At 44.0% G+C, this 144,179-nt stretch overlaps 4 protein-coding genes and 1 long non-coding RNA gene across 12 annotated transcripts in view; 1 reads left to right on the forward strand and 4 right to left on the reverse strand.

Moving 5' to 3' along the window:
• Positions 1 to 1,408: 1,408 nt before the first annotated feature.
• On the reverse strand, positions 1,409 to 17,071 carry LOC121578711 (plakophilin-1). Its single transcript, XM_041893097.2, has 13 exons — positions 16,810 to 17,071; positions 10,728 to 10,843; positions 7,547 to 8,013; positions 7,314 to 7,455; positions 7,001 to 7,208; positions 6,134 to 6,293; positions 5,577 to 5,694; positions 5,123 to 5,302; positions 4,737 to 4,907; positions 4,376 to 4,529; positions 3,751 to 3,937; positions 2,859 to 2,943; positions 1,409 to 2,034 (listed from the first exon to the last, which is right to left on the reverse strand). Exons 1-13 carry the CDS (start codon positions 16,988 to 16,990, stop codon positions 1,960 to 1,962), a joined length of 2,244 nt encoding a protein of 747 aa, XP_041749031.1. The 5' UTR covers positions 16,991 to 17,071; the 3' UTR covers positions 1,409 to 1,959.
• A 2,824-nt stretch (positions 17,072 to 19,895) lies between these two features.
• On the reverse strand, positions 19,896 to 27,214 carry smpd2b (sphingomyelin phosphodiesterase 2b). Its single transcript, XM_041892693.2, has 10 exons — positions 27,028 to 27,214; positions 26,819 to 26,915; positions 24,948 to 25,024; positions 24,040 to 24,133; positions 23,839 to 23,928; positions 23,204 to 23,286; positions 22,996 to 23,128; positions 22,735 to 22,839; positions 22,369 to 22,543; positions 19,896 to 22,138 (listed from the first exon to the last, which is right to left on the reverse strand). The coding sequence occupies exons 1-10, from the start codon at positions 27,075 to 27,077 to the stop codon at positions 21,714 to 21,716; spliced, it is 1,329 nt and encodes a 442-aa protein (XP_041748627.2). The 5' UTR covers positions 27,078 to 27,214; the 3' UTR covers positions 19,896 to 21,713.
• A 2,511-nt stretch (positions 27,215 to 29,725) lies between these two features.
• LOC121578360 (transcriptional enhancer factor TEF-5-like) lies at positions 29,726 to 79,456 on the reverse strand. 8 transcript variants are annotated; one of them, XM_041892694.2, is made up of 16 exons: positions 79,295 to 79,456; positions 78,846 to 78,990; positions 61,769 to 62,018; positions 53,591 to 53,655; positions 53,257 to 53,319; positions 53,064 to 53,126; positions 49,587 to 49,598; positions 37,550 to 37,678; positions 37,333 to 37,376; positions 37,128 to 37,184; positions 36,239 to 36,303; positions 35,860 to 35,996; positions 35,504 to 35,677; positions 34,305 to 34,448; positions 32,295 to 32,447; positions 29,726 to 31,932 (listed from the first exon to the last, which is right to left on the reverse strand). In XM_041892694.2, exons 3-16 carry the CDS (start codon positions 61,890 to 61,892, stop codon positions 31,819 to 31,821), a joined length of 1,344 nt encoding a protein of 447 aa, XP_041748628.1. In that variant the 5' UTR covers positions 61,893 to 62,018; positions 78,846 to 78,990; positions 79,295 to 79,456; the 3' UTR covers positions 29,726 to 31,818. The 8 variants fall into 8 exon arrangements, with proteins under 8 accessions (XP_041748628.1, XP_041748632.1, XP_041748633.1 ...); XM_041892698.2 differs by lacking the exon at positions 53,257 to 53,319; XM_041892699.2 differs by lacking the exon at positions 53,064 to 53,126.
• Positions 79,457 to 100,193: 20,737 nt separating this feature from the next.
• Positions 100,194 to 111,541, reverse strand: LOC121578490 (tubby-related protein 1-like). The gene is made up of 15 exons (XM_041892854.1): positions 111,280 to 111,541; positions 110,334 to 110,387; positions 109,075 to 109,111; positions 105,920 to 106,043; positions 105,565 to 105,678; positions 105,350 to 105,457; positions 104,938 to 105,051; positions 104,353 to 104,514; positions 104,165 to 104,250; positions 102,947 to 103,114; positions 102,433 to 102,545; positions 102,201 to 102,309; positions 101,823 to 101,921; positions 101,031 to 101,202; positions 100,194 to 100,631 (listed from the first exon to the last, which is right to left on the reverse strand). Exons 2-15 carry the CDS (start codon positions 110,378 to 110,380, stop codon positions 100,498 to 100,500), a joined length of 1,587 nt encoding a protein of 528 aa, XP_041748788.1. The 5' UTR covers positions 110,381 to 110,387; positions 111,280 to 111,541; the 3' UTR covers positions 100,194 to 100,497.
• Positions 111,542 to 136,519: 24,978 nt separating this feature from the next.
• LOC121578362 overlaps positions 136,520 to 144,179 on the forward strand; it is a 24,853-nt gene continuing 17,193 nt past the window's right edge. The window contains exons 1-2 of the long non-coding RNA XR_006002763.2: positions 136,520 to 136,649; positions 137,008 to 137,260. This is a non-coding gene — a long non-coding RNA (uncharacterized LOC121578362). The remainder of the gene's footprint in view (positions 136,650 to 137,007; positions 137,261 to 144,179) is intronic.

The following is a 144,179-nucleotide window of genomic DNA, read 5'->3' on the forward strand; positions in this document are numbered from 1 at the left end:
GAATAATAGTGAAGACATCAAAACTATGAAATAACACATATGGAATCATGTGGTAACCAAAAAAGTGTTAAACAAATCAAAATAAATGTTATATTTGAGATTCTTCAAAGTAGACACCCTTTGCCTTGATGACAGCTTTGCACGCTATTGGCATTCTCTCAACCAGCTTCACCTGGAATGCTTTTCCAACAGTCTTGAAGGAGTTCCCACATATGCTGAGCACTTGTTGGCTGCTTTTACTTCACTCTGCGGTCCAACTCATCCCAAACCATCTCAATTGGGTTGAGGTCGGGGGATGTGGAGGCCAGGTCATCTGATGCAGCACTTCATCACTCTCCTTTTTTGTAAAAACCCTTACACAGCCAGGAGGTGTGTTGGGTCATTGTCCTGTTGAAAAACAAATGGCATATCGCTGCAGAATGCTGTATTAGCCAAGCTGGTTAAGTGTGCGGTTAAGACTGTCTTAACCAAGCTGGTTAAGACAGTGTCACCAGCAAAGCACCCCCACACCATCACACTTCCTCCTCAATGCTTCACGGTGGGAACTACACATTCAGAGATCATCCATTCACCTACTCTGCGTCTCACAAAGACACGGCATTTGGAACCAAAAATCGCCAATTTGGACTCATCAGATCAAAGGACAGATTTCCACCGGTCTTATGTCCATTTCTCGTTGATGTTGAGATGTGTCTGTTACTTGAACTCTGTGAAGCATTTATTTGGGCAGCAATCTGAGGTGCAGTTAACTCTAATGAACTTATCCTCTGCAGCAGAGGTAACTCTGGGTCTTCCTTTCCTGTGGCGGTCCTCATGAGAGCCAGTTTCATCATAGCGCTTGATGGTTTTTGCGACTGCACAAATTTTCCGGATTTACTGACCTTCATGTCTTAAAGTAATGATGGACTGTCATTTCTCTTTGCTTTTTTGAGCTGTTCTTGCCATAATATGGACTTGGTCTTTTACCATATAGGGCTATCTTCTGTATACCCCACCTACATTGTCACAACACAACTGATTGGCTCAAACGCATTAAGAAGGAAAGAAATTCCATAAATTAACTTTTACGAAGGCACACCTGTTAATTGAAATGCATTCCAGGTGACTACCTCATGAAGCTGGTCGAGAGAATGCCAAGAGTGTGCAAAGCTGTCAAGGCAAAAGGTGGCTACTTTGAAGAATCTCAAATATATTTGGATTTGTTTAACACTTTTTTGGTTACTTCATGATTCCATATGTGTTATTTCATAGTTTTGATGTCTTCACTATTATTCTACAATGTAGAAAATAGTACAAATAAAGATAAACCCTGGAATGATTAGATGTGTCCAAACTTTTGACTGGTACTGTATATATATATATATATATATATATATATATATATATATATATATATATATATATATATATATATATATATATACACAGGCAAATTAGCTGTCTAACTCCTTGATCCTGCTTTGTAGTATACCCCTCAGGACTACTTGAGAAACAGTGGCAATTGTTACTGAGTGGACTATCCTGGCTAGATAAATACAATTAAATGAAATGAGTTACAACATCTGATCATTTCAGTAGCCTATGTTAGCTTTTACGTAACCAACCATATTTGCCATGCTAGAAAAGGGGCCCTATTCAAGCAATCCCAGTAACTAGGCATTATCAATAGAAAATCATAATGTTTACAGTGGAAAACAAAAACAAATGATTACTAGTAAACACAAAAGAGCCCAGAAAATAACAGAAATATAGGTACATGATTAAACCTTTATACTGATGTAAGATAAATGACAAAACTAAACATAATGGATAGGCAATCTGACTAGCTATGCATTGTTTTAAAATCTAAAGTAAAAATGTTGCAATCAGATTAACTGGACCCAATCTGATATGTACCGTAGTAGGTGTATAGGTCCACTAGTTCATTAGTACATCCGGAGGTCCATGCCAGCGGTCCTGTTACTCAACGACCTGCACAGACCTGTGAGCCGCGCTGGTGATGTCGTTCACAAAGGAACCCTTATTCATCCCTTGCTGTAGGACAAATTATTAAATAGACATTAGATTTCCCCATTGATGCTGACTTTTTTTCCTTGACAAAAAATAAGTTATGGCATAGTTACAGGTACTAGCTCACAGCAGGTTTCTCACCAAGTGTTGGCCAAGTGAAGCTGAAATGTCAAGTAACTGACGGAAGAGATCTAGGCACTATAGTCAGTATTAGTTAAAGATGAAAAGGTCTGCAGAGCCTAGCACTGTCGAACCTGTTTCCCTAGATTCCTTGGCTGTACCATTTCAGCACCTCTACGGTTCCTGTGTATATCATCTTTTTCAGGTGTACAGAATACTGTATTCTCCCACCAAACAGAATGTAATCCCTCCATCCGATCTCCACTGTTTTGGAAAATTACCTGACTGGGGAGTACATTAGGTTCACAGAACTGAGGAAATAAATTACCTCAACACACCCTCGACACACCCCACCCAGTCGAGTACAGACAGATACTGTGGATCTCTACTCTGCATTTTCACGACAACAAAACATAACCAGTAATATCAACCACCTTCGGGGAAGGGGTGATGAGTCATCACACAGATTACCGTCTTTGAGCTGACTAAGCCTGCCTATTCAAAAAAAAAAAAAAGTAAACTAAGCCTGCCTATTCAGATTGTCCTTTCTATTGCCTCCATTTTAAAACCCACCCAATCACATGTTGTCTTCGCTATCGTTTGGTATTGAGGAGTAAACTGGTAGGTAAAAGCAGAGTCGACAAAATAGGTAAATATCTGCAACAGGGATATCACATTGCATCTTACAATAACAGAATTTTTTTGAAATATCGGCCCAAAATTCTTACCTTTTTTAGGAAACTCTGTACATCCTTCTCTGACCAGAGGCTGTAGAGGAGCACACCTGCAGCTTTGCTGGCCTTTGGGAAATCCCTATCAAGAGAAAGAACAATCCCTGTAAGACTGGGGTATGCTTTCTGTTACGCTCAAACTCAAAGCTCTGTTATCTGGGTTCTTTAGAAAGTCCCCAAAGGGGCAGCCCACCACTGTTAGATTGTTTTCCTTTTTTCTTGACATAGTATTGTATATTACAAACTGCTCTAATTTCTTGTCTACTAGTTACAGGGAACAACGGAAATGTGTCTTCTGCTCCGTTCTCAACCCCCGCCCCAGACAGCACACATCACACATACAGTTGAGACGAGCACAGGGTCAAGCTGCAGTGCAGTGCCCCTGGATGGAGAGCATGTTGTAGGGTTAAGGGCCTTGCTCAAGGGCCTAACGGTAGGGGAATGGGAGGGGATCTTTTTTTTTTTTTAACAATACAACCACACATGTGGATTCAGTACAATGACATTAAAATCATTGAGGATGACACAAAAAGTTTAAACATGTATTTCCATTGTGGTCCTCTTGAAAATACATGAAGAAATATATATACACAAGATAACACGAAAACAAAATACATCTCAAATACATCTCATCAATATGGAGGAAACAGTAAAAGGAATAAAATAGATGACCAACGTTAATTGATACAGTTATACTTTCTTTTAGCATGTGCAGTTTTAAAGCATTTTGCCCATAAACCATTTCTAAAAGGTTTATCTTAAAACTCCATAGCGTAGGGATGGATTCGAACCGGACACTTTTCAGCCACAGGTCAAACCCCTTAGCCGCAGGACTAACTACTTCCCACATTAAATTTTTTTGTAATACAAAATAACGAGCAGGCCTTACCTCTTCTTGCTCAGGTCGTTAAGTGAGTTGACCAGGTTGTTGGTCAGCAGGGGTTTCCCCAGCTCAGGCTCCTTCACCAGCAGACTGTGGCTGGTTTGGCATGCCATGGCCAGGGTGTCATCACACTGCGTCTCTTCCTTGGTCCATGAGCTGAGGATGCCAACTAGCTCTGGCAAGGTCTGTCGGGCTTCAGACAAGACACATCCCATTAGGTCATTCACCTCCAGCAAACGCACTCTATGAAGTGTTGCTAATTCAACAACAAAATGTTAAAAGCTAAAACAACTAAAGGTCAGGTGTAAATTAAATGTAAATGTTTTCTTGTTTAATCCTCTCTGAAGGGAAGGGGAAAGTAAATGGAAAGGGGAATACCTAGTCAGTTGCACAACTTAATGTATCCAACCTAAATGTGTCTTCCGCATTTAACCCAAGTACCCAACCCCTTAGAATCAGAGAGGTGGGGGGGCTGCCTTAAAATACCAGGAGAAAATGTTCTTAGCTAAACTGACCCTGCGGGATGTTGCTCTCAATGCAAACTACACAATCATTGAAACAAGGTTGCCTCCAACCAATAGGATCTATCTATTCTACAAAGAACAGGGCTATGATTGGTGTCCATGCTCACCCATGGTGCTCTGAAGGCGTTGGTTCTTGGCCAGGTTTCCTACCAGAGACACAGCAGTTTTCTGGAGGCTGGGGTTGGAGGATTGCAGCAGGGGAGAGATGTGAGGCAGGCCGTTCAGCTTCTGCACGATGCTCTGGCTCATCACACTAGATACCTGTGGACACAGAGATGAAGGCATTATAAAGGGTCTATGAAGGGTTTATAAAGCATATTAGGTTTTTGTTTGAAGTGGGACCATGATTTGAATGTTGTTTTTCTACACACATTTGGTGCATGTTTTTCTCTATACATTTGGTGCATTTAAAATACTTTTTGTGTGAATAAATAATGAAATAATCCAAATGACGATTGTTGTTCATACAATGCCGTGGTAAGCAGTGAGGTTCTGTAGGGCTCCAGAGCAGGCCTCCAGGGTGTCTTCTCTCTGGCTGGACCCCAGCAGAGACAGGTAACTCTGCATGGTCTTGGAGTGGAAGAGCCAGCCTGCTCCTGTAGGGTGCTGCTCCTCCATCACAGGGTAGTCAAAGTGACTCTACAGGAGTAAAAAGAGGAGGACCAAGTTATTATCAATCATCAGATTATGTAGGTGGGGACTTTTTCGAAAATATATGATGGAAGTTGATGTACATGTAATTGCTGTGTGTAATGATAAAAAGTGCATAGTTCATTCAATACTATATGTTGTTATTGTGTATCCGTCTTTCTCCGTTCTCCCTGGATTTTATTTGACCTATATGCCGGTCTCACCTCCTGCTCCTGGACCTTGCTGCTCTGTGGGCTGAAGCACCCAATGGGGCCGGTCTCACTGGGGGCGTTGGCCCTGCTGGGGGTCCTGGCCAAGGCAGTGATCCTGCTGAACAGGGCCGGGGCCTCACTCTCCAGCTGGAAGCTCAGGTTGTGCAGGACACACACACAATTTTCCACAGACTGACACAGACAGAGGCAGAGTATTAAAGGCTTGGTTAGTTTAGCATGTACTGTATCTGTATTGTAGCACACACATGTTCATAGTATGATCCATCCAACTCCAAGTTAAAAAGTAGGTACCAAAAAATATTTAACCAATGGAGAAAATGTATTCCATGAAATGTTCACATGCAGTTAGAACTATACTTTCTATTTTTGCTGAATAATTACATTCCATGAATTCAACATTACTTATTTCAACTTTAGTTGAAGTAATTAAATGTTGCATGCTCACCTTGTCATCTGGCCTCTCTGCAGCCACACAACCCTGGACGTAACTGACCAGTGAGTCGACGAGGCCTCGACAGTTACGCATGGCCTGCCTGTTGACTTGCTTTGCACAGCTCAGGTTTCTGTTGGGACAGTCGGGGAAAATGAAGTTAAACTGTTCTTGTCATACATCAGGTAAAGGCAGGTCAGGCCAGAATTGTGTAGTCTCACAGTGGAGAACAATACAGAATTGAGAAAAACAGTACTTTCATCCATTAGTGACAGTAAGAATTTGTATTCTGCTATTCACCCAATCCTCTGAGACGGCACAGACACAACTTAAGAGGCTAGGAGTAGTATAGAGAGTAAGCTACAGGTTCAGTCAGTGCAGTGCCTCTGGAGCAAATTTAGTTAAGTGCTTCGCTCAATGCCAAAACAAGCGTAGATGGTACCTGGCATCTGTCATCATTAGCCCTGCACATTCTCAGTTAATTGTCTGTCTCTCTAACCTCCTGGCTAACTGCCAGTATACATCTGTGCAATGTGCACTCCTTGTCTACAGTATTGATTGTTGTGTCTCACCGTAGACATGCTGTAGCATGGTAGAAGACCTCTGGGTCCTGGTTGTTGTTTGTCTCATCTCCTGTGTATGGTACTACCACAGTCTCAGTCAGGACAGGCAGAGCACTACGCACCAGCTCTGGCTTCAGACTGTCTGCAGACGACAGGTTCCAAAGGAGACCTGAAGCGAAAGGACAAAGTTGCAGTAGTTCAGTGGTAGTAGAAGCAGCAGTTGTTCAAATAGATGGTACCTGCTACTCATGTGACATTATTACCATCGATCTTAGCAAGCTCAACACAAACAAACAATAATTCAACACAAGCAATACTAGATAGCCAACACAGTGCACATTGATCAAACTCTCATGACATGGGCACGGCGTGTACTTCCCGAAGCATAACTAAGAAACAGAACAAAAGCCTGCGCACCCTTTGAGTCTCCACAACAACGGTTGGCACAAAATTTGTGTTTAATTTCCACTTAACTCCAGTACCGCTCTGTCATTGTCACTATATAGCAAAGATCCTGTAGCTATGTACTGTTGCTAGTCAACAATAGTGAGAGCCTCTAGAACACAGCCTATTGTGAAACGTCTCACCTATCAATGTCCCCTGGCACAATGCAGCACAAGAGAACATCTGTGTGACTGACAGCAGGATCTGATCAGGATTAAGGTGAGCGTGTTTAGTGAGTGTTTTCCTGTGCTCTACGGCATGAATACATTTAATGTAAATATGCATGTTTTGGCAACAGAAAGCAACACAAGCGTGTTTCCCTTTCATACCCGCTTGCATTCACACTGGGGCACATGTCTGCAACGCGTCAGCAGTCTGTGATGTCACTAGACGGAGAAGTGTTGTGTACAGAAATAGAATAGTGTTCTCTACCTGTGAGTTGTTTCTGTGTCTCGGTAGAGTCTGTGTCTCGGAGCAGGGCCAGGGCCTCAGTGATGCCCCCACAGCGCTGGACCTCCTCCTTGTTGTCTGCATCTTTAAAGGCCAGGTTCCGCAGGGCGGCCGAGGCAGTCTGTTGGACCTGGGGACTGGGACTCCTAAGCAGGTTCACCAAAGGGGGGATCCCTTTGAGCCGCAACACCTGAGAGACACGTAAAGCTGTTAGATATCCTAATTCAGGACAGTGTCCTTCAGGACAGGACAGTTGTTTAATCCTGGTTCCAGAGACCCAGATGCGTGTCCTCACCTCCTGCTTGGCCTTGTCCTCTGAGTAGGTAGCGTGTTGGATGAAGGAGGCTCCACAGAGCTGGTAGTTCTCATCACCACTGGACAGGCACTCCACCGCCTCCTTCATGGTTATATCAGCTATCTGACCATTACCATTCATCCTGTTGGGAAAAACCACATACACATATCAACAGCTGTTCACAAACATTTGAAATGCAACTCATCAAACCCCAAAGCAGCATTTACACTCACCCCGCTTCACTCTTGCTCTTGATCCCCAATATCTTGGACTCGGCCACAGAGAGGTTTGAGGGCACCCTCTCAATACGAGCTTGGCTGCTGGTAATTTGGCCGCTACTTTTCGTCTGACGCGTGCCAATCAACTGGCTGTTCCTTTTCTGCACCCCATTGCCTTTGACAGCGACCTGAGAGGAGCCGTTGGAGGTTAACTGACTGCTCCTCCTCTCGGTCGGGAAGAAGCTGGACCTGTTGGGCTGGAGCTGCTGGGCGAGGGCCGAGGACTGCAGTTGCTGCTGCTGCAGGGTGGTGGTGGTGGGGAAGGGGGCCAGGTCAGGCACACTGCGGCTGCTGTTGCGCTTGCCTATGGTGGGGCTGAGAGGGAATTGTCTCTCCCACTGGCTGGAGCTACTCATGTTCCTCTGGACCGTAGATTCCTTGGAGGTCAGGACCCTTCGCTTAGTGCCTTTCTCGTAGCTGAGCTGCAGGACGAAGGAATTGAGTAAATGCTAGCAGACACAAAGCATGAATATTGCAACACTTTCAATCAGCTGGCACTAACTTCATTCCAAAATCATAATATACAGTGGGGGAAAAAAGTATTTAGTCAGCCACCAATTGTGCAAGTTCTCCCACTTAAAAAGATGAGAGAGGCCTGTAATTTTCATCATAGGTACATGTCAACTATGACAGACAAAATGAGAAAAAAAATCCAGAAAATCACATTGTAGGAATTTTTTATGAATTTATTTGCAAATTATGGTGGAAAATAAGTATTTGGTCAATAACAAAAGTTTCTCAATACTTTGTTATATACCCCTTGTTGGCAATGACACAGGTCAAACGTTTTCTGTAAGTCTTCACAAGGTTTTCACACACTGTTGCTGGTATTTTGGCCCATTCCTCCATGCAGATCTCCTCTAGAGCAGTGATGTTTTGGGGCTGTCGCTGGGCAACACGGACTTTCAACTCCCTCCAAAGATTTCTATGGGGTTGAGATCTGGAGACTGGCTAGGCCACTCCAGGACCTTGAAATGCTTCTTACGAAGCCACTCCTTCGTTGCCCGGGAGGTGTGTTTGGGATCATTGTCATGCTAAAAAGACCCAGCCACGTTTCATCTTCAATGCCCTTGCTGATGGAAGGAGGTTTTCACTCAAAATCTCACGATACATGGCCCCATTCATTCTTTCCTTTACACGGATCAGTCGTCCTGGTCCCTTTGCAGAAAAACAGCCCCAAAGCATGAAGTTTCCACCCCCATGCTTCACAGTAGGTATGGTGTTCTTTGGATGCAACTCAGCATTCTTTGTCCTCCAAACACGATGAGTTAAGTTTTTACCAAAAAGTTCTATTTTGGTTTCATCTGACCATATGACATTCTCCCAAACTTCAGACGGGCCTGGACATGTACTGGCTTAAGCAGGGGGACACGTCTGGCAATGCAGGATTTGAGTCCCTGGCGGAGTAGTGTGTTACTGATGGTAGGCTTTGTTACTTTGGTCCCAGCTCTCTGCAGGTCATTCACTAGGTCCCCCCGTGTGGTTCTGGGATTTTTGTTCACCGTTCTTGTGATCATTTTGACCCCACGGGGTGAGATTTTGCGTGGAGCCCCAGATCGAGGGAGATTATCAGTGGTCTTGTATGTCTTCCATTTCCTAATAATTGCTCCCACAGTTGATTTCTTCAAACCAAGCTGCTTACCTATTGCAGATTCAGTCTTCCCAGCCTGGTGCAGGTCTACAATTTTGTTTCTGGTGTCCTTTGACAGCTCTTTGGTCTTGACCATAGTGGAGTTTGGAGTGTGACTGTTTGAGGTTGTGGACAGGTGTCTTTTATACTGATAACAAGTTCAAACAGGTGCCATTAATACAGATAACGAGTGGAGGACAGAGGAGCCTCTTAAAGAAGAAGTTACAGGTCTGTGAGAGCCAGAAATCTTGCTTGTTTGTAGGTGACCAAATACTTATTTTCCACCATAATTTGCAAATAAATTCATTAAAAATCCTACAATGTGATTTTCTGGAGAAAAAAAAATCTCAATTTGTCTGTCATAGTTGACGTGTACCTATGATGAAAATGACAGGCCTCTCTCATCTTTTTAAGTGGGAGAACTTGCACAATTGGTGGCTGACTAAATACTTTTTTCCCCACTGTACACAAAGGTATAGACCCACTTTGGGTGAAGATAAATACTGTGTACTGCATTTAATCACTCTATTGTTATTGATAACTATTCTAGACTTGTCTGATTGGCAGATGGCAGTGGGAAAAGATAACTATTAATATATGATTTGTAGTGTGCACCTCTCCAGAATAAGATTTATATTACATAAACAGTTGCGACAGGCCGGGACACACTGCATCCAAACAGAACATTTTGTGAATGCTTGTTTTTCTCATCGACTGTGAGTGACTGAGTTGTATGAGATATCCTTTGTAAATAATGTGTCAGAAATGTTTTACAGACTAGTAATTAGTAATAGTATTAAGTAATAGTAAGGGTCATGGGTGACAATAATTTACAGTATAATCTACATAATATGTTCAGTGTCAATCTGGATTTCTTTCTCTCTTTGTTCATAAACAAGAATAAGGAGCTCGGTTGAGGTGGAAACTTGCCATAGTTTGGAGTACTCATCATGCCTCACAAGTGTGAGGTGGATAAGTGAAAGCACATGATTGAGACAAAGATGTCTGTTTCAACAATGAGTCAGGTGCCATTATGGGAATATGCCTCATTTTCTCACTTGTGCTGGAGAGAAAGCTGCTTGAACAGAACAACACTCCCCAGACTTCTGGGCAGTATCTCACATTCACACCCATTCCTGAGGTTAGTCAGTCATCTCCAGCACCTGGTTACACCTGACTCAGACTCTCATGACAGACTGTTCACATACATTGAGTAGCTGGCCATGTGAGATATGGTTCTGGGTTCCGAGATTAGTCTCAGACATACTACCCCATGATGACCATGGCACTGCTTTCAAATTAATATCCACCACTCCTAAACCTGTAAATGGGATTTTAGGGAATGTTTTCTTTTTATCACCACTGAACCATAATTTGTCCTTAAATTATATACTGATAAATACAACTGATAAACCAAGCATAGTTATCAAAAACATGGGGAAATGTTTTCTATCTTTGTATGTAAAAGAAAAGGCTATGTGATGTGAAATATGAAAAGCTTCATACCGTTTTTGAGAGGCCATTTGTTTTTGAGAGTCCATTGGTACCATTAAAGAAGGCACTTCCATTGAGAGTGGTAGGTGACTTAAAGGAGTCAGTGAATATGTTGAAGTACACAGGACCTACGGAGAAAAACAAGAGATTTTAAATGGCTCTTAAAATATGTTAATATTAGTTATCACTGTAAAATATTGAGTGTGAGAAAAGGTACACTATTCATTGCTTTGATGTGATTGACTAATACATTTGAAATCTTTAATCAGAATACAAGATGCAGTGTGATGAGAGATGCAGTAATTATGTTTTGCCAACTGTCAAACATCAAATGTGTTTTGCTTTGGTGGGACAAAATGCATTTTCGAACATGTTCCATATGAGCCTGCCAACCAAGTACTATACCTATTTGCTGTTTTGACAAAACCAAATGATTGGTATTGTACTGTTAACATCATTGGCATGCCATCCACAGTGTCTTATGCTTTCAGATAATAAAAAGGGAACGTATGCATTCTAGTGAAATATGTATTGTAAGTCGCTCTAGATCAGGGTTAGGCTCAATTCAGAACTTTGGAATTGACTCCCATTCAACTCATGAGTTGAAATTCAAATTTAAATTGGCCGCACCCCAAAGGAGGTAGAACTTGAATTTGAGTGACAGGAAGTATAATTTAATTCAGTGCAATTCAAATAAATTCCACTTAGTCATAGAACATGTGTCACGATCGTTGCACGATGAAGCGGACCAAGGCGCAGCGTGATATGCATACATTCTTTTATTGCAGTACACAACACGAACCAAAACAACAAAACAAACGATACGTGAAGTCCTGGGTTGAACACAAACCTTCCGGAACAAGATCCCACAAAATAACAGTGCCAAACAGGCTGCCTAAGTATGGTCCCCAATCAGAGACAACAAGCTACAGCTGCCTCTGATTGGGAACCACCCTGGCCAACATAGATATACACAAACTAGAACACAAACCTAGAAAACTAAACAATGAAACCTACACACCCTGGCTCAACATATAATAGTCCCCAGAGCCAGGGCGTGACAACATGAGAGTTTGATTGAATCTGACAAGTCACACTTGCAGATACCAAATAATATATCACTTTCTTCATAAACTATTTTAAGCTTAAATACCCAATTATGTTTCCACCAACCATTTCGTTTGTTAGGCTTCTTTTGAAGGCCTCATTGTCAATTTGAGGGTTAAACAATGCAATCTGGGAAAGGTCGTATTTTCCCCATATTGAAAAAATATTTATCAAATATAATTACACAGAATATTCACATACAGGTTTTGTTTTCCTTGATCATTCATTTTAAGAGTTTCTGAAAATCAATTGTTTTAACAATATTTTATATGCATATAACGACATGTTTTATGTTTTATGTACAATATTTGTTTATACAATGGGTCGGTCTAATCCTGAATGCTGATTGGTTAAAACCGCATTCCAGCCGGTGTCTATTCCACAAGTTACCACCGGCTAAATCTATGACGTTAAAATGCCTATTTACTCTGTTCCATCTGACCGCGCAATCCACTGTCTCATCAGCCCAGTCAGGCACTTAAACTTGATCTCCATTATAAAAAGCATCTAGACATTAGCTCACATTTCTTTTAGACTAACATTTAGTTTTCAACAGCTGAGATTTATATAAACCTTGCTGTCTGTCTCTCCGACATTTGCAACATTGGTTCAATATTCAAATTTGATCTCCAGCTGTCCCATAGTAATGAACATGTTGGGTTTCAGGATGAGACAGACAGGCAGGCAGCTTTTCTCAGCCAGTCAAAATCATGGATATATACAAAGAATTGGCAATTGAAAAAAGGTCAAACGAAACAAAGTGCAGCTAGTTTGCAGTCTTTCCAGCTTCAGTTTGAAGTGATTGTGTTAGCTGTGTTGTTGGCTAGCTCCTCCGAACAACAGTGTCCTGACGAGTGAGCACATTTTCTATGACAGGCAAAATCGCGCCTCATTAGCTCATTGTTATGGATGTATCCAAATAAATGTCACTAGAAAACCTTGCTGTCTGTCTCTCCGACATTTGGAACATTATTTCAATATTCAACATAGCAGGTGTTCTTAATGTTTTGTACACTCAGTGTATATGATATTGAGAAGTGCCTAGTTTCTTAATGGTGCAGACAGTGATAATGACATTTTTGCTTGCACAATTGTGTGTATCCAAAACCAGAAGCTCTGGATATTTATCTAAGAATGGATTCCCCTTGCTTGAGATGGTGTTGCACAAGCTGGCTACTTGTATTTTGTGTGATGAACTTTGCTTGTGTTGAAGATTGTGTTAAAGGGGAATCTACATTCAAAATCTGGGATTCAAAACCAACCAGTAGTCTGGCCTGCTCAGGTCCTGCTACTATCCATCTCCAGAAGGCAGTGGGGTTCTCTGTTAGTCCAATGACTTCCCCTGTTCCTTTTACCAGCTAGGTTTTTCTCATGGGCTTGGTCAAGTTGCATGAATTATAACTTATTTTGTGTTTTTGGCAGGACCCAGAAGTCTGAAATTCTTCTCTGATGTTAGCCGGTAGAGCTTTCATGTCTTGAATGTGGATAGGAATCTACCTTGCGTAGTTTGTTCTGTCCAGTGCAAAGAACCATGGTGCCAAGGCATCTAATGCTTCAACAGAAAGACCAAAATCTCTAGTTCTGTGCGCACAGTCAAAAATCATCACAAGTCTTTAAAATTCAAGAACAATGTTCCAGAACTGGAAGGTTTGATAATTGCATTCAATGTATCAAAAGAAGTGCATGTGGACTCCAACAGCCAAGCATCTTTCAGGAGTTTTGACAATGAAAGCAAAGTAACGTGGTCCTCTGTAGCTCAGCTGGTAGAGCACGGCGCTTGTAACGCCAAGGTAGTGGGTTCGATCCCCGGGACCACCCATGCACAAAAATGTATGCACGCATGACTGTAAGTCGCTTTGGATAAAAGCGTTTGCTAAATGGCATATCATATTATTATTAACTTGATGACTGTGCCTGTTTTGGTAAAGTGTGCTGCCTATACAGTAAGTATGAGCCTGCTGTCCCTGAAGTTGCCTCCCCAGCATATGCATACCCAGCACCTCACAACATTCCCTGTTGGTCCACTACCAATTTCCCTAAGGACATCCTTTTGTTAGCTGGGTAGCTAGCTAGAATTTATATTATACACTGAACAAAAATATAAACGCAACATGCAACAATTTCAAAGATTTTACTGAGTTACAGTTCATATAAGGAAATCAGTCAATTGAAATGAATTCAATAGGGCCTAATCTATGGATTTCACATGACTGGGAATACAGATATGCATCTGTTGGTTACAGATACTTTTTTTTTTTTAAGTAGGGGCGTAGACCAGAAAACCAGTCAGTATCTAGTGTTACCATCATGCAGCGTGACACATCTCCTTCGCTTCAGGCTGTTGATTGTGGCCTGTGGAATGTTATCCCACTCCTTTTCAATGGCTCTGCAAAGTTGCTGGATATTGGTGGGAACTGGAACACGCTGTCTTACACGTCGATCCAGAGCATCCCAAACATGCTCAATTGGTGACATGTGTGGTGAGTATGCAGGCCATGGAAGAACTGGGACATTTTCAGCTTCCAGGAATTGTGTACAGATCCTTGCGACATGGTGGCGTGCATTATCATGCTGAAACATGAGGTAATGGCACGGCAATGGGCCTCAGGATCTCATCACTGTATCTCTGTGCATTCAAATTGCCATCGATAAAATGCAATTGTGTTCGTTGTCCGTAGCTTATGCCTGCCCATAACATAACCTCACCGCCATCATGGGGCACTCTGTTCACAATGTTGACATCAGCAAACCGCTCGCCCATACGACCCCATACAGTTGAAACCGGGATTCATCCATGAAGATCACACTTCTCCAGCGTCACAGTTGTCATCAAAGGTGAGCATTTGCCCACTGAAGTCAGTTACGACGCCGAACTGCAGTCAGGTCAAGACCCTGTTGAGGATGAAGAGCACACAGATGAGCTTCCCTGAGACGGTTTCTGACAGTTTGTGCAGAAATTCTTCTGTTGTGCAAACCCACAGTTTCATCAGCTGTCCGGGTGGCTGGTCTCAGATGATCCCACAGGTGAAGAAGCTGGATGTGGAGGTGTTGGGCTGGCGTGGTTACACGTGGTCTGCAGTTGAGGTCAGTTGGACGTACAGCCAAATTCTCTAAAACGACGTTGGAGGCGGCTTATGGTAGAGAAATTAACATTCAATTCTCTGGCAACAGCTCTGATGGACATTCGTGCAGTCAGCATGACTCAAAACATGAGACATTACATTTTAGTCTTTTAGCAGACACTCTTATCCAGAGCGACTTACAGTTAGTGAGTGCATACATTTTCATACTGGCATTGTGTTGTGTGACAAAACTGCACAATTTAGAGTGGCCTTTTATTGTCCCCAGCACAAGTTGCACCTGTGTAATGATAATGCTGTTTAATCAGCTTCTAGATATCCCACACCAGTCAGGTGAATGGATTATCTTGGCAAAGGAGAAATGCTCACTAACAGGAAAGTAAACACATTGGTGCACAAACTTTGAGACAAAATAAGCTTAAATGTGCATATGGAAAATTTCTGGGATCTTTTATTTTAGCTCATGAAACATGGGACCAACACTTTACATGTTGCATTTATATTTTTAGTCAGTATATGTTGACTGTTGTATTCCTTTAGCTAGGTAACCAACAAGACTAACATTTTAAGTGAACAAAAACTGTGGTTAGCTTTTCTTGACATGGCAAGGTTATGTAAAAGCCTATGTTAGAACGACCATCTCTGGTTTAAAGTCATATTGAAATTACCCATGTTCTCAATCAATTAGCTACATAATGCAACTCCTGGGGTGTGTTGTGAATTTTTTTTTTGCTGGATAACATTATGTTTTTAACCCTTTAAAGACATTTGTTAAGGTGATCCATGTAGTAGTTCAACAAAAGTGGTTTACAGATAGATTTCTGGCACTTTGGTCACGTTGCTTATTAAATATAATGCAATTTTGTTGAAGACTGGTCCACTACTCACAAATACACAATATGTTTTATTATAAATGGCAACAAATATTTAACAGTAATATCACCGTTCCAAAATCTGATTGTATTGGCGGCCATAATGGATTATTATGTTAAAAAGAATCGGGGTGCCATGCCGCAATTTTTGGGGACCCATTCTAACATCAATTAATACATCCCAAAGAGTATCTCTTACAAATTGAAGGCTTAAATCCACTGGGTAACAGTTTCATATTAAGGTGATATTACATCAATTGTAGCGTAATGTAAAAGCCTATGTTAGTACGACCATCTCCAGTTTAAGGTCACATTCAGAGGAAACAACCCATGTTCTCAATAAATGTACTACATATGGTAACTCCTTGGGTGTGTGGTCAATTTTTTAACTTGATAACATAACAGGTTTTTAACCTTTAAGACATTTGTTGAGGTGGTTCAGGTAGTAGTTCAACAACATTTGAGTGGTTTACAGGTTGATTTCAGGTGTTTCCTGGCCATTTCTGCCACTTCAGGCAGGTTGGCTATGAAATATAAGACTGCTCCACTGCTACTTACAAATACACAAGATTTGTATTATATATGGCTACAAAAAGTCAACACTACTATCACATTTCCAAAATCTGATTCAGTATTGGTGGCCATATATTGGGTTGTGTGCTTCTAATATCAATTAATGCATCCCAAAGAGCCACTCTCTACCAAATGTGATGCTTTAATCGCTCCATAAAGTCAACATCAATAAGTTGCTATTTGTTTGGTTCAATAGTAAATAATTCTAAATGTACATCAGTTGGCCTAAACACTTTGTTTACTTAACAGACTTTACAACAGTGAAGTTGCTGATATCTTATGTATGCTGCTTTCATATTTGACAATGAATAAGCTAAATCATTCACAACAATGCAAATCGAATGTGTTAGTGTCAAAAAATATGAAACGATAACCAGATTGGACTTTAGGTCAATTCAAATACCATACAAATAACTTATTAGGCTATCTATGTTTTATTATAATAATTAGGCCTCTGCTTACTCGTTGGCGACGACAGAGATCCATTTTTACTGTACTTCGACTTGCCCCTCTTGATGGTTTGCACCTGATCCAAGACTCGTTGCTGTTTGGACCGAAGTTTGTTATCGGACGGCAAAGCAAGAGATGTCTCATCCACATTCCCGATGGACATCGCCGATTTCAACGGGTCCATTGTCATCATGAAGGTCTGTTTCCAGCTGTAATTCGAAAATGCGACGTCCGTACCTAGGTCTGTACAGGTGGCGTTTGTACAATCAACCTATGCAATGCACCTTGCCCTGAACAATGAACCACGCCCATTATAAAGCAATGACACGGTTGTGGATGTGGGTGTGAATGTAAGAAAGGGTTCATTGTCCTAGTACATATTAGTCTTCCTGTGCGGCTGCTGACTGAAGATTCTGTAGAACAGGGTTCTTCAACCTTTTCTTGCCCAGGGTCCCCCTCCCAGGCAAACCAGCGACCCAGGCAATAATAACATGTTAATAATAACAATATGCTCAATAATAACATTTGATAAATAAAATAACTGAATTCACCTGTGATCACTACATTCATCATAATACTGTTTAAGGTAGCCAACATCCATGAAAAACTGTGATCTCCAGACCAGACCCAGAGCAAGGTAGACAGTTCAGTAATCATATAGTTTGGTAACTGGTTGAATTAATAATTATGCTCTTCACACTTTTCTGCACTGTGACGACCCTTCACCCTTTTGACCCTCAAGATGTTCATTAAGAGATAATTCTGTACTGTATTATTCAATATATCTCAAGCCTGTGACACTTGTATAACAAAGCGAGATAGACAAGGCTAGGTGAGATAGACAATCAGATTTGATATGAGGCATGCGTGAGAGCAAAGGTCAGACTCTGGAGCGATCACGTTTAAATGAATCACATTAGATATAAGCCTTCACTGAGTCTTTTGAAAAAACCTATTTGTCTAATGATTCTTATCTCTTTATGAAAGTTGATTAAACAGACCCTATTTTGAAGAACAAAGACCGTGAGAATACCCTGGGAAAATACCCAATTCAATTGTTAGATTGCATGCTGTTAGGCCAGGCAACTCATCTTCATTGGCAAAATGGTCTGGGGTAGACAAAACAAAGCAGCACCACACCCATGGGCACAGCTTGGTGCCCTAGGGATGTTATTACTGTGGGTGGTGGCTAAACTACACCTGGCAATCTGCACCAAGCATTCATTTCCCACTTTTCAGGAAACCCTAGGATGGAATTAGGTGTTGATGTTCAGACATGTTTAATGACTCATTAGAGCAGAGTTTAAATGTTGTGTTGCAGTCACAGCAGTTCTATCCTTCGACCATACTATCCATTTTTTTATTTTACTTTTATTTCACCTTTATTTAACCAGGTAAGCCAGTTGAGAACAAGTTCTCATTTACAACTGCGACCTGGCCAAGATAAAGCAAAGCAGTGCGATAAAAACAACAACAACACAGAGTTACACATGGGATAAACAAAACATACAGTCAATAACACAATAGAAAATCTATATACAGTGTGTGCAAATGTAGTAAGTTAAGGAGGTAAGGCAATAAATAGGCCATAGTGCAAAATAATTACAATTTAGTATTAACACTGGAGTGATAGATGTGCAGAAGAAGATGTGCAAATAGAGATACTGGGGTGCAAATGAGCAAAATAAATAACAATATGGGGATGAGGTAGTTGGGTGGGCTAATTTCAGAATGGCTGTGTACAGGTGCAGTGATCGGTAAGCTGCTCTGACAACTGATGCTTAAAGTTAGTGAGGGAGATACGAGTCTCCAGCTTCAGAGATTTTTTCAGTTCGTTCCAGTCATTAGCAACAGAGAACTGGAAGGAATGGCGGCCAAAGGAGGTGTTGGCTTTGGGGATGACCAGTGAGATATACCTGCTGGAGCGCATTCTACGGGTGGGTGTTGCTATGGTGACCAATGAGCTAAGATAAGGCGGGGATTTGCCTAGCAGTAATTTATAGATGACCTGGAGCCAGTGGGTTTGGCGACGAATATGTAGTGAGGGCCTGCCAACGAGAGCGTACAGGTCACAGTGGTAGGTAGTATATGGGGCTTTGGTGACAAAACGGATGGCACTGTGATAGACTACATCCAATTTGCTGAATAGTGTTGGAGGCTATTTTGTAAATGACATCGCCGAAGTCAAGGATCAGTAAGATAGTCAGTTTTACGAGGGCATGTTTGGCAGCATGAGTGAAGGAGGCTTTGTTGCGAAATAGGAAACCGATTCTAGATCTATACAGACTTACAGTTTGTAGTTTCCAAATGTCAGTCGTAGGCTATATTATTATTACTTTGTAATAAACCCAAATGTCAGTGTAAACAAAGGCAAACAATCCATATATATTTTTAAAATGTTAAGTGAATGTACAAACGTCAATATTTTATAATACGTCTATTTCTCTTAAAGTTGGAAGATCTTTGTGTGTAAGTGTATGCATTTCCAGCAAAGACTATACCACAGATGGGAGACATCACATGGTTAATATTTGAAAGGTATATCACATGGGTCACCTTATCTTGCTTTCCTATTTGTTTTGGTTGCCAATAGAATTGTATTGCTATCCTCAGGTGGTCAGTCTCTGCTACATGTGCAACATTGCTCTCTAGTGGTAAGAAAAGTAAATTTGAACCACAAAGAAATGGAGAGATATTTATACCGCATGACTCTAAAGTGAATGGTGCACTGTGACTGGAATCGAACCCACAACCCTTGGTGTTGCAAGCGCCATGCTTTACCGACTAAGTTACTAAGCAGATGATATGAACAGAATGTCTGAAAGACTGTAGGCTCTTCCAAAGCTGCAGTGTCAATGATGTGTGATTGAGTGTTGATTCCCATGTGGCTCAGTTGGCAGAGCATGGCGCTTGCAACACCAGGGTTGTGGGTTTGATTCCCATGGGGGGGCCAGTAAGAAAAAGTATGCACCCACTACTGTAAGTCATTCTGGATAAGAGCGTTTGCAAAATGATAAAATGTAAAAAGTGGATTGTCATTCATTTGCAGATCCTAAGAAGTAATCATACTATAAGAACATAGTTCACATAAATCCAAATATTAGTATACATTATTTATTATTGCCTTTACAATCATGTCCTTCAATTGTCAATAATAATAATCCATATAATCAAGTGGATTGAATACTGCCTGAAATGTTATAGTGGATTATCATGGATTGTTAGTAACTATACAGTATTAGCTAGAGTTCCGTTTTAACCAAGATGATTCAAAGAGTGCCAGAATACATTTAACTAGCCTACATTTGTGAAGATAACTGAATGTATCTATGTGTAATATTTAAAAAAAACTCATTATTCAGTCTTTTCCCTACATTAATTGCACTAAACTGAATCCCTGAAAAAAGCAGGTCAGGGTTACAGTTATGTTCTTTACTTTTAAATTGACAATCTCTGCATATGCAGCAATGGTTGCACTGGCCTTCGTTTTACAGTACATTCAATTACAAGGTAACAAGTACATTAAAAGCTTTATCTTGCTAATCAAGTGCAAGTACCCTAACAACTTGATCTTATCAACTTTATGTGAATCTTTATAAGTGTGCATTGATTGGTTACCATATCATTTGTTAATTTCATAAATAAATAAGAGCAAGTGACTTGATTAATCAACATTTTCTAAACACACTACTAAGACAAGCAAATGCGTTCAAATCTCTCCCTTTGGGACAGTGCACCCACCGTTCAAGAGATCTGATCATCTCCTCCAACACGTCTACGAAATAAAAGCCTACTGTACAGTTCAAGAGAGGAACTGTGCTTTGTCCCCACAGTTCATTTCAAACCATGTCACAGGAGCTCTTGTCCTGCAGGGCACTTGGATGCTGAATTCCAAATGGACCCTTAAGACTCTACTCCTTAGACACTCATGTTGATCTGAGAGGATTGGATAGGTGGAAGCAATATGGTAATAGTTCCACCCATCCAATCAGAAGACAGAGCTACTACTGCAATGCATCTACCTATCCAAGCCTTTCAGATCTACAGGAGTGCCTAAGGTGTAAGGGCTAGGGGGATACATTTGGAATTTAGTGTAACGTTCAAACCAACCGAACAAAACATGGCTCCACTAAAAGTAGAGGTCATACATCGTCCCTGAGTTGGGGTAAAGAGGCTCTAAGCTGCTATACACTGTAAAGGAATTCATGAAACAGAGGAAAGAATTGGTCCCACCAACACCCTGAGTGGTGGAATGCAAGCCAGACCTGAGGAACCTCCTAGTGCCAACGCAATCCTCAGGTCTGGACTATAGGAAAGATGTACGTTAAGAATGTGTTTATCACCAGATTGTCTCATGGCCAATTGCCACGAGAAGCGGTCATTGTTCGAGAGGGAAGATGAGTAAGTGCTGTGCAATCCAAAGATTGTCGAGTGGAATTTACAGATGCACAAAGTTAAAAAAACGAAACAAACATAGCAGCTAAGCACATGAGCAAAGCCACTAAGAAAAGTAATTTTCTTTTGGTTCAAGTCATTACGTCAAAGCTTATGCTGAATGCTTCTACTGCAGTGAAACCTCAATAGCATAAAGCACATTCAGTCGATGCAGACAGACAACTCCAAGGACCTCTTTAAAAGCTGGAATCCTTAATGGTGAAACTGCCACGTCCGTTTGCAATATTACAATAGCAAATAAGTAACTGTAAACAACAAACACTGTTTTTCCCCCTATCGGACATCATTGCATACGCAATAGAACAGCAGCATATGTACTGTAATTTGTTTGATCTTAATACACGACGCTCCCCACCTCTGCTTCATCAACAATAAGAACAGCCCTGGGGCGTTGTTTCCCCTACTTCAGATTCCATCTTTAAGATCAGTTCCTCAAAGTTCATTTTATACCCCCCATGCCTCTATTCCTCTGGCTCCAGAGGGCAGGGATCCTGTCCGTCCGGTGGCCTACGGAGGGGGTTCAGAGGCTGGGCCAGGGGGAATCCCCTCAGCCTCTCCTGGAGGCTCCCTACAGCCAGCCTCATCTGGTCCTCTGCCCCCTGTAGAGCCATCACCTCCATGGTGTAGAAGATGTAGAGCAGGAAGGTGGTGATCAGGATGGCAAAGCACAGCACGCCCAATAGGTAGAAGGAGGCCTGGGGGAAGGGCTGGTCAGCTCCCAGGGCTAGCCAGGGAACAGCAGCGATGGCCAGCTCCAACAGCAGCAGGGCCAGGCCCATCACCCCGGTACGAGCTGCCGTGTAGCGCATCCTCTCAGCACAGTACAGGCCCACCTTCACCTCAGTACGGGCCTCCGTCACTATGTCCACCAGCTCAGCCAGCTTACCTGAGGGAAGGAGGGAAATAGCAAGTCAAACCCTAGGCCATCACATTGTAACTGGAATGGTGTGTTGTCCGTAGAGAATGGTATGAAATAGTGGTGAATATAGACTCAATAATTTGGGAGATCACTGACAAAATGCAGACATCAGCTTTAAGAGTCATAATAACAATATTAAAAACCCATAAGTTACATTTCAAATCATTATGGACCACATCTGGGCTTAGAATGAGTACCTGCAGCACAGTCCTGCACACCTCTGGTCTCGTCTCCTCCTGCCTGCTGTGTCAGGGTCTGCAGCTGCAGCTCTGCGCTCAGGGCCTCGTGGTCAGAGTAAGGGAAGGGATGGTCAGGGACAGAACCCTTGGTGGTTGACAGAGACTCACACTGGATAGACACTCTTCCTGACCCCTGGGAATGATACAACACACATTTTAATGTACAAGATGTACCATCAATACAATGATCAATGTCTATTTTATTTTGGTAATAAGTAGGCACATGTATTGTCCAGTACATATTGGCAGACTGTTTGTCAAATATGAAAGTTAGTTAGAAATTAAAACAAATGCCGGATATCGAACGATCCTTCCCACTGTCACCTTGTAGAGGATGTAGTCTATTCGGATGCCCTTCTCGAAGGGGCAGAGCTCTTTGGGATTGATGAAAGGGTTATCTGCTATAAGAGTGATGCCGTCCTCACAGCCCTACAGAGAAAATATGATTAATAGCTTTTCAGTGTATTTTAATAAGCATTAGAGGCATGTGCATAACTAATCAAACATAAATCAACCTCTCCTCTGCAAGATATTTCAGTTAGATTTCAAATGAAAAAATTAATGGCACTGGACTGATCATCATACATCAAACTTAGCAGTCTCTGTGTAACTGTCCCGGAGGCCAGTGTATGTCCGTAGCAACCGGTTGCCAAGGTCCTGGGGATGCAGGTTCAGATCTCCGGCCAAAATCACCAGGTCTGCTCCACTGGAGGTATGACTAACAGAATAAATCAAAATAACACCCATTAAAATGGCATTGAAATTAAAATGCATTGAGTTTTAGCCTCCTTACCGTATAAACTGCTGCAGCTCCCAGGCCTGTACCACTCTATGAGGTAAGTAGGAGTCCTTCTCCCTGCAGTACTCTGCATGCAGCTGGACAACACACACACAGGAAGAGGACACCACATCAGTCATAGATACATCTCATATGCATGTGTCTGCTACAGGTAGAGGTTACCCCTAGGCACAGATCTAGGATCAGCAAACTCCCCAAAATCCTAACCTTAAAGGGGCAATCTGCAGTTCAAACAACAACAAAGCGGACTCCCCACCACTGCTGAGGGATGGGTTTCGAGAAATGTAAGCACTCTTAAATTCAGAGACAGAGCTCTAGTGCAAGAACAGGCCATATATGAGATGAAAATTTTAGTTTTAAACATGTTTTGAGACTATACAGTGTTTGTTTACATCTACATTGTTTACAAAAATTGGAGTAAAACAAGCTTATATTTTGGGTTCTGGTGGGGTACGACAGTTGAACTAAGCTCATGAGGCACGGATAAGTCATTTTCTTCAATAAATGAACGTAGCAACCGCAGATTGCCCCTTTAACCATTATGGAGAAATTAACTAAACTGCCCTTGGATCAGGGCACCATCATCTTATTCACAGGTGTGGATGAGAAGTTTGGATAGAAACACTTACATGTGTGACGTAGACATGTGCTGTCAGTCTGCCTATGTTCAATATGACCATCCCCACAGCCTTGCCTCCAAACCAGTCTCCATGTTGGGCCTGGATCAGAGGACAGGATACACAGTGAGGACTGAAGAGAATGTCTGACTACCTACCAAAGCCAAACTCATCATACTGTACACACAAATGTGTAAGGACTAGATGACTTACCATGTATGGATAGCCGTTTAATGAATAGCGGTAGAGAAATGCGTCATGGATTCTATGTCTGGAGAACGTGGCCAGTCCACTGCCTATGACGCCACTGGAGGAGAGGCGGGGGAGAGAAACACAACGTACAGCATTAAGATACACGTGTAGGCTACCACATGTTACTATAGAGTGTTTGGTCACACTTTACTTTAATGGTAGGCTACCTACAGAAGGACTTTATTACACATTCATAACCCATGCATACCTATGTACTGCTTATGAATGTGGTATGCATGGGTTATGAAGTCCTAATGTAGGTACTGTTCAAGTAAAGTGCTAAATCCCATTTCTCTTATGTCTAAAAGCTGTAGACTGTTAGACATGATGACTAAACTACACCAGTCCAGATAAAGTCAATATGCTGAAAAGTGTATGTGACTTCTGACTAAACTGTAAGAACCAACTCACTAAAATCTGCTGATCTCCTCCACTCTTTTAGTGAATTTCTGAGAGGATTAGAAATGCAAGGCCTTTGAACTAATCTTAGTCCTGTGCCTTGGTATGGAGGTCAAGCAAGTATTAAGATTAACTTGAAGAAATTCCATTGTGCTATAGCTAGCTAATCTTCCTGCATTGAGGTCATTATCTTCCAAATGAATAGTTTATTGTGGTTGACATTAAAATGCAGTGTACAATGCAGAGCACAGGGATCACTATGTGTTTTGTCTTCCTATTAAAATAAGTCCTTAATGAACTATGTTTGACTAAGCAATTGAATGAAAACTTAAGTGATTTAAAATATTTTCCATGTGTTTTGAGAGTTGATGAAGGGGTTACTAGGAAAACGAACTACATGGAGGTCCTATAGGGCCAGGAACACCAACAGATTGAACAAGACATCTTGGTTCGAACATTTCTAATTGTACCTTTTGAAGTAATGGGAGTGCGGATGGGTAGAGGAAAGTTTCCTTTTCAAGCAGAGGAAGTCTTTTTCACTCCAGACCTGAAAAATAAAACCAGGGGAACATTGAGAACATACAGTGCCTTCAGAAAGTATTCATACCCCTTGACTTATTCCACATTTTGTTGTGTTACAGCCAGAACAAAACACAATCTCACACAATACCCCATAATGACAAAGTGAAAACATGTTTTTAGAAATGCTTGCAATGGATTGAAAATGAAATACAGAAATATCTCATTTACATAAGTATTCACACCCCTGAGTCAATACATGTTAGAAACACCTTTGGCAGTGATTACAGCTATTCTTTTCATAGTTCTTCAAGCTCTGTCAAATTGGTTGTTGATCATTGCTAGACACCCATTTTCAAGTTTTTCCATAGATTTTCAAGCAGATTTAAGTCAAAACTGTAACTCAGCCACTCAGGAACATTCACGGTCTTCTTGGTAAGCAACTCCAGTGTAGATTTGGCCTTGTGTTTTAGGTTATTGTGCTGCTGAAAGGTGAATTCATCTGGCAGTGTCTGGTGGAAAGCAGACTGAACCATGTGTTCATCTAGGATTTTGCCTGTGCATAGCTCCATTCCGGTTATTTTCTTATCCTGAATAACTCCCCAGTCCTTAATGATGACAAGCATACCCATAATATGATGCAGCCACCACTATGCTTGAAAATATGGAGAGTGGTACTCAACAATGTGTTGTATTGGATTTGCCCCAAATGTAACTATGTATTCAGGACAAATTGATTTGCCACATTTTTTTGCAGTATTACTTTAGTGCCTTGTTGCAAACAGGATGCAAGTTTTGGAATATTTGTACTTATTCTATACAGGCTTCCTTCTTTTCACTGTCAATTAGGTTAGTATTGTGGAGTAACTACAATGTTGTTGATCCATCCTCAGTTTTCTCCTATCACAGCCATTAAACTCTGTAACCGTTGGCCTTGTGGTGAAATCCCTGAGCGGTTTCCTTCCTCTCCGGCAACTGCGTTAGGTAGGACACTTGTATCTTTGTAGTGACTGGTGTATTGATACACCATCCAAAGTGTTATTAATAACTTCACCATGCTGAACAGGATATTCAATGTCTGCTTTTTATTTTATTTTTACCTATCTACCAATAGGTGCCCTTCTTTGGAAAACCTCCCTGGTCTTTGTGGTTGAATCTGTGTTTGAAATTCACTGCTTGACTCCAGGACCTTACAGATAATTGTATGTGTGGGGTAGAGAGATGTTAAACACTAGTATTGCACACAGTGAGTCCATGCAACTTATTATGTGACTTGTTAAGCAAATGTTTACTCCTGAACTTATTTAGGCTTGCCGTAACAAAGGGGTTGAAAACGTATTGACTCAAGAAATGTCAGCTTTTCATTTCTTATGAATTTTAAAAAATATCGAAGAACATAATTCCACTTTGACATTAATGGGTATTGTGTGTAGGCTAGTGACAAAAAATCTAAATGTAATCGATTTCAAATTCAGGCTGAAATACTACAAAACATGGAAAAATGTCAAGGGGTGTGAATACTTTCTGAAGGCACTGTACTTGAAGATATTCAATGATAAGCGTTCAGTAAGCGAAGGCTTCACCATGTTAATTAATAGCCTCAAGACAAGTGTTGAAAAGCTTGCTCAATAGAGAGGGATAACTTTGGGGAGGGTTTGTGGTATGTATGTATATATGGTATGAACATAAGGGTGGAAAAATTCCACAGCTTTGGCAAAATGCCCAGACAGTCGAGACAGCTGTGAGAGTAGTGGAATGGCGTGTAACACAGTGGACCTCCCTCACCAAAATATGAGCAGAACAGACCAGTGTGTGAACAAACCTCTTGCAGCAGGACAATATCATGCTCCTCTCTGCTCAACAGCTCTCCTATCATGGCGTAGCGCTGCGGACAGTGCTTGCTGAGGTAACGGACACCCCTGAGAACAGGAAGGACAGACAGACAACATTACCACATTATAGGCCTAGTATGTGTGCGATGCAAAACATGTATGCTTACTCTGCACACACTAAAAACAAAACAGCACTCACCAGCAGTTGAGGGAGAAGACTCGGAGCCTGATGGTGTTGCTGTCAGCCATGGTAATAGGAATGAATGAACAGTGATGGCAGACTTCAACAGTGGTCAATGCCTGCCTGTGTGGTTAGGCTAGTCCCTGCTGTGTGGATGGAGCCACGCCCCTAGTTAGGATCAGCAGTGAGGACTATGACTGGAACTCCAACAAGACAAAACATTGACAGAGCAGAGTAAGTCAACTTTGAGGCTGAATGCTCTCTAAGTGTCTATAGCCAGCCTAAGCAACTTTTATTGTATGTTCACAGTTCTATGTGAGAGAGGAGAACATTACTTGGAAGTTCAATTAAACAGCTGCGTAAAGATAGCTGGCACCTGGCAGCACTAAATCATTAATCCACACAGTCTAACAATGCAGGGGGACACCACACTCACTGTCTGTCTCCTCTCTTGCAGGGGGCCATAGCAGACTGACCTGACCTAAGCCAACACACTGCTGACATAGGAGACACACTTGACACAGGACAGAGGAATGAGGGCCGGTGAAAAGACCTGGAGGGTTATGTGAGAATTAGAGGCCTTCCACTGAATACAAAGGGTAGGCCTAAGCTTAACAGTGTCAAAACTCATTGCCATAGTCAACAAAAGTAAACCACATTCCTAAAGGAGGTCTTTGCTTTAGTTTATAGGTAGGCCATACAAACATCAGGTGAAGCAAAAACTGATTGTATATACCCATAATTTATGTATGGTTTAATATGGGATGATTGGCCTAAGTGAATTGAAACTAATAATGTCAACAAATGTTCCTTTCTGAGTGTGTGTAGTAACTGGTTTGTCAATTTGCGCATGCACGAATGTAACTAGCTAGCTATCTATTCAAAACAGAGGACCTTGCAGGCAACATAAGCTTAGGATCCTAAAGTTAGACACAGCCAACTGCCTTCCCTAGGCGCCAGGTTGAAATATATGACTAAAAGAGAAGACGTTTTACAATATGAGTTAAACACTAGTTCAATTCTTAGCTAGAGTCTGACTGCCTCGAGACCAGCTTGCAGGCTAACTGACCGGCACTACTACAGCTTGTTTGCAATGAGAACCAGAGACAATTTATCGAAGTTAGTGCACCATCAACATGGCTAGCTACAACCAAAAAGGGCTTTAGCTAGCTAGCAGGCTTTGACTTTCACGACACAGAAACAGACCCGTAGCAATGTTTATAGACTCTAGCTAGCTAGCATTAGTTACATAAATGGAGAAGCTGGGTGACAATTTGGTGCGAATAAACTTTAACAATAAACTAGCAAATTATTTTAGCTAGATAGCCAATGATTTCAATGAACTTACCAACCTTGCAAGCAGGCTAGCTAGCTAGCTGGCAAGTTCCGTGCGGCTGCAGTTGGTCACATGCAATGAATATAAACCATTGGTCACATGTCGCGTGCTGACAAGTCAAGAAAACAGGGTGATACTTTTACAACCCTGTTCGTCATAATACCTTACTGTGGGTTTCGTTTTATTTACTGAAAAAAAGCTTGTTTCCAGCCAAGGCAGTTTCCCCATCACTGCTTTGCTTGACCGAAGATTATGGATATACTGACAAGTTACATGTCTCTCCGCCCTAACAATGGGAGTCGTTGTCTTCAAAGTGGCACGGCGAGCTGTCTAGCTCCCGCCTATCCTTTCTTTGGATTGGTGGATACATCTCATTATTGTAATTTAGTTTTTAATATTCGATTAGGGCTGTTAACGTCAACAGCCTGTTTTCAATGGGTGGGGGGATAGAGATGCTACCCTACTAGCATAATTTCATGAATATGCATAGCCATCTCAAAACAACTCCTGTATAAAGTGTTCCATTACATTACACATAAGAGTCATTGGATGGAGGCGTCTTCTGTAGGGGGAGTTTTGTCAAGTTTTGGAAGCATAAGGACCTTATATTTCATATTGGCAAAAAAACAAAAGGCTAAATTGATACACACCTTTATAGAGTTAGGGTTCCCACACAGCCATATTCCCCTTGGGGCAAAATGAGTTGTCCTAGACATATTTACATGGTTATCAAAACATCACACTGGGGTAAACCTACACGAAACACAGTCCTTTTTTGAAGTTTTTCTGAAATCCCATATGGGAAAAACGAATGGTGGAAAAACAATTGGACCCATTTCCCTGTTTGATTGCTAGGTTTTACGGGTTTTATGACTCATAAGATAGAAGATAGCCCTATTTGGTTAAAGACCAAGTCCATATTATGGCAAGAACAGCTCAAATAAGCAAAGTGAAACGACAGTCCATCAGAAACCAGACAGATGAATAATGCCTACTCCACAGGAGGTTGGTGGCACTTTAATTGGGGCGGATGGGCTCGTGGTAATGGCTGGAGCAGAATTGGTGGAATGGTATCATATACAACAAACATATGGTTTCCATGTGTTTGATGCCATTCCATTAGCTCCGTTCCAGACATTATTGTGAGCTGTCCTCCCCTCAGCAGCCTCCACTGGCCTACTCTCATGTTTGTCCTTGTCCTCAAGTAGGCTACTGAATTGTGAAATTACATCATAGTTAGAAATGTGACAGAGGACTAACGGAAGTATACTGTACAATATATTGCACATGCAATTACTATTTCAACAGTATAACAACGGTGCCATCTACAATAGTTTAGAGACAATGTATCTAATCTGTAAAGAAAACTGCATTGACCAATCAAATTACAAACATGTTTTAATGGGTTTTCTGGGGGAAAATGGCCCCAAAGGCACAATGCGTCTTTTATTGTTAGATTATACATATATTTTGATTTGATTATATAATACAATCCCCCTTACTTCGAAGATAACATACAAAAATGCAATGCACAATTGGTAACCAAGGCCACAATAAACCACCTATTAACCAAAAACACTTGCCCACACCATTCAGATTATGATACATAAGATCTCATCATCAATGTCAACAAAAACACACGTTTTCAACGGATGCATATGGCTTCCAATGAAAGTAAAAAAAATGAAGAAAACAACAAACAAAAATATTAATTATGATAATAAAAAAAACAAGGGCCTGTAAAAAAAATGGTACAATTGAGAAATCCGCTAGTAAAGATTAAGCAGTTGTTTTAAGTCTAGCTTTTGAAGTATGACATTCAAATCCTGGTGTACTAAATCCACCATACAAAGTCTGATGTATGAATTCTTCTGACAGAAGCCCAGTGAACCGTCCAAGGCAGAGACAATCCCCTATCTAGATCCATGGGATGACAGTTATCTTGTCTTTAGTATAAAGTTTAGCTCAGCAATACTTGTAACACCTCCATTGCAATGGCAAAGGATAAACACATGGCCCATAGCCCAGCCCACCCACCATTCGTTTCAATATAAATAACAATCAATGGTCACACCACAGCACAAAGAGGATAGCTCTCTTTCAAAACATAAAATATGTTTTTCATTGGCCGATGGCATTGACAAATTAAGAGTAGAATTTCTTGAGATGAGCTCATAAGTTAAGAGATCGCTTTTGTTTTTATTGGTTACATTTACAAAAGAGAAACTTCTCTTACATCATGTAGGCCTACAATCAGACTAAATGTGAAATCCATCAATTGGGATCTCTCAAATTGGATAAGAATACCTGGAGTTCTTACATTGGTTGAAACTCACCCTTAAATTTGGTCAGTTACAATTTGGCAAGTTCTAATCGGGCGAATTCTCAAGCTATGTTTTTAAGAAAACAGTGTTGAATCCCCTCCACTCAAAGAGAACAGCTATGGTCTCTGTGCTGAATTAAAGTTAATCACAAATATAAACAAATCCCCAAAATACTCCTATGTAACACATATTCCTGTAGCATCCACTGACTCACAGTACAGAAACAGTTCATTTCAATATCATAACTAAAGGCAGAAAAGAAACATATTTGTTGCTTCACCCTTTCTTGATATTTTAAGTGCACCACAGCACATAGATGTGTTGTTGTCTAGACCCAATAAGCCAAGGGTTTCGAAACTGAATGATCTGAACATGCTATCCCCTTACTGTACAAGTGGACTGCAGCCAAACTTGGAACCATTCATGATAACACATCAATTGAAAATGAATAATAGTTTCACCCATCTCTGTCCATAACACAATGTGCTTGGATAAGAAGTGTGCTTCAAAGACCTAGATAAGAAAGGGTGAACTGCATAGTAATGTTCAGTTTCCAATGAATTGATGCATTTACATCTGTCTGGTTTCTTTCTGTTTATTTAAAGACAAGAGGTAGTACATAAGGCATTCCAGAGTGGCTGGCAATCAATCAATACTTGTCTTTGGAGAAAGGCACTTGGCTGCCATCCTATCTAATTTATCAACACCACTTGGTAGAAAAGTTATACTTTTGGATTATTTTGTGGTTGTTCTTCTTCCATGGTCCTTGTAGCTGTACCGTTCCAATCTATACACTTTTTTCCATATTGCTTAGAGTGTGTTCCCTTGGAGACAACTCTCTTAACCTTGTACACTTTCTCATTCCCTCAGTAAAAACATCTCAAGCTACTGTACATTTATTGTCATTACCAATATGACCCACTTTGTCTTAGCACATTTAAATATATGGTTAATAAGTTGCCTTTCTTGTCTCATCCTTTTTCCTATTTTATCAAAACGTGTGGAAGTATAAAATCTGTTAGTGTCAGTTCATTCTAACGTCGTTTGAATGTTTCTTGGCAGTTGAGCAGTCTGTGTGTACTGTACAGATTGTGTCACGCAGTGCTTCGGCAGCCGATTCCCAAACCTCCCTGCAGAACGGTGGGTGGGTCAGTCTTTCACGAGCCTGTAGACGTGGTACTGTGCCCCGTGTTCACTCGTCGAGACCTCGAACACAAACGCTATACACAGCAAGGTCTCCTGAGTATCACGGTTTGTCACCACCTGAGGGGCAGAAGGAGGTAGCACGGCAAAATGAGATAAGAAACATGATTCAGTTACGGTCTTGCAACAGGTGAAAGACAGTAAATATCGTCAATCAATCAATCAATTAACAAAGCACAACAACACGAGGTCAAAAACATATCACCCAGCTATTGTCCTATGACCACGGTTGAAATATCAGTTCATTGCCAAATTGTAAGTTAGTTACTATTACATTTTACATTTTACGTCATTTAGCAGACGCTCTTATCCAGAGCGACTTACAGTTAGTGCATACATTATTATTTTCATACTGGCCCCCCGTGGGAATCGAACCCACAACCCTGGCGTTGTCTTAGTATCTTTACAATGCAGTATGTTACCTGAAGGATAGTAAAGTTTTCCAGAACACTATTCATCATGTATTTTTCTGGCAGGTGTTTGAGCTTGTGAATGAAGTTGATCATGTACTCGCACATGGGAGAGCGGTGGATCCTGTAGACACATTTCCCTCCTTCCATTCGGGCGTACTCCGTCTGAAATTCACACGAGGAGAGATTTTAAAACTCTTACCCAAAACAGCAAACAATATCTTAGTTGAGGTAAATATAATATATATAGTGTCTGACAGTATATTGACTAATTAATTCCCATTTTGTTTAACCTTAATCTAACCAGTTAAGTCATTTACAGTTGAAGTCGGAAGTTTACATACACCTTAGCCAAATACATTTAAACTCAGTTTTTCACAATTCCTGACATTTAATCCTAGTAAAAATTCTGTCCTGTCTTAGGTCAATTAGGATCACCACTTTATTTTAAGAATGTGAAATGTCAGAATATTAGTAGAGAGAATTATTTCTTTCATCTTTTATTTCTTTCATCACATTCCCAGTGGGTCAGAAGTTTACATACACTCAATTAGTATTTGGTAGCATTGCCTTTAAATTGTTTAACTTGGGTCCAACGTTTTGGGTAGCCTTCCACAAGCTTCCCACAATAAGTTGGGTGAATTTGGGCCCATTCCTCCTGACAGAGCTGGTGTAACTGAGTCAGGTTTGTAGGCCTCCTTGCTCGCACACGCTTTTTCAGTTCTGCCAACAATTTTTCTATAAGATTGAGGTCAAGGCTTTGTGATGGCCACTCCAATATCTTGACTTTGTTGTCCTTAAGCCATTTTGCCACAACTTTGGAAGTTTGCTTGGGGTCATTGTCCATTTGGAAGACCCATTTGCGACCAAACTTTAACTTCCTGACTGATGTCTTGAGATGTTGCTTCAATATATCCACATCAATTTCCTTCCTCATGATGCCATCTATTTTGTGAAGTGCACCAGTCCCTCCTGCAGCAAAGCACCCCCACAGCATGATGCTGCCACCCCCGTGCTTCACGGTTGGGATGGTGTTCTTCGGCTTGCAAGGTACCACCTTTTTCCTCCAAACATAAAGATGGTCATTATGGCCAAACAGTTCTATTTTTGTTTAATCAGACCAGAGGACATTTCTCCAAAAAGTACGATCTTTGTCCCATGTGCAGTTGCAAACCGTAGTCTGGCTTTTTTATGGCGGTTTTGGAGCAGTGGCTTCTTCCTTGCTGAGCGGCCTTTCAGCTTATGTCGATATAGGACTAGTTTTTACTGTGGATATAGTTACTTTTGTACCTGTTTCCTACAGCATCTTCACAAGGTCCTTTGCTGTTGTTCTGGGATTGATTTGCACTTTTCACACCAAAGTACGTTCATCTCTAGGAGACAGAACACGTCTCCTTCCTGAGCAGTATGACGGCTGCGTGGTCCCATGGTGTTTATACTTGCGTACTATTGTTTGTACAGATGAACGTGGTACCTTCAGGCGTTTGGAAATTGCTCCCAAGGATGAACCAGACTTGTGGAGGTCTACAATTTTTTTTTCTGAGGTCTTGGCTGATTTCTTTTGATTTTCCCATGATGTCAAGCAAAGAGGCACTGAGTTTGAAGGTAGGCCTTGAAATACATCCACAGGTACACCTCCAATTGACTCAAATGATGTCAATTAGCCTATCAGAAGCTTCTAAAGCCATGACATCATTTTCTGAAATTTTCCAAGCTGTTTAAAGGCACAGTCAACTTAGTGTATGTAAACTTCTGACCCACTGGAATTATGATACAGTGAATTATAAGTGAAATAATCTGTAAACAATTGTTGGAATAATTACTTGTGTCATGCACAAAGTAGATGTCCTAACCGACTTGCCAAAACTATAAATTGTTAACAAGAAATTTGTGGAGTGGTTGAAAAACTAGTTTTTTATGTATACTTCCGACTTCAACTGTAAGTGCACCTCCTAATTTACCATGACGGCTTGACAGCTGTTTTTGTGACTATAAAGCAGACCCAGTTGAAAATGGCCTCACCTCTACTTTCTCTACCACCTGTTTGCCAAATGAGCAGACTTTGGTGGAGACGGTGATTGTCATGTTCTCAGAGCTGCTGTACTGGCTGCTGACTCCATAGAAGGAGCCTGGGCCGTCCTGCATACCACTGCTGTTCAGATCCGCCTGCAGTGAGAGGACACACACAGGACAAGTCAGAGGACACACAGGACAAATCAGATTAACGCTCAGCTAACAGGCATAAACCCCCAAATACTGTATTTTTTCTTATTCCACTCTAAATGAGAGAATACTCAAACTACCAAAAGGGACTGTGTGAGAGTGTGACAGTGTAGGTTTAAACTATGTTTTAAATCAAAACACTCCCCTGTAAAGCAGGAATCATCAACTAGATTCAGCTGCAGGCCGACTTCTTTCTTGAGCTGATTGTCGGGGGGCCAGAACATAATTACAACTAATTTGTAGACTAAAACATCATCCTTTCAAACCGTGGTTACATTTGTATACGATCACACCTCACTATTATACTGTACGTGGGAATACTTGGGAACAGATTTACAAAATTCCAATCACTTGGAGCTGATTTCCTGGTGTTTTTACAGTATTTTATGTCCAACAATGAAAATTCTAAAAATATACACTGAGTGTACAAAACATTCGGAACACCTTACTAATATTCAGTTGCACCACCTTTTGCCCTCAGAACAGCCTACATTCATTCATTCAATTTGGCTGGATGTCTTTTGGGTGGTGGACCATTCTTGATACACACGGGAAATTGTTGAGCGTGAAAAACCCAGCAGCGTTGCAGTTCTTGACACACACAAATCGGTGCGCCTGGCACCTACTACCCTACCACGTTCAAAGGCACTTGAAATATTTTGTCTTGCCCATTCACCCTTTGAATGGCACACATACACAATCCATGTCTCTATTGTCTCAAGGCTTAAAAATCCTCATTTGACCTGTCTCTTCCCCTTCATCTACACTGATTGAAGTGGATTTAACAAGTGACATCAATAAGGGATCATAGCTTTCACCTGGATTCAACTTGGGGGGCCAAATAAAACTACCCGCGGGACAAATTCGGCCTGCGGGCCGCCAGTTTGGGAACCCTGCTGTAAAGCATTCAAGGTGAGGATCAAACAATAATAAAAGTGATTTGTCAAACCATCAGTAATAAATACATTATTGAGCAAGATGATTTCATAATTACCCACCCAAAATTTGACTAGGAAAAAGGCGTTTTGGGGGCCTTTCTCATAAAGCTCTTTGAGTCCGCCCTTCTTCTCTGGGAACTTGTCATAGATCTGCCTGATGTCCACTGCCTCCAGCAGAGGGTCGCTGTAGGAGGGGTTGGTCTGACCAATGTGGACAAACAGATGTTTGCTGTACTGCAGGGGGGAGAGAGAGAAAGATGTTCAGACCAGTTGCCATGACAGAAGTCTAGCTTGGCCATACTGAGTTAGTGCTAGACATGACTATGTGGACTGTAAAACAAAGGCTTTTATCTGCAACTTTTATTAGGACAGGTTGGTTAATGTGGTTGGGTGCTGTTGTTGGTTTGGTGACTCACATTGTCAGGGTCCCTCTGCACCTCCATGAAGGCAGAGTACTCTAGCATCCGCAGCTTGGAGGAGGCGATGGTCCGGTCCTGCCACACGGGCACCGCCGTAGCAGCCGGGGGGAGGGGGGGTGCCAAGGGTTCATAGGCTTAGAGAGAGAGAGAGAGAGAGAGAGAGAGAGAGAGAGAGAGACAGTCAGGCTGAGGTCTCAGAAGATAATGTTTAATTTCTGCATTAATGTTAAGCACCAGATATATTGCTGATGTGTATGTTATATCGAGTGTTTTATTACTGCTACCTTGGGACATGTCTCCGTTGTAAAACAGATTTTTTAATGAAGCATGAATGTATGAATGGAGATGAAAATGAAATTGCTTGGACTCTACTCACTTGATATAGGTGGGGGGGCAGGGCCTGGCAGGTTTGGGTATGAGGACTGTGCAAAAGGTTTGATACTGAAAGAGATTGATCATCACATCACAGTCACTGTCAATTGAGGAGTCAAACTTTTCAATATTCACTATCCAACTCTGTGTTTTTTCCACTAATTTCCAAAAGTGAAATTCCATGTGAAACCTGGTTATGCTAGTGGCATGTGGCTTTGGGCTTCATTGGCATGTCAGACAGACGTGGATCCACAGTGTTATGACTAGTGTCTCAACATAGGCATGTGTCTGTGGCTGCATCAGCTAGACGTAAGTCCACCTCTGCTTCACTCTGTCATATTGCACTACGCCATGCACTTAGTTATGCTATTTAAATACTCTGATTGATTGGTTCATTGATTGATTGATTATTTGATAGATGTTTGTTGTCCTTCATGTGGACATACTGTGCTCATTTGTGACACTCATAATTTCAGAGGGATGCTTGAGAGTGACACACCAACGTTCACAATGGGCCAATTCCTTACAAATCCATATGCTTTTTTTGTGTGCAAGTCATGCTTAGAAGTCAATAGAAGATTTTCTTTCAATTTGATATGACAAACACGGATCTCAAGTTAGGTGATGTCACGGACTGATTCTGGCAACAGTTTGTCTTGAAATCGCCTTCTTGTGTGACGTTTTTACAGCACAAATAGCTTTGGGATGTTTTTACATCCCTAATGGTCAGAACGGAACGACATTCCAAACAAATCCAGCATTGTGTTTGGTCTTCTCGCTCTCAGACGTGAAGCTGGCTGTGGCCTGGTTGTAAAATGAGTGCAGGAGCAGGAAGCATACTGAAGCAGAGTTAGTGCTGCCTTGTGATATTGCTAGACCAGGAGGGAACTTACGCATAGCTGGTGCGGCCAAGCCCAGGAGTCCTTCCCGGGTTGAGCTCTAGAACCAGCCTGATGTGCACAAATGCGATCCGTTAAACGTGCCAAAGAGAACCCGCCACTCCACTCACACCAAGTGTCAATCAATCAATCAAACGCACAGTCCAAACATACAATCTTAACCTGTCACTCAACAAATAGTTAACACAGTCATACTCACTCCTGAGAGGGGCCAGGTTGTCCTGGGATAGGGCCTGGCCAAAACTGGAAGGCAAAGATTACAGAGTCAGTTGCTTAGGTAATGTACTTTACTGTACTGTTTTCACATAGCCTACATCAATTACTAGTATAACAATAATGTTTAAATACTTGTAAATAGTGTCAATGCAGAGAAAGAGCAATCATTGCAATCTCAAACCCAGTGTAGAAGGGCTCACCCTGGCTTGCGGGGGATAAGGAGAATGGGGCAGCGGGGGTAGCTGGCTCTTGATCAGGCTCGGCGACACAATCTGAGCAGACGACAGTGCTGCCATGTTCTGGAGTGCCTTGTCTTTAGACGCCTGGTCCTGTGGATGAGGAGGGAGAGGTGAGGGAGATACACCACTAGGGGGCAGTCTAATACCTAGTACATACACTGAGTGTACAAAACATTCAGGACATCTTCCTAATATTGAGTTGATTTAAAAAGTGACATCAATAAGGGATCATAGCTTTCGCCTGGATTCACCTGGTCAGTCTGTCATGGAAAGTGCAGGTGTTCTTAATGTTTTGTACACTGACATCACTACTAGCCTACTCACAGTGCCCCAAGAGGAACACATTTAGTTTAATAGCCATAGAAAATCAACAGTTGCAACTATTACTACTATCACAATGTTTATACAAATATGTTTTATTTATACAGTAATCTAAAATTGTCTGAGCTTTTTATGTACTCTCATTAGGATCTTAAGTAAACATACAGCAGATCTGAGTCTTAAAAAGTGAACACTTTGCTGCAACTACATTTGGAGTACTACTAGGCTACAATCACTGAAAAGAAGACGTGAAGAGAACATATATACCGGTATGATTAATTGTACCATTCAACAATGAGCAGATTAAAACTTTTTAAGCAACATAATCAAACAGAACATTCCAGGAGTCACATGATTCTAATTAGTAGCGACCTTGAAGGAAAACTTCAGAAAGAGAGTTTGTCTCTGAGAAAATCTGGTTGGCACCACAACTCTTATTATGGGAAAAGACAAAATAGAAAATAAGACTGCAGTAGAAAAAGTTCCTCTGTTTCAATACAGAAAAACAGGACTCTGAATAAATACATAAACCTAATGGCTGCATTGACTGCACTGTATATGGTCAGATTGCAATTGGTATGAATGTGTTTTGTCTGCAATGTTCTGCTGATTGTAATTGTCAGAGATATAAAAAAATAAAAAAGCGTAGATGGTTATGGTTAAGCTTGGCATGTTTGTACCAGGACATTCAAGAGCATTCGGCCCTACTTGTATGTGTTAGGCCTACTGCTGATAGGTAGCTCTCTCTGCTCTCTTCCTCCCCTCTGTCTGTCCTTGATTGCAGGAGTGAAGTCTGGTGTGCAGGAGTCAGGGTTCCAGCTGCAGCTCATTCACCATATCACCTCAGCCTTTAAGACCCGGTCAAACTTACCACTCATCGTCAGATCATAGTCAAGACGACCATATATTTGGAACCTGACTCCTGCCTCCGCTTCACTCCTGCCACCACCATCCTGCTCTCCATTACCGGACCTCTCTTTTGGACTCACCACGGACACTAGGACATTACGGTACCACACCTGCCCTGATCTGGATCTGTTACCCTCCCTGTACCTGGACTTGCTCTTCCCATATATTTGGAAACCTGGACTTTGAACATTGTAAATAAACCTGTTAAAACTTCTCTGGCTTGGTGTACTTGTCTGCATTTGGGTTCTTATCCAGTTAAATCATAACAGTATGATCTGACCAACATGAACCCAGCAGACAGTAGCTTGGATACCACCCCAGAGTGCACTCAAATTTGGACTGCCATAGCCAATCAGGGCATTTTACTTGGCCAACATGATACCCTGTTTAAAACGATTGCTGAGGACAGTCAGGTGCTGCTTAATCAGGTTCAATTACTCTCCAATCAAGTATCTGCCCTTACTACCCCTTCAGCCCAGATCAGAGAGCCTTTTGTTCCTGCTCCAGAGCGCTATGACGGGAACATGGGAACCTGTGGCGATTTTTTGACTCAATGCTCGTTAGTGTTTGAACAACAGCCCCTCACCTACGCCTCAGAAAGAGCCCGTATTGCCTACCTTATCAACTCTACTAGCGGTTCCGCTCGTGCCTGGGGATCCGCGGTCTGGGAGAGTCAGTCGGACATTTGCAACGCTTACGTTGCCTTCACCACGGAGATGAGGAAGGTTTTTGACCACCCCGTACGAGGCAAGGAGGCTGCGAAACGGCTGTTTTCTCTTCGGCAGGGGGCTCGTAGTGTGGCGGAGATGGCAGTGGAGTTTCGGACTTTAGCAGCAGTGAGTGGTTGGAATGACGAGGCATTACAAGGAGTGTTCATCAATGCTTTGTCTGAGACCTTAAAAGATGAATTGGTGTCATATGATGAATCGCCTACGCTGGATAATCTTATTTCACTCACTATCAGGTTGGATAATCGGATTCGGGAGCGCCGCCGGAGAGGAGTGTTAGTTCCAAGCAACCTGTCTGTCATCAACAAACTCCTCCCTGCATCGTCCCTACGGAGAGAGCCGTGTCTTCCCGAGTCGATACGAGGAGCACTGAACCCGAAGCCATGGAGGTGGGTCGTGCACGGTTGTCCTCAGAGGAGCGTGCACGTCGTATTCAGGCTCGGGTCTGCCTGTATTGTGGAGAAGCTGGTCATTTCGTTCCTTCCTGCCCAGTTCGTCCGGGAAAAGGGCCGGCTCATCATTAATGGGAGAAGTTTTGGTGAGCCGAGCAGCGGATTCTTCCTCTTCTCCCCGCATTCTGCTCCAGGCATCCCTCCAGTGGCAGTCCCAGAATTTCTCTGTTAGTGCGCTGATTGACTCTGGTGCCGACGTAAAGCTTTTTGGATAGAGAGTGGGCTCAACAAATGGATTTGGAGACTGTTCCTATGGACTGTCCGCTGCAGGCTAAGGGTCTAAATGGACAATTGTTGACCCGCATTACCCATCAGACTGTTCCTGTTTGTCTTAGAGTGTCGGGGAAATCATCAGGAGAACATTCAATTCCATATTATCGACTGCCCACAGACTCCCCTGGTCCTTGGTATCCCCTGGCTCATAAAACACAATCCACACATTGATTGGGTGACAGGTAGCATTGTTTCATGGAGCACATTTTGTCATGTGAATTGTTTGTGTTCTGCTCAGACTCCTGCCAGTACTGTGCCTCAACCTCCACTGGAGTCCATGGATCTTTCTGCTGTTCCTGACGTGTATCATGACCTGGCATCCGTTTTCTGCAAACACAGAGCTACTTCTCTTCCTCCTCACCGGCCTTACGACTGCGCCATTGACCTCCAGCCAGGAGCCCCGCTCCCCAGCAGTCGCCTGTACAATCTCTCCCGGCCGGAGACGGAGGCTATGGAGAACTACATTCGGGACTCCTTGGCGGCAGGTATTATGCGTCCTTCCTCGTCACCTGTAGGAGCGGGATTCTTTTTTGTTGCTAAGAAGGATAAGACCCTCAGACCCTGTATTGATTACCGTGGACTTAACAACATCACCATTAAGAACAAGTATTCTCTGCCTTTGATTAATTCTGCTTTTCCCCTCCTTCATGGTGCTACCATCTTTACGAAACTGGATCTACGAAATGCGTATCACCTGGTGCGCATTCGTAAGGGTGATGAATGGAAGACTGCCTTCAACACACCCTTGGGACATTTTGAGTATCGGGTTATGCCTTTTGGGTTGTCTAATGCCCCTGCTGTTTTTCAGGCACTAGTCAATGATGTCCTTCGGGACATGTTGAATCGGTTTGTTTTTGTCTATCTGGATGATATCTTGATTTTCTCAGAGTCCTCCCAGGAACATGAACTGCATGTGCGCCAGGTGTTGCAAAGGTTGTTGGAGAACAAACTGTTTGTGAAGATGGAGAAATGTGAATTTCATGTGTCTGAGACCTCTTTTTGGGTTACATCATAGCTCAGGAGGAGCTGCGGATGGACCCAGCTAAGATCTCTGCTGTCACGGACTGGCCAGCTCCCTCTACCCGCAAAACAACTTCAACGATTCCTGGGGTTTGCGAACTTCTATAGGAGGTTCATCAAGGACTACAGCCGCATTGCGGCGCCACTCACCGCTCTCACCTCCATCTCACGACCGTTCGCTTGGAATGAAGGGGCCGAATCAGCGTTCGAAGAACTGAAACATCGCTTCGCCTCGGCTCCCATTCTGATGCAGCCGGACCCCGACCGCCAGTTTGTCGTGGAGGTGGATGCATCCGACACTGGGGTAGGTGCAGTGTTGTCACAACGTTCTCCTGAAGATAACAAACTGCATCCCTGTGCTTTTCTCTCAAGGAAACTTTCTCAGGCAGAGAGGAATTATGATGTTGGAAATCGTGAACTGCTCGCCGTTAAGCTGGCTCTCGAGGAGTGGCGACATTGGTTGGAGGGGGCGGAACAACCCTTCATCGTTTGGACGGATCATAAGAATCTGGCTTACCTCCATTCAGCGAAGCAGCTCAACCCCCGTCAAGCCAGGTGGGCACTATTTTTTGGGAGATTCAATTTTTTCTCTGTCTTACCGTCCTGGGTCACGCAACGTCAAGCCTGACGCCCTGTCTCGTGTTCATTCGGCTGTTGATACTGGTAGTAACCCTGAACCCATTTTGCCTCCTACCTGCAGTATTGCAGTCATCACATGTGACATCGAGGGGATTGTTAGACAGGCTCAACATCATCAAGCTGACCCTGGGAGGGGTCCTCCTAACCGGATGTTTGTCCCTGAGTCTGCTCGCTCCCAGGTACTTCAGTGGGCTCACTCGTCTCCCCTTACCTGTCACCCTGGAGTTTCGCGGACCCTTGACTTTGTGCGACGGAAGTTCTGGTGGGCCACGATGGAGGCGGACACTCGAGCCTTCATTGCTGCTTGTACGGTATGTGCACGAAGTAAGAACTCCACCCAGGCCAGCGCTGGTCATCTACGACCTCTACCTATACCCAGCCGGCCCTGGTCGCATATCGCTATGGATTTTGTCACTGGACTTCCCCCCTCATCTGGTAAGACTGTCATTCTTACGGTGATTGATCGTTTTTCTAAGTTCGCTCATTTTTTGGCCCTACCTAAACTGCCCACTGCCAGAGAGACGGCTGATATTTTGGTTGAACATGTGTTCCGCTCTCATGGTCTACCCACGGATATTGTCTCTGACAGGGGTCCCCAGTTTGTCTCCCAGGTGTGGAAAGCTTTCTGTAAAGCTTTGGGCATTACATCCAGCCTGTCCTCTGGATATCACCCCCAGACCAACGGGCAAGCCGAGAGAGCGAACCAGGAGATGGAGACCGCACTTCGGCTGTGTCACTGGGTCTAACCCTGGGTCATGGAGCTCCATGCTCCCCTGGGTGGAATATGCTCATAACACCTTGACTAACGCTTCCTCTGGTTTGTCTCCTTTTCTGTGTGCTCTGGGTTATCAACCTCCCCTGTTCCCTTCCCAAGAGAGGGAACTTGCGGTACCCTCGGTGCAGTCCCACATGCGCCGCTGCTTCAAGGTCTGGAGGAAGGCCAGGGTAGCTCTGTCCCGAGCTTCGGCGTACATGCAGAGGCAAGCCAACCGTCACCGGTCCCAGGCTCCCCGGTTACTCTCCTGGTCAAGAGGTATGGCTGAAGTCACGGGACCTTCCATTGAAGGTGGAGTCTAAGAAGATGGCGCCTCGTTTTATAGGACCGTTCAAGATACTGTCTATTGTTAACCCCTGCGCGGTTAAGCTACAGCTTCCTGCCTCCCTACGGGTTCATTCCACCTTTCATGTTTCCCAGATTAAGCCTGTGTCGGTTAGCCCTTTGTGCCAGCCCTCTCGTCCCCCCTCCTCCGCCCAAGATCGTGGGTGGGGGTCCGGTCTACACTGTCCGGCGACTTCTGGATGTTCGCCGCCGAGGTCGTGGTTTCCAGTACCTGGTGGATTGGGAGGGTTATGGTCCCGAGGAACGTTCCTGGGTGCCCAGGAGCTTCATTGTGGATCCTGATCTGGTCCGAGAGTTTCATAGGTTACATCCCGATAAACCCCGTCGGCCGCCAGGTGGTGTCCGAGAGGGGGGGTACTGTTAGGCCTACTGCTGATAGGTAGCTCTCTCTGCTCTCTTCCTCCCCTCTGTCTGTCCTTGATTGCAGGAGTGAAGTCTGGTGTGCGGGAGTCAGGGTTCCAGCTGCAGCTCATTCACCATATCACCTCAGCCTTTAAGACCCGGTCAAACTTACCACTCATCGTCAGATCATAGTCAAGACGACCATATATTTGGAACCTGACTCCTGCCTCCGCTTCACTCCTGCCACCACCATCCTGCTCTCCATTACCGGACCTCTCTTTTGGACTCACCACGGACACTAGGACATTACGGTACCACACCTGCCCTGATCTGGATCTGTTACCCTCCCTGTACCTGGACTTGCTCTTCCCATATATTTGGAAACCTGGACTTTGAACATTGTAAATAAACCTGTTAAAACTTCTCTGGCTTGGTGTACTTGTCTGCATTTGGGTTCTTATCCAGTTAAATCATAACAGTATGTTTACCCCAACAATAATGCTGAAACGTCACTTTCGGTGTGTCTCACAATTTACACAGACCCAGTATCTGACACTCTACACTACCATTCAAAAGTTTGGGGTAACATAGAAATGTCCTTGTTTTTGAAAGAAAAGCAATGTTTTTGTCCATTAAAATAAAATAAAATTGATCAGAAATACAGTGTAGACATTGTTAATGTTGTAAATGGCTATTGTAGCTGGAAACGGCAAATTTTTTATTGAATATCTACATAGGCGTACAGAGGCCCATTATCAGCAACCATCAGTCCTGTGTTCCAATGGCACGTTGTGTTTGCTAATCCAAGTTCCTAGTTTATTTTTAAAAGGCTAATTGATCATTAGAAAACCCTTTTGCAATTATGTTAGCACAGCTGAAAACTGTTGTGCTGATTAAAGAAGCAATAAAACGGGCCTTCTTGAGACTAGTTGAGTATCTGGAGCATCAGCAATTGTGGGTTCGATTACAGGATCAAAATGGCCAGAAACAAATAACTTTCTTCTGAAACTTGTCAGTCTATTCTTGTTCTGAGAAATGAAGGCTATTCCATGCGAGAAATTGCCAAGAAACTGAAGATCTCGTACAACGCTGTGTACTACTCCCTTCACAGAACAGCGCAAACTGGCTCTAACCAGAATAGAAAGAGGAGTGGGAGGCCCCGGTGCACAACTGAGCAAGAGGACAAATACATTAGAGTGTCTAGTTTGAGAAACAGACGCCTCACAGGTCCTCAACTGGCAGCTTCATTAAATAGTACCCGCAAAACAGCAGTCTCAACGTCGACAGTGAAGAGTCGACTCCGTGATGCTGACCTTCTAGGTAGAGTTGCAAAGAAAAAGCCACATCTCAGACTGGCCAATAAAAATAAAAGATGGGCAAAAGAACACAGACACCGGACAGAGGAAGATTGGAAAAAAGTGTTATGGACAGACTAATTGAAGTTTGAGGTGTTCGGATCACAAAGAAGAACATTTGTGAGACGCAGACCAAATGAAAAGATGCTGGAGGAGTGCTTGATGCCATCTGTCAAGCATGGTGGAGGCAATGTGATGGTCTGGGGGTGCTTTGGTGGTGGTAAATTGGGAGATTTGTACAGGGTATAAGGGATCTTGAAGAAGGAAGGCTATCACTCCATTTTGCAACGCCATGCCACACCCTGTGGACGGCGCTTGATTGGAACCAATTTCCTCCTACAGTCGTGGTCAAAAGTTTTGAGAATGACACAAATACTAATTTTCACAAAGTCTGCTGCCTCAGTTTTGATGATGGCAATTTGCATATACTCCAGAATGTCATGAAGAGTGATCAGATAAATTGCAATTAATTGCAAAGTCCCTCTTTGCCATGAAAATGAACTTAATCCCCAAAAAACATTTCCACTGCATTTCAGCCCTGCCACAAAAGGACCAGCTGACATCATGTCAGTGATTCTCTCGTTAACACAGGTGAGAGTGTTGACGAGGACAAGACTGGAGATCACTCTGTCATGCTGATTGAGTTAGAATAACAGACTGGAAGCTTTAAAAGGAGGGTGGTGCTTGAAATCATTGTTCTTCCTCTGTTAACCATGGCTACCTGCAAGGAAACACGTGCCGTCATCATTGCTTTGCACAAAAAGGGCATCACAGGCAAGGATATTGCTGCTAGTAAGATTGCACCTAAATCAACCATTTATCGGATCGTCAAGAACTTCAAGGAGAGAGGTTCAATTGTTGTGAAGAAGGCGTCAGGGCGCCCATGAAAGTCCAGCAAGCGCCAGGACCGTCTCCTAAAGTTGATTCAGCTGCGGGATCGGGGCACCACCAGTGCAGAGCTTGCTCAGGAATGGCAGCAGGCAGGTGTGAGTGCATCTGCATGCACAGTGAAGCGAAGAGTTTTGGAGGATGGCCTGGTGTCAAGAAGGGCAGCAAAGAAGCCACTTCTCTCCAGGAAAAACATTACATTTACATTTTAGCAGACGCTCTTATCTAGAGTGACTTACAGTTAGTGAGTGCATACATTACTTTTTTATACTGGCCCCCCTTGGGAATCGAATCCACAACCCTGGCGTTGCAAACGCCATGCTCTACCAACTGAGCTACATCCCTGCCGGCCATTCCCTCCCCTACCCTGGGCCAATTGTGCGCCGCCCCATGGGTCTCCCGGTCGTGGCCAACTACGACAGAGCCTGGATTCGAACTAGGATCTCTAGTGGCACAACTTTAGACCACTGCCTTAGACCACTGTGCCACTCGGGAGGTATACATCAGGGACAGACTGATATTCTGCAAAAGGTACAGGGATTGGGCTGCTGAGGACTGGGGTAAAGTCACTCTGATGAATCCCCTTTCCGATTGTTTGGGGCATAAAAATATCTCATAACACTGAAGCAGCAAACTTTGTGAAGACCAATACTTGTGTCATTCTCTTTTGACCACGACTGTACAACAGGACAATGACCCAAAGCACAGCTCCAAACTATGCAATAACTATTTAGGGAAGAAGCAGTCAGCTGGTATTCTGTCTATAATGGAGTGGCCAGCACAGTCACCGGATCTCAACCCTATTGAGCTGTTGTGGGAGCAGCTTGACCATATGGTACTTAAGAAGTGCCCATCAAGCTAATCCAACTAGTGGGAGGTGCTTCAGGAAGCATGGGGTGAAATCTCTTCAGATTACCTCAACAAATTGACAACTAGAATGCCAAAGGTCTGCAAGGCTGTAATTGCCACAAATGGAGGATTCTTTGACGAAAGCAAAGTTTGAAGGACACAATTATTATTTCTATTAAAAATCATTATTTCTAACCTTGTTAATGACTACATTTCCTATGCATTTTGCTATATTTCCTATTCAAACTAATTTCATGTATGTTTTCATGGAAAACAAGGACATTTCTAAGTGACCCCAAACTTCTGAACGGTAGTGTATATAGCAATATCACAAAACTAGTGTCATGGTACAAAGTACAGAGGGGACAGTTAAATTGTATTACACTCCCCAGTCCCCACAATTATTTGGTGTGGAAGCTGTGAATTAAAGTGATATCAGGACATCCGTCAGAAACAAGGAGAGAGAGGGGAAAAAGTCAAGTGCATCTAAAAGGCCAACACCTTTCGGTGTATTCTCATCACTGTGCAACTACAGTGGGGAGAACAAGTATTTGATACACTGCCGATTTTGCAGGTTTATCTACTTACAAAGCATGTAGAGGTCTGTAATTTTTATCATAGGTACACTTCAACTGTGAGAGACGGAATCTAAAACAAAAATCCAGAAAATCACATTGTATGACTTTTAAGTAATTAATTTGCATTTTATTGCATGACATAAGTATTTGATACATCAGAAAAGCAGAACTTAATATTTGGTACAGAAACCTTTGTTTGCAATTACAGAGATCATACGTTTCCTGTAGGTCTTGACCAGGTTTGCACACACTGCAGCAGGGATTTTGGCCCACTCCTCCATACAGACCTTCTCTAGATCCTTCAGGTTTCGGGGCTGTCACTGGGCAATACGGACTTTCAGCTCCCTCCAAAGATTTTCTATTGGGTTCAGGTCTGGAGACTGGCTAGGCCACTCCAGCACCTTTAGATGCTTCTTACGGAGCCACTCCTTAGTTGCCCTGGCTGTGTGTTTCGGGTCATTGTCATGCTGGAAGACCCAGCCACGACCCATCTTCAATGTTCTTACTGAGGGAAGGAGGTTGTTGGCCAAGATCTCGCGATACATGGCCCCATCCATCCTCCCCTCAATACGGTGCAGTCGTCCTGTCCCCTTTGCAGAAAAGCATCCCCAAAGAATTATGTTTCCACCTCCATGCTTCACTTTTGGGATGGTGTTCTTTGGGTTGTACTCATCCTTCTTCTTCCTCCAAACACGGCGAGTGGAGTTTAGACCAAAAAGCTCTATTTTTATCTCATCAGACCACATGACCTTCTCCCATTCCTCCTCTGGATCATCCAGATGGTCATTTGCAAACTTCAGACGGGCCTGGACATGCGCTGGCTTGAGCGGTGGAACCTTGCGTTCGCTGCAGGATTTTAATCCATGACGGCGTAGTGTGTTACTAATGGTTTTCTTTGAGACTGTGGTCCCAGCTCTCTTCAGGTCATTGACCAGGTCCTGCCATGTAGTTCTGGGCTGATCCCTCACCTTCCTCATGATCATTGATGCCCCACGAGGTGAGATCTTGCATGGAGCCCCAGACCGAGGGTGATTGACCGTCATCTTGAACTTCTTCCATTTTCTAATAATTGCGCCAACAGTTGTTGCCTTCTCACCAAGCTGCTTGCCTATTGTCCTGTAGCCCATCCCAGCCTTGTGCATGTCTACAATTTTATCCCTGATGTCCTTACACAGCTCTCTGGTCTTGGCCATTGTGGAGAGGTTGGAGTCTGTTTGATTGAGTGTGTGGACAGGTGTCTTTTATACAGGTAATGAGTTCAAACAGGTGCAGTTAATACAGGTAATGAGTGGAGAACAGGAGGGCTTCTTAAAGAAAAACATACAGGTCTGTGAGAGCTGGAATTCTTACTGGTTGGTAGGTGATCAAATACTTATGTCATGCAAATTAATTACTTAAAAATCATACAATGTGATTTTCTGGATTTTTGTTTTAGATTCCGTCTCTCACAGTTGAAGTGTACCTATGATAAAAATTACAGACCTCTACATGCTTTGTAAGTAGGAAAACCTGCAAAATCGGCAGTGTATCAAATACTTGTTCTCCCCACTGTATGTCACATTTCCTAGGGTGAGAAACAGCATATCCTACATTAGCCTTGTTGGGTAGTATTACTACATGTCAGGAAATAGGAATGAAATGCGTCTGTAAAAGCAGAAGAAAGCTGACCTAAAGAGTTTTCAAATGCAAAATCCTTAGTGTAAACAAAGTGAAATTAAAGCTACAAAACACAAGTTGTGTGTGGAACTGGTAGTGGTGATTTGCATTCATTAATTCATTCGGTAGTGGTGATTTGCAGAGCCATATAACTGACTATAGACTCTGGCCAAATAGAGGAACACGGGCAACGTTTCTGTTTTCTCAATGTACTGTCATAATGCACTAAATGGTGTAAGTGCATCCCTAGGTTAAGTAGTACATTACACATTGGTAGTGGATGGGGTCTTATAACTGTGTACAATATAAAGCTCACTGAACCTATGCGCTGCATAAATGCTTTGCCTCATAATTGGACAAAAAAATCCCAGTGAAATGAATTACAATATTATCTAAGTGATGCTCAATGGAATTGAATCGTGATGTTGATCAGAAAATGTTTCTGTTTTTGCATGCAGATTTGACCATGCCTTAACATTCTCTTGGATCACAATAGCCTATGGACATGGAACTGACATGAAATGTTTGCTAATGCTGCTTCAAACTTTCCTTGTGTTTGTGTATGTAGCACACACTGAACAAGCATTACAAAGAAGGCTTGTGAGAGGAAAGTATATCTCAGAAGACGCAGCCCTCAGAGAAGCAGAATCACCCTGCACAAGCAAGCTGCTCAATGTTTAGCATAATCAGGTACAATGCACAGCAATGTGGTTTCAAGCACACACATTCCCTATTCCTAAGCATTGCTTTATTATGGGATAGCAGTGGGGTTGGGTTGCCATGCCAGCAGAGGGCATTAGCAGAGTGGACAATGCACTGGCACCGCCAAGCAGGGGGGAAGCAAATCGCAAAAGTCAAATCCACTTACCAAATTCATGGCCTGAATCAAAGGAAAGAGAAACGATTAGTATACACATCTAACTGCATATACTTAAAGGGATATGCTGATAAACTATGGGCTTGCTTATAGGCTGTGTCAGTACATACTAAATACAGCAATAATAAAGTTCTGAAGATGTACTGTAGGCCACTAGGCTGTTGAAATAAAAATGTTCTTATCCCTGAAGAAAAGGTAGGTGACACTTTAACTAAAAGACAGCAGGTATAATGCATTACGATGCACTCATAAATGCATTGCAAGACTTCATAATGACTTAGTATCATCTCCTTTTGAGCCTGTTGAATGTTTTTTTTCCATACAAAGGCAGAACATAATACAAGTTAATAATAAAACATTATAAGCACTTATAACAAGTAATAATGCATTATATCTGTTGGCTCTTAGTCAGGGGTGTTAAACATCTGGCACGCGAGCTGCAGATATCTCACATCAGTAAACTCAATACAAAGACTAGAGCAGAACACTATGGCATTACTTATGTAGTTACAGTGCATTCGGAAAGTATTCAGACCCCTTGACATTTTCCACATTTTGTTACGTTACAGTCTTATTCTAAAATTGATTAAATAGTGTTTCCCCTCATCAATCTACACACAATATCCCATAATGACAAAGTCAGAACAGGTTGTAATTTTTTTGTTGCAGATGACCATTTACTCAGTACTTTGTTGAAGCACCTTTGGCAGCGATTACAGCCTTGAGTCTTCTTGGGTATGACGCTACAAGCTTGGCACACCTGTATTTGGGGAGTTTCTCCCATTCTTCTCTGTAGATCCTCTCAAGCTCTGTCAGGTTGGATGGGGAGCGTCACTGCACAGCAATTTTCAGGTCTCTCCAGAGATGTTAGATCGGGATCAAGTCCGGGCACTGGCTAGGCCACTCAAGGACATTCAGAAACATGTCCTGAAGCCACTCCTGCTTTGTCTTGGCTGTGTGCTTAGGGCCGTTGTCCTGTTGGAAGGTGAACCTTCGCCCTAGTCTGAGGTCCAAAGCGCACTGGAGCAAGTTTTCATCAAGTATCTCTCTGTACTTTGCCCCATTCATCTTTCCCTCGATCCTGACTAGTCTCCCAGTCCCTGCCACTGAAAAACATCCCCACAGCATGATGCTGCCACCACCATGCTTCACCGTAGGGATGGTGCCAGGTTTTCTCCAGATGTGATGCTTGGCATTCAGGCCAAAGAATTCAATATTGGTTTCATCAGACCATAGAATCTTGTTTCTCATGGTCTGAGACTCCTTTAGGTGTCTTTTGGCAAACTCCAAGCGGGCTGTAGTGCCTTTTACTGAGGAGTGGCTTCCGTCTGGCCACTCTACCATAAAGGCCTGATTGGTGGAGTGCTGCAGAGATGGTTGTCCTTCTGGAAGGTTCTACGATCTCCACAGAGGAACTCTGGAGCTCTGTCAGAGTGACCATCGGGTTCTTGGTCACCTCCCTGACCAAGGCCCTTCTCCCCCGATTGCTCGGTTTGGCCGGGCGGCCAGCTTTAGGAAGAGTCTTGGTGGTTCCAAACTTCTTCCATTTAAGAATGATGGAGGCCACTTCTTGGGGACCTTCAATGCTGCAGACATTTTTTGGTACCCTTCCCCAGGTCTGTGCCTCGACACAATCCTGCCTCGGAGCTCTACGGACAATTCCTTCGACCTCATGGCTTGGTTTTTGCTCTGACATGCACTGGCAACTGTGGGACCTTATCTAGACAGGTGTGTGCCTTTCCAAATCATGTCCAATCAATTTAATTTACCCCAGGTGAACTCCAATCAAGTTGTAGAAACATCTCAAGGATGATCAATGGAAACAAGATGCACCTGAGCTCAATTTCGAGTCTCATAGCAAAGGGTCTGAATACTTATGTAAATAAGGTATTTTTTTAATTTATTTTTTATACATTTGCAAAAATGTCAAAAAAACTGTTTTCACTTTGTCATTATCGGGTATTGTGTGTAGATTGATGAGGAAAACAATTCATTTAATCAATTTTAGAATAAGGCTGTAACGTAACAAAATGTGGAAAAAGGAAGGGGTCTGAATACTTTCTGAATGCACTGTATATCTAAATAACCTAGAAGGAGCCATGAATGATACAACGAAAAGCAACATCAAAGGGGAGCTGAATTTAACTATGGGACAGGAACTACGCTAGTAGGGACAATAATGTAGGGAAAGGTATATCTCCCTCATGCAAATAAATGTCCAAACATTGGGATGGTTAAAATAATGGAGCTTCCCTATCTTATCAGATTCTCTCTACTAGATACGGTCTACTAGAATACCTGCTAAGTCTTAATAAATAGAGAAGTCTAAAGGTCCAATAAACTTCAATGAAGGCAAATAGTGAACTACCAATTGCATTTTTGCAAAATGATTAATTACTATGCGAACTGTCAGTAATACACTTTAACACAATACTTTCCTCAGACACACTATTATGTTGATTCACTTTGTGTTATGTTTGCAGTTTGTTTTAGGGTTGAGGGATAGATTAAAGACCTAAAGTTGGATGAGGATTGGTGTAACAAACACCTCTGCCTGCCATCCTCCAATGGACAACAGGCAAGTGGCATATATTCTGCTGAATATAGGCTTATAAACATCAAACTCAAAGGAGAATCAGGTTGAGGAATAGGGTACACTCAATAGGGTATAGAAATAGAAGTAGTAGAGGTAGAATAGTATACAGGCAATACAATTGTTCTAAGCATAATGCTCTAGTAGTGTAAACATGCATGCTGGTTTAAATCTAACATTTAGCTCTAGGTCTTTGCATACGGTTGGAGTAGTTAACTCTCATACAGGAGGACATTCCGATAGATCCAATGGAGATTGGGGTCAGAGCGGAGAGAAGGGTTGAAGGCGGAGGAAGAGCTGTGGAAAGCCTATAGGCAGAAGCATGGCTGGCATTGGTACAGTAGGGACAGACGTGGAGCTGTAGCGACAAGGCCATGTGCCAACACCTTTCACTATAGACAGATCACACTGCTCACAGCATTGCTCTAGGCTACACCACAGGCTGAGTTACTGTATACATGACAAGCAGTAGAATGAAGCCAGCTCATGCTATAATATCATTTCTTTACTGCTTTGTACAGTACTGTACTAAGCGTCGAGATGTTTTTCAATGGTCAAAAGATGACCATGGTTTTAGCCTGTTGCTCTCTGTGCTGTGCATGCTTGGTAGCTACTAGCTTTGTTCTCTATGCTCTCCCAGACAAGTTAGCTAGCCTATATGATGAGTCATGCAGTGACCTCAAGCCCATACACCCCTATGCAGACTGAGAGTCTCATACTGTACTGTTTGCCACTACTGATATTTTCTAGTCATGGAGCACCAATCCATTTACGGCTGTAATAGGAACTAAAGTGCACAAAATCGAGCTAATTGGATAGCGCAAAGCCAAGCCTTGACCAGCCCCGCCCTGCCCAGCCCGCAGAGAAGCGCATACCTTCAGCTTTGACTGGATCTCGCGAGATTTTCTCCGGGCGAGAACTTGCAAATGGCTAGAAACCTGCAGAGGAGAAGAGCCAAGAGGGGAAGAGAAAAGGAGACAGAGAGAAGAGAAGAGAAGAGAAGCCATAACCAAAGAGGAAAGAGATGCCCAGTCACAGTTGGCTGGAGGCCCGTTCGGTAGCACCTACCTTGATACCCGCTTGGTATTCTCGAACTTTCTTCCGTGCTAACACCTGTATGTGACTAGATACCTAAAGGGGTGCGGGACAGTTTTAAGCATCATAGAGCACGCACACACACGGATGCCCACCCGCACACACACACACACACACAATATTATACAGATACTCAAACATCAAATTAAGGCAATTCACAAGCTACTTTTTATTTTTATCTTTGATTTGAGTTGGATGGTGTTAACTGACAATTAAGGCAAAATGAAGTAATTATAAATGTTTGAGTCTGGGTGGTTAATTGTTTTATCATATATTTTGCTCTAAAATAAAAAGCAAGCATTGATACCTGTTTTCTTGTGCGGGTTTTGCCTGTCCTCAGCTTGATGTACCTGGCTATCAACTCATTGCGACCTGGAACAGGGAGGTGAAGAATACCATGACAAATACAGCATGGAAAGAAAGACACATCTGATTCACACATTTAGGCAATCATTTGTGAGACATTGGCTTTTCTATAGCTGGCACTGATCTATGATCAGCTAAGCATTTTCCACCCTAGGTTGTTCAGATTTGGAAAGAAAAGACTGATCCTAGATCTGTGTCTATGGGCAACTTTAATCATGGCTCCGGATAAAAGTTGCCCATGATTCTACACATGATTCTACACAACAAACACAAGGTGGAGCTAAAGATATGCTGTTAAATATCTACAGGGGCTGAACAAAATCGCAGCACACCATCGACTTCCCCAAAAGGTTCTTCTTAGGAACACACTTATTACCCAACCTTTCAGTCAGTGGGTGAACATTCCTATATACCACTGACACTGGGACACGACTAGCAATTTAAAAAAAAAAGGGGGCATATACTACAACTGACTGGTTCAACAACTTTTTTTCATTTCATTAGCGTGTTTGACACCTCCTGACTTTTAGCTCTTGCGGTCACATAATTACAGACACACAAAAAGAGAACAAACACGTGTTTCATTATGTAACATCTACACTCAACATTCTGCACAAACAGGTCGGCAGAGAAGTGCCTTCTATTCTTGGCTTTAATGGCTTTAGTCCAGACAGTTGACAGGGGCTTCAAATGGGTTACTTTTATTTGAATGCAACTTATCTGGATGTTTTTCAAATGAGAGAGCAACAGAACAATGGAATCTGTCAATGCTCTAAGCAATTAGTATTTTCCAGCATTGTCCGGTCATATTTGTTAGATTTGCCTGGTACAATTTGTGTATCTTTGTCCTAGGTAGGGAAGTCTGCATTTCATTTTGACATTTGCTGATTGGTAAGAGAAATTATTTGAAGTTCCCCAAAGAGGGTCGGTGTGTATCAGAGTGTAAGTGTGTGTATGTGAAAGAAGGAGAGAGATAAATCGAGGAAGAAAGAGAGAGAGAAAGAGAGACAACAGCTGTACCATCATGAATAATGACCTAAACTCCCTCACACTCATTGAGAGTAACTGAGAGCCAGCCATGAGCTCATTACTCCTCTCTCTAAAACACACACACATACACACTCAGTCCAGGTTATGAACAAAGGACAGCTAAAGCTTCACATTATCACAAACCCAGGGTGAAAAAAGCCCTGTTACAGGCCAGGCCAACCGACTTCAGACAGCACCGCAGACATAACGACAGGAGAAAAGCTAACATTGTGCCTTTTTCACACACTCCTTGGCCCTTGGCCTCGTTTAGGCTCTGCTCTGCTTGGTGTAATTATTCCCTCTCCCTCCTCTCTCTCTCGCTCTGTCGCTCCCTCCAATGAGCTGAGCTTAGCTGAGCAGGCCTCTCTCTCTCTCTCTCTCATGAGCTGAGCAGGCCTCCCTCCCTCCTCTCGCTCTCTCGCTCTCTCTCTCTCTCTCTCCAATGAGCTGAGCTTAGTTGAGCAGGACTCTCTCTCTCTTCCTCTCTCTCGCCACTGAGCTGCCTGGCCTGCCGATACTGAACTGCAGCAGCCAGTCAGATATCCAGCCGGTCAGCCCTCCGCCTCTCCCCCCGGCTAAGGAGAGACACGCCTGCCCCAGCGCCTCCGCATTCCTAGCATTCCTCCCAGCCTGTCACATCTGTGCTAGCCAGTCTGATTGGCCAGGGCCCTGCGAGCGCAGCCAGTGCCTGTGCGGACTGCGGACACACACATGCGCACAGCGCTAAGCTAATGGGCTTCACGTCCAAGGGTTGGTTGGCAGGGCTGTGGGAGAGGGTGGGGTGAGGGGCTGGGGACGGGGACGGGGGGGGTGTATTGGAACGGGAGGTATGGGGGGGGGCAGCTGAGGCTGTAACTCTTGAAGGAGACACAAAGCCATAACTGTCTTTGCCAAAAACTGCCACCTGGCATCAGGGCTGCCCCCAACCACACACACACACACCCCTCACTTCCCAAAACAACCCATGTGTGTGACCCTTTACCCAACGGACAGTAACACCTGCCACTGACCGTCGCAGTCAGGAGGTGGGAGAGAATAATTATAATCCCCCTACCCCCCTGGCCTGGCCCACTGACCCCTACCCTCCTCAGCCCAACTGCTACTCTCAATCTCCTGGACTGAGGGAGCAGTGGAACTAACTAACAAACTAACATGCTGACCAAACCGGCTCCGTGCGTGCTTCTGCGTGCGCCATACAGGTTAAAGTACCAAAACCAACTGTGAACCAACTATATTATTTGGGGACAGGTCAAAACACACACGACTGTTGCTAGTTAATTTGTCCTGGTAGATAAACATTGGGTTTTTGTTTTACATGAAATGCATGACATTTTTTGGTGGCTGATTTTATATGGCGGTTGGCAACCAACTTTAAGGTGTGGAACTCGTTCATCTTTTAATCACCCATGTGGCTATATGCTCATAAAAACCAATGAGGAAATGGGAGGACTTGCAGCACGTCAAGCGTCTAAAATAGAACCAAGTTCTATTTTAGCACCTGGCTACACAGACAGACGCGCACGAGCAGTTTGGATGAAATTATTGAATAACATGCATGTGTACATTTATTTTGCAACGCTTGCGCAATGCGGCCGGTGTGGTCAGCAATGTATTGGCTTCTAAAATCTGTGCCATCCGTACTGAATACAGATTGTCAGCAAAAACATAACTGGACTTGAGCTTAATTTACAGAGGCAGTTCTAAGAAATGTTGTGTTCTGTGTGTCTTCATTAAATGTTGTAACTAACTTGGGTTGCAAGCCATGGAATAAGCTTGTCTTTTGCCTGGTCTGACATGAATATTGCAAAGTAGAATATTGGGTTTGAGAGGCAGGCTGGCAAGGCCTGTTCAGACTAGACAGAGGGGTCAGCTAGGCGGAAGAGAAGGGGCCTCCTAGGCCCCAAGTCAGGTGGTGAACAGGTTGGCACACACACCGCCGAAAAACACAACTGGTGCACACACACATACACACAAACACACACTGCAGAGGATGGACTTTTTGTACATCTTCCTCTCTGTCCTTCCTATCCCTATCTCCATCTCCCCCCACTCTACCTCACCCTGTTTACCACCACCTCTCTCTCTCTCCGTCGCTGTCTCAGATTGCTCAACACCCACAGTTTGCAGAGCCCCGTAGGCTGACTTTGCCATGCTTAACCTCTTCCCTGCCAGGACACACCTATCCTTTTCTTTTACTGCCTGTCTACTGGAATTTTCCACTTCCACACTGAGATGGGGAGCGGAGGTAACTCACTGCTACACTCTCTCGCCCTCACTCCCTCTGTCTCTATCTATCTCGCTCCCTCTCTCGCTCCATCACTCTCTCCCACCTTTCACATTGAGGTAATGCTAAATTGCTAACATACTGTTCGGCCATGACAGAGAACATGCCTGACATCTCAGCTAGAGGCTAACAGGGAAACACCAGGCCCTCTCAGTCATCACACGCTGCTCTCCTCTCCCATCTATCAAACTGATGCACAGTATAGAATACTCATCCACCCACTGCACCTTATATTACTTTGTCCTTCTACTAACTCTGCGTGTGCAATGAACCCATCGCTCATTCCTGGCAGCTCACAAAGGTCACTAAGAGACATGTGCTTCCCTCCAACGCCCCATTTGCTGTTTTTTCCTTCTTACCCAGAGTGCATTGCAGCTGTGACAGCTGCAGGGCTCGGCGCGGCGTAGGAGCCGGAGGTGTGCTCAGGGCTTGACAACATGCCTTCTTTCAGCAACAACACAGGTGAACAATATGTCAGCAGTGCCCCACCACAAAACAAGACAGGCCACATTTTTTGACACACACTCATCCAGCAAAGATCCCTCGCTTTCACCTGTCCCCTTAAACCTGCTGGGTGCTCAGTTATCCCAATAGACACAGAGGCATGAACCATAGCCTGGCATCTATGTTCCTACCATTTTGGGGGTGTTCTACTTATTGAGTTTTGATTCCACATTCTATTTTCCATCTCAAGGGCATCTGACATTATGACCATCGGGGAAACCTGGTCAATTCTGAGCGCCACATGATACTCGTGGTTAATAGTCATCATGGAATACCAGTGGAAATTTGCAAAGGTTTCCCACAAGAACATTCCTTGTGGAAAAATCCAGATATAATTCCCAACGGTAGGGATAATGATGACTTGCCTGGTTTTGGAGGCCATGGTGTTAGGCTAGCATCACTCCCCCAGTCTGAGACTGTGAAGTAGAAAGCATTACACGCAGTGAAATCGTTAAAATTCCCCCAGCCTCACGTCAGGGCAGCATTTAGATGTCTGAGGTCATTGCCTTGTAAGAAGGCTTCTTCTGGGATGGGGGCATGCCTCGGCGCTGCCAGAAGGGCCTCAGATGACTGGATAGGGTGTTTACTGCGCTGGAAAAAAGCAGGCGCTCTTCTTGACCTCTACTGGGGGTCCTGACAGTGTGGTGCGAAGGGAGGGAACACACTGTGGGGTTGACCTGCCACTTCTGTGTGCTCGTTTTCTGACAAACAATATTGAGCTATAGGCTCTGAACACTCACTGTCCTGCCAAACCAGGAGAGGAGCCGCCATCTTGCTTCCCATTAAAGTCTCTTCTTCAATAGACTCAAGGGGAAGGTCAATAGACAGACAGAGGTCAACCCATGGCAATGTTGTCAGAGCAAACTGTGCAGTTCTGCACTGCTATAAATGCATTGTCGCTAATAGGCAATACATAAACAAATTCACAGACACATTGAAGTGGTGCTAAACTGGTACATTCTCATTCTAAGTACCTCTATCACCAAGTAAGCCAAATACGAAATAGCATTTAGCAGCAGGTCCCTCTGACATATAGCCAGGTCACTGAATACGCTCATAAGCTAGCTAGCCATCCAGTCAAGTCAGATATAGTTAAAATGACTGTAACCGGTGGCAGACTCAACACCACATCCCGCCAGGAGGGGCGAGCTAATCAGAGCTCTGGCCTTGTTTAGACCCCAGCCAGCTCAGCCTATGATACCGGTATGTTCTCTATGTTCTCTGAAACAGCCCAGAAACGCAGCTAGCACAGCGGTAGCTAGCACAGCGGCAGCTAGCAGCTGAGTCATCTGAGGTATGTGCGTGTCTATCCACTACAGACGCATGCTAAACATTCCATTTTACAGCAGCAAGGACAGAAAAACAACACAGACAGTCATGAAAAGAAATCCCCTAAATATATACAGTCTTGAAATACTTTCTGATAGAAGTCGATGGTGGATTTAATAAGGTTTTGACGGTGCAGGCTTCAATTAAACCTTATGAGACATTAACAATAATTAAAGGACTTGAAATTCGTTGCACAACAGGACTTGAGGAGGACACTCAGCCTGTATCATGCTGGTGAACATAACATTGTTCCCCAAACCAAAAGAGGTTTCGTGAGGAGATTGTGAAGTCAAACTTCCTGAATAAGCCCCCATCTCAGCCCGTGCCCCATGCATTTCCTGACGATTCACATTTAAATTGGCTGTCTAATTCAAACCAGCAGCCCAGCCTGTCAAGGCCCTTTTTTCTCACCCATCAGAGGGAGAGAGAGTGGGAGATCAAAATAACTTAAGACAAATGCAGCCAGTTTCTAACACCTGGATGTTTCACGATTCTAACCAGCAACTTGCCAATTCCTCCATCTGGATGCAGAGGAATTCAGCACATAAATTGCTCTCTCCACCTGTGATTTAATGAACATGCTGGTGGAGGAAATAGCTAAGACCCCTAAAGGACCTTGTGAAGTGTTTTTGTTTCCATGGTTTGATTTATGGCGTTGATATAATCATTGCAAAGTTGTCCAACTGGTTCAAGAAGCAACAAAAGCTACTCTCGAGACCAGGTGAGCGACAGTGTATAACTACTCATTGCAAGAAGCATCTTAGTGCGTTAGACTGACATGAGTCTAATGAACGACCCTTGGTTTTGCTCCATAAGCAGAGAGCAGGTTTTGCCACTTTCCTAATTCACAGTAGGCCTAAGTACTGCAGATGAGGAAGAGAAGAGCAATAAATGACAGGTGGCAAATAGTTGGAGACAGCACAGACATGTGATGAAAGAACCAGTTTGGAGCTCTAAGGAAAGCCAGGTGAAAACCAGGCTGAAGGGAGCTGCCTGTGGTGTCTTCTGGGTAGCTCAGCTCCAGCTCTGCTGCTGTGTTCTAGTGAGACTGGAAGAACCAGCCCCTGGGTCAGTGGACGACAGGCTTAAACTTGTTCTGTAGAGCACTCTCAGAAAAAATTGGCTACATAGCCTGTGACAAAATCGAATGGGAGGGTAGGAAACTTTATTTGCTTAATGCATTGAGCAAGGACAGCCAGAGACTTACCATGATAGCCTTCTGTGGTGATCAGAATGATGAGAAAAAATCATAATAATGAACATCAAAGAAACATGTTTCTTTCTATATACTACAAACTACTGAGGTGTTTTCCCTCCCTCACTCCAGAAGGGAATGGGATCCAAACACACTGAGCCACAGGTGTTTTAATGAATGAGCCAGAAAGTGATGCAGGGCAGATTAACACATGGACTGAGTTTGATTTTTGTTTCTCTGTGTGTGTACAGTTGAAGTCAGAAGTTTACATACACCTTAGCCAAATACATTTAAACTACGTTTTTCACAATTCCTGACATTTAATCCTAGTAAAAATTCCCTGTCTTAGGTCAGTTAGGATCACCACTTTATTTTAAGAATGTGAAATAGATAGAATGATTTATTTCAGCTTTTCTTTCTTTCATCACATTCCCAGTAGGTCAGAAGTTTACATACACTCAATTAGTATTTGGTAGCATTGCCTTTAAATTGTTTAACTTGGGTCCAACGTTTTGGGTAGCCTTCCACAAGCTTCCCACAATAAGTTGGGTGAATTTTGGCCCATTCCTCCTGACAGAGCTGGTGTAACTGAGTCAGGTTTGTAGGCCTCCTTGCTCGCACACGCTTTTTCAGTTCTGCCCACAAGATTTCTATAGGATTGAGGTCAGGGCTTTGTGATGGCCCCTCCAATACCTTGACTTTGTTGTCCTTAAGTCATTTTGCTATTTGGAAGACCCATTTGCGACCAAGCTTTAACTTCCTGACTGATGTCTTGAGATGTTGCTTCAATATATGCACATCATTTTCTTTCCTCATGATGCCATCTATTTAGTGCACCAGTCCCTCCTGCAGCAAAGCACCCCCACAGCATGATGCTGCCACCCCCTTGCTTCATGGTTGGGATGGTGTTCTTCGGCTTGCAAGCGTACCCCTTTTTCCTCCAAACATAACGATGGTCATTATGGCCATACAGTTATAGGGGACATTTCTCCAAAAAGTACAATTTTTGTCCCCATGTGCAGTTGCAAACCGTACTCTGACTTTTTTATGGCGGTTTTAGAGCAGTGGCTTCTTCCTTGCTGAGCAGCCTTTCAGGTTATGTCGATATAGGACTTGTTTTACTGTGGATATAGATACTTTTGAACCTGTTTCCTCCAGCATCTTCACAAGGTCCTTTGCTGTTGTTCTGGGATTGATTTGCACTTTTTTGCACCAAAGTATGTGCATCTCTAGGTGACAGAATGCGTCTCCTTACTCAGCGGTATGTGTTTATCCTTGCGTACTATTGTTTGTACAGATTAACGTGGTACCTTCAGGCGTTTGGAAATTGCTCCCAAGGATGAACCAGACTTGTGGAGGTCTACAATTTATATTCTGAGGTCTTGGCTGATTTCTTTTGATTTTCCCATGATGTCAAGCAAAGAGGCACTGAGTTTGAAGGTAGGCCTTGAAATACATCCACAGGCACACATCCAGTTGACTCAAATGATGTAAATTAGCCTATCACCAAGCTGTTTAAAGGCACAGTCAACTTAGTGTATGTAAACTTCTGACCCACTGGAATTGTGATACAGTGAATTATAAGTGAAATAATCTGTCTGTAAACAATTGTTGGAAAAATTACTTGTGTCATGCACAAAGTAGATGTCCTAACTGACTTGCCAACACTATAGTTTGTTAACAAGAAATTTGTGGAGTGGTTGAAAAACGAATGTAAACCTCCGACTTCAACTGTATGTGTGTGTGCGTGTGTGACTACGTGCTCGTGTTTTACTCACCGTACATCTTGCCTTCGTCTGAGAGGATGATTTTCCTCCGTCCACAGGGGGGGTAGATGGCCAGGGCCTCCTGGAAGCTCTGCTCTATGTCTGGGCTCCACACCCCCTCGGCGTCCCCGTCCATGGCCTTGTCCAGCTCATCGCTGCCCTCGTCCAGCCCATCCCCCGGGCTACCGTTGGCACTCCACTCGTTGGAAGCAATGGTGGCGGCTCACCCTGGGCCCGACCCCGAGCCCCACAGTCAGAGGATCTGAGGGGGAGGAGAGAGAGAGAGAGAGAGAGAGAGAGAGGGAGAGAGAGAGAGACCGTCATTAACATTTAACATTTTGGTCATTTAGCACAGTGGTTCCCAAACTGTGGGGCGCTCCCCCTAGGGGGGAAGCGAGGGGTCGGCAGGGGGGGCGCAGGGGTCCCCCCCCAAAAAGGAACTCAGTCCAGCTTTCAACTTATTCTTGAAAGTTGTAATAGTAGAATGCACAAGGTGCAATTTCGAAATTGGGTAGTGCATCATCAGTTTTCCTCATCATGTCAGTCATTGCATACCTTAGAGAGCTTTTTTACACTTTTTACAACAACAAAAAAACAATGTCTTAGAGAGCTAATTATAACTTGTCAGAAATGCCCACGAATACACATTAGACATGGCAAAATGTACAGAATTGCAAGACAATTAGCTTTAAAACTGCAACATTTTCTCTGCACCACATGACAAAAAGTGTAGAAATGCAGGAAATAAGCTTTAAACCTGGAAAATGTTATCTCTGCCAACAACAGGGGCGTGAACAGTTTGTGTCATGAACAGTGCTTGTGCCCATAGAAATAGATGTGGCGCGTGTGCGCGCAGGTTTGGAGGGGCGTGGGATGTTCCCCAATGCTGGAATGGGGGCCTGAGTGTTCAGAGCGAATTACAGTAGTGAGTACTTTCATTATGAAAAAGTATGAAAAAAGTGTGTTGTAATCGTTCTCGACAACTTCATCATCATTGTCATCATTAGCAGGCAAGTACATTTAAGATTCAGTCATATAAAGTAGGCTGTTTGTTTTCATTGAAATCATAAAATCTGTATAAATAAACAATACAGCCCCCAATTATTATAATTTCCTAGCCTTTATGTCTCTAAAACTGCCAAATGAATTCAAGATATTCTATAAAACCTAGTGTAAAGAGCACACTAATCAGCAGTGGCCTCAAAGAATTCTTGTGGTTAGGGGACTGTGTCCCAATGTGGTCGGCTCTTCGGCATTGTATTGTTTCTGAAATGAGAGTCCCCAAAGTATCCATTATTCCAGGATGTGTGTGTTTATAGATTTGACATTCTGCAGATGTTGACAAAAATACAAATATTGGACAAATATGGGGAAGGCCAATTGGGATGGTCCTATGGGTAAACTCAACTCCTCACGTTACAAGAACATTTTGAGGTTCCTCTGTAAAACAAATTCACGAGGGCATCATTGCACATTTTAAAGTTGCACAATGCAACTTCAGAAATATGAATTGGAGGATTAAGACAGATGTGAAAAGAAAAGCTAAAGTATTGTTTACTAAACATCACAACTACCCCATTGTACAAAGTTAACATTTCTCTTCACTAAAAGACAAAAGACGCAGACAACGGGCATTGTTTCTCCATTTATACCTCTATACAGTACAATAATAATATGTACAAGTAACTGCCAAAATAAAGAAAACCCCAACATAAAGTGTCTTAATAGGGCATTGGGCCACCACAAGCTTCCAGAACAGCTTCAATGCGCCTTGGCATAGATTCTACAAATGTATGTAACTCTATTGGAGGGATGCAACACCATTCTTCCATGAGAAATTCCATAATTTAGTGTTTTGTTGATGGTGGTGGAAAACGCCGTCTCAGGCTCTACTCCAGAATCTCCAATAAGTGTTCAATTGGGTTGAGATCTGGTGACTGAGACACACACACATGCACACACACAAACTTTAAACCCCCTACGCTCCTTTGAGACCCCTCTTTCAAAGTCTCTGAGATCTCTTTTTTTTACTAGCCATGGTAGCCAAAATAATGAGCAACTTGGCATTTTTATACATTACCCTAAGCATGATGGGATGTAGAACTGGCAGGAAAACCAGTTCTACCTCCTGAAGGGAAAACCCGCCAATCCAGTCTGACTAGGCCTGAATTTATCGCAGTAGGCCAGTCACAAACAGTAGAGTTAGTTGCTAGCTAACAACCATAACTAAGTGTAATGCCTAGTTTCAAGTTTCATTAGTCATATGTACGGGATACACATGGTATACACTGTCCAATGAAATGCTGACTTGCAGGTTCCTTCTCGACAATGCAACAACAATAAGGGTAAAGGGTTAGGAGTTAGGTTAAGGGTTTGGGTTATGGGTTAAGGTTAGGGGTTAGGGAAAATAGGATTTTGAATGTACATTTATGTTAGGTCCCTAGGAGGATAGAAGAACAAAGTGTGTGTGTGTGTGTGTGTGTGTGTGTGTGTGTGTGTGTGTGTGTGTGTGTGTGTGTGTGTGTGTGTGTGTGTGTGTGTGTGTGTGTGTGTGTGTGTGTGTGCTAACGTGCAGAGTCAGTGCAGGTGGTCAATCCAGTTCAAGTGTTCAGCAGTCTAATAAGTCTGGTTGAGGGAGACAGTGTGAGATTGTGAGGTAAACCTGAGAGCTTTGGGCCCCCCAGGACCAAGGTTGGTGTTAAACCCCCGACTGAATGTGGAGATCACGGCAGAATTTGCGTAGCACTCGTATTCAAGCTAAAAGTCCACAGAGATCAGGCTGCAGCGATACATCTACCCCAACACAACTCAAGATGAGCAGATCCAATGACCAGAAACTGCTACAGAAACTTGCACAATCACTGCAGTCAACGTCCACTGCAGTAGAAAGGTGTGGGTGCATATTGCATAATGTACATGCAAGTGTCTAGTAGAATCCATTACACGTTGGTTCTTTTAAGACCAGCAATGTTGGGTCAAGTATGTCCAAATGTTGTGTAAATGTTTTGGAGTCAGTCCCAGTGTTAATCCTAGCTGTATCCTAGTAGTGAAGACACAGCTGTCTCTTTCCCATTCAAGCTAGGATCATATGAGTCAATCGTTGAATAGTAAGAGTGATTCTGAGTTTCTTAAAAGTTTTGTCATGGGGATTTGACAATACCGATCAGAATCCCTGAGTAATGGGTTAAAATAGTAAATGAGTCTGTTTAGCGGGGTGCTGCTGTGCTGTGTGTGAAAGAGAAGCTCTCATGGAGAGCGAGGCTTAAATTCCAGACATGTCCTTATTAAGAAAGGGCTGTGAGCGCTCACTGTTCCTCCTCCTGCTTCTTTTGTGTCAACCCGACGCCCCCCTCCCCCACTCCACCCAGCGCTCAGAACGTCTCTGCCCAAATAAGGACTGGAGACCAAGGGATACATGTAGGGGGGAGGGGAGGGGAAAGGAGTGGAGGGGGCAGATTGTCCAATTTAGGCGTCCACTTCGGGGTCTGGAGAACAGTAGGATTGTTTCTGCTGGAATGCAACATCAGCATGGACAGAGAGAGAGACAGACACAACCACACTCACAGCCTCTCCATGACGCTGCCTGACGCTAACCAGCCAAGAGAGAGAGGACATTGTCAATGCTATGATCATATGGACTTTCACTATATTACTGTGTAATTCAATATAATGTAGTAAAACAGTGCAGAAAAGTCCAAATTGTCCATGACACAGCAAACGGAAATGAGACCCTTGCATATAACTGTGCAATTGTGTATTTAACTATCAACAATGGTTTTACAAACTTAAAATGTCAGATGCTACATGATGCCTATTTCAATTAGCCTACTATGATAATTGGGAACTCCAAGGACCAAAGCAATCAACCTTTTCTATGTTACAGTTATTAGACAGTGTTAACATTATTAAAACACCAAACCATACAAAGGGATTATAAAGAGTTTAGTAACATACAGATGTAGGATCTTAATTTGCTCACAATTTTCCTGCAGAGCAGGAAATGCAAACTTGTAGTGTACTCAAGTTTTAAAAAGGTTTGTAATTTACACTTTAAAATGTCAGACTTGATTTGCCCTAACGGAAATCTGTCAACCCCTACTAAAAATGTCCCTTAATTATAATCCACATAAATATTTGCATTTCCTGTTGCTGCAGGATTATGTTCCTGCTGCAGCAAACTGGCTCAAATTAAGATCCTACATCTGTAAAGTTACATTAAGGCATCCGCATGCTTCCCATCCGAAAACAGTTCTGAATAGTTTGTGCATACATTATGACGATATTTATTTATTTATTTGGCCTTCGGCAAGTTTTTTTTTTTTGCTGTTCATGCACACAACATTTTTTCTCGAGGCAAGTATGAAAATGTATGCACTCACTAACTGTAAATTGCTCTGGATAAGAGCGTCTGCTAAATGACCAAAAAAATTATAATAATGGCCCCAGCCGAACCGAAGCATGCGGCAGCCTTTAAATTGAAGGAGACAACAACATAGTGTTGACCTGAAATACCAACACAATAGAAGAGAGGAAACTGTAAATCAGTTTAGGAAGAAAATAGAACAATTTGGTACCTCGGCACACAATCTGGGCCATGCTCTGCAGATTTAAAACATTAAAAACCCTCAGAAGATACAGACTATATATCAAATCAGCTGTTCCTCACAAAGAAGAAAGGCCCTTTGATTCCTTATGGGTGAAACACAGCACATCTGCGATGGGAAGCTGACAGCAGAGAGCACAGATTTAGCATCACGCACACACACATGAACACACACACACACACCCTGATACGGACACAAATATAAACACACACAAGCAGACAAAAACATCATACACAATTAGACTTTCCATGAATGGCGTCTTTCGCCTGTTGCCAGATGGGATATAAGGCCTCTTGATTGAATGACACGGTAAACTGAGATTGAATACAAAGTCAGGCGAGACACACACAATTGCCGGTCGTCACTAGTTAACACAGCCACAAAGTCATAATATTGGCTAAACCGAGCCTATTTCTATAATTCCTTTCTTAAAATCAGATTTTAAAAGTAACCCTAACCTTAACCACACTGCTAACCTTAAATTAAGACCAAAAAGCTCATTTTAGTTTTCATGAATTTTGACGATAGGCCATTTTGACTTTGTGGCTGTGGTAACTAGTGACAACCAGACTCCCCTCTCTGGGAGTAGGTCCAGCCACAGACCTGACTGAGACCAACATGCTACAGATTCCAATGTGCAGTAGGAATTAGGTCTGCACGATATGGGCAAAAATCGAATTTCAACATTTAACCAAATATTGTGATTTGACTTGCAATACAGATCAAAACACTTGGGTGAACTGTTGGAATCATTGAAATAGACTGATTAATATTAAGAAGCAAAGTGGAAAGCAGCATTTTTCTTGTTTGGAACAATTTGTTGACTGCATTTAACCTAACAGAACAGCATGCAACCTTATAGTGAATCTAACAGCGGGGAGGAGGAACTGCGTTTTGTGTGTGGGAAGCAGCCCCAATAGGAGAGAGGGAGAGAGATGACAAACAGAGTCAACTTTAAAAACGGACATTACACAAGGCTGAGTGGCGTTTCAAAATATAGTCATATGGCTATCTCTTGCGATATGGAAATTGCACATGTCAATATAGTGATTTTGATGTGAATTCGATTAATTGTGCAGCCCTAGCAGGAATGTAAATACCAGTGGTAAGCTATGCACCTCACACATTCATTCAAACTCCACCATTCACAGCCCAGAAATCCTCTGCATCCGTTTTCCCAAGCCTCATAAAGCTACAGATGAAGGATCTTAATTTGAGCCAGTTTACTACAGCAGGAAAATAATCCTGGAGCAACAGGAAATGTGAATTATTATGTGATTATAATTAATGGACATTTTTGTAGGGGTGGATACATTTTGTCTGAAATTTCAAAGTGGAAATTACAAAATTTAGAAGCATTTTTAAAAGTCAAATACACTACAAGTTTGCTGTGCAGGAAGAAAAAAAAAGAGTGATCAAATTTAGATCCTACATTTTCAGGTCTCTGACATATCTTTGCACCGGCCCCTGTGCAGGTTTGCTGGTCTATACTTTTCCCAGCATTGCTTATAATAATACATCCCATGTAATGCTGAATATGTTTTTGAGTCATTCTATGTCGTGGCCCACTCTTCTTTCTTCTATGGGGAATTGTCGGTGTAAACACAGGAAGGAATTCCATGTGACTCCTGAGAGTATGTGTGTTATATTATGTGTTTAACTGTCCACAGTCAACATGTGAAAACCCCCACAGACAGCCCCAGACAAGAAAACAAGTAGAGGTTGTGTGTATTTTGGCTGTTGGTGGAGGATTGTCTAGGGATAACCAGTGATTTATACACTCAACCAATGTTTATAAAAAGAGGACATCATCCTGATGCATTCAAAAGATGATCCATTTGTCTTTTAATTGGTGGAGTGTGGGAATGACGAGGTGGAAAGTGACAGACCCTACACTATGACACGGGGGACATCCCTGCTCCATTCCAAAAGTGGTGGGAAAGTCATGTTTCATTCATACGTTGCACTTCGAAACAAACAGGATGGATTTCAGAAATAAATAATAGTTTGACAGAGACTAAACATCCCCTGAGAGGGAGAAGTCTGGCCTATTGAGCTGGGACAATGGTGTAACTGATGAGGAAACCAGGTTCAGACTGACACCATCCTCCAAAGTAGGCCTGGACTGGACAGCCAACCAATGCTGTCAATCAAATGAGGTCATCTTTACATTAAGTCATTTCAAGTCAACATGTAAAATGCTCTCGACAAACACACTATGCTCAACTGTGACACTACAAAGCAAACAGCATTGGAGAGCTAAGTAGTCTAACACCCCCTCTGAGCAGATGTCCCATTGAAATTGAATGGGATCATACCGAAGAGATATGCATTTGCTCAAAGTCATGCCCGTACACAATAAAATAATCCTAGCCTTAGAGATGCAAAGGGCAGGAAACGGTATCTTATGTAGTCAACAGTGAAGTTTAGAACAAAAAAAGTAACAAAAGAGTACATGTTGGTGGACTGTAAAAGTAACAGAACTAGTACATGTTGGTGGACTGTAAAAGTAACAGAACTAGTACATGTTGGTGGACTGTAAAAGTAACAGAACTAGTACATGTTGGTGGACTGTAAAAGTAACAGAACTAGTACATGTTGGTGGACTGTAAAAGTAACAGAACTAGTACATGTTGGTGGACTGTAAAAGTAACAGAACTAGTACATGTTGGTGGACTGTAAAAAATAACAGAACTAGTACATGTTGGTGGACTGTAAAAGTAACAGAACTAGTACATGTTGGTGGACTGTAAAAGTAACAGAACTAGTACATTTTGGTGGACTGTAAAAGTAACAGAACTAGTACTTGTTGGTGGACTGTAAAAGTCACAGAACTAGTACATGTTGGTGGACTGTAAAACTAACAGAACTAGTACATGTTGGTGGACTGTGAAAGTAACAGAACTGGTACATGCTGGTGGACTGTAAAAGTAACAAAACTGGTACATGTTGGTGGACTGTAAAAGTAACAGAACTGGTACATGTTGGTGGACTGTAAAAGTAACACAACAGGTACATGTTGGTGGACTGTAAAAGTAACAAAATTGGTACATGTTGGTGGACTGTAAAAGTAACAGAACTGGTACATGTTGGTGGACTGTAAAAGTAACAAAACGGGTACATGTTGGTGGACTGTAAAAGTAACAAAACGGGTACAGGTTGGTGGACTGCATAGTCTCCCTCCCATCTGTTTATAATATCATCATGTCTTTGTCAGATTGTTCCTGTCTGTCAGAATGCAGGCTTTGTTAGGACTGCTGTTGCAGCTGGGACACTTGCTGGTGAGGTACCCCCGAGGGCAGACCCCAAGCCCTGCACACACCCATCTATCACTCATACTAGACACACACACACACACATGGATTCACACACACACACACACACACAAGCACACCATATCTGTAACACTCTGGCTCCAGGGACTCTGATTGTTGAGCCAGGGTTGTTATTTTCATTTAGGGTGTCTTTTGTTTTGGTTTTGTATTTCTAGGTTTGCCTTTCTGTTGGTTGTATTTCTAGGTTTGTCTATGACTCCCAATCGGAGGTAACGAGTGTCGGCTGTCGGCTCGTTATCTCTGATTGGGAGCCATATTTATTCTGGAATGTTTTCCTGTGGGGTTTGTGGGTTTTTGTTTCGCGTTACGGTGAGTGCACCGTGGAACTTCATGATCGTGGTTTATTGTTTTGTCGTGTTGCACTTTAATTAAATAAAGTCATCATGTTTATCGGTACACGCTGCGCGTTGGTCTCATCCTTCAGGCGATCGTGACAGAAAAAACCCACCAAAGAAAGACCAGCAGCGTGTCCAGGAGCAAGGAGACTGGACATGGGAGGAGGCGCCGGGCAAGGAGATGGAGAGGCTGGCGATGGCCCAGGTGGGCACATCGTGGTCCTGGGAGGACATGCTCGGAGGCAAGGGACCTTGGGGAAAGATCAAGGCCCTGGCGAGAGAGGAGCATCGGCGGCAGCAGGTTTTTTCGTCGGAAGGACGAGAGGCAACCCCAAGAAATTTTTTGGGGGGGCACATGGCTTGACGGCTGGGCAGCAGGAGGCTGCCACAGGGAGAAAAGGAGAGAAGGCTAACGGAATACGGGAGCCATTGGCGAGTAGAGGAAGGGAAGTGTTTGTGGCACGGCGTGAAAGACTGACGTGTGTTGCCAGTCCGGTCCGGCCGTTCCTGATCCTCGGTTGAGGCCAGTGGTGTGTGTTCCCGGTACGGACCGGCCTGTTCCTGCTCCCGCACCATGGATACGGTGCGCTACGCCAGCCCGGCCCGGCCTGTTCCGGCCACTCGCACCAGGGATACGGTGCGCGTCGCCAGCCCAGCCCGGCCTGTTCCTGCTCCCCGCACCATGGATACGGTGCGCTTCGCCAGCCCAGCCCGGCCTGTTCCTGCTCCCCGCACCATGGATACGGTGCGCTTCGCCAGCCCGGCCCGGCCTGTTCCGGCCACCCGCACCAGGGATACGGTGCGCGTCGCCAGCCCAGCCCGGCCTGTTCCTGCTCCCCGCACTAGCCCTGTGATGCGTGTCCTCAGTCCGGTACCTCCAGTTCCGGCACCACGCAACAGGCCTACGGTGCGTCCCCAGGGCCAAGCATGCCCTGTTGCTTCTCCCCGCACTAGCCCTGTGATGCGTGTCCTCAGCCCGGTACCTCCAGTTCCGGCACCACGCAACAGGCCTACGGTGCGTCCCCAGGCCAAGCATGCCCTGTTGCTTCTCCCCGCACTAGCCCTGTGATGCGTGTCCTCAGCCCGGTACCTCCAGTTCCGGCACCACGCCACAGGCCTACGATGCGCCTCAGACGGCCAGAGTCTGCCGTCTGCCCAACAGGGCCTGAACTGTCCGTCGGCCCAACGGCGCCTGAACTGCCCGTCTGCCCAACGGGGCGCCTGAACTGCCCGTCTGCCCAACGGGGCCTGAACTGCCCGTCTGCCCAAAGTCTGCAAAGCCGCCCGTCTGCCATGAGCCATCAGAGCCGTCCGCCAGACCGGGAGCCGCTAGAGCCTTCTGCCAGACAGGATCAGCCAGAGCCTTCCGCCAGACAGGATCAGCCAGAGCCTTCTGCCAGAACGGGATCAGCCAGAGCCTTCTGCCAGACAGGATCAGCCAGAGCCTTCTGCCAGACAGGATCAGCCAGAGCCTTCCGCCTGCCAGAGCAGCCAGATCCGTCAGCCAGCCATGAGCGAGCAGGATCCGCCAGAGCCAGCCAGCCAGGATCCGCCATTCAGTCCGGAGCTGCCCCTCAGTCCGGTGCTGCCACTTAGTCAGGTACTGTTCCTTAGCCTGGTGCTGGTCCTTATCCGGTGCTGGCCCTTAGCCGGTGCTGCCCCTTAGCCCGGTGCTGCCCCTAGCCGGTGCTGCCCCTTATCCCGGTGCTGGTCCTAGTCCGGTGCTGCCCCTTAGTCCGGTGCGCCCCTTAACCCAGTGGGGTGTAGTTGGGGGGTAATGTGTAGAGGCATATTAAGTGGGTAATGACTATGGTGGGGTGGGGACCACGACCTGGGCCAGAGCCGCCACCTGGACAGACGCCACCCAGACCCTCCCTAGACGGTATGCTGGTGCGCCCGGAGTGCGCACCTTTAGGGGGGTACTGTAACACTCTGGCTCCAGGGACTCTGATTGTTGAGCCAGGGTTGTTATTTTCATTTAGGGTGTCTTTTGTTTTGGTTTTGTATTTCTAGGTTTGCCTTTCTGTTGGTTGTATTTCTAGGTTTGTCTATGACTCCCAATCGGAGGTAACGAGTGTCAGCTGTCGGCTCGTTATCTCTGATTGGGAGCCATATTTATTCTGAATGTTTTCCTGTGGGGTTTGTGGGTTTTTGTTTCCGTTACGGTGAGTGCACCGTGGAACTTCATGATCGTGGTTTATTGTTTTGTCGTGTTGCACTTTAATTAAATAAAGTCATCATGTTTATCGGTACACGCGCTGCGCGTTGGTCTCATCCTTCAGACGATCGTGACAATATCTGAACATCTTTCTGTCTTTCTGCACACAACCCCCGGAGAAAATCCCATTATCATGGCTGAAGGGCCTACTATAAAACACAATTATCCACAGATGCACACATTCTCTCTCTCTCTCAGACACCCACACACTCAGAGCCTCACAAACACACACTTGACAAGGAGAACAACAGGACTTGGCGATTGAAGGAGCAGCTGCTCTCTAAAGTCAGATTACAAATTTTTGTTTTTTAAATACACTCAGGCCAAGAGAGTGGTTCTCTTACAGGGCTGGAGACATTGCCTTACCCCTGACCAACTGACAGACACACACATGTGCACGCACCCACACACACACTCTTGCTCTTTCTCACTCTACTCAAAAGCAGCTTATTTTACCACTGGGTTACAGTATGCAATCAAGTTTAAATCCATGTTAAAACGTTCCATTTCAATAGTTGAAAAGGAAGGTGAGCTGCCTATTGAGTAGCCTAGTCGAGTTTTGCCTCTGAGAGGAAAGCGAGAGAGAGAGAGAGAGAGAGAGAGAGAGCGGGCCAAGACACTGCCAGCCCTCCCTCCCCTCCTAGACTCCCAAGAGTATGAGAGCCCCCATCTCAGAGCACTAGAGGAGCTCCCCCTCCCCCTCCTCTCCCCTCCCCTGTCTGTGTTTGGCCCTAATAAATTCTCTCCAGCTCCTCCAATAACTTCCTCCTACTTCCTCTCTGGCACGGCGCTCAGGAAACAATCAGAGCTGAGAGTGAGAGGAGGGTTGGACGACCGACAGCTCACACGGCAAAAGGCAGAGGGAGAGAAAGTGAAGGGGAGACAGCTAGAGAAGGAGAGGGAGAAAGAGACGGAAAGTGTAGGACAGAGGTAGAACGAGATGGAAAGAGAGAGGGGGAAAGAGAAGGGCAAAGAGGGAGAAAGAGAGAGGGGCTTACATTCAGTCAGTAAGGCAATCACAATCACAAGCAGAAAAATACCATTTGGATACCCACAAAAAAGGCATGTTTGATTTGGAAAAGTCTGAAATCAACTGAAATATTTCCAAGTCTGACAGAAAGGGAAACAAATGTTATAACTTTCCCAATCTGCCATGAGACATCAAAAAACGTCTTCCTTCTAGTATAAAACATTAACCCAGGGCCTGAATGGCGGGTGATTGACTAATCCATGTCCTCCTACAACACAGACCCTACAGACTAGGGTCTACCTCAGCATCTCACAGCTCCATGGAGTAAAGCTTTAATCCAGCCGACCAACAGAGGAAAGACTGACACAAAGCGGAGAGAGCGCCAGACTGCTTATTTTACAACCTGATTCAGCAGTTTAATCAGAAATTTTCCAGGGAGCGTTGCAGAGCAGTCATCCTCTCCTCCTCGCCTGAGTTGGTCATTCTGTGGTGAGGCCAGCGGTTTGGTGCCTTAATCTGTGAAACCTTTAAGACATGGGTAATTTATGCACAAGTGTGCAAGCTTATACAGTTACTCATCTACCCATATAGCCCAGCGATAAAGGATCATCTATATGTGGTACTTGTTGCATGGCAAGAAAAATAAGGAGGTCAGGAAAGTTTTTTTTTTTTTTATGAAGGAACAAACTTTCAAACCCAAACCCAGAGGTGATCATCCTTTCAAAATGACTTCACAGCCATTGTGTAGCCTACAACTCATTTAACAGACAAAATATAAGAAGCCCTGTTGATCCTTTACACAACCCTTTTAGATGTGTATGATGCTTAGTAAGGTCTAAATTCTTCAGTAAGTGTGTGGTTTGGTTTTGGAGAGGTCGTCCTCCAACTCCCCACTCTAAAGGCAGTGATTAAGAGCAAGGCCCCTTTAAGTCATTGGAGCCCCACTCCAACACAATGCCCACTACATCAGTCATAGGACAGGATCCCAGATAGCCAGGCCCGGTTTGTTGCCCCCATCATTTATAAATGGACACCACCTAGAGATATAAACTAACAAACAGACATCCTGTTTACTGCTGCATAAAGCATGAGCCCACAGAGTTCTGTTGTCATTCTCTCGACACAATAAAGAGTTGGTTTGTGAAGTTCATCACTATCAACAGTTGGTTGCAACAAGAGCAACTGAAAAGTTAGCAATTTGGGAAAAAATGGACACAAAGACTATACTGTTCTAGGCCACTCCCAAGTTCCTCCCTTGAGCAGTCAGGGAGGCCAGAAGTCGTATCTGTTAGTTAGGACCTTGCTGCATTTGGAGAACATGTTAACAAGCCCATGCACTCAATGCATTAACGTTAATCAAATGTTGATTAATGGTATTTTAATTAGGCTACTAAGACATGGTAATTGCTGAGGGGTGCATTGACTCTGATCCTGGAAATAAGGATAGCATCATATATGCTTACGACAAATCTAACAATGCCTTATAACCGCATTAAAGTGCATTGTACCTGGCTATAAATGAAATATTCCCAAGTGAATATTCTTAATGATACAACTAATATGCGTTCTTGAGGTTTCAGTTAAATATTACACTCTTATATGTTGTGAAGGCCAGATATCTCTGAGGCTCTCTCTGTGTGTCTGCAACAGTCACAAGCGGTATTTGTTCAGACCTCTGTTGACAGAAGGGTATGTGGCCACCATTTGGAAGACCACTTCTGGGGATGGTGCTAAAAGGCAACCAACGTCTGCACAAATGGGCAGAGCTCATTAGCCATTCGTCTGAGGGTTTAGCACAAACCAGTGAAGTTGCTCTCATATAGCCAGTAAAGCTAGAGCTAGAAACAACCCAGCATCTCTAGAACCAACAACTACCTACTGTATTTAAAAGAAGGTAAATGTAAATGTAATGTATGTTTGAAAATAGTAAATAGATGTAAACATTTAAAATTATATGCTGTCTGAGATAAATTAACCCAGTCAGATAAATGACACATTTTAACAGTAGGCCTACTTATAGGTCGATTTTTTAAATCCTTAAAAATATTATAGGCTTGTCACTCTGATGTTTATATTGCAGTACAGCAAATAGGCCATTTTATTCACGACCATGAAAACCACAGTGGTGGCAACATAAAAAAGATTTCCCTGATTACATTGTTAAAGAGAGGGACACATTTATTATCCATGCCATGCCAATGCAGAATGCATGAAGATCTGAGTGAATGCCTGGATAGTATCTGTGTTATAATTGAATATAAAATAGCCGCACCATCCCCCTTCAGACAGTTTCTAAAACGTTCCTAATTTGCACTTTCAGCTTCATCATAGGAGGTGTTGTAAGTTCACATCTGCACAACCCTGTCTTAAAACCCTTTCTGTCCTGATATAAAAGCCTCTGCCCAGTGCCCGTGCACTAAGCTAGGCTGGAACAGGTTAATTAAATTATTGTTTGTACCGATGGCCTGGGGAACTACAGCTAGGGAGACCAGAAGAGAAACTACCCACTTTAAGAGGATATTGTTCAAATAATCGAGTTGACCACAAGCATTAGAGCTGGCAGGCAGCTATGGCTTTTGCGTTACAAGTAAAGCTGTGAGATGTAAACAAAATATGCTTAGCCCACAGAGTATGAGTTGCAGTTTGTTTGAGAAAGAGCTGATTGTGTTGGGACTGAGAGCAGAGCAAAGCATAGCGCTAGTCTGCAACATGCATGTTGCATAAACACACTGAGGATGGAGGGAGAATCTGTCAGAGCAGCAGAATATTGATCCTTCCCAGATTTACCCTCTCCTCATTACTCCATCACAATTTAATATTAGACACCTTCATTCACAAAGGATACTTTCACTGCTTTATTTTCTTTTCACATGCACACAATTTCCACATGTTCAGAGAGAAAGTAAATTGGTCCAGCTTTATAGATATTAAAGGGTATTAAAGCTGGAATCCTTAATGGTGAAACTGCCATGAAACTGCCACAACAAAAACGTTACTGCATACAACGAACACTGTTTTTTCCCCTCTGACATATGTACCTTGATGCACGACGCTCCCCACCTCTGCTTCGTCAACAAAACAAAAACAACGGCCGTGGGGCGGACAGTGGCGCTGTTTCCCCTACTGACAATTACATATTTTTAAGCTGGAATCCTTAAAGGTGAAACAGCCATGCCCCCTTGCGATATTAGAACAACAAAAAAGTTACTGCAAACAACAAACACAGTTTTTTCCTCTCTGACATCTCTCGGACATCTCTGCACACAAAAATGACCATGCTGCACGATGCTCCTCAGCTCGGCAACAAAAACAATGACAATGGTGGTGGGGCGGCCAGTGGTGCTGTTTCCCCTTACTGTTTCCCCCTACTGCGGATTCAATATTTAAGTGTGATTCATCTTTAATCTTAACTTTCCTCAGTCACCCAAGTGTTTATGTTGGAATGTACTATACTTCCAACACAGGAAATCAACAATGTGTAACTTCAAAGTATGCTCTGATGGGTTCTGTTTTATAACAGACCACCCAAACAGAATAAAATAGGTAGAGACAGGACTCTATTCCCCTGGTTTAATTCCACAACATAGTTGTAAAACTAAAGGCATGTTTTGGCAGTAACATGGAGAAATGATTAATAACAACTTTTTAATTCATAAACTGTTTAACTTATTGTGCATTTAGCTCCTTAAACTTCAGTCAATCCTGAAAAAATCTCCAATACTTTCTAAGCTACAGTAGGCCTGAGTGCTTATTTGTTTGGTTGCACTAATATGATACAAAGCAGGCTGCACTATGAGGCATCACTTCTTATATTTGGAAGTACTACCTATATTTGGGTATAAACAATTCCAACAATGTCAACTCAACTACATGTTGAGCCTATGTCCCTCAGTCAGCACTGTTTCCCTATACTGAAACTCATATTGCCACAATATAGATATCACATATTACCCTTATTATATTTATAGCGTACTAATTTTAATTGGCAAGACTTGTATCACATTATCAACCAAACACCATATGTTAGCTTCAATCGTTACTGAAGACTGTATAGACAAACATTGGTCTAGCTCTTCCAGAGGCAGAGAATGTGCAGCTGCAACTAGGAGTGCCTCCAGTGCTTCAACAACATAGCAAAACTACTGAGTCCATCTGAAAGATTTACAGTTGGGCCTGATTTACAGTTGGGCAGATGACCTGGGGCTAGTGTTTGTATGGATCCATTATGTCAATTATGTTCATATGTCAATTATAAACAAACCCAAAATTGTGATTTGGTGTGATTGCTTCATATGGTTTGACAAAATGGTGACTGACTGTATCTTTCCAGTGGAGTAAATATTTTCTAATTATCTGTTCTGATTTCAGAGTCATTTCTTGAGGGGAAAAAACATGAATGCTAGTTTACCATTTGAATGTAACCCTAAATGCCTATAATCTCAACCCTAAACAGGCTTTTCTGGCTGGTCTACTAACTGTACGTAGTGATGAACCTGAAAGACAACATTCTATTGTTCTACCTGTTGAATGGCACTGACTGGACTGTAACATTGTTGTGTACACGTGTTTACAGGGTGGTTGAGAGAGAAGAAAAATTATAAACCTTGCAAAGCATCCCACTTTTTTTGTATTTCTAATAAGGAAATCATTTGGAGCAAGAAAGGTCTGTTTACCCAAGCATAACCAATAGCACACCATGAACAGGTGTTGCTTGAAGATATATAATTATATGCACACAGATCCATCCATTTTAAATGCTAATATAAGGATTAAATATTGAAGTAAGGATTTCCAGTGAAACATCACTGGCCCCTGTGGAGAAGATCAAGAAAGATCCACAACTCAAAGAAAGTACAAAACCTTTACTTAAAGATAATTTACCCATATAAAAGAAAGGATGAAAGAAAATGTTGGAAGGAATCAGGTTTTGTTTAAATAGTAGGCTAATGCGAAAATTGTTGATTAAAAATCAGTACTAATTTGGCTGTTGAACTATTATTCAGTAAGGGATACACACAAATGAATAATACAACATTCATTATGACATATCCCCCCCCCCAAAAAATAAATAAATAAATAAAAAATAAAAAAATAAAAAAAATACTAAAGTCAAATAAAAACAGACAATTAATGTTTTCCCTGTGATGAAGATAAACAGTCAGAGGACTGATTGGACAAGAAAAACACGGAATTTACAAGTGTCCTAAGTAAATCTGAACATTTGGTAAACAACAGTGTGTATGTATAGAGGCTGCTCTGGTGTGTGTACTAACGTTATGATTAAGTTATGATAGCTTTATGTTTTCTCTATTGTATTTATACATATATTAATACGCATAAACGACCATGTCAAATTGTAGCAAGATCAACAGTGTATCTGTTTCGCATGAAACTGCTGGAAACAGATTTGTTTTGTCAGTGTTGCCATTTTCTGTTAAAACAAAAAACGGTAAACATCCACTGAACACATAACAGAATAGATTACTGTAATATAATAAAGAATAAGATGAAATAAATGTTTTTTTTAAAAAACCTACTTAAATCTAAACTTATATAAATTGGTTGGAAGGCTCGTATTTGGTATCTTTCCTTGGACACGATGTTACCAAATTCGGTGATTCACTTACCTACGGGGCGCAGCAAAACAGCGCGTAAAATGTCGACTTATGTATTCCTCCAATTTGCCTTTCTCTGTCTGTCAATTCTCGGGTATTAAACCACTTGATTCTTCTGGAGAACAAGTTTAGAGGAAAGTGCTCCAGATCCAAGCAGCTGTATGAAAAAGAAAGGAAACATGGTCGTTGTCCCATAGTAATGACAAAGAAGCAATACTACTGGCTTATTATTGTCAATGAGTATAGTCAATATAGTTAAAAGCTTAGCAAAGATGTCCTGCACACAGAGAAAGTCACACACAAGATAGGCGATCAATCCGTTATTCTTTTCTTCCCTCTCAACGCAGGGAGTTCCACGGAAAAATGCAAAAAATGACAATGATCTGAAAACTTCACCGAGAGCCGCATGAAAACTTCACCGAAAGCTCTTAAACAAAGGGAACAAATTAATGGTTACTCACCTTTATTTGGTAATCACCCCTCCTAACAAAAGCGAAGGTAACTTACTAATTTTGATACTTAATTTTTGGGCGCATTATCTTTTTCAATAATATTTATCCTGGTTTGACAGTGTAACTGGAATGTTAGGTATGACTTTGGTATGAAATCAACGCACTACACTGGAAAACGAAGAAAAAAACTTTCAGGGAGGAGCCATTGGGTAACGTCAATCAACATACTTGGGGGCAGTGACTTCACTGAAATCTCCACCCACGATTTTGAAAATACAGTACTGTGTGAAGGCCCTACTGTAGCCTATTTCAGAGAAGTCTTATCAAGAGAGGATTCTTCGTTGAAGTTGCCTTTCGTTCTCTGGCCGTGCCACTTGAAATGACAACATGACCTATACAGTAAAATGTAAAAAAAAATATCAGCAAAGATCACAGGATGACTTGTATTGCTTGGTGTGAAACTTTCTATTGCTATGTTATAAAGCAAGTGGAATAGATATTAATGGAAAGGTATGTGTGTTAAATGAGAACATGTAGGCTACATTTCATAAAATAATAATAATGGCAACAACAATGTTAACAATAGTAATAATAATAATAATAAGCCTAACAATATAATTAGGATATTATTACTGTTATTATTATCATTAAAATTTGCGCAGACATTTAACAGTATCAAATCAAATTTTATTTGTCACTTACACGTGTTTAGCAGATGTTATTGCGGGTGTAGTGAAATGCTTGTGCTTCTAGCTCCGACAGTGCAGTAATATCTAATAAGTAATATCTAACAATTTCACAACATATACCCAATACACACAAATCTAGTAAGGAATGGAATTTCAGAATATATACATATATGGACAAGCAATGACAGAGCGGCATGGACTAAGATACAAAATAATATAATACAGTATATACATATGAGATGAGTAGTGCAAGATATGTAAACATTATTAAAGTGACTAGTGTTCCATTTCTTAAAATGGCCAGTGATTTCAATAGGCAGCAGCAGCCTCTAATGTTCTAGTGATGTCTATTTAACAGTCTGATGGCCTTGAGATAGAAGCTGTTTTTCATTCTCTTATTAACATATTATATTACTGTATGTTTCCTCCTGAGGAATTGACACATTCCACTGAAGTAAGGTCGAATATAGGTCGAGCATGTCATTATGCATCTCAAGAGTGTCAAACTCCATGATGTAACCCTTTAGAGGTGAGCTCAAATTCATAACATTTTTTACAAGGTTTTATTTGAACATGTACTAGCATTCACAGCCGACAACAGAATAGCCCCGTCTGTTGGTCAAACCCATGATTGCGATTGTTGGCATTGGAAGTACAGGGTTTGGTTGCTGCTTAAAACGTGTTCCAAAAATTACAAGTGAAGTGTAGGTAACAACAAAAACGTGTGGGTAAAATAACAGTGTCATAGTCGTAACTCGCTCTGTTATCTATGGCCCCTTCCTGAAGACAACTCTTGAGAAGACTACTTACTTAGTGTTGAACGCATCGTTGCACTGCATCTGTCCAGAAAACCTTGTATTTCAGGCTTCATTGCCTCTGCGAGTTTGGACAACTGCCGGAGCAGGTTCGGGCAGAGAACACACCTTCCCCACACCTTCCCCCTTGCTCTCAGGATCCTCAGCCCACAAGGTTTTTTCATCCTAAATGCAAGGTTTTTTATGGAGTGAGATTAGTTTCTTTATTCTGCAAATATGTCTACCACAATCTGTGCATATGTTCAAATAACTCACAAATAAAACTATGATCTGTGAATATATTCAAATATTTCGTAAGTAAAACCATACTCCCGAGTGGCGCAGTGGTCTAAGGCACTGCATCGCAGTGCTAGCTGTGCCACTAGAGATCCTGGCTTGAATCCAGGCTCTGTCGTAGCCGGCCGCGACCGGGAGCATCGTCTAGGGTAGGGGAGGGAATGGCCGACAGGGGATGTAGCTCAGTTCGTAGAGCTTCGATTCCCACGGGGGGTATAAAAAAAAGAAGTAATGTTTGCACTAACTGTAAGTCGCTCTGGATAAGAGCGTCTGCTAAATGTCTAAAATGTAAATGTAAATAAATATTTCACAAATTAAACCATAATCTGTGAATTTGTAAAAATATTTCACAAATTAAATCATAATCTGTGAATATATAAAAAGTTTTCACAAATACTCACAGCTATTTAACGAAACAGATTTTGTGACAAAACTATAATTAGAGTTGAAAATGCAATGGCAACACATTGAACTTGAGATTTTTGTTCGGTACATGAAAACTTAAGCGGAAAAGGAAATGTTGTGTACACTACGTCATCACACACATTTAGTTTTGGACTTCATTACACAGCTGATTGAAATGATCAAATCTTGATTATGAGTTGATTATTTGAATCAGTTGTGTAGCCGTGCTAGGGCAAAAACCCAAATGTCCACCCCTTTGGTTCCCCAGCAGTTTGGGAAACACTGCATAGGTCCTTGGCTGAGTCAGCAGTCAGATCAAACAACTCAGGAGGAACCTGAAAGAAACAGGAGCTTGACTAGTGGGGAGTTGCAGTAGGGTCCAAAAGCAGCTGGTCAGTTGTAAAACCTGCCAAGCGGGGTCATGGTTCTAGGCTGACTCAGAATGGACAGCTCTGTGGGAACAGTAGGAATAGAATAATAGTGAGTTAGATGTCAACTGGGCAGCACACACTACGTGTTACACAGAACAAGACATTTGAAATAGCATCTTATTAAGCTATTTGATCAGGCTTATAAACAGGAGTCACTCGATAAAAGGAGGCAAGAGGACCACATGCTGGAACCCAAGCCAATAGCACCCGGTTGCTTTTCCTGACAACTTTTTAACTCCCCTGTGTGTGTGTGTGAATGGGATGACAGGGTGTGTCAATGTGTGTGAATTGGCATATGTATTGTTTCTGCACTTCAATGTGCCATCATTATGCAGTTTTACATATTCATAAGCTTGATCAAGTTGTCACAGGTTTACTTTTAATTGGTCCTGTATCCAAGATGGCGTAGCAGTGCGGTCATGTTCTTTGTTGTGTGTCCGTGTAAATAGCTTGTTTTTTGTATTTTTCGTACTTATTTCCCTTTCACACTTTTCATCCTTCTACAAAATATACTTTCCTGCAACCCGCCTCACTCAATGTGGAACGGATTCTATTATTGACTTACCTTTTATCTAGAATCTCCAGTTGAAACTAGCTAGCCAGCTAACTAGCTACTTGCTATTAGCCACCGTTAGCGGTTTTCACCCAGAACATCAGATTTTCTGCCGGAATAACTGAATCACTGGACATTAACACCGGATCGCAACTAGCTAGCCGCAACCGGATGGATGTTGCTGTTGGCTAATCACCGCTGCCCCCGAAGCAAGCACCAGTTAGCCTTGAGCTAGTCTCGAGCCCATATCCCGGCTATCTACCTCTCTGTCTACCGGACGGGACCTCCTAGTGTTGACACGGAGCCCCGCCGATCCAACACGACTAGTCTACCGACGAAATCATCTGATGTGGTTTCAACAGGCTTCCCGTTACGACGTCGACCACGAAGATCCATCTGCTAGCCCCGGCCCGCTAGCACACGCAAGCCGTGGCCTCTTGCTCGCCAGTGCTGTAGGATCCCCCAAACTACCTCCGAACTCTCCTATTGCTGTTCACCGGACCTTATGATAACTCAGCTATACAGCTGATGCCTGCTGGACTGTTCCTTTTTACGGTACCGCATCCTGTTTATGTTTAGCCTCAGCCCAAACTTTGTCGCCATTACCAGCTGTTGTCTTAGCTCTCTCGAATAACACCTGTGATTGCTTTATGCCTCTCTCCCATGTCAATATGCCTTGCTTATTGCTGTTTCGGTTATTTCTTATTGTACTATTTCACTGTAGATCCCCCCGCCCAGCTCAACCTGACTTAGATAGCTCCTTTGTCCCACCCCCCATACACGCGGAGACAGACTCAATCGGTGCCTCCAGTGATGCTATCTCTTTCATCGTTACCCAACGCTTAGGTTTAACTCCACTGTACTCATATCCTTCCATATCCTTGTCTGTACATAATGCCCTGAATCTATTCTACAACGCCCGGAAATCTGCCCCTTTTTTTCTCTGTACCCAACGCACTAGAAGACTAGTACTTAAAGCCTTTAGCCATATCCTTATTCTACTCCTCCTCTGTTCCTCTGGTGATGTAGAGGTTAACCCAGGCCCTGTAGCCCCCAGTATCACTCCTACTCCCCAGGCGTTATCATTTGTTGACTTCTGTAACCGTTAAAGCCTTGGTTTCTTGCACGTTAACATCCGAAGCCTCCTCCCTACGTTTGAGTTATTCACTGCGTTAGCACACTCCGCCAACCCTGATGTTCTAACAGTGTCTGAATCCTGGCTTAGGAAGGCCACCAAAAATTCTGAAATGTCCATCCCCAACTACAACATTTTCCGTCTCGATAGAACTGCCAAAGGGGGTGGGGTTGCAATCTACTGTAGAGATAGCCTGCAGAGCTCTATCGTACTATCCAGGTCTGTGCCCAAACAGTTTGAGCTTCTACTTCTAAAAATCCACCTTTCCAGAAATAAGTCTCTCACTGTTGCCGCTTGCTACAGACCCCCCTCAGCCCCGAGCTGTGCCCTGGACACCATATGTGAACTGATTGCCCCCCATCTATCCTCAGAGTTCATACTGCTTGGTGACCTAAACTGGGATATGCTTAACACCCCGGCCAACCTAAAATCTAAACTAGATGCCCTCAATCTCACACAAATTATCAACCAACCTACCAGGTACAACCCTAAATCTGTAAACATGGGCACCCTCATAGATATCATCCTGACAAATTTACCCTCTAAACTTCCGAGTGGCGCAGTGCTAGCTGTGCCACTAGAGATCCTGGTTCGAATCCAGGTTCTGTCGTAGCCAGCCGCGACCGGGAGACCCAGGCGGCGGCGCGCAATTAGCCCAGCGTCGTCCATGGTAGGGGAGGGAATGGCCGGCAGGGATGTAGCTCAGTTGGTAGAGCATGGCGTTTGCAACGCCAGGGTTGTGGGTTCGATTCCCACGGGGGGCCAGTATTAAAAAAATAATGTATGCACTCACTTACTGTAAGTCGCTCTGGATAAGAGCGTCTGCTAAATTACGTAAAAGTAAATACACCTCCGCTGTCTTCAACCAGGATCTCAGCGATCGCTGCCTTATTGCCTACGTCCGTAATGGGTCCGCGGTCAAACGACCACCCCTCATCACTGTCAAACGCTCCCTAAAACACTTTAGCGAGCAGGCCTTTCTAATTGACCTGGCCCGGGTATCCTGGATGGATATTGACCTCATTCCGTCAGTAGAGGATGCCTGGTTGTTCTTTAAAAGTGCTTTCCTCTCAATCTTAAATAAGCATGCCCCATTCAAAAAATGCAGAACTAAGAACAGATATAGCCCCTGGTTCTCCTCAGACTTGACTGCCCTTGACCAGCACAAAAACATCCTGTGGCGTACTGCATTAGCATCAAACAGCCCCCGCGATATTCAACTTTTCAGGGAAGTCAGGAACCAATATACACAATCAGTTAGGAAAGCAAAGGCTAGCTTTTTCAAACAAAAATTTGCATACTGTAGAACTAACTCCAAAAATATTTGGGACACTGTAAAGTCCATGGAAAATAAGAGCACCTCCTCCCAACTGCCCACTGCACTGAGGCTAGGAAACACTGTCAACACCAATAAATCTACAATAATCGAGAATTTCAACAAGCATTTTGCTACTGCTGGCCATGCATTCCACCTGGCTACCACTACCCCGGCCACCAGCTCTGCACCCTCCGCTGAAAAATCTGGACCCCTACAAATCAGCTGGGCTAGACAATCTGGACCTTTTATTTCTAAAATTAGCCGCCGAAATTGTCACAACCCCTATTACTAGCCTGTTCAACCTCTCTTTCATAACGTCTGAGATCCCCAGAGATTGGAAAGCTGCTGCGGTCATCCCCCTCTTCAAAGGGGGTGACACTCTAGATCCAAACTGTTACAGACCTATATCCATCCTGCCCTGCCTTTCGAAAGTATTTGAAAGCCAAGTTAACAAACAGATCACCGACCATTTCGAATCCCACCGTACCTTCTCCGCTATGCAACCCAGTTTCCGAGCTGGTCATGGGTGCACCTCAGCCACGCTCAAGGTCCTAAACGATATTATAACCACAATCGATAAAAGACAACACTGCGCAGCCGTCTTCATCGACCTGGCCAAGGCTTTCGACTCTGTCAACCACCGCATTCTTATTGGAAGACTAAATAGCCTTGGTTTCTCTAATGACTGCCTCGCCTGGTTCACCAACTACTTCTCAGGTAGAGTTTAATGTGTCAAATCGGAAAGCCTGTTGTCTGGACCTCTGGCCGTCTCTATGGGGGTGCCACAGGGTTCAATTATCAGGCCGACTCTATTCTCTGTGTATATCAATGATGTCGCTCTTGCTGCTGGTGACGCTCGGATCCACCTCTATGCGGACAACACCATTTTGTATACATCTGGCCCTTCATTGGACACTGTGTTAACAAACCTCCAAACGAGCTTCAACGCCATACAACACTCCTTCCGTAGCCTCCAACTGCTCTTTAAACACTAGTAAAACTACATGCATGCTCTTCAACCGAATGCTGCTTGCACCCGCCCACCCGACTAGATTCACTACTCTCGGCGGGTCTGACCTAGAGTATGTGGACAACTAGAAATACCTAGGTGTCTGGTTAGACTGTAAACTCTCCTTCCAGACTCACATTAAGCATCTCCAATCAAAAGTTAGATCTAGAATCGGAACAAAACCTCCTTCACTCATGCTGCCAAACATGCCCTCGTAAAACGGACTATCCTACCGATCTTTGACTTTGGCGATGTCATTTACAAAATAGCCTCCAACACTCTACTCAGCAAATTGAATGTAGTCTATCACAGTGCCATCCGTTTTGTCACCAAAGCCCCATATACTACCCACCATTGTGACCTGTATGCTCTTGTTGGCTGGCCCTCACTACATATTCGTCGCCAAACCCACTGGCTCCAGGTCATCTATAAATCACTGCTAGGCAAATCCCTGTCTTATCTTAGCTCACTGGTCACCATAGCAACACCCACCCGTAGTCTGCACTCCAGCAGGTATATCTCACTGGTCATCCCCAAAGCCAACACCTCCTTTGGCCGCCATTCCTTCCAGTTCTCTGCTGCTAATGATTGGAACGAACTGCAAAAATCTCTGAAGCTGGAGACTCTTATCTCCCTCATTAACTTTAAGCGTCAGTTGTCAGAGCAGTTTACCGATCACTGCACCTGTACACAGCCATTCTGAAATCAGCCCACCCAAATACCTCATCCCCATATTGTTATTTATTTTGCTAATTTGCACCCCAGTATCTCTATTTGCACATCATCTTTTGCACATCTATCATTACGAAATTGTAACTATTTTTGCACTATGGCATATATATTTATTGCCTTACCTCCATAACTTACTACATTCGCACACACTGTATATATATTTTCTGTTATATTTTTGACTTTATGTTTTGTTTACCCCATATGCATCTCTGTGTTGCTGTTTTTATCGCACTGCTTTGCTTTATCTTGGACAGGTCGCAGTTGTATATGTGAACTTGTTCTCAACTGGCTCACCTGGTTAAATAAAGGTGAAATAAATAAATAATTATTTAAAACATTTTATTCATAACAATTTTTAGATTATCTTGAACCATCATCATAACATGACCTGTGCATTGTTACACAATTAAACCCTCACGTTATTGTCAGGTTAATAATTTTTTACAGTATGAGTAGAATCATTTAGCCTTTTATTTAACTGCCCCTCAACCCAACACTGCAACACAATACAGAGAGGGATTGAACTGACAGTAATCAGACATGGAATGCATGTATTGACTAGGAAACTATATATTAATAAATGTAGCTAAGGATGCACAACAAATGACTTGGCTAGCTAGCAAGCAAGCCTACATGGAGCAGAAAAGCTGAATTTCTAACGTTTTTTATCAGATAATGTCACAATTTCTTACCTCCACACCAGTCTGGAAAGAGTGATTTGTTCTGCCAAAGCATCAATTGCCCTGTTTAGTCCCTGAAAGAAACAATATTGAAAAATAGGATTTGCAACATTTCTCATTAGCTGGCTAGCTAGATCACCAATTCAAGACTTTAAAACTGAGCGGTTCTTCACAATTTACACATTCCTGAATTAACAATTAACTAGTTAAAACGTTAGTTTAACATTGGTTGTTCGTCTAAACCAGGGGTGTCAAACGTACGGCCCGCGGGCCGGATCAGGCCCGCAAACGGGTTTAATCCGGCCCGCGAGATGATTAGAAAAAAAAAAAAAAAAATTTTTTTTGTAAAGTATAAAAATGCGCTGCAATTTTTCAATAAAATAAACTGCTGTTCCAATTGCGTCCACTGGATGGCGCAATAGCAATTGTGTTAAGCAAGCAAACTGTTTATACCGGGGCAGAGCAAGTAGGTCAAGCACGTGCAGCCAATGAGCTACTTTGTTTTGCCCGCAATATTTATTACAGCTTCTACTTTTAACATTATGTGCTTTGGCACCCTCATTGCCCCAATATGTCTCTGTCAAAAAAGAGAAAAGTGGACGCAGAGTGCAGAGTGTTCCAAGAAAAATGGTCATCCTATTTATTCACGGAATTGAATGGGAAAGCTGTTTGTTTGGTGTGTTCAGAGCATGTTGCAGTGCTGAAAGAATATAACCTTCGTCGCCACTATGTGAGTCTTCATGCCGACAAATATGACAACTTTCAAGGACAGCGGAGATGAGAGAAGGTGAATGAACTGTTGGCGGGTCTGAAGAAACAGCAGTCTGTGTTTACTCACAGCCGAGACATCAGTGACGCTGCAGTGAAAGCTAGCTACCTCATTGCTAATGAAATCGCAGTGGCTTCAAAACCATTTAGTGAGGGTGAATTTGTAAAAACATGCATGATGAAGGCAGCGGAGATTGTGTGCCCTGAAAAGCGGCAGGCTTTTTGCAAATATCAGCCTGACAAGAAACACAGTTGCAGACAGGATTTCCGATCTTTCAGTGGATTTGGACAGCCAGTTGAAGCAAAAAGTAAAGTCATTTATTGCGTTTTCGGTTGCAATTGATGAAAGCACGGACATTACAGATGTTGCACAACTGGCCATTTTCATCCGCGGAGTTGATGACACATTGACCGTAACCGAGGAGTTCGTGGAGTTGGTGCCGATGACAGATACAACGACAGCAGCTGATATTTTTTACCGCACTCGTCGGGCGCGCTGGACAGGGTCGGAGTGGACTGGTCCCGCGCTGTCAGCCTGGCTACAGATGGTGCGCCCTCAATGATCGGGAAAAAAGCAGGCGTTGTGACAAAGTTCAGAGAGAAAGTGCAATCTGCAAATGGAGGACGTGATTTTTGACTTTTCACTGTATTTTGCACCAGGAGGCTTTGTGTTGCAAGTCATTAAAGATGGATAACGTCATGAAGGTGGTCATCCAAACTGTTAATTTCATCCGATCCAGAAGCCTGAATCACCGTCAGTTTGACAGCCTTCTCAGAGAGAAAGACCACATCTATGGCCTGCCATACCACACTGAGGTAAGATGGTTAAGCCGAGGTGTTGTGCTGAGGTGTTTCTTTGATTTACGAGAAGAAATTGAACAGTTCATGGAAGAAAAGGGCAAACCAGTGTTAGAATTTCATTCTGCAGAATGGATGCAGGACCTTGCATTTATGGTGGATGTTACAGAGCACCTGAATAACTTGAACAAACAGCTGCAAGGGCGCAACAAAGTTGTCACGCAGTATTATGACAGCATACGTTCTTTCAAGTTGAAGCTGTCATTGTGGGAGACGCAACTTGCCGGTGGTGATGCAGCTCACTTCCCCTGTCTGAAAAATGTGTGCGCGACCCAACATGTGGCAGACATGAAGCGGTTCAAAGATAAAATAACGGGACTGTTACGGGAGTTTGAGCAACGCTTTCAGATTTATGTTGATGTTTTTATGTTGATGTGCTATTGTTTTTAATTGATTTTATTTTATTTGTATATTTAACCTATTCTTGACTCTGTGGTTCTTGCACTTGTTTGGGGAACAGGATTTCATTATTTTTATCTACATTTCTGCCTGAGAAATGACACCCTGATATAGTTCTGTGATCTGTGAAACAGTTCTGTTAATCACTGAGGCATTGTGTGTTTGTGTGTTCTTTGTCCTCAGAACTTTCAAATAACTTGAGGTGTTTTATGATTAATAGTGATGTTGTGCTTTTGGACACTGTCCTCAGGCTCCAGCTTTATGTTTATATGTTTTTATGTTGATGTGCTATTGTTTTTAATTGATTTTATTTTATTTGTATATTTAACCTATTCTTGACTCTGTGGTTCTTGCACTTGTTTGGGGAACAGGATTTCATTATTTTTATCTACATTTCTGCCTGAGAAATGACACCCTGATATAGTTCTGTGATCTGTGAAACAGTTCTGTTAATCACTGAGGCATTGTGTGTTTGTGTGTTCTTTTTCTTTAGAATTTTCAAATAAACTTGACGTGTTTTTGTCATGAGCACTCTCTCTCCCTGGTAGCAACATTAATTGCATTCAATTATCTTCCACTCTGCTCACCTCCCTCTCTCTACTCAGCCTAACTAGCTCCACCTGCCCTGCTCTGCTCTTGTTACCTGGCCAGCTGCACTGCATTTCCCACTCACCATCCTCACCTTGCCTCACTCTGTTCTAATTACTCTGCCAGCTGAACTGCATTTCCCCACTACCTCTCCCAGTATATCAAGCCCTGTTTTTCAGCCAAGCCCTGTCAGATCGTCTTCAAACCCGGACCAGTATCCTGCCTGTCTGCGCTCTGACTCCTGTTTGTGATACCGATCCTTTCTTGACTGCCTCCTTGTTCTACTGCCCCGTCTATCCCAACCTGCCTTCTGGACCTCGACTACTCTCCGATCTTCAGCCCCTCCGGTAACTCGTTTCTGCCTTCTGTCTCTCACCACGATATTTGCCCAGCCCTGATCTGTACTTCTGCCTGCCATTCATATTGCTGTTGTGTGTGTGTGTTCCCCCAGGTCTCCGACCACCAGATGAGCGTGCCCAGACGTTTTCACCACCCTCAGCCCGATACGCCGCTCCATCACTGGGGAACACACACACTAAGCACTTGGACTGGACACCCCCGGACATTTGGTGACCCCCGGAGCACAGGTACCCACAGGAGGACCCTGAAAGACCCCTGACACCCCTGGGACTCCTCTTCCCGCCTGTAACCTTGAATAAAGAACTCTGAATTTGAACTTGCGCTCTTGGGTCCTCTTCTGTTCGTGACAGAACGATCTGACCATCATGGACCCAGCGCACTCCCTGACCACGATGGAGGAAGAGCCAGAGAGGACTGCCCTACAGCGACTGGAACGCTCTGAGGGGAGACATAAATCGGATGGCTGGCGACATCGCTTCCCTTCTCCAGCTATTCAACCAGCAGCAACAACAGTTCCAACTGCAGCAACAACAGCTAGCCCAAGCCCTGCAATTACTCTCAAGCCCGGCTACTCCACCTGCACCCCCCCCTGGTCCTTTTGTTCCTGTACCACCGATACTCCTTCATCCCTCCGCTGGAGGTCCCAATGCTGCAGGCCCGGCAGTGCTGCCACCAGATCCCCACGCTCCTGAACCAAGGATTGGGAACCCGGAACGTTTTGATGGCAACCAGAAGCAAGTAAGACCATTCTTGAGCAGCTGCCGTATCCAGTTTGCACTACAGCCCAGGACTTTCTCAACAGAGGGAGCCAAGGTGGGGTATGTCATCACACATCTCACCGGTCGAGCTCGGTTGTGGGAACGGCGGAATTCGACCGGCAAACCCCAGCCTGTGCCTCCTTCAGTGCCTTTGAGGAGGAGATGTTAAAGGTCTTTGACCTAGGCTCGCCAACAGCCGAAGCGTCACAAGCTCTGCTCACCATCCGTCAGGGCAATCGGACAGTGGCAGACTTCTCCATTGACTTTCGTACCCTGGCCAGTCAAAGCTCGTTTAACCCAGAGGCACTGGTGCAAGCCTTCCTCCATAGCCTGGCGGACTATATCAGGGACGAGCTTGTTTCCCATGACCCGCCCTCAACGCTTGATGCCGCCATTGACCTTGCCGTTCGCATTGACCGCCGTATACAGACCCGGAGGAGGGAGAAGGGCCGTCTCAGTCAACCTGCCATCCGTACTCGGGTCGATACCGCTTCTGTCCAGCCCCTGCCTGTCAAGTCCCATAGCCAACTCAATCAGCCTGAGCCCATGGAGATTGGCCGTGCCTCTCTGACTCCCGAGGAGCGTCGGCGCCGTCTAAGCTCCAACCTTTGCCTCTACTGTGGTGGCGAGAATCACCGTGTCGCTACTTGTCCGGCAAAAGCCGCAGCTCACCAGGTGTAGGGGAGATCCGGGTGAGCTCAACAAGCCTTCAGTCTCCCTCCATCCGAAAGACCCTGCTTCATCTCCGCCTTCAGCTTTCTGACAAGACTCATACATTGGCCGCCCTTGTGGATTCCGGAGCCGAAGCAAACATCATGGACCCTGAGCTTGCACAGCAACTGGGCGTGAACCATCATCAACTGACACAACCCATTCCTGCACGAGCCCTGGATGGGCATCATCTTGGCACTGTCACTCATATCTCCGCCCCTGTGACAATCCTGCTGTCAGGAAACCACCAGGAGTCCATCCAGTTTCACCTCCTACACTCACCTGGCCAACCACTCATTCTTGGATACCCGTGGCTCCGTCAGCACAACCCCCACATCGACTGGGAGACAGGAACAGTCCGTGAGTGGGGAAGGAGTTGTCACCAGACCTGTTTAAGGGGGGCCACCCTGCCCGTTCACCGGGGAAGGATCTAGCGCTACCTCCGACATATCCAATGTTCCGGCCTGTTACCACAGCCTGAAAGAGGTGTTCAACAAATCCAAGGCGACATCTCTACCCCCACACAGACCCTATGACTGCGCGATTGATCTCCTGCCTGGCACAGCACCTCCCAAGGGTCGTCTGTATTCACTGTCAGCCCCGGAAAGAAAGGCCATGGAGGACTACATTAATGACTCTCTTGCCTCCGGGATAATTAGACCGTCGTCTTCCCCCGCAGGAGCGGGATTCTTCTTTGTCGGCAAGAAGGACGGTTCTCTTCGTCCATGCATAGATTACCGGGGTCTGAACGACATCACGGTTAAGAATCGCTACCCACTGCCCTTACTTTCGTCTGCCTTCGAACTGCTGCAGGGAGCCACTGTATTCACTAAGCTGGACCTTCGCAATGCCTACCATCTGGTGCGGATGAGGGAGGGAGACGAATGGAAGACAGCGTTCAACACACCAACCGGCCACTATGAATATCTCGTCATGCCCTTCGGCCTCACCAATGCCCCAGCAGTTTTTCAAGCCCTAGTGAATGATATCCTCAGGGACATGCTAAATACGTTCGTATTTGTGTACCTTGACGATATTTTAATATTCTCAAAGACTCTGTCAGAACACACGCACCACGTCCGGTTGGTCCTGCGCCGCCTGCTGGAGAACTCTCTTTTCGTGAAGGCAGAGAAGTGCGAGTTCCATGCCAAGACCGTTTCATTCCTGGGGTATGTGGTGACCGAGGGCAGCATTCAGATGGATCTCACGAAGGTGTCGGCTGTCACTTCCTGGCCAGTTCCTGAGTCTCGGAAGAAGTTGCAACAGTTCCTGGGCTTTGCCAACTTTTATAGGAGATTCATCAGAAACTATAGCACAGTGGCTGCACCCCTCACGGCGCTAACCAGCACTAAACAACCGTACCAATGGACATCAGCTGCTGATAAGGCCTTCAATATCCTCAAGACATGTTTCACTTCTGCTCCCATCCTCCAGATGCCAGATGCAGCAAGGCAGTTTGTGGTGGAGGTAGATGCTTCGGACGTGGGAGTGGGTGCAGTGCTTTCTCAAAGAGCAGCTGAGGATGGCAAGATGCACCCCTGTGCCTTCTACTCCCGTCGGCTAACCCCTGCCGAATGCAACTACGACATTGGGAACCGCGAGCTGTTGGCTGTCAAGCTCGCCCTTGAAGAATGGCGGCACTGGTTAGAGGGGTCAAAGGAACCATTCGTAGTGTGGACAGACCACAAGAACCTGGAGTATATCCAAACAGCCAGGAGGCTGAACTCCCGTCAACAGCGGTGGTCTCTGTTCTTTACGCGCTTCAATTTCACGCTCTCCTACCGCCCGGGATCTCGCAACATCAAACCTGATGCTCTTTCCCGGATGTTTCAGAAGGACGAGACCACCGCCATGACAGCTCCCATTCTTCCCAGCCACTTGGTCGTAGCGGCCCTCACCTGGGAGATCGAGAAGCAGGTCATGGAGGCTCTTCGGGACCAGCCAGGTCCAAGCACCAGCGCCCCCCAACCGTCTGTTTGTTCCAGCAAATCTCAGGTCACCTGTGATTCGGTGGGGGCACGAATCCCGTCTGGCCTGTCATCCCGGCATCACTCGCACCCTTCATCTGGTCCGCCAGCGGTTCTGGTGGCGGGGATGAGACGGGATGTCCGAGAATTCATCCGAGCTTGTCCCACTTGTAACCGAAACAAGACTCCCAACCAGCCTCCTGCTGGGTTGCTGCAACCCCTACTCATACCCAAGAGGCCCTGGTCCCACGTTTCACTGGACTTTGTTACGGGCCTTCCGCCCTCTGACGGACACACAGTCATCCTTACCATTGTTGACCGCTTTAGTAAGATGACCCACTTCGTGCCCCTTCCCAAACTACCCTCTGCTAAAGAGACCTCCCAGGTGGTCCTGGAACATGTGTTTCGTATCCATGGCCTACCCCAGGATATAGTGTCAGACCGGGGCCCGCAATTCTCAGCAACCTTTTGGAAGGAGTTCTGTCATCTCCTTGGGGCCACCGCCAGCCTATCGTCTGGATTCCACCCGCAGTCAAACGGCCAGACTGAACGCATGAACCAGGAGCTGGAGAAGGCACTGAGGTGTGTGGCTTCCCAAAATCCCCGGGCCTGGGCTCAACACCTGCTCTGGGTGGAATATGCCCATAATTCACTCACCAGTTCCTCCACCGGGCTCTCCCCCCTTTCAGTGTGTCTACGGGTATCAACCTCCACTGTTTGCCAGCCAGGAGGCGGATGCCACCTGTCCGTCTGCTCTTGCGTATGCCCGCCGCTGCCGCCGCACTCTGGGCCCAGGCTCGCACTGTGCTCCTGAAGTCTGGAACCAGCTACGCCCGTCGGTGCCAACCGACGGAGGACCCCAGCACCTACTTACCGGGTTGGTCAGAAGGTCTGGCTGTCTGCCCGGGATCTGCCGCTGCGGGTTGTATCACGAAAGCTGGCCCCTCGCTTCATTGGTCCTTTTCCTGTGCAGAAAGTCATCAGTCCAACGGCGGTCCGACTTCAGTTGCCCGCTTCCATGCGGGTCCACCCCACCTTCCACGTCTCCAAGGTCAAGCCGGTCCATGAAAGTCCCCTGGTCCCTGCAGCTCCGGCGCCACCTCCTCCGCGCCTCGTAGATGGCGGTCCTGTCTTCACCGTCCGGCGGCTGCTCCGCTCTAGGCGAAGGGGTAGGGGTCTCCAGTACCTCGTTGATTGGGAGGGATATGGTCCAGAGGAGAGGACCTGGATCCCGGCCAGGAGGATAGTGGACCGGACCCTTATCACTGACTTCCACCGACTACATCCTGATCAGCCTGCAATCCGTAGGGGCCGTCCAAGAGGGGTTCCTAGCCGTCCGGCCCGCCCCTGCTCCTGTCTCAGTGCCTGTCCTGTCTCCCGACCGTGACCCTCCAGCTCCTTCTGAGGATGAGGAGATTCACTCGGACCGCTCGGAGGAGTTCTGACCCGCCGCCTGCTCCCCTCCACCCTCCCGGCATGATGTTGTTCTTGGGACTTCTGGGGCCGTCCCTTGGAGGGGGTCCTGTCATGAGCACTCTCTCTCCCTGGTAGCAACATTAATTGCATTCAATTATCTTCCACTCTGCTCACCTCCCTCTCTCTACTCAGCCTAACTAGCTCCACCTGCCCTGCTCTGCTCTTGTTACCTGGCCAGCTGCACTGCATTTCCCACTCACCATCCTCACCTTGCCTCACTCTGTTCTAATTACTCTGCCAGCTGAACTGCATTTCCCCACTACCTCTCCCAGTATATCAAGCCCTGTTTTTCAGCCAAGCCCTGTCAGATCGTCTTCAAACCCGGACCAGTATCCTGCCTGTCTGCGCTCTGACTCCTGTTTGTGATACCGATCCTTTCTTGACTGCCTCCTTGTTCTACTGCCCCGTCTATCCCAACCTGCCTTCTGGACCTCGACTACTCTCCGATCTTCAGCCCCTCCGGTAACTCGTTTCTGCCTTCTGTCTCTCACCACGATATTTGCCCAGCCCTGATCTGTACTTCTGCCTGCCATTCATATTGCTGTTGTGTGTGTGTGTTCCCCCAGGTCTCCGACCACCAGATGAGCGTGCCCAGACGTTTCACCACCCTCAGCCCGATACGCCGCTCCATCACTGGGGAACACACACACTAAGCACTTGGACTGGACACCCCCGGACATTTGGTGACCCCCGGAGCACAGGTACCCACAGGAGGACCCTGAAAGACCCCTGACACCCCTGGGACTCCTCTTCCCGCCTGTAACCTTGAATAAAGAACTCTGAATTTGAACTTGCGCTCTTGGGTCCTCTTCTGTTCGTGACAGTTTTATGATTAATAGTGATGTTGTGCTTGTACTATTTTGGACACACTGTCCTCAGGCTCCAGCTTTATGTTGTATGTTGATCGTATTAAAACAAAGAAAACAATCTGAAGTTGTTGTTTTTAAGTTATATATACCATGATTTTTCCGGTCCGGCCCACTTGGGAATAGATTTTCCTCCATGTGGCCCCTGAGCTAAAATGAGTTTGCCATCCCTGGTCTAAACAGTTGACGAGATCACCTGCTAGCTATCGGTAGTGTCCAACGCTTGACTAGTGGGCTGATGTCGAAAGCACACATTCCCCAATGGTCGAATTTAACATTCATATTAAAGTAATTTGTTGAACATTTGGACATAAATAAAGGTTATACTCACATTTCATAAAGTTGTTCTTTATTATGGCTGAATGAGACACTTTGCTTCACTTGACACAAAGATTATCACAATCAATAGAGATAGCCGACTCTCATCTGAAGCCACATTTGTGGATTGTAATACATCGACAGGTGGAATACAGATCCACATGCACTTTTTGAATGCGCAAATGCACATTCCACAGTTGTAAATGTTAGGGATTTCTGAACATTTGCTCACAATTCTTTCTACATTTGTTCAAATTGTAGTTTTATTTGTGAGCTATGTTAAATATATTTACAGATCATCGATTTATGTATGACTTATGGTGAATATTTGTTCAATCTTTTTACATTTTCACGGATTATGGTTTAATTTGCGAAATATGTTTTATATATGCATGGATTATGGTTAAAATTGTGACATATTTTTACATATTTACGGATTATGGTTTTATTCACGAAATATTTTAATAAATTCACAGATCATAGTTTTATTTGTGAGTTATGTTGAATATGTGCACAGATCGCGGTAGACATATTTACAGAATAAAGAAACAAATCTCACTCCATAGTCCACAACTAGAAAACCAACAGCTGATACATTTGTAACCAATTTTCTCATCATACAGTGAGGGAAAAAAGTATTTGATCCCCTGCTGATTTTGTACGTTTGCCCACTGACAAAGACATGATCAGTCTAATTTTAATGGTATGTTTATTTGAACAGTGAGAGACAAAATAACAACAAAAAAATCCAGAAAAACGCAATCAGAAAGATTTCTGGCTCCCAGGTGTCTTTTATACAGGTAACGAGCTGAGATTAGGAGCACACTCTTAAAGGAAGTGCTCCTAATCTCAGTTTGTTACCTGTATAAAAGACACCTGTCCACAGAAGCAATCAGTCAATCAGATTCCAAATTCTCCACCATGGCCAAGACCAAAGAGCTCTCCAAGGATGTCAGGGACAAGATTGTAGACCTACACAAGGCTGGAATGGGCTACAAAACCATCGCCAAGCAGCTTGGTGAGAAGGTGACAACAGTTGTTGCGATTATTCGCAAATGGAAGAAACACAAAATAACTGTCAATCCAGAAAAACGCATGTCAAAAATGTTATAAATTGATTTGCATTTTAATGAGGGAAATAAGTATTTGACCCATCTGCAAAACATGACTTGGTACTTGGTGGCAAAACCCTTGTTGGCAATCACAGAGGTCAGACGTTTCTTGTAGTTGGCCACCAGGTTTGCACACATCTCAGGAGGGATTTTGTCCCACTCCTCTTTGCAGATCTTCTCCAAGTCATTAAGGTTTTGAGGCTGACGTTTGGCAACTCGAACCTTCAGCTCCCTCCACAGATTTTTATATGGGATTAAGGTCTGGAGACTGGCTAGGCCACTTCTTCTTGAGCCACTCCTTTGTTGCCTTGGCCGTGTGTTTTGGGTCATTGTCATGCTGGAATACCCATCCACGACCCATTTTCAATGCCCTGGCTGAGGGAAGGAGGTTCTCACCCAAGATTTGACGGTACATGGCCCCGTCCATCGTCCCTTTGATGCGGTGAAGTTGTCCTGTCCCCTTAGCAGAAAAACACCCCCAAAGCAATGTTTCCACCTCCATGTTTGACGGTGGGGATGGTGTTCTTGGGGTCATAGGCAGCATTCCTCCTCCTCCAAACACGGCGAGTTGAGTTGATGCCAAAGAGCTCGATTTTGGTCTCATCTGACCACAACACTTTCACCCAGTTCTCCTCTGAATCATTCAGATGTTCATTGGCAAACTTCAGACGGCCCTGTATATGTGCTTTCTTGAGCAGGGGGACCTTGCGGGCGCTGCAGGATTTCAGTCCTTCACGGCGTAGTGTGTTACCAATTGTTTTCTTGGTGACTATGGTCCCAGCTGCCTTGAGATCATTGACAAGATCATCCTGTGTAGTTCTGGGCTGATTCCTCACAGTTCTCATGATCATTGCAACTCCACGAGGTGAGATATTGCATGGAGCCCCAGGCCGAGGGAGATTGACAGTTCTTTTTTGTTTCTTCCATTTGCGAATAATCGCAACAACTGTTGTCACCTTCTCACCAAGCTGCTTGGCGATGGTTTTGTAGCCCATTCCAGCCTTGTGTAGGTCTACAATCTTGTCCCTGACATCCTTGAAGAGCTCTTTGGTCTTGGCCATGGTGGAGAATTTGGAATCTGATTGATTGATTGCTTCTGTGGACAGGTGTCTTTTATACAGGTAACAAGCTGAGATTAGGAGCACTTCCTTTAAGAGTGTGCTCCTAATCTCAGCTCGTTACCTGTATAAAAGACACCTGGGAGCCAGAAATCTTTCTGATTGTGTTTTTCTGGATTTTTGTTGTTATTTTGTCTCTCACTGTTCAAATAAACCTACCATTAAAATTAGACTGATCATGTCTTTGTCAGTGGGCAAACGTACAAAATCAGCAGGGGATCAAATACTTTTTTCCCTCACTGTAACTGCTGACATTTTGTCATAAACATTTCCCAGCTACAAATATTTTGATGTCAGTCAAAAGCAAGAGTCGAATCAATGCAGGTCACAGTTAGCATTGAGTTGCCAATTATTTATAAAGTAAACACTATTATAGTGCTGTCAAATGCACAGTAAACTACAGCATCATCTTTTGGGAGATTGTGTAACTTAACGTAGCAGGTGTAAAAGAAGTGTTAATTAATACGCTTAACCTGTAAGAATTTGTTTTAAACATGGCATACTTTATTTGCAGATTAATTAATTATTATTTGAGCATGTTATCTCCAAGCCTGCACTTTGACTTTATTTCAAGAGAAGTTCACAAGACATTGAAATGCATTGTTAACCTTCTGATCATACATTAACAATCGTTATCAAAACAACAATGGTTCACATCAGAGCCTTATATTTGTCAATATAAGTATCTTGTCCACATGATTCATACAAAGTCAGAATCTAGCCTAAGAGAGAACAAAAAAAGGCAGATATCAGAATGAAAACAAAATTGTTGCTTGAGTGGAATGAGAACAGGAAATGAGATGATTAGAAAAAGACTTGTGACTGTCCACAGTCACATGGTACAAGCATATTGCCTTATGCCACTGCCTCTTAAGTGGCACAATGAAACCTATAATTAGTTTAAGGAGACCATAATATTGGTGATAAAAATCACTAACATGAACATACAGTAGACATCTGATAAGCACACATTGAGATAAGATAAAGTCAATTTCATAATGTTGACATACCACAATGCATGGAAACAAACATAACCCTACAGATAATATGAACGAGTAGGCCTAAATAAATATATTTTGTCATATCTTTAAATGAATTTTCTATAAGTCCATGTAGACCCAGTTTTTCTACCAATGGACTTGAGATTACACATGATTGGATTTGCCTTCCAAACTAAATACAACAGAATGAATTAATATTGGACATGTACTATCCTATAAATCCTTGATGTAGGTGGGCGGGAGATAGGCTTTCAATCTTCAGATGTCACATTCATCCCCCAATTGGTATGAAATTGCATCCCCGACACTGAAATGGTGTAATACCAAAGCACACCAAATCTCCAGTGCTCAGCCTTGCATGCAGCATCAGCATCCCTTTACTTTCGTCACTGTACTCAAGGATCTCCAATGGAAAAAGTAATCTTGTTCCCAGAAAAGTTGATGATTATCATTGTCATGAGACCACAGGAGGTTGGTGGCTCCTTAATTGGGGAGGACGGGCTCGTGGTAATGGCTGGAGTGGTATTAGTGGAATGGTATCAAATATATCAAAACACATGGTTTCCAGGTGTTTGATGCCATTCCATCAGCTCCGTTCCGGACGTTATTATGAGCCGTCCTCCCCTCAGCAGCCTCCTGTGCATGAGACGCTAACAAACAAAACAATCACAGAGACAGTCCATGTGTTATCAAATGCACTTGGGACCCACCATCTCGTCTAAGACATCCATCCTTCCATCCTTTTATGCACCTTGCACTTATGTTGAGTGTTAAAAAATGGTGAACGAAATTCTTCTTTCTGGTAGTGTGCATCTGTAGTATAACGAGTTGCAGCAGCTTGAGGAGGCACCAGGGCCCATGGTTTCCTGTTATTCACAGGTTATTTTGCCATCAAAGCTGGATAGAGCGATGGCAAAGGCCTGCACTGCACACATTGGGTAGCTATAGTCCAGAGTGAAAGCATCATCTGCTACTCGTCCAAACTGCATTACAATATAGGCCTCTAGAATAAGAAAAATGTACACACACACAAACATTTTATATTTACACTTTTGCGGAAAATAAAACAACTCAAAATATACTGTATTAGTGGGTTTTGTGACTTTATCCAACCTTATTCACCTACGTTTGTTATTGGAATTTCATCTGCCGGTATTGTTTACGTTTGACGTTTTAGTCATTTAGCAGACGCTCTTATCCAGAGCGACTTACAGTTAGTGAGCGCATACATTTTCATACTGGCCCCCCGTAGGAATCGAACCCACAACCCTGGTGTTGCAAACGCCATGCTCTACCAACTGAGCTACACGGGACTATTGTATATGATAGTTACCAGAAATAAACAATATGTAAACAATGTTATGATTGTGGATGATGATTTTTGGTTTGAGTATCTTCTCACCATCTTTGCTGTGGATGATCTGAAAGTTTTTGATGGAGGCCTGTGTGACCCTGCCGTTGAAGTTCAGCACATGGGACGCCGTGTCATCATTCCATGTGGGGGTCTTGTTGTGGAGTTCGATCAGATTGTCCATCTTTCTGTTCTGGAACTTCATCAGTAAACCATTGTTGTCCTGAAGAAGAGGGATGTGGGAGAAAAGCAGCAACATTAGCTGGTCACAATAACAATATGGATAATGAGGAATGTTGTATTCAAGTGATAAAAGCGAATCATCCGATATACTATGTGGCCTCCCGAGTGGTGCAGTGGTCTAAGGCACTGCATCGCAGTGCTAGCTGTGCCACTAGAGATCCTGGTTCGATTCCAGGCTCTGTCGCAGCCGGCCGCGACCGGGAGACCCATGGGGCGGCGCACAATTGGCCCAGCGCCGTCCAGGGTAGGGGAGGGTTTGGCCGGCAGGGATGTTCTTGTCCCATCGCGCAGGGGTACGGTGTTTCCTCCGGCACATTGGTGCAGCTGGCTTCCGGCTTAAGCGGGCACTGTGTCAAGAAGCAGTGCGGCTAGGTTGGGTTGTGTTTCGGAGGACGCGCGACTCTCGACCTCCCGACTGTAACTACCAATTGGATACCACGAAAACGGGGGTAAAATACCCCCCCAAAAATAAAGAAATAAAATAAAATATTTAAAAATAACAAAACAAAAAATAATAAAGATTAAATAATGACTAAGGTGTTGTTCATCCTCATCCATAACTCAGGCAGAATGACATCTGTATAACAATGGTTTACTTACACTGCGAGGTTGGATGGGTACTCGTTCACTGTCTTTGCCCATCCCTGGGATGATGACGGTCAACTTTCTGGGACCCTTTATTCCTAAGACATTAGTTTCCTGTCGCCAAAGGTCAGAGAGATATGCGGAAATAGGAATTAAATTTTTATGGAAGTTGATCCACCATTGATCAATTTAACATACGATTTTCTAATAACAATCTTATAATGAACATTCCTTGAATTACCTATAGCCCCTTTACTAACCATTTGTAACCCATTATAAATATTAATTTAATGTCTCAACTATACAGAAACAATTAGCAGTTAATAAACTACTTATAAACCCTTTTGAAAAACCTTTATAAAGGGTACTTCAATATAAATGTCAAAGCCTTACATAAATGATGGCTGCTAGTTCTTGGCGAGCATTGGACATGTCTGGTAGTGCTCTGTCTGGGTGCAGAGCATTGTCAAACACTGTGAACTTAGTGCCCATCATATTGGACCTATGGAGGGTAAATCATCAATCCATGAATGAAACGAGCTTATGAAATGCATGATTACAGGTGTAATACTAATTACTTTATAGAAATGTTACAGTTTGATCTATAACTGTAGCTTACGGATACCTCAACTTTCCAATGAAATTTTCTCCACCTCTTGACAAGTCTGTGGGGTCTATGGAGATAAGGTAATTGGAGGTTGTGCTTTTCTTTCGTTTTCTCCCAGCCAGTAGAAAGACCTGTAAAAACACAGAATAAATCTCCTGGACAATGATTCCTCAAATTCATATCATAAATCCACAACTTGGTTTTAAGCTCACGTTGGCTCCATCTTAGATTGATTTCTAAATTAAATCGCAAAACCTCAAAAGAGTGACTCATCTGAAGCCACATTTGTGGATTGTAATACATCAACAGACGGAATACATTAAAATGTTTACATTTTAGTCATTTAGCAGACGCTCTTATCCAGAGCGACTTACAGTTAGTGAGTGCATACATGTTTTTTTTGTTGTTGTTTTTTAATACTGGCCCCCTGTGGGAAACGAAACCACAACCCTGGCATTGCAAGCGCCATGCTCTACCAACTGAGCTACACAGGGCCAGAAACCCCTAAACTTGACCTCTGGGAGTGCCTCACCTTCTTTTCATTGTCGAGGTGGAGATAGTATGTGGGGTACAAGCCTTTGTCCATGCCCCTCTTGTCCCGGGTCATCTTGCATTTGACCGTCACCCCCTGCTGGGCTGGCTGCAGGACAAACTCCTCCAGGCTGTCAAACTCAATGTCTGGGGATGGAGGCCTCTCCTCCTGGATGTAGGACAGAGAAAACCAGGATTATCAGTTTATCAGCAGGTTAATTTAAACATGACTCTAGGCTCCAATTCTACATTTTCATCCTCTCTCTTCGCCTTTTTCTTAAATGCATTGGAGAAGGTCTGAGGGGAGGGACCTTGGACTTTCTTCTCCAGTGTGGTTGAGAAGGAGGCAAGGAGTCATCTTTTTGGAGCCCTGATCAGAAGAATCCAGAAATGTATACGCCCCCCGACAAGCCATCACTGTGCAATAGCAACATTGTGACCTAGGTCACGATTCAATCCGTATCGCAGAAGTACAGCACTATAGTGCGATTCAAATGTAAAGGTAATTTCCGATTTAACCGACATAGGCAGCATTTACAGTGAAATTTCAATTGTGCTATAGCGCTGAACTTCTGCGATACGGATTGAGTCGAGCCCTTACTCACCAAACAGGGACCGGCAGAGACAAACCTCACTAAAACAGGGACCGGCAGACACAAACCTCACTAAAACAGGGACCGGCAGACACAAACCTCACTAAAACAGGGACCGGCAGACACAAACCTCACTAAAACAGGGACCGGCAGACACAAACCTCACTAAAACAGGGACCGGCAGACACAAACCTCACTAAAACAGGGACCGGCAGACACAAACCTCACTAAAACAGGGACCGGCAGACACAAACCTCACTAAAACAGGGACCGGCAGACACAAACCTCACCAAACAGGGACCGGCAGACACAAACCTCACTAAAACAGGGACCGGCAGACACAAACCTCACCAAACAGGGACCGGCAGACACAAACCTCACTAAAACAGGGACCGGCAGACACAAACCTCACTAAAACAGGGACCGGCAGACACAAACCTCACTAAAACAGGGACCGGCAGACACAAACCTCACTAAAACAGGGACCGGCAGACACAAACCTCACCAAACAGGGACCGGCAGACATAAACCTCACTAAAACAGGGACCGGCAGACACAAACCTCACCAAACAGGGACCGGCAGACACAAACCTCACTAAAACAGGGACCGGCAGACACAAACCTACCTTCTTCTTCTTCTTCCTTTTTCCCTTTTTATTTTTTGTCCCTTTTTCTGCCTCGGATTCAGAATCATCACTCTCTGATGCTTTGGCTGATAGAAAAATAGAACATTAGGAAAACTTGTTTTTTCACTGACTGGCAGGAAGATGCCCAAACACTGGAGCTGTATTGAATTAAAACAGAAAACACTTGCCTTTCTTCTTCTTCTTCTTGTCTTTGTCCTTGTCTTTATCCTTGTCTTTATCCTTGTCTCCCCCTGCTGCGAACATGGATGCCGGGTTGGCGTTCTCCTTCTTCTTTGATTTTGACTTGCTGGACTTGGTTTCTGGTTCACTGTCATCACTATCAGATTTGGCTGATAATGATAATGAGAGAATGCACTCCAGGTTATGATCATATCACAGTGTACCTACAGTGCTGTAACATTATTGCAATGTGTTCTCTTCCAAAAGGGGTGTGGGACTTCTGATGTTGGAGATATTTAGACACAAATAATACATGATGATGGGTTAGAGATTTTCAACCGGCAGGTAGCTTAGTGGTTAAGAGTGTTGTGCCAGTAACCGAAAGGTCACTGGTTCTACTCCCCGAGCCGACTAGGTGACAAATCTGTCGATGTGCCCTTGAGCAAGGCACTTAACCCTAACTGCTCCTGTAAGTCGCTCTGGATAAGAGCGTCTGCTAAATGACTAAAATGTAAAATGTCAAGTCGATCATTATTTATCCCTAAAATTGCAGCAGTGTAAAATCAATATGTAAAGCTAGTGTTAACGGTTACCTTTCTTCTTGCTCTTGGCGTCTGACTTATCCATATCTCCATTTACACAGAACAGAGAAGCTGGTTCCTTTTTCTTGGTGTCTTTCTTCGATTTTTTGTCATACTCTTTGTCATCTGAAAAAAGACGTGAGACAAAAATACTTCTAACAGCGATGCCATTTTGTTACCAGTGCTATACAAAAAAAAGTTACATCCGAAACTTGTTTATATATTTTGAAACGTTTTGCATTCTGTCTGGTGTGTAATCTGCAACAGTTTATTTGGTGCTGACAACGTAAGGCTGTGCAGGACTAGTGTTTCCTTTCACTCAACATTACACAATTAAATCTCCTACCTAATCTTCTTAAACCAGGTGTATTCTTGTTGTCTAGTAACTCCTTTAAGAAAATTGCTTTCCTATACATCTGCCCACCTTTAGCTTTGGGTTTCTTCTCTTTGCCAGAACCTTCTTTTGTGGTCTTTTTCTTTGTCTTTTTGTGTGGAGTCTCTTCCTCATCATCTTCTTCTTCTGTATCTGAACCTTGAGCAGAAAAGAAGTGCACTTTTTATTGGGTTTTAAATACGTTTTGATGCTTTAACATGCAGTTCACGTAGAGCATCATCTCAGTTATACTGCTGACTGCTTACCTTTCTTTTTCTCTGGCACACTTTTTGTTTTCTTCTTTGGCTCGTCTTTGTCTTTCCCTTTTTCCTTTTCTGGCTTTTCTTCGTCTGGTTTCTTTTTCTTTACCTTTTTTCCATCTATTTTTTCAAAAAACCCAGAGATTGAGAGATGACCTCCAAATAAATTAATATATTTTTGAGTGATAGTCATATTTATTCATTACATTTGGATACTGCACACTATCTCAGATATACATTATTTATTTGTGGATTTGTGGATCACCAACATTTTGCCAAAATGTTGGTGAACTTTTAAACAATCATTTGCGTATGCCTCATTTGAAGACATCTCATTGAAACTGTGCAGAGCAGTCCGTACTTTGAACAGCAGGACTCTCCTCTCCAGACAGCTCTTCGCTCTTCTTGCTCTTGCTCTTTTTGGGCTTGGCATCGGCACCATTGGTGGCTGGGCTGGCTGACTCTGCCTTCTTCTTCTTTGGCTTCTAGAAAGCATTATCTACAGGAAGAAGAGTCAGAGATGAGACGAGGAGGAGAGAGGGGCAGACACCAGAGAGAGATGACACAGCTATGCAGTAAGAACAAAATCCTACATTAAGATCTACTGTATGTGCATAACAGCCTTTTGCATGAACCATGCATTTACACTGTGTGTCTAAAACATTAAGAACACCTGCTCTTTCCATGACAGACTGACCAGGTGAAAGCTATGATCCCTTATTGATGTCACCTCTTAAATCCACTCCAATCAGTGTAGATGAAGGGGAGGAGACAGGTTAAATAAGGATTTTTAAGCCTTGAGACAATTGAGACATGGATTGTGTATGTGTGCTATTCAAAGGCTGAATGGGCAAGACAAATATTTAAGTGCCTTTGAACAGGGTATGGTATTAGGTGCCAGGCACACCGGTTTAAGTGTGTCAAGAACTGCAACGCTGCTGGGTTTTTCACGTTCAACAGTTTCCTGTGTGTATCAAGAATGGTCCACCACCCAAAGGACATCTAGACATATTGACACAATTGTGGGAAGCATTGGAGTCAACATGGGCCAGCATCACTGTGTAACACTTTCGACACCTTGTAGAGTCCATGCCCCGACGAATTGAGGCTGTCCTGGGGGCAAAAGGGGGTGCAACTCAATATCAGGAAGGTGTTCCTAATGTTTTGTACACTCAGTGTATGCCAATAGTAAATGTCTGCACAGGAGCATGAGAATTTTAGTGACTTACCATTCAAAAGACAGTGTAAAGTGCAAGCGGAAAGGTATGGAGACAGAAACAAGTAAAGCACTGTACATTTCAAATCACACTACTATAAATCCAGTATACTTGATTATCCAATATTATATATTTTTACTACAGTGTCAAGACATTCTCTTAAAACCGATTCGCTTTCAAAAAGGAAATAGTGAACAGATAATAATCATTAGAATATTCTAGTCAATACTTCCTATATTATGTAACCTGCCCTTCTGACACAGTGACCTAACAATCAAGCATTTCAGTCACCTGCCTCAATCACATAAACATGTTGCGTCACATCCAGTGCTAAGGAATTTACATCATTATATTGTAGTAGTAGGGCTTTAGAGAGAGATTTAGAGTAATAAACAGAGCCATAACTACACAAGGCTGCTGAGGAAAACAAGTATTGAGAGGAATGTTTCTGTACCTTAGAATCAATGCACATATAATTACAATTGGCAGATATTTTCTTCTCATTCTTAAAAACACTCTTGTGCACTTCCACATTGTGCAGTTGGAAGTGCACCGAACAATCCAACGTTATTCAACACACAAGCACATTCAGCTTTTCTCCCAATCAGTCCTATTCACAGGCCATGTCCCACAGTAACCAGACAGTTGTCCCACTATATGAGCCTTGCTCTGGTATTACTGGTATTATGTCAGCCAGCCTCCCACTACTCCCAGCAATCCCTTTCATGGGACTACTGACCGGAAACCAACTATCACCACACCACACCACAGCATCCCAACAAAACTAGAATAAGGTCAGCCACTGTGATTCTGGTCATTTAAACACTGACTGACGGAGTGCAGCGATGGATGACCACAGTAATCCGATTAAGATGTGGCTCTATTTCTGTCCTCACCTCATTTGAGTAATGGCGGCCTGCAGACAAAGCTGTCATCATGCCATTTTTTCAAGGGGGGAAACCGATGGCAAATTCAAAATCTTTGCATCCACTGCATCAATATGTTTAATATTTAATCTGTCAGATGGGTAAATCCTTCGCCCACAGTTTCAATGGGCATGAGGCCTCTGTCAACCCCCCAACCCCAGCCTTTCCCACACCATAGCAATATGTTACTTCACATATGTACCAGAACCTCGTCACAGCCCAGTGGCCAATTCTACAGAACCATCGTTACACAACAGACACCAACTCAGTGGCCTTGTGATTAAAGTGAGATTGGAAGATGAATAGTTCGATCCCCGGCCGAGTCATACCAAAGACTGTAAAAATGGGACCTGGTGCATCTCTGCTTGGCACTCAGCATTAAGAAGATAGATTGGGGGCCTTGTGATAGACTCGCATCCAGATGGTGTCCTTTTAAATTAAGCTGCCTCACGCTATGAAACAGGAGTTAGGCTCCTGCTCCTGTGAGCCGATCTGGCTTGCACAAGGGCTACTTACTTACTACGCACAACAGGCTGGGGTAAATCAGCCACTTTAGAACTGTAACAATACCACAGCAGCATGCTCAATCACTTGAGTATTCTGTTGAAATAATCTGATTACTGGTAAACTAGTCTTCTATCCACTGAATTGTCTAGCAATCAAGAGGGCATGTAATTGCATCTGTAGTCATCGTAAACACCATTACAGTATATCTGAATGAATCACAATGCTATTAGAGAAATGTTATAACTTTATAGGACCCATCACGAGTATTCCTTCTCTCTAGCATCCTTTCAACAAGAAAAGCTCTTCAAAACACAGTTACGATAACTTTACCTTCTCTGCAGACATTGTGTGGACAGTGACTTCAGCTCTAACAAACTACAAACTCCTCTTTTCCCTAAAAGTTCTTAATTAAAAAGGAAGAATAAGTAGGCCATTCAACACAATGGAGATAATGAAGAAAGTGGGGAGCCTAGGACTCAATTGCTCGCAATCAGCAGAAAGTTTCTAATAGGATTTATGTGTAAAGCCAGCTGCTCTTCAAAAACAGAGAGACGTCAACAGGACGAACCAACATGGCGTGGGAGAAGGGGGAGGAAGTATGTTACGTGTACACAGATTACAAGCACAGGTCCACTATACACAGGTGGTGACACCCCCCCTCGTGAATGTAATGGTCGATGTGACTCATAACCAACCAATTTTGACTCGGACACAACAACTTATTCTCACAGGAACTGAGCGACACCCAGACACAAATAGACATGTAGATGGACAACTAGTGTCTTAAAAATGTACGAAAAGGCACACCCAGCTACCTACTGTAGGTGTCTTTTTGTATTTTAAAACTTTTTATGGTTGACTTTTACCTTCTGTGGAGTGGCCACATCTTGACTTTCTTGAGACCTGTGGAATCAATTTTTAAATAGCATGACACTTTTGAATAATTCATTTTTTCAGACATATGTTTTGGCAAGACAGAGATGACATAATGATGCATAGAGCTGACATTACGTCTTATTCTTAAATACAGTGCCTTCAGAAAGTATTCACACCCCTTGACTTTTTCCACATTCTGTTGTGTTACAGCCTGAATTTAAAACGGATGAAATGGAGATGTTTTGTCACTGGCCTACACATAATATTCCATAATGTCAAAGTGGAATTATGTTTTTAGACATTTTTACAAATTAATAAAAAATGAAAAGCTGAAATGTCTTGAGTCAATAAGTATTCAACCCATTTGCTATGGCAAGCCTAAATAAGTTCAGGAGTAAACATTTGCTTAACAAGTCACATAATAACTTGCATGGACTCACTCTGTGTGCAATAATAGTGTTTAACATGATTTTTGAATGACTACCTCATCTCTGTACCCCACACATACAGTTATCTATAAGGTCCCTCAGTCGAGAAGTGAATTTCAAACACAGATTCAACCACAAAGACCATGGAGGTTTTCCAATGCCTCGCAAAGAAGGGCACCTATTGGTAGATGGGTAAAAAAAAAAGCATACATTGAAAATCCCTTTGAGCATGGTGAAGTTATTAATTACATTTTGGATGGTGTATCAATACACCCAGTCACTACAAAGATACAGGCGTCCTTCCCAAGGAAGGAAAACCACTCAGGGATTTCACCATGAGGCCAATGGTGGCTTTAAAACAGTTACCGAGCTTAATCGCTGTGATATGAGAAAACTGAAGATGGATCAACAACATTGTAGTTACTCCACAATACTAACCTAATTGACAGAGTGAAAAGAAGGAAGCCTGTGCAGATTAAAAATATTCCAAAACATTCATCCTGTTTGCAACTAAGCAAAAGCACTAAAGTAATACTGCAAGAAATGTGGCAAAGCAATTCACTTTATGTCCTGAATACAAAGTGTTATGTTTGGGGAAAATCCAATAAAACACATTACTGAGTACCACTCTCCATATTTTCAAGCATAGTGGTGGCTCTAACATTTTAAACACATATTTCCACTTTGTCATTATGGGGTATTGTAGATGGGTGATCAATTGAATCCATTTTGAATTCAGGCTGTAACACAACAAAATGTGGAATAAGTCAAGGGGTTTGAATACTTTCTGAAGGCACTGTATATTAAGACCAAGATCTTACCTGTCATCTGTCCAGACGTCTCTGAGCGTATCCTTCTGGAGAGGCATAAGTGTCCTGAGGAGAGGGGTAGGAATCATAGAAAGAGACAGTGGTTGTGTTAGAGGAGTGGATGGTTGTTCTGGACATAAGTCAAAAAGGTGGGAAGAACCCTTCTAAAGAACGATTGAAAAATAAAATAATGTTATTTTCGTTGTAAGCCTATGATTTCAAAATATGATCACTTCTTCATCAATGTAATACATTTACAGTATGTGTTTTTCAATTGAAATGGTTGTGCTTAATCTTTCTTTTTAAATAAATAGTCACATGCATGTACACACACACGGAGGCAGACAAACACAGGCAGGGATCTAAATTAAAATGTTTCATTGGTTACACTGGTGCTCCCAACTTTAAAAAGTTAGGAGCACCACATGCAATTTAGGGGCACCAGAAAATAACATTAAAAAAAATCCAGTTTCCTTTCTTTCTGTGGCCCCACATGTTTGGATATACTGGTAAAGTTAGCTAGCCAATTAGGTAACGTGACTGAATAAAGTGTAAACAAATGGTTAACGACGCGCGAGTAGGTTTAGAACTGCCCACGACATGGTTTATGAATGTAAAATGCGGTCCCGCGATCCGCTATAGGAAGAAAATAAGGTTGCGCCGGTAATATGGCTCAGATCGTTTGACCTGGTTGTGCTAGAAGCAAGCCGTTTTTCGCTGTAGTAATGGTGCAACCATGACGCTATCGAATATTTTTCTCTAAGGCACCCGGAAACAACGGTACAGCGAAGCCTTAGCATCACAACAATTATTATATGGGAGATTGTTTTCCTAGTCGCACGGTGCTCCCAAAATACAACTCCTGGTCACGCAGCAAAATATTTATTCGCATATGCGACCAAACCTGAACACAGGCATAAACACAAGCTCAAACATGCACGCACACACACGTATGTACCTTTGACTGGCTCCAAGTAGGTGCTGATCATTGGATGTGTGCTGTGTTGTGGTCTCCCCTTAGCCCACCACAGTGTGACTGTCCACAGGGGTTCATACTGATCCTGCCCAAGTGGGCTGGTCATATGACCACTTCACTAAGATGATTGTCTACAGAGCAACAGGTCCCCTCAACTCCACTAATGCACTCCACTGTATTCCACTTCACACTACTACTACCTCTTAATAGGATTGCCCACAAAGGATTTGGTCCACTCAACAACTCCACTAGTCCTCTCCACTACTACCTGTTAATCAGATTACCAGCAGGGCAACTGGTTCCTTCCACTACCACCCACCCCACCAGGACACGACAAGACATCCTGAACCCCCTCCAACTCTTGTCCTCCCACTTCACTACGGTTTACCATAATCAGCTCTGCACCATCTGGGGACTTTTCAATCCTTTTTAGAAGAAAGAGTGAGATCTGATAGGGTTGGATTGTGAATCTCTATTCTAAGGGTGCCCTAACCTGACCAGGATAAGAAAAGACTGATTCAACATTCATCCTAGTATATGAAGGAGAACCAGTGTGTGTTTACCAATTGTGGAGAAGTGGCGTTAGAGCGGAATGCAACAGTCATATGAAGCATAGTTGTAGGTCCTACTTTCTACCACCAGATGCTGCTGAATATCAGCAGACCATAAGTGTTGCAGGAGCCAGTACCAACACATGGGGGCGCACATCAGACTTTTGAGAGATTCTATGCAATCATTAGAGTATACAGCCATTTCAATCGATTCTGAGGCAAATTGAACTGAGAATCACAAACGCCTACAATATTTACGTTGCAGGTAGATGTTTTTATAAGCATATTGCATGATGATAATGTGTTATTCATTGTAACAATATGTACTTACATTGCATTTAGGCTACACTCTAACTGTTAACTACCCTGGAACTACACAGGTTAGTAAGACGCAAAATGGTTATATTTTCACGATTTTCATTCATTATACTAGTTATACAGTCAACTCCAAAATGATTGGCTCCCTTGATAAAGATGATCAAAAAAGACTGTATAAAATATATAATACAAATACTGACCTACACTACCGGTCAAAAGTTTTAGAACACATGCTCATTCAAGGGTTTTTCTTAATTTTTTACTATTTTCTACATTGTAGAGTAATACTGAAGACATCAAAACTATGAAATAACACATATGGAATCATGTAGTAACCAAAAAATGTTAAACAAATCAAAATACATGTTACATTTGAGATTCTTCAAATAGCCACCCTTTGCCTTGATGACAGCTTTGCACATTCTTGGCATTCTCTCAACCAGCTTCACCTGGAATGATTTTCCAACCGTCTTGAAGGAGTTCCCACATATGCTGAGCACTTGTTGGCTGCTTTTCCTTCACTCTGCGGTCCGACTCATCCCAAACCATCTCAATTTGGTTGAGGTCGGGGGATTGTGGAGGCCACGTCATCTGATGCAGCACTCCATCACTCTCCTTCCTGGTCAAATAGCCCTTACACAGCCTGGAGGTGTGTTGGGTCATTGTCCTGTTGAAAAACAAATGATAGTCCCAATAAGCCCAAACCAGACGGGATGGCGTATCGCTGCAGAATGTTGTGGTAGCCATGCTGTTTAAGTGTGCCTTGAATTCTAAATAAATCACAGACAGTGTCACCAACAAAGCACCCACACACCATAACACCTCCTTCTCCATGCTTTACGGTGGGAAATACACATGCAGACATCAATCCGTTCACCCACCCTGTGTCTCACAAAGACACAGCGGTTGGAACCAAAAATCTCAAATTTGGACTCCAGACCAAATTAAATTTCCACTGGTCTAATGTCAATTGCTTGTGTTTCTTGGCCCAAGCAAGTCTCTTCTTATTATTGGTGTCCTTTAGTAGTGGTTTCTTTGCAGCAATTTGACCATGAAGGCCTGATTCACACAGTCTCCTCTGAACAGTTGATGTTGAGATGTGTCTGGTACTTTAACTCTGTGAAGCATTTATTTGGGCTGCAATTTCTGAGGCTGGTATCTCTAATGAACTTATCCTCTGCAGCAGAGGTAACTCTGGGTCTTCCATTCCTGTGACGGTCCTCATGAGAGCCAGTTTCATCATAGTGCATGATGGTTTTTGCAACTGCACTTGAAGAAATGTTGACTGACCTTCATGTCTTAAAGTAATGATGGACTGTCGTTTCTCTTAGCTTATTTCAGCTGTTCTTGCCATAATATGGACTTGGTCTTTTACCAAATAGGGCTATCTTCTGTACCCCCCCTCCTCCCACACACACACACCTTGTCACACAAGTGATTGGCTCAAACACATTAACAAATTAAAGTTTTAAGAAGGCACACCTGTTAATTGAAATGCATTCCAGGTTACTACCTCATGAAGCTGGTTAAGAGAATTCCAAGAGTGTGCAAATGCTGTCATCAAGGCAAAGGGTGGCAATTTGAAGAATCTCAAATATAAAATATATTTTGATTTTTTTATCACTTTTTTGGTTACTACATGATTCCATATGTGTTATTTCATTGTTTTGATGTCTTCACTATTATTCTACAATGTAGAAAATAGTAAAAATAAAGAGAAACCCTTGAATGATTAGGTGTTCTAAAACTTATACTAATACAATTGCTCAGAGAAAGAGATTTTGTTAAGTCATATTTTATTCTCTCAAAAAGATAGAGGTCAAAGTTATTGGCACCACAGTTTTCAATACTCTGGCACCTTCCCCTTGCTAGGATAATGAGGATGCAGCTCAGTATTTGTATTATTTATTTTATACAGTCTTTTTTGCTCATCTTAATCAAGGGTGTCAATAATTTTGAAGGTGACTGTAAGTCAACATAAGTAGTTGTAATAATGTATTACTCGTTGAATAAACAGTGGTAATATTATTCTCAGTAGTTTTAGCAGTATTCGTAGCATAATCAGTCGTACTGTAGTTATGATAGTATGACTTGGACAGTATACAGCCCAAAGGAGGCTGATGAGGGGAGGATGGCTCATATGGAGTGAATAGACTGGTATCAAACACATGGAAACCATATGTTTGATGAGTTCGATACCATTCCATTGAACCCCCTGTGTAGCTCAGTTGGTAGAGCATGGCGCTTGCAACGCCAGGGTTGTGGGTTCGATTCCCACTGGGGGCCAGTATGAAAATGTATGCACTCACTAACTGTAAGTTGCTAAATGACTAAAAATGTAAATGTAAAAATTCCGTTCCAGCCATTACTATGAGCCTGTCCTCCCCAATTAAAGTGCCACCAACCTCCTGTGATACAGCCCTTACGGTATACAGGGCTGTAGGCCACATATACATCTGCAGACTGCACCTGTCTGTGTCTCCACAGTAAATCAGTATTCAAGCTATTGAATGAAAGATGCCTCTCCTCTCCGTATGTCCCCTCACACTGGCCAGCCTGTTGAAAGAAGTATAGACTAATAGCTTTGCTGGCATTTCTGTAAACCCTTGACAGTAACACAGCACTCTTGGCAGACGACCTAAGGAAGGCCAATGACCTCAGGGCTGGGGAGAGGGCGTCAAGATATTAAAGAGACAGTACACCAAGCTGACTGTAACTGAGGGATGGGGTGCTGTGTGTGTTCACAACAGTTTTACATATAGACCTAATGTTGTTATCAAATCAAATGCATAACTACCCTGTAATGTACCCATAATGTACCCTGCCGACTACACTCCCTTCTAGACTCACGGTTACACACACACACACACACACACACACACACACACACACACACACACACACACACACACACACACACACACACACACACACACACACACACACACACACACACACACACACACACACACACACACACACACAGTCATGGATTGACCTCACAAACATAAACACACATCTGAAAACAGTCAGCGTTTTTACCAAGTCGGACTGAATGCCTCAACAATCTGCCCTCTCTATCTCTTACATAGAGATGATTTCAACCCAGCCACATTTCAGATCTTCTTGTGAAACCCTCCGCTGTTGCTCAGTTGTAGATAGAAATGTGATGTACAGAACGGATTGGATTGTTTGTTCCTGGAATGTTTGATCTTTACGTGACATTTATATTATTTTTCAACGTTGTGGATGTTTCACCCTCCTGAATGAACCGGTCTGTAGAAATGTATATTCATGCATCATAATACACATTATAAAGAGGCAATATAACTTTACATGTTATTATTCTCCCTGATGTATTTTAAATGTATGGTTCTAATCCCCAAGCCGACTAGGTGAAAAATCTGTCGATGTGCCCTTGAGCAAGGCACTTAACCCTAATTGCTCCTGTAAGTTGCTCTGGATAAGAGCGTCTGCTAAATGACTAAAATGTAAATGTAAAATGTAATAACTACAACATGCTGAATGTGGTTGTTATGCATTTTGTGACAGGATGGGGGTAAATGTTGCATCCCATAACGAAAAATAGCCAAGACATACCAATAAATGCTAGTTAAAGCAACATTGTTAATACATTAACAACTGTAACAACAAAACAGAACAACATCAAAACACAATAAAAGGGCAGAAAAGGGACACTTTTTAAAGGTTGTGGAAACACTGTGGTGTCAGAGGAAGGCCCTAGAAATTGTCAAAGACTCCAGCCACCCAAGTCATAGACTGTTCTCTCTGCTACCGCACGGCAAGCGGTACCGATGCACCAAGTCTGGAACCAACAGGACCCTGAACAGCGTCTACCCCAAGCCATAAGACTGCTAAATAGTTAGTTAAATAGTTCACCAAATAGCTACCCGGACGATCTTCATTTACCCTTTTTGCAAAAACTTTCTTGACTCATCACATACGCTGCTGCTGCTGTTTACTATCTGTCACTTTATTCCTAGTTATGTACATACCTACCTCAATTACCTCGTACCCCTGCACATCGACTCTGTACTGGTACCCCGTGTATATAGCCAAGATATCATTACTCATTGTATATTTATTATTACTTTTATTATTACGTGTTTTACTTTTCTATTATTTCTGAATTTTCTTAAGGAATGTCCCTTAAGTAAGCATTTCACTGTTAGTCTACACCTGTTGTTTACGAAGCATGTGACGAATAACATTTGATTTGAAGCCGGCTAGTGGTAGTACACCCACTCCAGAGGTGGCGGCGGTGACCTAGAGCTCAAGTTCCAGGTCTAAAGTGTCAAAATATTTGCCACTTTACTGCTGACCCAGCAGGCAGCGTAGTTGAGGACATGAACCCGTGCACTGTAAAGCCTGTTAAATGGTACACAGAGAGAGAAATACCGTATCTCAGGAACGGCAAAAAAATGAAGACGAAACAGGAAAATGTGGGCTAAATGAATCAGGCCCTGAGGGAGCTGCTGCTTAGAGGAGAGTTAAAGACAGGGACAATTGCAGGAGGTTTCTTTACGGTTCACTATAAACAACATGATGTTCTACAACCATAAGCACCAGGCTCTCAGGGCACTATAATAGAATAATGATGCACAATAAGACTCTCTGATCTATGATCGTTGTGCTTGGAGTGTTTCTCGTACACTAGATTCCAAATCAATCACGAGACCTCCCTACCCGCTATAGCCACTCCTGTATCTCTGAAACGATTGGATGGGTGTAAGCTGTTTGGAAATCAGCAGTAGTGTATAATTTAGGAGCAAGCTGCCACACCCGTGGAGAATATATGCCTGCCATGGTTGGCGGTACATATAGTATAGTATATACTAGCATAAAACATAGTTAGTATGTACTCAGCTAGTTGAGGTCATGGCTGTGTGAGTCCGTTAGAGGAAGAAAGATCCATGCCAACATGAGCCTGTTCATGAGGAGAGGTGTGGTCGCTATGACCTGAGATGCCCTTCTCCTCTGTGCACTCTATTTACAGACAGTGCGCCGCGAAGCACAGCCAATGAGAGGGAAGGAAACGTATACATTCTTCATTGTTGAGTGAAAGATCCGGGTAGGGGTGCATGGTTTCCCCCCACTTTTTCCGATGTTCACTTTTCAGTTAGCCATTCAGTTAAGCGGAACATTTGTATTTGTTTGAAATTAACAACTACATATTTTTCAGTCGAGACATCTAGTAATCACAATAAAAAACGGTTAAACTCAACTCCAGGAAGTCACATTTTCCTGAAAGTCACATTTCCATAATTCTCAGTAACAACAACCTCGCGCCTCTCCGTTGGAACTCCCTCAGGCGCTACCATGTGATACTCCACCCAGCAAACAGACAACAGACAAATGGTGAAATGAGGAAAAGGTTAGTAGAGCAAACCGATCCAGTGCCGTGTCAAATCTAATAAAGAACTAATTAAGAGCCTTCTCTTCAACCTCTCTAGTGTTTCCAATGCACACAGTGAAACTTTCCAAACAAGAAAAACAAGCTATTGCTTTAAACGGCTAAAACCTTGCCTGAAAAACTCTTGGTAAAAGTAAAAACCGAAGAGAGAGGAAAGACAGGATTCCCCGAAGAGGGAGGGCACACTTAAGTATGTGCTCAGCCAGAGGATGATTTCATCACCAGCGACCAGGGGTTGTGTGTATGTGTGTGTGTGTGTATGTGTGTGTGTGTTTATGTGTGTGAGCAGGCCCTGCAGCCTGCAGCTAATAGAGGGTCCCAGTGGAGATTGTGTGTCTTTGCGCCACAGTTCGTAGATTCCATATCAACTACACACACACAGGCAATCATGCACGCATGCATGCATGCACACACACAAACATACACACTGCACTGCACTGTATATTCACATACAGTACAGTCGTTAAGCATCACAGTTATTAAGCATAGACACCACCTGCTACCTGAAAATAGAGTGGTTTGCAAGGGATTATCGGACAATCAGGACCAATTTGTGATGTACAATGTATGCAATTTAAACTATTCTTTGACAGTCAGATATGTTTAAGAAGTGAAGTCACATTACATGAGCTTTGATTGGACTCCACACACAGAGACGGGTTCAAAGCTCTCCCTCGCCCTCAATTTGGCAAATCTGACAATAACTCTATCCTCCTGATTCCTGCTTACAAGCAAAAATGTAAACAGAAAGTACTAGTGAGGCGCTCAATACAGAAGCGGTCCGATGAAGCTGATGCTAAGCTACAGGATTGTTTCGCTAGCACAGACTGGAATATGTTCCGGGATTCATCCAATGGCATTGAGGAGTTTACCACATCAGTCACCGGCTTCATTAATAAGTGCATTGACGACGCCGTCCCCACAGTGACTGTATGTACATATCCCAACCAGAAGCCATGGATTACAAGCAACATCCGCACTGAGCTAAAGGTTAGAGATGCCGCTTTCAAGAAGTGGGAAACTAATCCGGACGCTTATACGAAATCTCGCTACACCCTCCGACGAACCATCAAACAGGCAAAGCGTCAATACAGGACTAAGATCAAATCCTACTACACCGGCTCTGAACCTCGTCGGAAGTGGCAGGTTTTGCAAACTATCACGGACTACAAAGAGAAACCTGCTGCGACCTGCCCAGTTACGCAAGCCTACCAGATGAGCTAAATGCCTTTTATGCTCGCTTCGAGGCAAGCAATACTGAACTATGCAGGAGAGCACCAGCTGTTCTGGATAACTGTGTGATCACGCTCTCCGTAGCCGCTGTGAGTATGACCTTTAACCAGGTTAACAGACAGATTACCAGGACACGTACTCAGAGCATGCCCTGACCAGCTGACAAGTGTCTTCACTGACATTTTCAACCTTTCCCTGTCTGTGTGTGTAATACCAACATGTTTCAAGCAGACCACCATAGTCCCTGTGCCCAAGAACGCCAAGGTAACCTGTCTAAATTATTATCGCCCCGTAGCACTCACATCTGTAGCCAATAAATGCTGGTCATGGCTCACATCAACACCATCATCCCAGACACCCTGGACCCACTCCAATTTACATACCGTCCCAACAGATCCGCAGATGACGCAATCTATATTGCACTCCACACTGCCCTTTCCCACCTGTACAAAAGGAATACCTACGTGAGAATGCTGTTCATTGACTACAGCTCAGCGTTCAACACCATAATACCCTCCAAGCTCATCATTAAGCTAAGGACCCTGGGATTAAATACCTCCCTCTGCAACTGGATCCTGGACTTCCTGACAGGCCGCCCCCAGGTGGTGACAGTAGGCAACAGCACATCCGCCATGCTGACCCTCAACACGGGGGCCCATCAGTGGTGCGTGCTTAGTCCCCTCCTGTACTTGCTGTTCACCCACGACTGCGTTGCTGCGCACGACTCCAACACCGTCATTAAGTTTGCCAACGACACGACGGTGGTAGGCCTGATTACCGACGACGATGAGACAGCCTACAGGGAGGAGGTCAGAGACCTGGCAGTGTGGTGCCAGTACAACAACCTCTCCCTCAACGTCAGCAAGACAAAGGAGATGATCGTGGACTACAGGAAACAGAGGGCCGAGCACGCGACAGGGCAGTAGTGGAGCGGTTTGAGAGCTTGTCCACATCACTAAGGACAAGCACACCAACACAGTTGTGAAGAGACTGAAAAGATTTGTAATGGGCCCTCAGATCCTAAAAAGTTCTACAGCTGCACCATTGAGGGCATCTTGACTGGCTGCATCACCGCTTGGTATGGCAACTGCTTGGTGCTACAGAGGGTAGTGCGTACGGCCCAGTACATCACTGGGGCCAAGCTCCCTGCCATCCAGGACCTCTATACCAGGCGGTAACAGAGGAAGGCCCTAAAAATTGTCAAAGACTCCAGCCTCCCAAGTCATAGACTATTATCTCTGCTACCGAATGGCAAGCGATACCAGAGGGCCAAGTCTGGGACCAAAAGGCTCCTGAACAGCTTCTACCCCCAAGCCATAAGACTGCTGAACAGTTAATCAAATGGCTTCCCCAGAATATTTGCATTGACCCACTTTTTTGTGTTGCACTGACTCTATGCACAGTCACTGGACTCTACCCACACACTCACACATACTACACTGACACTCCAGCACACACACACACACACACACACACACGCACACACACGCTCACACAAAAAAAAACACACACACATGCACATTGACGCCACACATACACACACACACATGCACACACACACACTCACACATAGACATTCTTTCACACTCTTTCACACTCTTCACACACGCTGCTGCTACTCTGTTTATTATCTATCATGATTGTCTAGTCACTTTTACCCCTACATACTTGTACATCTTACCTCAATCACCTTCAACTACGTCGTACCCCCGCACATTGACTCAGTACCGGTACTCCTTCTATTTAGCCTCGTTATTGTTATTTCATTGTGTTACTATTTCGTTCATTTTTTTGTTGTTGCTACGTTTCTTAATTTTGAACTCTGCATTGTTGGGAAAGGGCTCGTAAGTAAGCATTTCACGGTAAAGTCTACACCTGTTGTATTCGGCGCATGTGACAAATAAAATCGCAATACATTTTAAAAGTTGCAATTAATTGTTTCAGACTTACAAAGGTGTGTTCCGTGACAATAAGTAATAGATTAAATGTTTATATTTATTGAATTTACATATCCAGACACATTTTGTTTTAATCGGAGTGACTCAGATGCACTCTATCTCTCTTCCACAGAACACTCTTGCAAACTGTACACAAACAGCTTACAGTATGTTATTGCTGTCCCTTCCTTCCTCATGCAACAACATTAGCCTACATAGAGATTTGAAACACATCTGACTTTCCATTGGCCAGATAGCTGTGTGAAGGGTCAACGTGTTTCCTGATAACTGGGCGAGGGTTGAGGCTGTTTGCATAGCCGCCAGGCTGTGTTTCATTCCAAGATGTTCCCTACCCTATGTCCTCCTTCAGTCCCCTTCATGAATCTGAGACAACTGGGTAGGTGTAAGAAATAGCTCCACCGCCTAGTTTCCGCCATGTTGCTTTAAGATATCCTGATCAGATATTTTAAGGGTATTGAATAAGGGCAGAGTGGAGGAAACACCTTCCTGGAATGAAGAGCAGCCCGGAGCGAGCCAGGCAAAGACAAACAATGGGCGCCTTCCACATTGCATTCAACTTTAAAGGCGAGTCGAGACTGACTGATCTACAAATCACCTTGCGTTATAAATACAGTGCATATCATAAGTACAGTTGAAGTCGGAAGTTTACATACACTTAGGTTGGAGTCATTAAAACCTGTTTTTCAACCACTCCACAAATTTCATGTTAACAAACTATAGTTTTGGCAAGTCGGTTAGTGTCACTCCCTGACTCAGGGGACTCTTATACAGTGGGGCAAAAAAGTATTTAGTCAGCCACCAATTGTGCAAGTTCTCCCACTTAAAAAGATGAGAGAGGCCTGTAATTTTAATCATAGGTACACGTCAACTATTACAGACAATATGAGAAAAAAAAATCCAAAAATCACATTGTAGGATTTTTCATGAATTTATTTGCAAATTATGGTGGAAAATAAGTATTTGGTCAATAACAAAAGTTTCTCAATACTTTGTTATATACCATTTGTTGGCAATGACACAGGTCAAACGTTTTCTGTAAGTCTTCACAAGGTTTTCACACACTGTTGCTGGTATTTTGGCCCATTCCTCCATGCAGATCTCCTCTAGAACAGTGATGTTTTGGGGCTGTCGCTGGGCAACATGGACTTTCAACTCCCTCCAAAGATTTCCTATGGGGTTGAGATCTGGAGACTGGCTAGGCCACTCCAGGACCTTGAAATGCTTCTTACAAAGCCACTCCTTCGTTGCCCGGGCGGTGTGTTTGTGATCATTGTCATGCTGAAAGACCCAGCCACGTTTCATCTTCAATGCCCTTGCTGATGGAAGGAGGTTTTCACTCAAAATCTCACGATACATGGCCCCATTCATTCTTTCCTTTACACGGATCAGTCGTCCTGGTCCCTTTGCAGAAAAACAGCCCCAAAGCATGATGTTTCCACCCCCATGCTTCACAGTAGGTATGGTGTTCTTTGGATGCAACTCAGCATTCTTTGTCCTCCAAACACGACGAGTTGAGTTTTTACCAAAAAGTTATATTTTGGTTTCATCTGACCATATGACATTCTCCCAATTCTCTTCTGGATCATCCAAATGCACTCTAGCAAACTTCAGACGGGCCTGGACATGTACTGGCTTAAGCAGGGGGACACGTCTGGCACTGCAGGATTTGAGTCCCTGGCGGCGTAGTGTGTTACTGATGGTAGGCTTTGTTACTTTGGTCCCAGCTCTCTGCAGGTCATTCACTAGGTCCCCCCGTGTGGTTCTGGGATTTTTGCTCACCGTTCTTGTGATCATTTTGACCCCACGGGGTGAGATCTTGCGTGGAGCCCCAGATCGAGGGAGATTATCAGTGGTCTTGTATGTCTTCCATTTCCTAATAATTGCTCCCACAGTTGATTTCTTCAAACCAAGCTGCTTACCTATTGCAGATTCAGTCTTCCCAGCCTGGTGCAGGTCTACTGTAGCTCAGCTGGTAGAGCACGGCGCTTGTAACGCCAGGGTAGTGGGTTCAATCCCCGGGGCCACCCATACACAAAAATGTATGCACGCATGACTGTAAGTCGCTTTGGATAAAAGCGTCTGCTAAATGGCATATTATTATTATTATTATTATTTGTTTCTGGTGTCCTTTGACAGCTCTTTGGTCTTGGCCATAGTGGAGTTTGGAGTGTGACTGTTTGAGGTTGTGGACAGGTGTCTTTTATACTGATAACAAGTTCAAACAGGTGCCATTAATACAGGTAACGAGTGGAGGACAGATGAGCCTCTTAAAGAAGAAGTTACAGGTCTGTGAGAGCCAGAAATCTTGCTTGTTTGTAGGTGACCAAATACTTATTTTCCACCATAATTTGCAAATACATTAATAACAAATCCTACAATGTGATTTTCATTTTTTATTTTCCTCAATTTCTCTGTCATAGTTGACGTGTACCTATGATGAAAATTACAGGCCTCTCTCATCTTTTTAAGTGGGAGAACTTGCACAATTGGTGGCTGACTAAATACTTTTTTTCCCCACTGTATGTTGAGTCAGGGTGTGAATGTTTCTATGTTAGTAGTTCTATGTTTTCTATCTAGTATGTGTAGATCTGTGTTGGCTGGTGTGGTTCCCAATCAGAGGCAGCTGTCGCTCGTTGTCTCTGATTGGGGATCATACTTAGGCAGCCTATTGGCACTGTTTAGTTGTGGGATCTTGTTCCATGTGTAGGCTTGTTTTGTGTTAGCCTTTGGACTTCACTTGTCGTTGGTTTGTTGTTTTGTTTGTGTGTTTATTCGGTAAATAAACATGTATGCTTTTCATGCTGCGCCTTGGTCTGACCCGTCCTTAAACGAACGTGACAGAAGATCCCACCAAACACGGACCAAGCAGCGTGCCCAGGAGGACCGAACACCCTGGACACAGGTGGGGAAGATGTGGTCATGGGAGGAGATATTTGCGGGAAGACCCTGGGCGAAGAAGGAAGCCCAGGCAGGAGAGGAGCAACGGCAACACAGAAGCCTGCCGAGGAGGAAGCCCGAGAAGCAGCCCCAATAAAACATTTTGGGGGGGCTAAAGGGGTGGTCGGGGAGCGAGAGAGAAGAGCCCCGACCACTGCACCCGGTGGGTTTCCAGATTGATTCCCTATCACCATGGGAAGAAGAGTGGGAACAGTATTATACTGAGGAGTTGGAGGATAACGACGACGATGAGTTTCTGTTCCCTAACTCGTGGGGGCTCCCGGAGGAGTGCTCACTGGAGGAGGAGTGCCGGGTAAGAGAGGAGGCCACCATATTACGGGGGCTGATTGATAGAATAGAGCGGGAGAGATCCAGTCAAGAGGAGGCACTTTAGGAGGCTCGTAAGGAAAAGGAGGAAGTAGAGGCACGGAGAGAGGAGCTGGTTAGGCAGCATAAGGAGCGGGGGTTAATAAAGGAACCCAGGTATGCGGAGAAACACACTGTATCGCCAGTGCGCATGCACAGCCCATTGCGTTCTGTGCCAGCGCCACGCACGTGTCGTGCGAAAGTGGGCAGCCAGCCAGGACGGGTTGTGCCAGCTCTCCGCTCCAGACCTCAAGTCCGCCTTCACAGTCCGGTCCGGCCCGTTCCTGTTCCTCGCTCCAAGCCAGTGGTGTGTGTCCCCAGTCCGGCCCTGCCCGTTCCTGCTCCTCGCACCAAGCAGTGGTGCATGTTCCCAGTCCGGCCCGGCCCGTTCCTGCTCCTCGCACCAAGACAGTGGTGCGTGTTCCCAGTCCGGCCCGGCCCGTTCCTGCTCCTTGCACCAGGCCAGTGGTGCGTGTTCCTAGTCCGGTCCGGCCTGTGCCTGCTCCTCGCACCAGATCAGTGGTGCGTGTTCCCAGTCCGGCCTGGTCCGTTCCTGCTCTTCGCACCAGTCCAGTGGTGCGTGTTCCCAGTCCGGCCCGGCCCGTTCCTGCTCCTCGCACCAGGCCAGTGGTGCGTGTTCCCAGTCCGGCCCGTTCCTGTTCCCCGCACCAAGCCAGTGGTGCATGTTCCCAGTCCGGCCCGGCCCGTTCCTGTTCCCCGTACCAAGCCAGTGGTGCGTGTTCCCAGTCCGGCCCTACCTGTTCCTGCTCCTCGCACCAAGCCAGTGGTGCGTGTCGCCAGTCTGGCCCGGCCTGTTCCTGCTCCTCGCACCAGACCAGTGGTGCGTGTTTCCAGTCCGGCCCGGCCTGTTCCTGCTCCTCGCACCAGACCAGTGGTGCGTGTTTCCAGTCCGGCCCGGCCTGTTTTTACTCCTCGCACCAAGCCAGTGGTGTGTGTTCCCAGTCCGGCCCGGCCTGTTCCTGCTCCTCGCACCAAGCCAGTGGTGTGTGTCGCCAGTCTGGTCCGGCCCGTTCCTGCTCCTCGCACCAAGCCAGTGGTGCGTGTTCCCAGTCCGGCCCGGCCTGTTCCTGCTCCTCGCACCAAGCCTGTGGTGCGTGTGTCCAGTCCGGCATGGCCGTGCCCATTCCACCGGTGCCTGATCCAGCTCCGGTCAGCTGCTCCATTCCGGAGCCAGAGCAGTCCGCTCCACCGGGTTCTAGTCCAGCTCCGGTCAGCTGCTCCATTCCGGAGCCAGAGCAGTCCGCTCCACCGGGTTCTAGTCCAGCTCCGGTCAGCTGCTCCATTCTGGAGCCAGAGCAGTCCGCTCCACCGGTGCCTGATCCAGCTCCAGTCAGCTGCTCCACTCCGGAGCCAGAGCAGTCCGCTCCACCGGGGTCTAGTCCAGCTCCGGTCAGCAGCTCCACTCCGGAGCCAGAGCAGTCTGCTCCACTGGTGCCCAGTCCAGCTCCGGTCAACGGATCCACTCCGAAACCAGGGCAGTCCGCTCCACCGGGGTCTAGTCCAGCTCCGGTCAGCGGATCCACTCCGGAACCAGGGCAGTCAGCTCCACCGGGGTTTAGTCCAGCTCCGGTCAGCAGCTCCAGTCCGGAGCCTGAGCAATCCGCTCCACCGGGGCCAGGTCCAGCTCCGGTCAGCGGCTCCAGTCCAGACCCAGATGTCAGCCCCTCTCCAGGTTCGGGGTCTCCCACACCAGGGTCCAGACAGGGCTTGGTACATCGTGGGAGGAAGGAGAGGGGAAGCAGCGCGCCGAGGTCCAGACCAGACCAGGGGCGCAACAGGGAGGCGGAGAGTATGTGGTTGTCATGCCCACCCGGCCCCTACCCTGTTATTTAAAGGTTGTGCGGTCGGAGGCACCTTTGGGGTGGGGGGGGGGGTGGGGGGTACTGTCACGCCCTGACTCAGGGGAATCTTATATGTTGAGTCAGGGTGTGAATGTTTCTATGTTAGTAGTTCTATGTTTTCTATCTAGTATGTGTAGATCTATGTTGGCCGGTGTGGTTCCCAATCAGAGGCAGCTGTCGCTCGTTGTCTCTGATTGGGGATCATACTTAGGCAGCCTATTGGCACTGTTTAGTTGTGGGATCTTGTTCCGTGTGTAGGCTTGTTTTGTGTTAGCCTTTGGACTTCACGTATCGTTGGTTTGTTGTTTTGTTCGTGTGTTTATTCGGTAAATAAACATGTATGCCTTTCACGCTGCGCCTTGGTCTGACCCGTCCTTAAATGAACGTGACAGACTACTTTGTGCATGATGCGAGTAATTTTTCCAACAATTGTTTACAGACAGATTATTTCACTTTTAATTCACTGTATCACAATTCCAGTGGGTCAGAAGTTTACATACACTAAGTTGACTGTGCCTTTAAACAGCTTGGAAAATTCCAGAAAATGATGTCATGGCTTTAGAAGCTTCTGATAGGCTAATTGACATCATTTGAGTCAATTGGAGGTGTACCTGTGGATGTATTTCAAGGCCTACCTTCAAACTCAGTGCCTCTTTGCTTGACATCATGGGAAAATCAAAAGAAATCAGCCAAGACCTCAGAAAAATATTGTAGACCTCCACAAGTCTGGTTCATCCTTGGGAGCAATTTCCAAACGCCTGAACGTACCACGTTCATCTGTACAAACAATAGTACGCAAGTATAAACACCATTAGACCACGCAGCCGTCATACCGCTCAGGAAGGAGACGTGTTCTGTCTCCTAGAGATTAACGTACTTTGGTGCGAAAAGTGCAAATCAATCCCAGAACAACAGCAAAGGACCTTATGAAGATGCTGGAGGAAACAGGTACAAAGGTATCTATATCCACAGTAAAACAAGTCCTATATCGACATAACCTGAAAGGCCGCTCAGCAAGGAAGAAGCCACTGCTCCAAAACCGCCATAAAAAAGCCAGACTACGGTTTGCAACTGCACATGGGACAAATATCGTACTTTTTGGAGAAATGTCCTCTGGTCTGATGAAACATAAATAGAACTGTTTGGCCATAATGACCATCGTTATGTTTGGAGGAAAAAGGGGGATGCTTGCATGCCGAAAAACACCATCCCAACCGTGAAGCACCGGGGTGACAGCATCATGCTGTGGGGGTGCTTTGCTGCAGGAGGGACTGGTGCACTTCACAAAATAGATGGCATCATGAGGATGGAAAATGATGTGGATATATTGAAGCAACATCTCAAGACATCAGTCAGGAAGTTAAAGCTTGGTCGCAAATGGGTCTTCCAAATGGACAATGACCCCAAGCATACTTCCAAAGTTGTGGCAAAATGGCTTAAGGACAACAAAGTCAAGATATTGGAGTGGCCAATTGTGGGCAGAACTGAAAAAGCGTGTGCGAGCAAGGAGGCCTACAAACCTGACTCAGTTACACCAGCTCTGTCAGGAGGAATGGGCCAAAATTCACCCAACTTATTGTGGGAAGCTTGTGGAAGGCTATCTGAAACGTTTGACCCAAGTTAAACAATTTAAAGGCAATGCTACCAAATACTAATTGAGTGTATGTAAACTTCTGACCCACTGGGAATGTGATGAAATAAATAAAAGCTGAAATAAATAATTATCTGTTATTATTCTGACATTTCACATTCTTAAAATAAAGTGGTGATCCTAACTGACTTAAGACAGGGAATGTTTACTTGGATTAAATGTCAGGAATTGTGAAAAACTGAGTTTAAATGTATTTGGTGTCACGGTTTCGGCCGAGGCTGCCTCTCTTCCTTGCTCGGGCAGGCTTCGGCGTTCGTCGTCTCCGGAATACTAGCTGCCACCGTTGTATGTTTCTATGTTCGTTTTTTTTTGTCTGGATTATGTACACCTGTTGTCGTTTAGCGTCATTAGTGTCCTATAAGTTCTCGTTGTGTTTGTCAGGTGTTGTGTGTAATTGTTTTCGCTGTCGTGTTGGTGCGCTACTATTTACAGTGCGCTATTGTAGCTTGCCTCCTTTGTGTAGGAGTGTATTTTTCGCACATGTTTAGTGCGCCCTTTTGTTTACGCCTGTGTGCGCATTTTCTTGCCTCCGGGCTGTTGGCTCGTGTTTTGAGTGTGCATTACTAAAGTCTTTTGGACTTATCTTCTGCGTCCTGCGCCTGATTCCCACACCACACCCACCTACAGCACCTACTGACAGAATCACACACCATTCAGAATGGAATCAGCAGGAGCCGCAGCAGCACAGGAGACTTTGGAGGATCGGGTCCGGGAGCAGAATGACCAGATCCTTCGGATCGGGACCGCCCTGCAGGATGTTATTACCACACTTCAACGCTGGGAGACCCGAGGGACACCCCCAACTCCACCTCCCCTGCCATCACCATCAGCCAGTCAGCCCATTCCAGCTCCGGAACTCAGGGGAATTCGACTCTCGCTCCCGAGGGCCTACGATGGGACCGCTGCCGGGTGTCAGGGCTTCCTTCTCCAGGTGGAGCTATACCTGGCCACCGTGCACCCGGCGCTATCGGGACACGAGAGCGTGTCCGCCCTCATCTCCTGCCTTACCGGCAAGGCGTTGGAATGGGCCAACGCCGAGTGGAGGAGGATAGACGCTACCACCATCACATACGCTGAGTTCTCCCGCCGCTTCAGGGCAGTGTTTGACCATCCACCAGAGGGGAAAGCGGCGGGGGAGCGTCTGTTCTGCCTCCGGCAGGGGAGGAGGAGCGCCCAGGAGTTCGCGTTAGAATTCCGTACTCTAGCGGCGGATGCAGGGTGGAATGAGCGGGCCCTCATCGATCACTACCGCTGTAGTCTACGAGAGGACGTCCGTCGGGAGCTGGCCTGTAGGGACACCAGTCTCTCTTTCGACCAGTTAGTCGACATGTCCATCAGGCTGGACACCCTGCTGGCTACCCACGGACGTTCCGAGGGGGGTCCGTCCATTTCACCCTCCAGCGCCTCCGAGCCGAGCCCTATGGAGCTTGGGGGCGCTGGCGCTAGAGAGAGGAGGGGTCGGAGTACGAGGGGGCCCGTCTCCTGCACCAGCTGTGGCCGTGGAGGACACACCGCGGCTAGGTGCTGGGGATGGCCTCCTAGGGGAGAAGACGACAGGCCCCGCACTGGGGAGTCCTTCCAGGTGAGTAGGCGCCCCACTCACCCAGAGCTCTCTGTTGCGCACTTCTGTATACCTGTGCGTTTTCCACAGGTAGCACCTCATTCCCAGCATAAGGCGCTGGTAGATTCAGGCGCGGCTGGGAATTTTGTTGATAGAAAATTTTGTTTAGAATTAGGGATTCCCCTTCTTCCTGTTGACGTCCATTCCCGTTCATGCCCTAGATAGCCGTCCGTTGGGATCGGGCTTGATCAGGGAGGTCACGGCGCCACTTAGGATGTGTGCGCAGGGGGTCATAAGGAGATGATCCAGCTATTTCTGATCGACTCGCCTGCGTATCCGGTGGTGCTGGGCATGCCCTGGTTGAGTATCCATAACCCGTCTATTTCGTGGCAGGAGAGGGCTCTGATGGAGTGGTCTGCCCAGTGTGGGGGTCGATGTTTAGGCGTTTCCGTAGGGGCTACCTCGGTGGAGAGTCCAAACCAGGTGCCCGCATTGCACGTTCCCCCTGAGTATGAGGATTTGGCTATTGTGTTCAGTAAGTCGAGGGGCGACGCAGTTGCCTCCCCCATAGGCAGGGAGATTGTGCGATAGACCTCCAGGCAGGAGCTGCGCTCCCACGGAGCCATGTGTATCCTCTGTCTCAGGAGGAGAAGAGAGCTATGGAGACTTACATAGACGAATCTCTGAGACAAGGATACATACGGCCATCCACTTCCCCTGCGTCCTCGAGTTTCTTTTTTGTGAAGAAAAAGGATGGAGGGTTACGCCCGTGCATTGATTACCGTGGTCTCAATCAGATCACGGTGAAGTACAGTTATCCACTTCCTCTGATTGCGACCATGACGGAGTCATTGCACGGGGCGCGTTTTTTCACTAAATTAGATCTCAGGAGCGCGTACAACTGGGTGCGCATTAGGGAGGGCGATGAATGGAAGACAGCCTTTAGTACCACCTCGGGCCATTACGAGTATCTTGTCATGCCATACGGGTTGATGAACGCTCCTTCAGTTTTCCAATCATTCGTGGATGAGATATTCAGGGACATGCAGGGGCAGGGGGTGGTCGTGTACATAGATGACATTCTCGTGTACTCGTCTACCCGAGTCGAGCATGTGGCTCTGGTGCGCCGAGTGTTGAGGAGGCTGTTGGAGCACGACCTGTATGTCAAGGCAGAGAAGTGTCTGTTTTTCCAGGAGTCGATCTCCTTTTTGGGTTATCAGTTGTCTGCGTCAGGGGTGAAGATGGAGGTTGACCGGGTGTCAGCCGTGCGTAATTGGCAAACGCCAACCACTGTGAAGGAGGTGCAGCAGTTTTTGGGGTTTGCGAATTACTACCGGAGGTTTATCCGGGGTTTTGGACAGGTGGTAGCTCCCATAACGTCTCTTTTGAAGGGGGGTCCGGTGCGTTTGCAGTGGTCAGCCGAGGCGGACAGGGCTTTTGGGAGGCTGAAGGACCTGTTTACCTCGGCTCCGGTGCTGGCGCATCCGGATCCCTCTTTACCATTTCAGGTAGAGGTGGATGCGTCAGAGGCCGGTATAGGAGCCGTGCTTTCGCAACGGTCCGGCACGCCACCTAAACTCCGCCCCTGTGCCTTTTATTCCAAAAGCTCAGTCCGGCGGAGCGAAATTATGACGTAGGGGACAGGGAGCTGTTAGCCGTGGTACAGGCCCTAAAGGTGTGGAGGCACTGGCTTGAGGGGGCTCAACACCCTTTCCTCATTTTGACTGACCACTGTAACCTGGAGTACATCCGGGCAGCTAGGAGACTGAACCCTCGCCAGGCGCGGTGGAATATGTTTTTGACCCGGTTCGTATTTAAGATCACGTACATCCCTGGGTCACAGAACGGTAAGGCAGACGACTGTCTCGGCGGTATGACACGGAGGAGAGGTCCGTGGAGCCCACTCCCATACTGCCGGAGTCTTGTCTGGTGGCACCGGTAGTGTGGGAGGTCGATGCTGAACTCGAGCGGGCGTTGCGCACCGACCCTAGTCCTCCTCAATGCCCGGAGGGTCGGACGTACGTTCCGCTCGAGGTTCGGGATCGTTTGATCTATTGGGCTCACACGTCACCCTCCTCTGGACATCCTGGTATAGGCCGGACAGTGCACTGCCTTAGTGCTAAGTACTGGTGGCCCTCGTTGGCGAGGGATGTGAGGGTTTATGTCTCCTCCTGCTCGGTGTGCGCCCAGTGTAAGGCGCATAGACATCTGCCTAGGGGTAAGTTACTACCCCTGCCCGTTCCACAACGACCATGGTCTCACCTCTCGGTGGACTTCATCACTGACCTTCCTCCCTCACAGGGGAATACCACTATACTGGTCGTTGTGGACCGGTTCTCTAAGGCCTGTCGTTTGCTCCCTATGCCGGGCCTTCCTACTGCCCTACAGACCGCCGAAGCTCTATTCACCCATGTTTTCCGGCACTACGGGGTACCCGAGGATATTGTGTCTGATCGAGGTCCCCAATTCACCTCCAGAGTCTGGGAGAGCCTTTATGGAGCGGTTGGGGGTCTCGGTGAGCCTCACCTCGGGTTACCATCCGGAGAGTAATGGGCAGGTGGAACGTGTGAACCAGGATGTGGGTAGGTTTCTTAGATCATACTGCCAGGACCGGCCGGAGGAGTGGGCACGGTACGTTCCCTGGGCAGAAATGGCCCAGAATTCCCTACGCCATTCCTCCACTAACCTAACCCCTTTCCAATGTGTGTTAGGTTACCAGCCGGTTCTGGCACCTTGGCAGCAGAGCCAGATCGAGGCTCCTGCGGTGGATGAGTGGGTGCGGCGCTCGGAGGAGACGTGGAACGCTGCACACGTCCACCTGCAGCGGGTCCTCCGTCGTCAAAAGGCGAGCGCCGATCTCCACCGCAGTGAGGGACCGGTGTACGCACCTGGTAATCGAGTCTGGCTCTCTACCAGAAACCTGCCCCTCCGCCTGCCCTGTCGGAAACTGGGTTGGCGGTTTGTGGGGCCGTTTAAAGTCCTGAGAAGATTGAACGAGGTGTGTTACAGATTACAACTGCCTATTGAGTATAAAAGTATTAACCCCTCGTTCCATGTGTCTCTTCTCAGGCCGGTGGTAGCTGGCCCACTCCAGGAAAATGAGATCAAGGAGACTCCTCCGCCCCCATTGGACATCGAGGGGGCACCGGCGTACTCCATGCGGTCCATTTTGGATTCGAGACGTCGGATGGGGGGTCTCCAATATCTGGTGGAGTGGGAGGGGTACGGCCCGGAGGAACGGTGCTGGGTGCCGAGGAGAGACATTTTGGACCCGTCTCTCCTGACAGAATTCCACCGTAGTCACACGACGCGCCCTGCTCCGCGTCCTCCTGGTCATCCCCGAGGCCGGAGTCGGCGCACGTCTGGAGCCGCGCGTCAAGGGGGGGGTACTGTCACGGTTTCGGCCGAGGCTGCCTCTCTTCCTTGCTCGGGCAGGCTTCGGCGTTCGTCGTCTCCGGAATACTAGCTGCCACCGTTGTATGTTTCTATGTTCGTTTGGTTTTGTCTGGATTATGTACACCTGTTGTCGTTTAGCGTCATTAGTGTCCTATAAGTTCTCGTTGTGTTTGTCAGGTGTTGTGTGTGATTGTTTTCGCTGTCGTGTTGGTGCGCTACTATTTACAGTGCGCTATTGTAGCTTGCCTCCTTTGTGTAGGAGTGTATTTTTCGCACATGTTTAGTGCGCCCTTTTGTTTACGCCTGTGTGCGCATTTTCTCGCCTCCGGGCTGTTGGCTCGTGTTTTGAGTGTGCATTACTAAAGTCTTTTGGACTTATCTTCTGCGTCCTGCGCCTGATTCCCACACCACACCCACCTACAGCACCTACTGACATTTGGCTAAGGTGTATGTAAACTTCCGACTTCAACTGTACCCCCCTTGGATTTGTTCATATATTACTGTGTTACAAAGTGGATTTAATTGTCATTTTTTTGTCAACCATGTATATAAAATACTCTGTAATGGCAGGGTGGAAGAAAAATTCTATTTTTTAAAAGGTTAATGAAAAATAAAACACTATTTACCTTAATTAGATACGTATTCACCCCCCTGAGCAATTATAGCTGTGAGTCTTCTTGGGTAAGTCTCTAAGAGCTCTGCACACCTTGATAGTTCAATATTTGCCCGTTAATATTTTTAAATTCTTCAAGCTCTGTCAAGTTGCTGGTGTTCATGATCATGATCAGCAAGTCTTTCAAGCAGATTTAAGTCAAAACTGTAACTTGGCCACTCAGGAACATTCACTGTCTCCCTGGTGAGCAACTCCAGTGTGGATTTGGCCTTGTGTTGTAGGTTATTGTACTGCTGAAAGGTGAATTCCTCTCACAGTGTCTTGTGTGAAGTAGACTGAATCAGATTTTTCTTTAGGATTTTGCCTGTGCTTAACTCCATCCCGTTTCTTTTTATCCTGAAAAACTCCCCAGTCTTTGCCGATGTCAAGCATACCCATACCATGATACAGCCAACACCATGCTTGAAAATACTGAGGCAGTTACTGTGTTGTGTTGGATTTGCCCCAAACACAAGGCTTTGCATTCAGGCCAAGTGTATTGCTTTGCTGTGTTGTTTTGCAATATTTCTTTAGTGCCTTGTTGCATACAGGATGCATGTTTTCTGTATATTTTATTCATCTTTTCACTTTGTCATTTAGGCCACTATTGTGGAGTCACTACAATGTTGTTGATCTATCCTCAGTTTTCTCTCATCACAGCCATTGAACTCATGGTGCCATCCCTGAGCAGTTTCCTTCCTGTCCTGCAGCTCAGTTCAGAAGGACAACTGTATCTTTGATGTGTCTGGTTGGTTTAATACATCATCCAACAGCATAATTATTAACTTGACCATGCTTAAAGAGATACTCAATGTCCGATTTGTTATTATTACCCATCTACCAATCACTGCCCTTCTTTATGAGGCTTTGGAAAAGCTCCCTGGTCTTTGTAGTTGAATCTGTGCTTGAAATTCAATACTTGACTGAGGGAAGTTACAGATGTTGTATGTATGGGGGACAGAGGAAGGGGCAGTCATTCAAAAATCATGTAAACTCTTATTATTTCACGCAGAGTCATTATGTGATTTGTTAAGCCAAATTTTACTACTGAACTCATTTAGGCTTGCCTAAACAAAGGGGGTGAATACTTATGCAACAACTATATTTTAGTTATTTAATTAGTATTAATTAGTTTAAAAAATTTGAATTTTCTTTTCACTTTGACATTATAGAGTATTTTGTGTAGATCCATTTTAAAAAATCACTATTAAATCTATTTCAATCCCACTTTGTGACTCAACAAATGTGAAAAAAAATTAAAGGGGGATGAATACTTACCATACCCACTGTAACTACTCAATATTATTTGTAGATCAATCAGTCAGTCACAATTTACCCATGATACATCACGGTTTTGATGCTCTCGATCATGGCCTTTCCCTGCAGCGGGGTGACATCTCACCTGGAGAACAGTGTCCTGATCTGACACTGGCTGTGGGAGAGGAACAGTTGTGCAAACAGACTGTAATGATAGAGGTGTCACAGCACCCGAGGGCCTCATTGTAACAGAAGCATTGTGTGCAGTAGGGGGGGAGGTTTAGGTGGTCGGGTTACTGTTTTCTCAAGTTAACCATCAAGCTATATGACCCATTTTACACCAATGAAAGACTCTCTATGTCAAGTGGATATTTTTTTCCACCTTTTAAGATAAATCACATTTAAAATAGCTCTAATGCATTTCTAAAAAGATTGTATTGAAAAAGATAATAATTTTCTATTTTTTATTATTATATTAAAATCAGCAGAAATTTCATAACTCAAAACCTTCACATGAAAGGAAAGAAAATATTTTGCAGAGGATCCTAGGCCTAACCCAGTCCAGAATTAGTGCTGTCAGTACTGTGCAGTAACTAGGGAGATGCATTCAGAACCTGCTATGAACTCTAGAGCAAACAGCCATGAACCTTGTGAGAGCCTGTACTGCCTGCCTGCCTGCCTGCCCTGTATGCCTGCCTTGCCTGCCTTGCTTGCCTGTCTGTCTGACACACATCTGAAATGGAGGACAAGGGATCCAGGAAGTAGCGCCGCATTAGATAACAGCCTGAATTTCCTCTTTCTCACTCTCTGCTGGGCGTACATACTCATTGAGAGAGCACAGCACAACACTCACTCCTACTGTACAGCATGTGATTGTGTGGTTCAGAGTCTTAGAGAGATTTTGATCCTTAAAACCAGAAAAAGGTGCCTGGTTACTGTGTACTGCCTAAGCTGGCACTGCCATGAGAGGGGTGCCTGGGAGTGGGCACTGCCCCCAAAGCTTTCCCACATGAGGGCGGAGTGAGAGAGAGAGCAGAGAGCCAGTTCGAGCTGCCTTACAGAGACGTGTCCCCAGCACAGAGCTTTAGAAACAGGCAGCACTCTTTTGAACCGCTGCCAATGGAGGCTGGCTCAAGCTGTTGCAGCTGAAACTTTTTACAAGCTCACTGCTTGCGAGCAGGAAGAGAGAGACATAGAGAAATATTTGTAAAGGGAATTTGCATGCACAGCTCCTCTATTCTCCAGTTTCTCTCTGCGCTCGTTCCTGAAATATTGGCAACCTTATTTATTTCTAGATAATTGTTAATGTTTATTAAAAGGGGAATTTATATAAGGAAACAGAAATATTTTTGGGAGGAATGTGTATGAGGGTTGAGATGCAAGGTACATTGAAGGACAGAAATAAATTAGAAAATAACAAAAGAGCCGATGACGTCACAGAGAGCTGTCCGGGATAATGCCTGCGAAAAGAAGAAGATGATGACAGTTCTTGACTGCAGCACTTGTCTATGTGACATATGTGTCTATGTCTCTCTCTCTCTCTGGTGGACAGACAGAGGAGGAGGGGGGTGAAATATACTTTTTGGCACAGTGACACTGGATTATTTTGGTGACTTTAACTTATCTTGGCACTGAGTCCTGCGGAACACTGTCATTCGGTTTATCTTACTACTGCCGTCTGTTCCCAGAAGTTGACCCTTTCCTCACCCTCAGTTTTGCTTTTCCACAGCACAGCTTGTTGCTGGGGTATTAATCCTGCAAACCACATTTAATGTACACATACAGAAACGCTCCTCTGTAACATTGACAAAAAGGAAACTTTTCTACTCTTAGGTAGGTTTCCTTATTTTCTTTCATCTCAATGATCTACCAGATTGCAACCAGGCAATTTTACCATCTTATCTGAAAGCGTGAAAACGGTTCAAATCAAAACAAAAACACAGGCAGGTGCAGAACAGCTAAAGACGTCTGTAATGACTACTGAAAATGGGAACCGTGAGGCATGTACTACCTGGGACTGATGCCAACTGCTGACAAAAGGTTTCACTGCACGCTCTGAGAGAAGTCTTTCACTCGTACTTTCTTTCCCCTCCAAATGCATCAGAAATCTACGGCATTGAGTTGTTTTGATGTCATAAGTCTGTCAACACTTTTTGCCAGAGGTACAAGAACCGATGTAAGTATTTCATTCTGATACCTCTCTCTGCGCTCGTGTGTTGTTTCCTGCTCTCTCTGCCTCAGTGTGTTACTGTGAGATTACTTTATGATGATAGACTGTCAGTCTCTGGGTTTAAGGGTCATGTGGGGTGACTTTGTTATGTTGTTCCTTACAGCCATTCTTTTAGAGAGGATTTCAATGTTTAAGAGTTCAATTTCCGCTATCGAACTACTTGCGGTTCGAACCCAAAATAAGATGTGTCTTTTTCGAAAGTAATCTGTTCGAGCAGGCTGTTGTGACCTCATGCTTTCTCTCTCTCTCTCTTTCTCTCCTTCTTTCTTCCTCTCTTCCTCTCCCTGTTTCTGCCTCTTGGCAGCTGGGCCAAAGTGGGCAGGGAGAGAGGAGGGCACGGCCGAGACTGCTCTCAAGCCCCAGCCCTTGTTAGAGTGGGGTTGCTCACCAGCACGCTGCTCAGCCTTTCCCTCGTCTTGCAGACGAAAGAGAGGGACGTGGAAATGCGCTCTCCTCTCCTTTCTTCCCCGCCCTTTTTTCACCACCACCATGGCCTGTTCCCTTCGGGTCATCTCTGCGGAGATCCCTGCACTGTCCTTTACAAAATCTACTTCCAGGTATTTCCATTTTTGATACTGCTTCTATGCCAGGGCCCTGTGACTTCTCATTTTTGATCAATCTCTCCTTTACTCTTATCTTTTATATTTTATCCTTTGCACTTTTCCTATTTTTCACCATCATCTTCCTCCTGTACACGTGTCTGCCTCGCACCCGCCTCAATGTCGAAATCTTCGCCATTACTGTATGGTAGAAATGAAGCTGATTTTCGTATGAAGTAGTACAGAGAATTAGTTCAACCATGAGCATATTGTACATTTTGTAAAGCCAGTAAAGGTTGATATAGTGATAGCTATTCACTTCAGGGTACAATAGAGCATGAGACAGTTCCCAGGACAAGATGCATTATTTTATATCGAATGCGATGGACAGCTTTGTTTGTGTAGGAAGTTTTAGATATAACAGACACCAAAGGAAAAAGAAATAGGCCTCTTAGTGGTCTCATGGCTGGGTCTGGCCTTTGAAGTTGCTTTTTTGGTGTGAACAAAAACATTTAATGCATCATTATGAGGCAAAGAGAGCTTAATCACACTACTATGCCATAAATCCTATCCCCAAAGCCCTAAAAAGAAACAAAACGGCACCTCTCGTAGGTTTAAAAGGGAAATATTTTGAAACAAAATTACTTCTGCATATTTACACTACGTTTTATCTTTCTCGCAGGATTCAATTCCGTAAGGTTTAAAACATAGTGAAATATCGGCAACCAGTCTCCTACATTGTCCGTAGTGTAGGAAACACTGGAATATACAATAGGTATGACCAAAAGATGAGGACTTCCAGAAAAAAAAGAGCAGCTCTAGTGAACATAGTGAACTCAACATTTTTTTTTTCTTTTTGTAAAATTCATTTGACTCTAGTATTAGCAGCCACAATATGAATATGTACAATTTTGTTCTTAGATTATATTCCAGCATTCAAAGTCTCTTACAATGTGTCCGTAACATATTTACAGTATCTCCGCACACAAAACAGTTATATGCTGATGTTTTGGGTGATTTGATTTCTTTTCAACATGGAGACCCTGATCTCGCCTCAGTGGTTTTTGCATTAATTATTATGACAGTTCAAGTCATAATACAGTCACATAATCTAAAAAGGTAACTAGTTAGAAAGCCCCGGATGCTTTGTTTCACAACGGCTCTCACTACGGATGTGTTAAAAGGTGAAACAGAGATGTCAAACTACATGATAACGTTAAATGAGCTAATAAGAAATGTTGGAACAATTGCTGTGTACTAATTTGGTAACTAACAGTCAAATTACTGCTGTTTTCTACAGACCTGTGCAGAAACCAGTATGAACCAGATCATTCTGATGCAAGCATTGTTCTATGCATGAAGGATCTTGTATTGTACGATTGTAGGGTCTCAATATCAGATGGAGCATGTTTGAATGCTTTTTCAGCATTTCTGCACTTACAATTTAGGTTTAAGTTGTTATTGTTGGCATGTCGTTTTTTAATCCTGCAGAATTAAATTAAAATTAAAAACCAAGTGTGGATTTATGTTGAAGTGGCTCGTAATTATTTACAGTAACTCTACTTTCAGTAAAGGAGCGTCAAAAGTCTTGACATTTTGCCAGTACACGTAGGCCTACTACAATGCACAGCATTCAATGGCTCAAGTAGCCAAGGCCTACTGTACCTACAAAATGTTTCTCTAGTTTTTGTATATTACCTACAGTCTATTATCTGCTTAGTGTGCGAGTGTGTTTGTGTGCGTGTGAAAGAGAGCATGGCATACAGAAAGCTTAAGCTACAGTAATAGAGAAAAAAATTAAAAGGGTGGGGGTAGGGAAGGTGCGGAAGAGACAGAAAATGAGCTGATTTCCTCCTCCCCCCGTTCGTTCTGTTTTCCTCAGATGAACTTGTCATGTTACTTGATGATATGTTTTTTTGGAAGCCAGGCCATTCATATCCCCTGCTATTTGTGTGTCTCCTCCCCCCGGTTACACGGACGTGCTGGTTACCAGGAACAAAGTCTGTTTGCCTTTATCAGGAACTATAAGCATACTCAAACAATCCAATTTGATAACACTTGAAGGCCACTGAGAAGGAAAAAAATAACAATATTGAATGTTTCGTTTAACTCTTTGATGTATCCAACTTCTACAAAATAGAGGGGAAAGTTTTAGATTTCGGTGAACATATTTTATTGTTCTTTGGAAATAGTAGACAATGTAACATGATTCTGAAAAAGAACAAACTTGATGTTGTACTAACAGCTTGTAAATTTGAATTCAGTAGAAGACCGTAATTGTCAAATTTGGTATCAATATGCATAAGTGATATGGGCCTGTATAAAATACAATTATTTGTTTTCTTTGTAACTATGGGGATGAATATTGAACAAAGTGAAACATGCAGCTATTAAATATTAAACAGTCATCTAGGCCTGTCTCATGTTTGAGTGCAGTTAGGTGCTGCATGTTATCACAAACAGAGGGATGGCTATGCTACATTGAGGCCTCCAGAGACCACATGATGGAGTCAAACAAGGTCAACGCTAGACATACTTCCTGTTTGGGGCCCGCTATTTTTGCAACCAGGGCGTTCTCCTCCGGTCGAGCCGATTTACATTATGAATCGTTTCTCTCTCAGTCAATATAGGGAACAGAAGTAGGCTACTGTAATACAGAAAAGTTAACTTGCTTTAGCCCATATGTTAAACATATAGTATGCCTATATCTATAGTGGAGGACTTTACAACACTCCTATAGTAGGCTCAATAGGAAATTGAACTTTGAGAAAAAAAAACATGTGGAGCCTGAGTCTGGTATTAGCAGAAAGGGTAGACTGGAGGGTTGGAACATGAACATGAGGAAGACAGTGAACTTGGACTACTTGGCTAGGGGAAGAAGGAGCACACCTGGTCCAGGGTACAGTACAGAACACTATGGTAATCTTTTTTCATTGTACATACATAGTTAATGCCATATATATTATATTATTTATATATTATAGTTAAGATTGGAAGCAAATGCTGATTGACTCCCAACAGTACACTAACTTAAAAATGCAGATTGATTTTATGAAAGCGGTTTTGTCAGATCAACACTGGGATATACTATTTGTCTACTGGTGATTTGATCAACTGATCTCTGCTAAATCTATTTTGAATATATGTGAAAAGCAAATGTTTTTTCACCAGTGATTTCTGGCTTGAAAGCATTGTTCATAAATGATTGGATATTTATTGACACAGCCACTAAATAGCGTATTGTTCTAAATATTAATATTAAATATTAAAATGGGCAGTTGCTTGCAAATGGGCGAGCTCGACCTGATAATAGACACTTCCTTTTCAATAATTACCATACTGAAGTGACATGCGATCAAAACATTTCTAATTGTATCCTGGCAAACGCAACAAGAGGGAAAATATACAGGATGTGTCACATATAGTGAGATGATCATCTTCAACAAATGGAGTAGCACACACACACACACAGACAGGATCAAACACTCTGACTAATGCATTAGACCTCTATCTGGACATTTCTCCGAATTGAAAACGTGAGTACTGTATCTAGCTGTTGTTGCGATGGTGTAAGTCCGGTCCAATTGTAAGCAATGCCATAGTAGCTACTGTATTGTCACATATAGACTCCCACAAACTCCCATGGTAGACTCCCATTGCTTCGGTGCCAATATTCCCCTCCCCCTCAGTGGCAAGCATTGCCATGCTCCCTCCACTACATCGCCCGCTTTTTGGTTCATTGAGATTCAGCTTGGCACACAGACAATGCCCATTTCTTGGCACCGGATATTGAAGAGAGGAGCGTACAAGATTCTTCCCCAGTCTCTACCCTCTAGGTCGTGCCCAGTGTTTCGCTATGGACCAGCACCAACTCATGATATATGTTTTTCGTATTGCGCTCGTGGCAAAATATGAATTGCGAGCGATTCGTTATCCAGCTATTACACAGTATGGAACATTCTAACCAAGTTTTTTTTTTCGTGACGGCTGTTTTACTCGTCTCACGAAGACGAGAAGAGCTTCTTTCTATAAGGGGATGCATTCTGATGATGTCTTTCTCAGGGAAAGTGGAATAGGAACATAGCTCCTCTCGCCATTTTCTTTTGTGCAATATAGTCAGTGAGTGAGCAGTCTGGGATTTGAACACGTGATAATAAGGATACAGGTTTTAGCCGACATGAACATTTAGTTTTTGTGAGTATTGTCTGTCTTTTCCAAGTTTGAATGTGTCTGTTTTGGTAGGCTATATATTATGTGTACAAATATGTGTTTTACTATATATCTACCAAGCCTGCAGATCTGTGTTTATATATTTAGGACTCATACAGTGATACAGTTAATACACTAATCCAAATACACTCAATCATTGAACATATTCTGGATTCTCAGTTACTTCCATCCCTTGTTGTCATGCATCGAATCTTCAGGCATGACAAAAAATCTCTCACAGACCTATGAGGCCCATCATTGTCATGAAGCACTGTTGAGTGACTAGTCACTGCCTACAAGCACTTCAAGCAGGATGATGAGTTTCATATAGAAACAATGGTGTCGAAAGGTAGTATAGCTTCTTGGTACTAAACCATACAAGTGATTATGTGGTCCTCTGTAGCTCAGCTGGTAGAGCACGGCGCTTGTAACGCCAAGGTAGTGGGTTCGATCCCCGGGACCACCCATACACAAAAATGTATGCACGCATGACTGTAAGTCGCTTTGGATAAAAGCGTCTGCTAAATGGCATATTATTATTATTATTGCAACCTTATTTTTGATCAAGCGTTACTAATGTGTTATTATTTTACCATTAAATGTTTTGAAATTGACAACCATCTTATTTCAGGTTAACGGGCTGTTTTGTTTATTATTCATAAGCAACCAGATAATCATTAATGAAGACCTTTGGAGTTACTCCAACAAAATCCAACTGCAAATGCATATCAAAATGCATTTCTTATTTGACTTTATTAAGACATCTAAATAATTGTATACAGTCTGGATATTACCTAAACGGTATCACTTTCTATGAAGCTCCATATGCATTATACAGCATTATACGTACTCATAATGCACTATGATAGAGTAATAATGCAGTATAAGCATAGTTACAGACACACATAAGGACTCATGTAGACTCATAGCTCCGTATACCAATACTCCTAATGCATTATAGGTGTAATCTTAATCACGTATAATGTACAGCAACATAGAGCTTCAGAATTGCTGGTCCCAGCGGGAATCAAACCCACAACCTTAGCATGGTTAGCACCATGCTCTACCAACTGAGCAACAGAGGACCACAATTTTACAACAAAGAAGAGCAGCAACATCTAGCAGAGTAACTTCTTACTTAGGACCAGCACAACAACAACAGCTCTCTACCTATTTTCATTTGTGATATCTTATTTTCATCATCCGTGGTCATGGCAGAGCGGCATCTCTCCACAAAAGAGGACAGCTTCTCCACCCTCTCTTTCTAGGGGCCTAAACCCTTAAAAGCTTCTACTGCAGTGGGCTAAATCAGGGTCAGTGTTTCTTGGTAGTCTTAAACAAATCTACTTTGAAACAAAAGTATACACCTCACACACATGGTTATGGGCTATGAATGTCTGGCGCTGCCAGATGCAGCTCGGCAACTGGAGCTGTATGGCCAATTGTGGTCCGGTCCAGTCCAACAGTCTCAAAGGCGGGCCTCATAGAGTTTCCCTGCTTGAAGCCTTGAAGAGCCAACTTGTACCTGGCAATGATGCTTCTTGTGTTTTTCACTGAGGGAAGAGGCACATTAAATGTGGTTAAATACACATTCAGGAATAACAGACAGTCCACTAACACAAGTTTGAATTAATGTGTTTTTGTTATCAATGATGTTGTGCTATTCATTCAAATCTCACTTATTTGTCACTTAAATCTTTGAGTGTGGGTTCCTTCCAATCTGTGTGTGTATGTGAGTGTTTCGGAGCAGATCTATTCTGTTTCACTGGGCCTCTCTTGGGAGTTGAATCCATTGAAGATTCAGAAAGGGCAGAGGTGTCATGAACATCTGAATCATCAGCTGAGTGATCTGAAATATCCACTTTGAACTGCTTCACATCTGCACATTCAAAAGAAATACTTTGATGGGGTCAAGCCAGAGAAATAGGCAAGCACAATATCCTGTACAAATATCCAAAATGCATGTTTTCAAATGTGCTTTCAAGTATGTACTTTGTCTTATTTTCATTTCTACTTTTCATCATTTTCCTAACCTAAATGGCTTCAAGTGATTCTTATTTTTTTACACGAGTGAACTCTCGGATGAAGTCCTCCTTCTTGGACAGTTCCCCTTGGAGGAAGACTGTCATCTTTCAGGATTTTTATAGTCTCATCTCGTACGGCACCTTTTTCTCTCTCTCAGTCCAGAAGCTGCTTTAGCTGTCTCACCTCGTGAACAGCAGTTGGTGCAGCAACTCTGGTTATTAACACCAACACTAGGGTTATTTTACACCACTGAGTGTTAATTTCAGAGTTAATTTCGGTCCTGAATCAACACTAGAAATGTTACACTGAAAAATCAACACTGGCCAATTTGCTGTGCAATTTATAATTGAATAGCAACAACTTATGGTGTATTATATCTGTCTGCCGTAGGCATTTCATCACTTTACCTAAAGCAAACAAAGATGACTTTATAGTGGCTTATAAGTATACTATAACACACCATAACAAAGATTATGATGCAGTAATATGCTCATTGGCAAAAAAAATTGAAATGCATCACACTGATGGTCATTAGAATGCTATATGGTCCTTGAGGAAAAAGTGACCGGCAATGATTAAACTAATAATGCATAATTAATATTGGTATACGGAGCTATGAGTCTACATGAGTCTTTATGTGTGTCTATAACTATGCTTATACTGCATTATTACTCTATCATACTGCATTATGTGTACATGTATA

The sequence above is a fragment of the Coregonus clupeaformis genome, chromosome 12, assembly GCF_020615455.1.
Source record: "Coregonus clupeaformis isolate EN_2021a chromosome 12, ASM2061545v1, whole genome shotgun sequence".
NCBI classification, from domain to species: domain Eukaryota; kingdom Metazoa; phylum Chordata; class Actinopteri; order Salmoniformes; family Salmonidae; genus Coregonus; species Coregonus clupeaformis.

What these genes read in the sequence shown, in the direction of transcription:
- LOC121578490 (XM_041892854.1), bottom strand. Translation starts at nt 110,380, where the DNA reads ATGCCTCTCCAGAAGGATACGCTCAGAGACGTCTGGACAGATGACAG. An exon ending in GACGTCTGGACAGATGACAG is followed by an intron (nt 109,112 to 110,333) that starts GTAAGATCTTGG and finishes TTGATTCCACAG; the next exon opens with GTCTCAAGAAAGTCAAGATG. An exon ending in CGCCAAGAGCAAGAAGAAAG is followed by an intron (nt 104,515 to 104,937) that starts GTAACCGTTAAC and finishes TATCATTATCAG; the next exon opens with CCAAATCTGATAGTGATGAC.
- smpd2b (XM_041892693.2), bottom strand. Translation starts at nt 27,077, where the DNA reads ATGGCTGACAGCAACACCATCAGGCTCCGAGTCTTCTCCCTCAACTGC. An exon ending in CACTCCCATTACTTCAAAAG is followed by an intron (nt 24,134 to 24,947) that starts GTACAATTAGAA and finishes CCTCTCCTCCAG; the next exon opens with TGGCGTCATAGGCAGTGGAC. An exon ending in GAGCTGCAGCAGTTTATACG is followed by an intron (nt 23,129 to 23,203) that starts GTAAGGAGGCTA and finishes TTATTCTGTTAG; the next exon opens with TCATACCTCCAGTGGAGCAG.
- LOC121578360 (XM_041892694.2), bottom strand. Translation starts at nt 61,892, where the DNA reads ATGGACGGGGACGCCGAGGGGGTGTGGAGCCCAGACATAGAGCAGAGC. An exon ending in CTTGGCCGCACCAGCTATGC is followed by an intron (nt 36,304 to 37,127) that starts GTAAGTTCCCTC and finishes AATCTCTTTCAG; the next exon opens with TATCAAACCTTTTGCACAGT. An exon ending in TGCCCCCCCACCTATATCAA is followed by an intron (nt 35,997 to 36,238) that starts GTGAGTAGAGTC and finishes TCTCTCTCTAAG; the next exon opens with CCTATGAACCCTTGGCACCC.
- LOC121578711 (XM_041893097.2), bottom strand. Translation starts at nt 16,990, where the DNA reads ATGATGACAATGGACCCGTTGAAATCGGCGATGTCCATCGGGAATGTG. An exon ending in CAAATGGCCTCTCAAAAACG is followed by an intron (nt 8,014 to 10,727) that starts GTATGAAGCTTT and finishes TTCGTCCTGCAG; the next exon opens with CTCAGCTACGAGAAAGGCAC. An exon ending in ACGCCTTCAGAGCACCATGG is followed by an intron (nt 3,938 to 4,375) that starts GTGAGCATGGAC and finishes TCTTGTCTGAAG; the next exon opens with CCCGACAGACCTTGCCAGAG.